This window comes from Hylobates moloch, unplaced genomic scaffold (assembly GCF_009828535.3).
Source record: "Hylobates moloch isolate HMO894 unplaced genomic scaffold, HMol_V3 SCAFFOLD_12, whole genome shotgun sequence".
Lineage (NCBI taxonomy): Eukaryota > Metazoa > Chordata > Mammalia > Primates > Hylobatidae > Hylobates > Hylobates moloch.
The window spans coordinates 62,600,957-62,742,745 of NW_026652287.1; the positions used below are offsets into that span (position 1 = coordinate 62,600,957).

The following is a 141,789-nucleotide window of genomic DNA, read 5'->3' on the forward strand; positions in this document are numbered from 1 at the left end:
CAGGGGGCCAGCTGTATTCCGGAGTGACCCTTGTTTCCTGGTCTTGACCTTCTTGGCCTCTTAAACAGCAAATTACAGGTATAGGTCTGGTGGTCTCTAAGGCACCATCTCATGCCTGTGTGCATGCTGAGGGTCCAGTTCACAGACCTTTCTGCAGAGCTGGAAGGCCGTAGCTACCATGCCTGAAGAGGAGGGCCTGGCCTCCATCTTTAGACCTGTGGGCTCCACCCCTTTTCCTCTTCTGCCCTCCCCTCCCCTCCCCTCCCCTCCCCTTCCCTTCCCTTCTCTTTTTTCTTTCCTTTTCCTTCTTTCCTTTTCTTTCTCTTTTTTTTTCTTCTTTTTTTTTTTTTTTTTTTTTTTGAGACAGGGTCTGACTCTATCGCCCAGGCTGGAGTGCACAGTGGTGCAGTCTCAGCTCACTGCAACCTCTCACTCCTGGGCTCAAGTGATCCTCCCACCTCAGCCTCCCAAGTAGCTGGGACTACAGGCACATGCCACCATGCCAGGCTAATTTTTGTATTTATTATTATTATTATTTTTTGAGACAGAGTCTTGCTTTGTTGCCCAGGCTGGAGTGCAGTGGTGCGATCTTGGCTCACCGCAACCTCTGCCTCCCAGGTTCAAGCGATTCTCCTGCCTCAGCCTCCCAAGTAGCTGGGACTACAGGCATGAGCCACCATGCCCAGCTAATTTTTTTGTATTTTTAATAGAGACAGGGTTTCACCATGTTGGCCAGGCTGGTCTCGAACTCCTGACCTTGTGATCTGCCCACCTCAGCCTCCCAAAGTGCTGGGATTACAGGCATGAGCTACCACACGTGGCTTAATTTTTGTATTTTTTGTAGAGGCAGGGTTTTACCCTGTTGCCCAGGCTGGTCTTGAACTAGTGAGCTCGAACAATCCTCCCACCTCGGCCTCCCAAAGTGCTGGGATTATAGGCATGAGCCACTGCATCTGGCCTCCATCTTTTTTTCTCAACACTTCGGTGCAAGGAACTTGGAATAAAGAGGTGGCATGACATGACGAGTGCCTCAAACCTGTGTAGTGGGTACATTTTTTTCCCTCCTTCTCCATATGTATGTGTATTTGATGAATCAAAATAAATAATTTGAACCTGCAGGGCATGGGTATAATATCTGCAGATGGACTCACAAAACAGAAGGTGATATGTCCACAATACAAAATGCTCTCAGGTAAGCTTGAGAGGTTCAAGGCCATCTGGTCCCCAGAGCACCACAAAGGCCACCAAAAGGGCCCCAAGATAGACAATGTTCACACTGATCTCAGAACTGCATATATAGCTGAGTGGTTCTCCATAACTCCTGGCCCACGGAAGGGGCCAAAATGGTGTGAGCATAAGCGGTTTCTGGCACATTACTCTGGGACCACGAGGTTTGGGGTAAAGTGAGCCGCAGCTTTTACATGTTAGTTTCAGTGGGAATGTCTGAAAGAAGAGACTTAAGGAAAGGGATTTTCATAGCCAAGTGCTCCTGGTGGTAGAGGGGGCAATGGGGTTGTTTGCAGAGAGTCACTTTTTTTTTTTTTTTTTTTTTGAGACGGAGTCTCGCTCTATCACCCAGGCTGGAGTGCAGTGGCGCGATCTCGGCTCACTGCAAGCTCCGCCTCCCGGGTTCACGCCATTCTCCTGCCTCAGCCTCTCTGAGTAGCTGGGACTACAGGCGCCCGCCACCACGCCAGGCTAATTTTTTTTTTGTATTTTTAGTAGAGACGGGGTTTCACCGTGGTCTCGATCTCCTGACCTCGTGATCCGCCCGCCTCGGCCTCCCAAAGTGCTGGGATTACAAGCGTGAGCCACCGCGCCCGGCCGAGAGTCACTTTTTTTTGAGACAGGATCTCACTCTGTTCCCCAGCAGGAGTGCAGTGGCACAATCATAGCTCACAGCAGCCTTGAACTGCCGGGCTCAAGTCATCCTCCTGCCTCAACCTCCCCAGTAACTGGGACTACAAGTGGGCGCCACCATGCCCAGCTAATTTTTGAAATTTTTTGTAGAGATGGAGTCTCATTTTGTTGCCCAGGTTGGTCTTCAACTCCTAGCCTCAGGTGATCCTCTCACCTCAGCCTCCCAAAGTGCTGGAATTACAAATGTGAGTCACCGCACCCCGCTGGGAGTAAATTTTAGCCTTCCTGGTCTCCCTTGGGCAGGATGTGAAAGCTGTGAGATAGGCTGTAAGCCCCAGGAAGGGTAGCTGCATTCCACAGTCCGCAGGATTTGGGAACAGGCCTGGAGATGGCTGGCCAGATACATGTAGGCAGGTGTGTCAGAGTCTGCCCCATGGGAAAAGGGCCAATTTAACATCTCATTTGTGGCTGTTGGCAGTGGCTCATGCCTGTAATCCCACCACTTTGAGAGACCGGGCCGGCAGACCACTTGAGCTCAGGAGTTCAAGACCAGCCTTGGCAACATGGTGAAATCCTGTCTCTACAAAAAATACAAAAACTAGCCTGGCATGGTGGTGCATGCCCATAGTCCTAGCTACTTTGGAGGCTGAGGTGAGAGGATGGCTTGAGCTCAGTGGGTGGAGGTTGCAGTGAGCCAAGATCATGCTACTGTACTCCAGCCTGGGTGACAGAGCCAGACCCTGTCTCAAACAAACCATCTGGTGTTTACCAAGTGCATCCAGGTATGGTCACTGAAGGATTCTATGGCAAGGTCCAGTGGCCCCTGGGACCTGTAGCAAGAGCTAGGAGGACCTCTGAATAACAGATGGGCTTATCTGAGACTGTAGGAGCTACAACTGGCACACTCAAAAGCCTGCCGCTGGCCAGCACTTTGGGAGGCTGAGGTGGGAGGATCGCTCTTGAGCCCAGGGGTTCAAAACCAGCCTGGGCAACATGGTAAGAGCTCATCTCCACCAAACAAACAAACGACAAAACTTGCCACCATCATTCCTAGCTCCTTTTCCAGCCTACAAAAGCAAGAGGACACTAGCACCCAGGCACACTTCCTCCAAGCCAGCTGTCCTCTTCCCTGTTACATCTCTCCTCCTGCGGCTTGGGTCCTACAGCCCAGCCCATCATCTCAGGAACACTCTTGCTCTACTGTCTGTTACTCAACCTTCTGAAGAATCCTTGCTCCACCTTCTTCCCTTTTACCTAAAAGCTATTGGACAAGTCCCTTAGTAGAAAGGAGATGTCTACAGGCCAGCACAATGGCTCACGCCTGTAATCCCTGCACTTTGGGAAGCCGAGAGGGGCAGATCACCTGAGGTCAGGAGTTCGAGACCAGCCTTGCCAACACGATGAAACCCCATCTCTACTAAAAATACAAAAATTAGCTGGGCGTGGTGGCGGGTGCCTGTAATCCCAGATACCCAGGGGCTGAGACAGGAGAATCACTTGAACCTGGGAGGTGGAGGTTGCAATGGGCCGAGATTGTGCCACTGCACTCCAGCCTGGGTGACAGAGTGAGACTCCATCTCAAAAATTAATAAATAAATAAAATAAAGAAAGGAGATGTCTATAGTTGTCAACCTGCAGTGAATCGTCAGTACTACTGGGAAATTCTACCATGTTTCTTCTGTCCACTCACCTTTGTGCTTCCAGACCTTTCCCACTCCCCTCACTCTTTGCTGCAGTCTAAGGTAAACCTACTACGAAGCATTTTATTTATGGATTTATTTATTTTGAGACAGAGTCTCGCTCTGTCACCCAGGCTGGAGTGCAGTGGCACAATCATGGCTCACTGCAACCTTGAACTCCCTGGTCTCAAGTGATCCTCCCACTCCAGCCTCCTAAGTAGCTGGGACTGCAGGTGCATGCCACTGTGCCTGGTTAATTTTTGTATTTTTTGTAGAGACAGGGTTTCACTATGTTGCCCAGGCTGATCTCAAACTCCTAGGCTCAAGCAATGAGCCCAACTTGGCCTTCCAAAGTGTTGGGATTACTGCTGTGAGCCACCAAGCCTGATCCCACCAAGCATTTTATATCCCCTCCTTCAAGCCTTTTCAGAACTTCACAAGAAGAACCAGATCATCTCTCTCCTATATCCTCAGCCACTTTCAATCAGATCCTCCTCTTTGACCTTAAAACATGTTTAAGTCTCTTCTACCTTAAAAAATCGACCACTAAGGCCAGGCGCAGTGGCTCACACCTGTAATCCCAGCACTTTGGGAGGCCGAGGCGGCGGATCACTTGAGGTCAGGAATTCGAGGCCAGCCTGGCCAACATGGTGAAATCCCGTCTCTACTAAAAATACACAAGTTAGCTGGGCATGGTGGTGCGTGCCTGCAATTCCAGCTACTTGGGAGGCTGATACAGGAGAATTGCTTAAAACTGGGAGGCAGGCCGGGCACGGTGTCTCATGCCTGTAATCCCCGCACTTTGGGAGGCCGAGGCGGGTAGATCACGAGGTCGGGAGATCGAGACCATCCTGGCTAACATGGTGAAACCCAGTCTCTACTAAAAATACAAAAAAAAAATTAGCCGGGCGTGGTGGCAGGCGCCCATAGTCCCAGCTACTCGGGAGGCTGAGGCAGGAGAATGGTGTGAACCCGGGAGGCGGAGCTTGCAGTGAGCTGAGATCATGCCACCGGACTCCAGCCTGGGTGACAGAGTGAGACTCCGTCCAAAAAAAAAAATCAACCACCAAGAAATGTATCCCCTCAATCTACACTGACATCTCCACCACTTACCTCTCTTCTAAGCTCCAGATCCTCATCCCCAAGTGCCTTATTGGTGCCTCCTCTTTGATGCCATGTTCACACTGGAACTCGGCCATTCTTCCCATCCTCCACCCTCCCAAATATGGTCCTCTTCCGGGGCTTCCCAAAACAGTGAGTGCCAGCACTACAATGGCTCATCCCAGAGACCCAGGAGACATTCATGATTCCCACCTCTCCCTCACCCTCCATATCCATTTCATCACTGATTTTACATCAATTTTATTCCAAAATCTTTCTCAAATTTGACTTTCTTTTTTTTTTTCATCCCCATTGCCACTACCATAGTCCATGAATGGTTTTCAAAGGGAGGTTCACGTACCCCATAGTATGGGAAGGCAATCCATTGGGATACTGGGAGAAAATATTAGAACTTCTATATTTCTTTTTTTTTTTTTTTTGAGATGGAGTCTCGCTCTGTCACCCAGGCTGGAGTGCAGTGGCACAATCTCGGCTCACTGCAAGCTCTGCCTCCCGAGTTCACGCAGTTCTCCTGCCTCAGCCCCCAGAGTAGCTGGGACTACAGGCGTCCGCCACCACGCCTGGCTAATTTTTTTTTTTTTTGAGACGGAATCTCGCTCTGTCCCCCAGGCTGGAGTGCAGTGGCGCGATCTTGGCTCACTGCAAGCTCTGCCTCCCAGGTTCAAGTTGTTCTCCTGCTTTGGCCTTCCAAGTAGCTGGGATTATAGGCCTCCACCCCCTGACCTCGGGTGATTCTCCTGCCTCAGCCTCCCATAGTGCTGGGATTACAAGCATGAGCCACCATGCCTGACCCCTGTCTCTATGTTTTTGACTACTCTACGTACCTTATGTAAGTGGAATCATAGCATATTTGTCTTTGTGACTGTTTTCTTTTGGCATAATGTCCTCAAAGCTCATCTATTTGCATCGTAGCTGGGATTACAGGCATGCGCCACCATGCCTGGCTGATTTTGTATTTTCAGGAGAGATGGGGTTTCACCATGTTGGTCAGGCTGGTCTCGAACTCCTGACCTCCGGTGATCCACCCGCCTTGGCCTCCCAAAGTGCTGGGATTACAGGCGTAAGCCACCGCGCCCGGCCTCCTTCAACGCTGAGCAATATTCTATTGTTATGTTTATACCACATTTTGTGAACCCATTCACCTGTGGATGGACATTGGGTTGCTTCCACTTTCTGACTAACATGAACATGGGTGTACACATTTACATCCACTCTTGCCTCCCCTCCCTAGTCCTTCCTTCTCCACACTGCAGCTAGAGTAACCCCTTTACACTCTCAAGTATGGACAAATCACCTCTTGCTTAAAACTCATTAGTTTTGCAACACTGTCAAGTAAGACCTAACTTCTCACCACTCTGATTTATTATTAGAACACAAAACTGGGCCTGGCTTCGTGGCTCAGGCATGTAATCCCAGCACTTTGGGAGGCCCAGGCGGGCGGAACACCTGAGGTCAGGAGTTTGAGACCAGCCTGGCCAACATGGCAAAATCCCGTCTCTACTAATTACACAAAAATTAGCCGGGCTTGGTGGCGCACGCTTGTAATCGCAGCTATTCGGGAGGCTGAGGCAGGCGAATCACTTGAACCCGGGAGGTGGAGGTTGCAGCGAGCCAAGATCACGTCACTGCACTCCAGCCTGGGCGACAGAGCAAGACTCCGTCTCAAACAAACAAAACCCACAGAACTGGAAGACACTTGCTGTTTCTTCTGCTAATGTGTTCTCCTCCCTTCTCCACTTCTTCAGTTTTTTTTTTTTTTTTCTCCCTTCTACCCCTTAGGACCTCAGCTCCTGCTCTTTCCCTGGGGGAATTCCGGCTCACTCTCCTCTACTAGGTCAGGGTACTCCCTCCCTCCCTCTTACTCTTTCCCCTCCTACCACTTGTCACCATTGGTACTGTATTATCACCCGGATTTGTGACAATGGTATTGTGTATTTACCACTAAGGAATAAACTTATGCGGGAGAGAGCACTACCAGTTCCTGCAGTGCCCGTCGGGGCCTGGCATCTAGGAAATACTCCATACGCCAGTAATCAATTTCAGTAATAAATCCAGGAGGACGCAGCCGACCCCTCCCGCCCGGGGGCTAAGCCATGGTGGGGGATCTGGGTGGACCTGCGCCTCTGGCCGCCAGTCCTCAACCTCCGACCCGGCCGTCCCGCTTGGGGGCCCAGGGTCCCAGGAGAGGAGGCTCCGGGGCGCCCCCTCCCCGCTAATGCGAGTGGAGAGTCCGCTCTAGGCGCGGGATCCGCAGCAGCCCCGCGTCCGCCCGAGGCGGGGGCGGGGCCGGACCGGAGACGTCACTTCCGGTGTACACAGCCGGTCCAAGGCGGTGCGCTCGGGGCCGGGGCGAGTCGCAGGTGAGGAGCGGGCGCGGCGGGCGCAGGCGGGGGCTGGCGGGCGGGGTCGGGCGGTGGGCAGTGGGCAGCAGAGCCGCAGGCCGCAGCCAGGGCAGACAGCGAGACGGGCCCGCGGGGCGCCGCTCCGCTCGGGGCCGCAGGGCGCGGGGCTGCGGGCTCCCGCCCCTTGCCCGCCCGCTGTGGAGGACGCCGGGCTTTGCGGGCGCTGGCCGGGCCGACGGAAGCCCGGAGGGGCCTCCTGGCGCGAACCCGGGACCTGGGGGCGCGGCGGAAACTCGGCGGCCGCGGCACCGCAGGCGCGGGTCGGCGCCCGTCAGGCGCGGAAAGGGGACGCTCCCTCGGGTCGCCGGGGCCCGGGAGGTCGCGCTGGCGCCGGGACCCGCTCCCGGAAGCCCGCGGAGGGAGAGCGGCCTGCTGGCGGCCGGGGTCCGCTGGAGCTGGCCGGGGAGGCGGCCCTCACGCCACCCCAGAGCTGCCGGGCGGGCTGCGCGCACCTTCCCGGCGGCGCCAGGCCGCCGAGGAACGCGCTTTTCCGGCCCTGCGGAGCCAGCTGGCGCACTGGGCCCGAGGGAGGGTCCGCGGGGACCAGGAGGGCCGGGGCTGAGCGTGGAGGACCCGAGCCCGAGGGGCGAGCGCAGAGTCAGGGGTGTGTCTTCCTGCGCCGCGCGGTGGGAGGAAAGAAGCGTGCCTGGTTGGCATGATAAGAATTTTGTTTAGACTTTTTAGAAATTTTCCAGAGACTCAGCTTCGGGGGCCTCCAGTTTGAAAATAGCTTGTTCTGGTCCCTCATCCCCATTATAAAAGCGGTTAATTCTGCTCTCCTGGCAAAACACTCAAGACGACACAAAAAGTCTAAGGTAGAAAATGACAGTCATCTGCCAGTCTACCATTCAGTGACAACCACTGCTAACATTTTGGTGATAATCAATACATACAGATAGGTATTATTTTTATGGACTTTACAGTATGTGATTTAACCACTGATAAACATTGAGATAATTTCCAATTTGTCACAAGATAAAGAATTCTGCCGGAAGGATTTGTTTGATATGGTCTTTTTTTTTTTTTCTTTAATAAGAGACTGTTGCCCAGGCTGGTCTCAAAACTTATGGCCTCAAGCGACCCTCGCGCCTTCCCCTCCCAAAGTGTTGGGATTACAAGTGTGATACTACACCTGGTCTGATTATTATCTTAGAATAAATTTACAAATGGGGTCAAAGGTAACTTGGTTTTTTTGGAGACAGTCTTGCTCTGTCACCGAGGCTGGAGTGCAGTGGCGGGATCTAGATTTACTGCAGCCTTCACCTCCCGGGTTCGAGCGATTCTCCTGCTTTAGTCTCCCGAGTAGCTGAGATTACAGGCGCCCACCACCACGCCCGGCTAATTTTTGTATTTTTAGTAGAGACAGGGTTTCGCCCAGTTGACCAGGTTGGTCTCGAACTCCTGACCTCAGGTGATCCGCCCGGCTCGGCCTTCCAAAGTGCTGGAGTTATAGGCGTGAACCACCTTGTCCGGCCGTAACGTTCAATTTTTAAGAATACATAGTTTTTTTCTCTTTTGACCTATTTAGACAATTTTTCTGTGTCATTGTCATAAAAAAAAAATTCCAGCCTGGCGCTTTTGCTCATGCCTGTAATCCCAGCACTTTGGGAGGCCGAGGCGGGCGGACACTTGAGGTCAGGAGTTCTAGACCAGCCTGGCCAACGTGGTGAAACCCGGACTCAACTAAAAAAAATACAAAAGAACACATTAGCTAAGCATGGTGGCGCGCTCCTGTAGTCCCAGCTACTTGGGAGGCTGAGGCAGGAGAATCGCTTGAGCCCCGGAGGCAAAGGTTGCAGTGAGGTCATGCCACTGCGCTCCAGCCTGGGCAACAGAGTGAGACTCCATCTCAAAAAAAAAAAAAAAAAAAAAGAAATTCATGTTTGCATCTCATTATTTCATGGTTTTACTTTTTTGCCTTTAGTCTACCTAAAATTCATTCTTGGTTTAAAATATGAAATATTTTGTAAATGGCTAGTCACTTCCAGATTTATTGAATAATATGTAAGCTTTATCATTTTATCATATTTTAGACCAAAAGTTCTAAGTATATGTTTGTAAGGGCTACTTACAAAGTTCATATTTAGATTTTGTGTATGCTTAGATGTTTGCAAGTTTCTTTAAAAATCACAGTATTTTCTTTTTACAATATCTTCACAATATTTTGTTTTAAACAAAATCATTTTCCAACACAAGTCCAGGGAATATTTCACGTTTGAGATTTTTTTTTTTTCTTTTTAAAGCAAAAAGTTTAGTTTATTGCCGTTTCATTTGCTTTCTTGCTGACAAGATAACAAACTCCATATGAAGAGTTCAGGTTTGTTGTGGCAACTTTTCAGTCTGGCATTTGAGATTCTAATCTTCCTCTATTTTTGCACACAAATACGTAGGTTAGCATTGGAGACCAAGATAGAAAAGTTCTCAGATTCCCTTGGCAAGCTTAGATTTTTCGATCTAAAATTATCTCCGGATTTTTGGAAGACCATGTTTTAAGCATCCTTTTTTTTTTTTTTAAGCAAATTGCACATGATTCTGTGAAAATTTTAATAAATGTTTATTCTGTTGAAAACCTATAGCCTAATACATCAGGATCCATGTGTCAAGTGGGTCTTCCAAGTCTGTAGGAAATAATTGTTTCTGAAAGCTAGCAGACTGGGATATCACATGGGTTGGGTGTCCACTCTTTTTTTTTTTTTTTTGAGTCAGAGTCTCCGTCTGTCCCTGAGACTGGAGTGTGGTGGCACAATCTTGGCTCACTGCAACCTCCACCTCCCAGGTTCAAGCAGTTCTCCTGCCTCAGCCTCCCTAGGAGCTGGGATCACAGGTGTGAGCCACCACACCTGGCTAATCACTCTCTCTTTTTTCCTCCTGTAACTTTGTCCTTGGTGAAAAATGATGATCTTCCTAGGTAGGCAAAAAAATGTTGGTTTAGATAAGGAACTGATTTGTTTTGGAGTTATTCAAAAGCAGGTTGCCGTTTTCTCTGAAGTGTAAGTTCACAGAGAGCCTGAATGTTGTGTTTGGATTAAGGAAAAACAGCAACAGGTTGTGCTTGTGCTTCAGATGTCTTTAACTCTACTGAAACTGCCCTCTTGTGGGTCCCCTAATTGATGCATGCAGTGGCCATTGCTTAATTATTTTCCTTGACTTTGATCTCAGGTATTTGGCATGGTGAGCTCTTCTTTCTTGCTCTTGTGAATCTCCCATTGATTGGCCTTCTTTTTTCTTTTTTTCTTTCTTTTTTTTTTTTTTTTTGAGACAGAGTCTTTCTCTGTTGCCCAGGCTGGAGTGCAGTGGCTCAATCTCAGCTCACTGCAACCTCTGGCTCCAGGGTTCAAACGAGTCTCCTGCCTCAGCCTCCTGAGTAGCTGGGATTACAGGTCTGTGCCACCACCCCCAGCTAGTTTTTGTATTTTTAATAGAGATGGGGTTTCACCATGTTGTCCAGGCTGGTCTTGAACTCCTGACCTCAAATGATCCACCCATCTCGGCCTCCCAAACTGCTGGGATTACAGGCGTGAGACACCACGCCTAGCCTTGATTGGCCTTCTTGACTTGGAACTAGTGTGGTCATTTCTTGAAATCTGTGACTGCCCTTTCTCATTTGTCTTTACTGCTTCTCTTCATACATCTATCTACCTTGGGGCATTTTCTGAAGCCTAGCTTTGTACCTCTTACCCCCCTCCAAAACATGTTCCTTCCCACTTACCCAGTATATGAGTCCTGGGTAGAGAACCACCTCATTTCTTTACCTCTGCCACCACTTAGTGACCCCCGACTCAGAGTTTTCTGCAAGTCAATTCTTTTTCTCCTGCTCAGTAACTCCTGGACATGTTCCTGAGGCCATACTTTCTCCAGGTGAAGAAAATATCACTTCTGGCCGGGCGCAGTGGCTCACGCCTGTAATTCCAGCACTTTGGGAGGCTGAGGTGGGTGGATCACGAGGTCAGGAGACCGAGACCATCTAGGCTAACATGGTGAAACCCCATCTCTACTAAAAAAAATAAAAAATTAGCCGGACATGGCGATGGGCGCCTGTAGTCCCAGCTACTCAGGAGGCTGAGGTAGGAGAATGGTGTGAACCTGGGAGGCGGAGCTTGCAGTGAGCAGAGATCTTGCCATTGCACTCCAGCCTGGGCGACAGAGTGAGACTCTGTCTCAAAAAAAAAATAAAATAAAATAAATATCACTTCTTTGCGAGGATAAGTGAGAGGATTATTTGCTCTCAGGAGTTGGAGACCAGCCTGGGCAACATGGTGAGACCTCTGTCTCTTAAAAAAATGAATTTTAGGTCGGGCACAGGGGCTCATGCCTGTGATCCCAGAACTTTGGGAGGCCAAGGTAGGAGGGTTGCTTGAGATCAGCCTAGGCAACATAGTGAGACTCCAAAATTTTCTAGGTGTGGTGGTCCATGCCTGTAATTCCAGCTACTTGGGAGGCTGAGGCCGGAGGATTGCTTGAGTCTAAGAGGTTAAGGATTCAGTGAACTGTGATTGCCACAGCACTCCAGCCCAAGCAACAGAGCGAGACCCTGTCTCAAAATAAATAAGTAAATAAATAAATAAATATCACTTATCAAGGTGTCCTGTCCTTCCTGACTCTTAAGGTTCTTACCAGCTGGTGAATCACATCTTCCTTCTTGATATGGATTGTATTTGCCATTTGCTTTCTATCCCTACACCTTGATTTAGATTTTGTACCTTTTCTTAAGGGATTTCAGGCTTAATGTGGTCCTACTCTGGATGTGAAAGAGGAGACCCAGTGAATTTAGTCAAGAATTGAGTTAGCTCACATTTATGGAGTACCTACAGTACGGCCCAGTTACTTTACCGGAAGATCAGAATACAGAGCTGGACAGCACATCCTGGGAAGAATGCCAAATAAGCAATTGTCATAAAGTATTATAAGTGCCTAGAAGGGGAGACACCAAGTAACCTCTCCCAGGTTTCAGAGATCTTGCGTGTCTTGTTCACTGCTTTGATCTCCAGGGCCTAGAACACAGTGCGTGGAAATGATGAAGTATTTGTTGAAGGAATGAATGATCATCTGAGAATGAAATCAGAATAAATGTTATACACATTAGCTATAGAAAAGATATAAGTCAAAAGATATTTTGTAAATGTAGTTTGAAGAATCTCAGGGAAAACTTTAAATTCAACCAAACTGACCCAGCTATAACCCCAGGAAGGCATGCATGGAATGTGTTTGTAGCCAGAAAGCTTAAACTTAATTTTGTATCCTCAGAAGAAATACTTGTGTTTCTGGGAGAGGATTGGGACAGTGTCTGCGAATTGGGGTGGCGGGTCCAAGAGAAGAATTAGGTGGTGGGTGTATAGCACTGTCTGGGGGCCTGACCAGAGGAGCAGTGTGCAGCGTTCCCTCCACAAAGCCATCTTCACTAACGCACAGATGGGCGTGTCCCTGTTGTTGCCTCTGGCTGCAAGGGTCTCTCCCTTGCTTAGCGTCTGTTCTCCTAGTACCATCTGAGTAGAAGATAGCTGCACGTGGAGATTTTTGGTAAGGAGAGAATGTGAGTGGTTGAGAGCTCTGCATCTAAGCTGCTTGGATCAGATCCTGGTCTTGGGATGCTGGCTAATCTTTCAGTTTTCTGATTTGTAGAATGGGGATAATAGTAGCACCTTTCTCTTAGTGTTGCAGTGAGGGCTCTGAGCGTGCTACCCGGCACCTGTGCTAAGTATTCAATGAGAGTATTAGCTCTCGTTGGTATTCATAAAGTAGTTAACTGGCCTCTGGTGCATATATCAGTTTTCTTTGAACTTAGCCTAAATAATCAGTCCCCATGGAACTGCCTGTTTCTGGGTGCATTGAATAAGCTGATAAACAGACAATGGGAAGTAATGACAGATAAGCTCTTCCTAAACTGCTCATCCAGGGAATCCAGCCTGCAGTTCTAAGGGGAGACTTCTGGAGAAGGCTGTTCTTGAGCTGAGTACTGTGGGAAAAAGTAAGTCCAGTGCCACAGCAAGAGGGGAGGACTCTTGGGCAGGGGCATGACATGTCCAAAGGTGTGGAGGTGAGAGCAAGCATGAGGTATTTGAACTGCTGGAGATTGAGGGTAGAGTCTGGACAGGTATGAATAAGGAGTAGAGGGAAATGACATTGGAAAGTGGGAGCAGTCCTTGAAATAACTAATAACAATATCTAACTGGGCACTAACAGCACTTCAGGTCCTGTGCTGAGTCCTTCAACTCACTGCGCTAACCAAGTTTGATGCTGAGAGCTTTGTCTATATTGCACTGTTTAATCCTCACAACAACCCTTTGAAATAGGTACTTACCGGTGGTACGTGTGGTATTGTCACATGTCACCTGGTAGGTCTCCCTGCCCTTTTTTTTTTTTTGAGATGGAATCTTGCTCTGTCACCCTGGCTGGAATGCAGTGGCAGGATCTCGGCTCACTGCAACCTCTGCCTCCCCGGGTTCAAGCGATTCTTCTGCCTCAGCCTCCCGAGTAGCTAGGATTACAGGTGAGTGCCACCATACCTGGCTAATTTTTGTATTTTTAATAGAGACGGGGTTTCACCATATTGGCCAGGCTGGTCTTGAACTCCTTACCTTGTGATCCGCCCACCTTGGCCTCCCAGAGTGCTGGGATTACAGGTGTGAGCCACCACGCCCAGCTGCTGCTTTTTTTTTTTTTTGAGTCGGAGTCTCCCTCTCACCCAGGCTGGAGTGCAGTGGTGCGATCTCAGCTCATTGCAACCTCCACCTCCTGGATTGAAGCAATTCTCCTGCTTCGGACTCCCAAGTAGCTGGGATTACAGGCATGCGTCACCACGCCCAGCTAATTTTTGTATGTTTAGTAGAGATGGGGTTTCACCATATTGGCTAGGCTGGTCTTGAACTCCTGACCTCAGGTGATCCGCCTGCCTTGGCCTCCCAAGGTGCTGGGATTATAGGCATGAGCCACCTCTCCTGGCCTCTGCTTCTTGATTCAGCCTGCACACGGCTGACAAGATAACTCCCAGTTATGTTTAAAAGCTTTTCGTGATCCTGTTTCCTGATGAATTCCAAGCACACTAAGATCCTCTGACTTCATGAAAAACCACAAAGTTAAAATGTAAAAGTATTTATATCTTAGAATTTAATAAAAACAGGACAGGTGCAGATGTGGATCAAGCTCAGAGAAATCAGTGGAAAAAGCAAGGTGCAGAACAGTGTATATTTGCCCATTTGTGTTTTTCTAATTTTAAAAAAATTCTCCACTTTTGAAGTAATATGAGCTCATTTGTTTAAAAATACATATATAGGCCAGGCATGGCGGCTCACGCCTGTAATCCCAGCACTTTGAGAGGCTGAGGCGGGCAGATCACCTGAGGTCCAGAGTTCGAGACCAGCCTGACAACATGGTGAAACCCCACCTCTACTAAAAATACAAAAATTAACTGGACATGGTGGCGGGTGCCTGTAATCCCAGCTGTCCAGGAGGCTGTGGCAGGAGAATTGCTTGAACCTGGGAGGTGGAGGTTGCAATGAGCCAAGATTGTGCCACTGCACTCCAGCCTGGGTGACAGAGCAAGATTCCATCTCAAAAAATAATAATGTCTCCCTCTCTCGATAGGTAGGTAGGTAGATAGATAGATAGATAGATAGACAGACAGACATGAAATAGGTTTATAAGTACAGAAATAATTTCTGGAATGATAGAAAAGAAACAGTGGTTGTTTTTGGGATGAGACTCCAGGAAACCAGGCTGTTAGGCTGAGTTAGCTTTTTCTTTGCATACCATTTTGTATGGTGTGATTTTTTTCCCCTGTGTATATGTATTTTCTTTTCTTTTTTTTGAGACAGTCTTGCTCTGTTGCCTAGGCTGGAGTGCAGTGGTGCAATCTTGGCTCACTGCAACCTCTGCCTCCTGGGTTCAAGCGATTCTCCTGCCTCAGCCTCCTGAGTAGCTGGGATTACAGGCGCCCGCCACTACGCCTGGCTAATTTTTATATTTTTAGTAGAGACAGGGTTTCACCATGTTGGCCAGGTTGGTCTCGAACTCCTGACCTCAAGTGATCCCTCCACCTTGGCCTCCCAAAGTGCTGGGATTACAGGCGCGAGTCACCGCACCCGGCCTATGTTTTCATTGTAACAATAACTTTTAAAATAAATGTCTATGATGTACATGGCTGTTGTGTAGAGTGAATGTAGCATAGAGGTTAAGAGTGAGGACTGTGCAAGACGGCTTGGGTTCAAGGCCTGCCCCTGCCTTGACCTCAGTTTACCTCCTCTGAAAATGAGGAGGTAGTAATACCTGCCTCCTGGGGTTGTAGTGAGGCATTACTGAGTTAATATTTGTAAAGTCCTTGGAACAGTTCCCAGGAGGTATGTGTTTGTCATTGTCTCTGTTGCTCTGTCCCTGTGCTGTGCATGACCGTAAGTGTAAAGATGTGTTCAGCCTCTGTCTCTGATGCTCCCAGTTCATTTGGAAAGGGAGAGCATGCAGCGAATGACAGAGATAGCAGAGGCTGCAGGAGTCAGAATGGCTCCTTGGGAACTGAAGTGGCCCAAGATGGTTTCATCAAAATGGTAGATGTTAAATGTGGGTAATTTCTAGAGGGAAAATAACACAAAGGGACTTTTTCCAAGGTTGTGTGTCCCAGCCAGCCTGAGGCAGGCAGAGGAGTCAGAAACAGGACAAGAGCTTTGAGGAGGCCTGAAATTGGGACATGTCATGTGATGACATGTCTTTTTTTTTTTTTTTTTTTTTTCTGGGGGACGGAGCCTCACTCTGTTGCCCAGGCTGGAGTGCAGTGGCACAATCTCGGCTCACTGCAAGCTCTGCCTCCTGGGTTCACGCCATTCTCCTGCCTCAGCCTCCCGAGTAGCTGGGACTACAGGTGCTCGCCACTGGCTAATTTTTTGTATTTTTACTAGAGACGGGGTTTCACTGTATTAGCCAGGATGGTCTTGATCTCCTGACCTTGTGATCCACCTGCCTTGGCCTCCCAAAGTGCTGGGATTACAGGTGTGAGCCACCACGCCCGGTCGGCATGTCATTGTTATATGGCAGAGTTTTTCTTGGCATATATGAGACAATGATATGATTTGTAAATGATGTCATCTTTGACTGAGTGAGGTGTGGTTGCTCTGCCTTGATGTTTGGAATGGCTGTGAGGTGTTCCTGTGTAATGTATTTAACAATCCTCGTAATGCAGGGCACGTGGGTTATTGCTCATAGCCAGTGTTGCCAGTGAGTGTTCTTGTCGCAGGCCTCTACATTAACCATGAGTCTGTTCTAGGATTCGTGCCTAGATAGAGTATTGCTTTTCTTTCTTTTTTTGTTTAAGTCATTTTAATTATGTTCCTAGTGTCTGCGCCACTGTCAGTTAAGTGTGTTTTCAAATTGACAGTTGCAAAGAATCATAATGGGAAGATTTTTGAAAGTAGAATTAGAGCAAGATATTACCTGAAAAAAAAATCTGATTTTCATACTAAAAATGATTTTGGGATTAAGTACTAGTGAGATGCTAATTATGGCCAGAAAACCTGGAAATACTTGCGTCTTCCCTCACCCCACCCCCAGGTCCCCGAGGTGGATGTATGTGCATGGGAACAGAGGCTGGGGAAAGCTGGCTTGGCTCCCAGACTTGGGTGCCGCAGGCTCTGGTGACCTAGGCAGGAAGAGGCGGAAGTGGTTCCTCTCACCAGCCACAAGGACCTGTGCTGCTCCTGGGTGTCAAGGTGGGAGAAAATGCGCTATATCCTTGTGCTTGAGTCACTTTGTAATGTACTTTGTAATTCGAGGTGATGCCCCTGCTCAACTGTGTCCCTTCTGTTCTTGCCTCTGGCTTGGGGTTGAAAGAGGAGGGAGTGGTGGGCAGGGAAATGGGAGGAGCCATGATCTCTTTCCCCTCCAGCGCATAGGGCATTACTTCTTTTAGTTTGTTGCCTGGACTTGGGAGTTGGGCCCAGAGCTGCAGGAAGGTAAGTTTTATTTCTGAAAGTTGTTTTAACTTACAGATTTTGGGGGTTCGAGGGAGTTTGTTTTCGACTAGTAGAAGACCAGAATTAAGAATTGCAGTGGAAGATGAAATGCTACCCTCTTACTAATCCACGGCCTCTTTCAGAGCAGTAGCTTTCATTTACAGAGACTGAGGGTATGGCAGAGGCTGTGCTTTATGGATTTAATCCTCAGCAGTACTGAGGCACAAGAGTTAGGTGACTTGCTCAAAGTTAGTAAGTGCCATTTATTCAGCTGATGTTTACTAAGAGCAGGAATTCACATCTAGATCTGTCTGATTCCCATACCCATACCAGTAACTACTGCATTTTGGAAGTGCGTGGTTTCCATGCAGTTTCTTTGTACTGGAGCATCTACCTGAAAGGCAAGGGCCTGAGCATTTTCTCCTTTTCCCTTGTTAACGGTAAGCTGCTTGAGAGCAAGCATTATGTCTGTCTCTTCACCACTGCATCCTGGGTACCTGGAGCAGTGCTATGCACTTAGGAGAACCTTGGTGAATGTTTGAGTATGTGAAGGCTCATGGCGCAGATAAGTGGCAGAGCCAGAAGCCAGCCTGGAGGTGAACCACTGCGGTCCTGCTCTCTGGGGCTGTCTTCCCTGCCTAGCGAGTGAATGGTGAGGAATCACCTAGAATTTTCTCATTTCTTAATGTTTGACCTGCTGAAATATTTCTAGGGAAGAATGGGCTTCCTGGCTGTGACTCTGATTTTCTGTTTTTTGTTTTTTGTTTTTTTTTTGAGGCTGAGGAGTCTCGCTCTGTCACCCAGGCTGGAGTGCAGTGGCGCGATCTCAGCTCACTGCAACCTCTGCCTCCGGGGTTCAAGCGATTCTCCTGGCTCAGCCTCCTGAGTAGCTGGGACTGTAGGCATGTGCCACCACGCCCAGCTAATGTTTGCATTTTTAGTAGAGATGGGGTTTCACCGTATTGGCCAGAATGGTCTCGATATCTTCACCTCGGCCTTCCAAAGTGCTGGAATTACAGGTGTAGAGCCATTGCACCAGGTGACTTTCTGGTCTTTTTGAGGGATGGGAAGGTTTGCTGGGTTTGCAAAATTGGAGTCAGTGTTCTCAGCTTGGAAGAGATGTTATAATTTATTGATAGAATTTTTTATGGATGCCTTAAATTCTCAGAAATGATCTTGAATCTTAAGTTTATCTAAAATTTATATAATCCCTCTCCATAGTGAGAAAAAAATTTCTAAATTATAGTTTGATTTACCTATTTATATATAAGCTTCTGGATACTTGTTTTATTTTCCCCATTTGAGGTTAATTTTGGATAGGTTCCATAGTGCAAAGTTGTTAAGAGTGGCAGTATACAATTTTTGTTTTCTTGGGCCAGACGTGGTAGTTTAAGGTTGTAATCCCAGCGCTTTGAAGGGCCGAGGTGGGAGGATCGCTTGAGGCCAGAAGTGCGAGACCAACCTGAACATCACAGCGAAACCCCGTCTCTGCAAAAAAATTAAAAAATTACCCGGGCATGGTGGTGTGTGCCTATAGTTCCAGCTACTTGGGAGGCTGAGGTGGGAAGTTGCCTGAGCCCGGGAGATCAAGGCTGCAGTGAGCCGCGATCACACAACTGCAATACTCTAGCCTTGGCAACAGAGCAAGAGACTGTAGGGTCTCACGGCAGCCTCAGTCTTCCTGGCTGAAACCATCCTCCTACCTCAGCCTCCAAAGTAGCTGGGACTACAGATCTATGCCAGCACACTGGGCTAATTTTTTTTGGTTTACTTTTTAGTAGAGTCGAAGTCTTGCTGTGTTGCCCAGGCTGGTCTTGAGCTCCTGAGCTCAATCAGTCCTCCTACCTTGGCCTCCCAAAGTGCCAGGATTACAGGTATGAGCCGCCGCGCCCAGCCAAGACCCTGTCTTTAAAAAAATAAGTAAAAACAAAAACAAAAAATAGAATTTTAAGTCTTCTTGAATAACTTTCTAATAGACACAATTTTCAGTAATCCAACCTTTTTTTTTTTTTTTTTTTTTACAAGTTTTGAAAACTTTTTTTGGATACCTGGGCTTTTGCACATTGTACCACACTGTAACAAAAATAAACCGCAAGTTTCTAACTGGTGTAGATTATTGATTTTTTTTTTAACAAATTAGGTTTGAATAAATTATATAATTGCTTTGTGATTTTTTTTTTTTTTTTTTGATGGAGTCTCGCTCTGTCACCCAGGCTGGAGTGCAGTGGGGTGATCTTGGCTCACGGCAACCCCTGCCTCCCAGGTTCAAGCAGTTCTTCTGCCTCAGCCTCCTGAGTAGCTGGGACTACAGGTGTCCGCCACCATGCCTGGCTAATTTTTGTATTTTTAGTAGAGACGGGGTTTCACCATGTTGGCCAGGATGGTCTCGAACTCCTGATTTTGTGATCCACCCGCCTTGGCCTCCCAAAGTGCTGGGATTAGAGGTGTGAGCCACTGCACCCGGTGCTTTGTGATTTAAAAAAAAAAAAAATCTACTTAGAAATAAATTATTTTCACTCCCTGATTTACACTTGAATTTCCACCAGCAACACAATTTGTTGTCACAAATGTTTTCATAAGTACTTGGGCACATTTGATGCAGAAATTTTTAATGGTCCAATACTATTTTAGTTGATAGATGAAACCTTCATTTTACCTGAGCAAACTTTTTCGGAAGTTTAGGAGCCAGCTTTGTTCATCCTTTGGTGATAGGGGTGGTTTGTATGTGTTTGTAGACAAAACTTTCCTTGGCAGGGATTTGACCCCTTTTTTGTTTCTTCTTCCTTTGAAGATCTCTGTTTAACAAAGATTTTTTTTTGGCTCACAGTGTTCCTCTAATAGAATTCCTTCAAGAATTCTAATACTAGTTTTGTTTTGTTTTGATGGCAGCAGGTTTTGAGAGTGAGCTTTTGACTTCATAAGACTAAAACAACAGTCTTAGAGTACAGTTAAGTCCATTTGTTACCAGAAAATCAGACAGACAGCTAGGTCTATCCTCATCAGGACCAAGTAATACTGGATTTTTTTTTTCATTAAATGTTCACTATTTTTCTTTGTATGAAATTGAGGCCAGGCATAGTGACTCACACTTGTAATCCCAGCACTTTGGGAGGTCGAGGTGGAAGGATTGCTTGAGTCCAGGAGTTTGAGACTGACCTGGGCAACACAGTGAGACTCCGTCTCTTAAAAAAACAAAAAAGAAAGAAAGAAAAAAGAAATTGAATGTGTGGTGATTACTACCCGTTTCATTTACTTTTTTACTTATTAACGTAGTGACCGTTTAAAAAAAGTTACGCGTTGATCTTCCTGTTCCTCCCCCACCAAAAATAAAAGCAAAAACAACAAACCACCCCTCAATTGAAACAAAATTAAGCCTGTTCTTTACCTATATGACTACTTAGCACATTTGACCAATTTTTTTAAAACCTGTTATTTTGAGAGTAAATTTTGGCTCTGTTGACCTTGCGGTTAGAAAAGTTGTTCTTCTGCTTAAATGAAATGATCAGTTGTTTGTAGATTACCAAATATAAAAGCTCTTCAGAACCGCTAATGATAAGTTGCTTTGGCTTCATAGAGGAACGCCATGGTTTGTGGTGGTAAATTGTTACAGAGCAAATGTCAGTACCAGAGGCGGTCATGGATCACCACGTGGAAGCAGGTTGTTCCCACGTGAGACTGGTAGCGAGCAGGTGCTGCATCTGTCTCCTTTCCCACTGCATCCTGGGTGCCTGGAGCCTCACAGGGTTGTCCCGTGTTGGGGGCGGGGATGGTTGTAGAAGCCTCTTTATTTTACTTGTGATAGATTCTGGCACTGATTAGAATGTTTATTCAGTAGTTTTTTCCTATCTGCCTGAGTTTTCATAGCTCAATATAGGATAACATGGTCTTCGGATTTTGTCAACCGATCAATTATATAGTCGCTCTTTTGTTTTTAAAATTTATTTTTCTTTCTTTTCTTTTCTTTTCTTTTCTTTTCTTTCGAGAGAGGCCCTCGCTGTGTTATGCAGGCTGGAGTGCAGTGGCATGATCATAGCTCACTGCAACCTTGAACACCTGGGCCCAAATGATCCTCCTGCCTCGGCCCTCTGAAGTGTTAGGATTACAGTGTGAGCCACCACACCTGACCTTTGTTTTGTTTTGGTAGCTACCTCTTGACTAGAAAAGTAGTTTAATCTTGGCCTCCTTAAAACTTTTTCATTGGTATTTTTTACTCTGCTAGAACAGTTCAGTTTTTGCATGTGTTCAAGTGAACATGCCTTAGTATTAATTCCATGGAAGCCATTTCTGTAGAATAGGCTAGTGTCCAGTTTTGTCCAGTTTTCCTATTGGAGCAGTGTCTCAGGCACAGAAATAGTCTGGGCTTGGTGGACCCCACCCCACAGTGTCACTTCCTTTCCTCTGGCCTTGCTCTCCGTGCCCGCCTTTCTCTTGTGATGTTTTAATGATACCCTCCCTGCTCAGTGATTTGTGTTCAGGAAGCTAGGCAGTGATTACTTTTGTTTCTGCTTTGTGAACTTCCTCCCCCACTTCCTATTTTTACCGCAGTTGCACAGGAAATGAGGCGGCTCCTGGCTGGCTGCTGCTAAGCAGTGATTTTAGGTGGCAGAGGACAAGGCCTTAGGGCCTGAGCCATTTAAGGCATTTTCCACCTTAGTCTTTTCACTACCTTCTTCCTCTAGGAGTCATAGGAACATGATTTTGTGATTGGGTTGAGGTGACATCATGTCCTCAGCCTTGTGGGTGGAGACAGGGGTTGCTGTTTAGTTGGAGGACAGCACTTTTGTGAAGGAGGTGAGGGCTTTTTTCAGCAGTAAGGATGTGGGTGGGATGTCATGGCCCTGTGGCCTCTGCAGCTTGAGGGAAGGTTAAATTGAAGGGACATGCCCTGTTGCAGGTAAGGGTAGGAAGGTGGATTGTGGTTACTCTCTAGAGGGCCTTGACAGGCAGCTTGAAGTGAGCTGAGGAGCCCAGTCTGCTCTCTCAGATCTTTGAGGAGGGCCTCAGCCTCTATGACACCCTCCTTCCTCTGAACCCATGGCATTTGTTTTCTAAACAACTTATTTAGCATTTATCAGTCTCTTTTTTGATGATGGCTTTTCTTAGCTTATGGACCAGTTATAGCTTAATTTATGGAGAAAGTTTGTGTCATCTCCCCAGAAAGAAGTAACTTGTTATACATTAGTTAACTTGAATATGGAAGGTGCTCAAAGCATTAGATTATCGGGGATTCTTAAGAGCTGCACTGTTGACATTTTGGGGTGGATAATTCTTTGTAGGGGCTGTCTTGTGCATTATGGGATGTTCAGCAGCACTTCTGGCCTCTACCCACTGGATGCTACCCACTACCACTTGCCCAGTATGACAACCAAAACATCTCTAGACATTGCCAGATGTTGGTAGGGCAGAGAAGGACACAAAATTATACTTTTCCCCACTTGTTGAGAACCACTGTGTTAAAGAATTGAATTACTAATTACTAATTTATAAAATGGAATAAAATAGAATGTTTGGTTCCCTGGGATTGAAGCCATTTGTTAGTTTCTATTTTCATATCTGACATTCTCATAATTCTTAGTTTGCTACTTAGAGTATGCTGTACTCTATCAGCTTCAGCTAGTGTTCAGGTATACTTTCTGTGCACTTTTTTTTTTTTTTTTGAGATAGAGTCTCACTCTGTTGCCCAGGCTAGAGTGCTGTGGCGTGATCTTGGCTCACGGCAACCTCTGTCTCCCAGGTTCAGGCGATTCTCCTGCCTCAGCCTCCCTAGTAGCTGGGACTACAGGTGTGTGCCACCACACCCAGCTAACTTTTTGTATTTTTAGTAGAGACAGGGTTTCACCGTGTTGGCCAGGCTGGTCTCGATCTCCTGACCTCATCATCCACCCGCCTCGGCCTTCCAGAGTGCTGGGATTACAGGTGTGAGCCACCATGCCCAGCCCCTTCTGTGCACTTTCATTGAAAGATCTAGGAGCTGGGCACAGTGGCTTGTGTCTGTAGTACCAGCATTTTGGGAGCCGAGGCAGAAGGATCGCTTGAGCCCAGGAGTTTGAGACCAGCCTGGGCAATGTAGGGAGACCCCATCTCTACAAAAAATCAAAAAATAAAAATCAGCTGAGCTACTTAGGAGGCTGAGGTGGGAGGTTCACTTGAGGGAGGTCAAGGCTGCAGTGAGCTATGATCGTGCCACTGTACTCTAGCCTGGGGCATGGAGCAAGTCTCAAAAACAAAAACAAAAACAACAAAAACAAAAAAACTAGGGCCTGAGCCTTTGGCAGGCTGGCTTCTTGTCCTCATAGAAGGCATTCTGTCAGCTTCTGTGCCTTGATATTGCTTGCTCTGGAAGTCAATTTCCTTGGAAGCTGAGTAGTGCAAGGGTGAAAGAGGGAATGAGAAACATTTAGGATGTAATAATAATAGGTAACATTTATGGAGCAGTTGCTATAGAAGAGGCACTGTGGTGAATGGGATTGGCAGGATTGGAAAGGACAGGCTAGACAACAGGACAGGGACCATCTGGAATAACACCTTAAGTTTAGGTTAAAAGTTGATTGTGCCTTTGACCAAGCAAGGCAGTAAATATAGCAGGAGGAGTGGGAAATGGAAAGGTGACAGGGTAAAACTTTTTTTGAAACATAGTCTTGCTCTGTTCCCCAGGCTGGAGTGCAGTGATGCAGTCTTGGCTCACTGCAACCTCTGCCTCCTGGGTTCAAGTGATTCCCAAGTAGCTGGGATTACAGGCACCCACCACCATGCCCAGCTAATTTTTGTATTTTTAGTAGAGACAGGGTTTTGCCATGTTGGTCAGGCTGGTCTGAAACTCCTGACCTCAGGTAATCCACCCACCTCGGCCTCCCAAAGTGCTGGGATTACAGGCGTGAGCTACTGTGCCTGGCCGTGAAAGGGTAAAACTTGAAGACCCTGCAGAGATGTCTCCTGGGTCTGGTCCTTGGAGAGGGAGGTCTTGAGTGGAGAGTTGAATTTGGGAATCATCAGCAGTGATATGGAGTATGATCTCCTAGAGAGAGTCACTTTTCATGGCTCCAACTCAGCTTCTCGTTAGTTCCAAGAAGCTGACAGCCTTAACCATTTCCTAAGAGTGGTAAACAGAATGCCATGGTCTGGATATTTGACAGAGGTGGGATGGTGCAAGAATGGAGAGCTCAACCTCTGGCAGCAGATTGCCACGTCCCAGACCTAGCTGTGTGGTGACCATTACCTTAGCCGTGTGGTGAGAACATGAAGAACTCACTTCATCTTGTGAGATGCCTTACCTACCTTATGGGGTCATTGTGATAACCTTGTAATTTGATAATACAGCCAGGTGTGATGGCTTACGCCTGTAATCCCTGCACTTTAGGAGGCCGAGGAGGTTGGATCACTTGAGGTCAGGAGTTTGAGACCAGTCTGGCTAACATGGTGAAAACTGTCTCGACTAAAAACACAAAAATTAGCCAGGTGTGGTGACGCACGCCTGTACTCCCAGCTGCTTGGGAGTCTGAGGCTGGTCAATCGCTTGAACCCAGGAGGTGGAGATTGCAGTGAGCCGAGATTGTGCCACTGTACTCCAGCCTGGGCAACAGAGCAAGACCCTGTCTCGAAAATAAATAAATAAATAAATAAATTTGATAACATGTAAAGTGCATAGCACAGTGCCTGGCTCTTACCCACAGTTAATGTCAGCTGTTTCAAGATATTTGATATCTAAAGCTCCAAGTATAATGCTTGGCACGTCGTAGACACTTAGTGACTGGTGCATTTCTTTGGGGAATACTTGTGTGGACGTGGCATGTCTTCACCAGCTTATTTATTTATTTTAAGCAGAACTTTATTTCTAGCATCTAACTACTGCCTCCGTGGTTGGCAAGGGTGACTTCATGAATGTTGTAAAGAAATACCGTTAAATAAGTACTGAGGATGAACTAATAATTCAACAAATATTTGTTTAATGTTTACATCGTGCTTAGCACCCTTGGTTGTTTTGAATGAGCTCAGGGGTCCTGGGGGTTGAAGGTCGCAGGGAAACACAGAACAAACCGGCAGCTGTGATCTAGCATGTTACGGTACAGTAGAGTTAATGTTAAGATGGGGCTAAAAACAGGGTGTTACGGCAGCAGAGGAACCCCTCGCCCAGTCTGTCAAAGTGGTTTCTCAGAAGAAGTGATGCCTAAGTTAGACATCCAAGAGGAATGAGAGTGAGCCAAGAGAGCTTTCTAGATAGTGGAAATGAAATGTGTGGCCAGGTGGCGAGAGGGAAGATGGCACATGTAGGAAGTGGGTGGTGTTGGGGCGGTGTAAGAAAATTGGGAAGGGTAGTGGAAAGCCATAGTGGATTTTAAGCGCAGAGTGGTGTGATCACATTGACTCTAGAGTAGTCACACAGCATCCAGAGGGGAGTAGCCCAGGCATTTGGAAGATCACTCAGGAGGCGCCTCCTTAATTCAGGCAGGAGGTAAAAACAGTAGCTTTGCTACGGCAGTGAAGATAGAAGGAAAAGGTCTTGAGAGATACTGAGAAGGCAGGAAGGGGCTGGGCACGGTGGCTCACACCTGTAATCCCAGCATTTTGGGAGGCCGCGGTGGGTGGATCACCTGAGATCGGGAGTTCAAGGCCAGCCTGACCAATATGGAGAAACCCCGTCTCTACTAAAAATACAAAATTAGCCGGGCGTCGTGGTGCATGCCTGTAATCCCAGCTACTCAGGAGGCTGAGGCAGGAGAATCGCTCAAACCCAGGAGGCAGAGGTTGCAGTGAGCTGAGATCGCACCATTGCACTCCAGGCTGGGCAACAAGAGCGAAACTCCGTCTCAAGAAGGCAGGAAGGATAAGATTCTGTGATTAATTGGATGTGAAGCAGAGTGAGGACTAGAGGATAACTCCCAGGTTTCTGCCTTGTTCAAGTAGGCAGATGGTGATGTCATTTGCCAAGACTGGGAAGGCATATTGAAAGACTTGGGAGATTTGGTTTTGGACTTTTGATTTTGGGACCTGTCCACTAGGCAGTTGAATATTTGGGTTCTGGAGCACAGGACAAAGATCTGGGCTAGAGAGATGGATTTGGGAATCTTCCCAGAAGGAATATGTTGCTCTTAGAAACAGAGAGGGCACAGCACTTAAGGTCTGTCAGAGGAGGAGTAGCTCAAAGGGGCAACTAAGAATGGCCAGAGAGGTATGAGGAGAGCCAGCACTAGTGTCTTTTCGTGTTAGCAACTTACAGAGTTGCTCCATTTTGTAATGTGGTAACAGATAAAGGGAGCTAAAAAAGTAGAGTTCTAAGGAAGGTCCGAGCAAAGCACTGAATTTTCCAGGCATTTTCTTTTGCCTGGATAGGTATTTTAAATTTATGAATGTTGAGAATAAAATTCTTCAAAGCATTTTTCTAGAGTGCATTTCTAAATATGGTTTGAGTCAGTCTGAACTGACTAAAAACATGGAAATGGTTGGGCTTTGAACTTCATAGACAATAACTTCACTAATCTGCCTAAAGAATTTCCTGTAGTGTCTCCACATTATCAAGGGTAGATATTTGGATTTACATTTTTGTGGATTGGAGAGGACAGAACATTTTCTGTTTTTTTGTTTTTTTTTGTTTTTTTCTCGGAAGAGGGAATTGTTTAGGAATGATTCGTCTTTATATTTTTCGTAACAGCTTTATTGAAATATAATTCACGTATTATACAGTTTACCCATTTAAAGTATATAAATTGGTGGTTTTTAGTGTATTCATAGTTATGCAACCATCATCAATTTTAGAATATTTTCATCACTCTGCAAATAAACCATATACCCATTAGCAGTCATCCCTTATTTCCCCCATTCCACACCCCCAACCCCAGCCTTAGGCAATGATTAGTTGACTTTTTGTTTCAATGGATTTACGTAATTGGTACAGTTCATATTAAGGGAACTTTGGGTCTGATTTCTTTCACTTAACATAATGTTTTCAAGGTTTATCCATGTATCAGTACTTTATTCCTTTTCATGGCTGAATAATATTCCATTGTATAGTTATACTACATTTTGTTTATCCATTTGTCAATTGATAGGCATTTGAGTCATTTCCAGTTTTTGGTATTATGATAATATTGCTCCAAACATTCATCTGCATGTTGGTTTGTAGGCATGTTTTTCATTTCTCTTGGGTATATATACCTGGGAGTAGAATTTCTTGGTCGTGTGGTAATTTTATGTTTAACCATTTGAGGAACTGCCACTGTGTTTTCCATCGTGTCTGTACCATTTTGTATTCCCCTGAGCAGTATATGAGGATTCCAAATTCTCTAACATTTTGCCGACACTTGTTATTGTCTGCTTAATTATAGTCATCCTAGTGGTTGCGAAGTGGTATCTCATTGTGGTTTTGATTTGCATTTCCCTGATAGTTAGTGATGTTGACTGTCTTTTCTTATGCTTATCAGCACATCATCTTTGGAGGGTTCATCTATATTTGTGTTTTGTTTGTTTTTTTCTTCAGAGACGGAGTCTTGCTCTGTCTTCCAGGCTAGTGTGCAGTGGTGCCATCTTGGCTCACTGCAACCTGTGTTTCCTGGGTTCAAGCAGTTCTCCTGCCTCAGCCTCCTGAGTAGCTGGGATTACAGGTGTGCGCCCCCACGCCCGGCTAATTTTTGTATTTTTGGTAGAGATGGGGTTTCGCCATGTTGACCAGGCTGGTCTCACACTCCTGACCTCAGGTGATCTGCCTGCCTTGGCCTCCCAAAGTGCTGGGATTACAGGGGTGAGCACCCACGCCCAGCTCATCCATATTTGATCATCAGTTTTGGCAAGGTAAATTAAGTTGCAAAACATGAAACTTTAAAGGAACAAACATAAACATTTGATTGTAGAAATGAGGGAAAAAGAGTGTGTGTGTGGGTATATGGGTGTGTATGTACTTATGTGTATATGTACAGTGGAAGATGCCATAAACAGATTTGTAAAAGTTAAAGGACAGGCTCCCCAGAGAAATAGCCAGTGTGCTCCATCCACATCAAGCCTGAGCGTGAGAGGAGAGTTCTGGATAATCCTGTTACCTGGCTGTGACTTTGGAAGTGGAGACCATGATCTCTGCCTTCTCCCTCATGTCATCTGTCTTAAGGTCACAGATACCTCAGCCACTGCCAGGGTTCCACAAGCCAGTCACCTTTCAGGTGGAGAGGTAGCTTGCTATAGCAGCCAATTTCTTGAGTTTGCACGACAGTGCCACTGGAACAATGGCTCATTCATGTCAGATTTCTAGAGAGTTGGGCAGCACACTTGTGAGAATCTAGCTGTGAACAAGCCATTGCTGTCTTTAGGAGCTTATGTGCCAGGTGGTAAGGTGTACATATGCAAATAAAATGGTAAGATGATTGCAAGTTGTCATGAAGACAAGACAGCATTGTAGGGGTGAGGTGACCCTAGATTAGACAGGTTGGCTGCAGAAGGCTTCTCTGAGGGTGTAACACTTGTTTTGAGAGCTAAAGGATGATAGAGAGGAGCATCATGAGTAGGAGGGAGCCAGGAGCTTTCTGGATAGAGGCAACAGCATGTGTAAAGAGCTTGGGGCACTAGAAGAACTGGAAGATGAATGGTGTGACTGCAGAATGATGAGCGAGAGTCAGGAGGCACAACATGAGGCTGGAGAGGTGGGTAGGGCTGTGCAGGTCTCAGTAAGGAGTTTGATTTTATTCAAAGTGCCAGGGACCATTGGGTATAAATTCTTCGTAAGCTGCATGCGGAAGAGAGATTAAAAGGTTGGCAGAAAGGAATAAAAATGAAACTGGAGGACCAAGCTGGTAAAAATTGCCCCCAAGGGTCTATCAGAATCCTAACTCACTTAGGCTAATAAGATCAGTGGTTACTTATGAACAATACGATTGAAAAGACCTACGGAAAAACACGTGAAATTTGGAGTTTCCCTGTCTCTCATGTTTCCTGTAAGTAATTTGCTAGATACAGAGACTCGATTAGATTTTGATTCAGTATTTTAGGCAAAAATATTTTTTGGGTGGTACTGTGTACTTCCTATTTTGTCACAATGATAGGCATATAATTATATGTTTAGTTCCCCACTTTAATGATGCTAAAATTAATTAGTGGGCTCAGGTGTTATGCCTGATTCCTTCATCATAAACTTCTCCATCAAGTTTCACCAAATCATTTTAACAGTGATTAATAATCATTGGCTAGATACAGTATTTCATTAGAGTTGCAAAATAATAGTTTTCCTACCATTTCTTCTGTATTTATTGGCTAATTTTCTTTGATTAAGCACTTTCCTAAATGGAGTATTCCAAAAAAACTGTATAAGCAGGAAAAGCAGGATAAATGCTTGATTTCACCCCCCCCCCCCGACCCCCAACAGTTTTCAGAACGATAGCTTGGTGCCTTAATACCTCCACAGATAGATGACCAATGGAATTTTTCTTAGTATCATTATTGACTCATTTTTTTTATTGTGGTAGAATATGCATAACACAAAATTTACAGTTTTAACCGTTTTTATATATACATTTTAGTGGCAATAAGTACATCAACAATGTTGTGCAACCATCACCACCATCCATCTCCAGAACTTTTTCAACATCCCAAACTGAAAGTCTTGGCCAGGCATGGTGGCTCACGCCTGTAATCCCAGCACTTTGGGAGGCTGAAGCGGGTGGATCACCTGAGGTCAGAAGTTTGAGACCAGCCTGGCTAACATGGTGAAACCCTGTCTCTGCTAAAAGTACAAAAATTAGCCAGATGTGGTGGCATAAGCCTGTAGTCCCAGCTACTTGGGAGGCTGAGGCATGAGAATTGCTTGAACCCAGGAGGCAGAGGTTACAGTGAACCGAAATTGTGCCACTAGTACTCCAGCCTGGGTGACAGAGCAAGACTCCATCTCAAAAAAAAAAAAAAAAAAAGTCTTGCCTATTAAACAGTAACTCCCCATTTTCCTCTTCTCTCAGCTCCTGGGAACAACCTCTCTTCTACTTTTTGTCCCTAAAAATTTGACTATTTTAGGCACCTCATATATATGGAATCACACAGTATTTGTCCTTTAGTGTCTGGCATCTTAGCAGAGTGTCTCCAAGGTTCATCCATGTTGGAGCATGTTACTAGAATTTCCTTCATTATTATTATTGTTTTTTTATTGACAGGGTCTCTGTCACCCAGGCTGGAGTGCAGTGGTGTGGTCAAGCTCACTGCAGCCTCAAATGCCTGGGTTCAAGTGATCCTCATGCCTCAGCCTCCCAAGTAGCTGGAACTACAAGTGTGCACCATAATGCCGAGCTAATTTTTAAATTTTTTGTAGAGACAGGGTCTCGCTATGTTGCCCAGACTAGTCTCAAACTGGCCTCAAGCGATCTTCCTACCTAAGCCTCCCAAAGTGCTAGGATTACAGGCATGAGCCACTGCTTCCAGCCTTTCTTCTTTTTTAATACTAAATAATAGTCCATTGTATGGATATACCACATTTGTTTATCTGTTCATCTTCCGTGGACATTTGGATTGTTTCCACCTTTTGACTATTATGAATAATGCTTCTGTGAACATGGGTGAAGAAATACCTGTTCACGTCCTTGCTTTCAGTTCTTTTGGGTATATGCACAGAAGTGGAATTGCTGAATCACATGGTAATTCTATGTTTAGTTTTTTAAGGAAGCACCATACTGTTTTACACAGTGGCTGCACTATTTTATATTCCCACTAGCAATACGCAAGGCTTCCAGTTTCTCCATGTCCTTGCCAGCACTTTTTGTTTTGTTTTGTTTTTGAGACAGTGTCTCGCTGTGTGTCCCAGTCTGGAGTTCAGTGGCCCATTGCGATCTCGGCTCACTGCAACCTCTGCTTCCTGGGCTCAGGTGATCCTCCCACCTCAGCTTCTCAAGTAGCTGGGACCATGCCTGGCTATTTTTTTATTTTTTATTTTTAGTAGAGATGAGGTTTCTCCATGTTGTCCAGGCTGGCAATGGCCAACACTTATTTTCTGTGTTTTGTTTATTTTAACATTAGCCATCCTAATAGGGTATGAAGTGGTATCTCACCGTGGTTTTGATTTGCATTTTCCAAGTTATATTATTCCCTAGTTGTACTGTCCGTTCTTGCCTTACTGTAAAGAAATACTTGAGACTGGGTAATTTATAAACCAAAGTGGTTTAATTGGCTGTACAGGAAGTATGGCAGCATCTGCTCCTGGGGAAGCCTTAGGGAGCTTTTATTCATGGCAGAAGGCAAAGCGGAGCAGGCATCTTAAATGGCAGGAGCCAGGACCGAGAGAGAGGAGGGAGGTGCTACCCACTTTTAAACAACCAGGTCTCATGAGAACCCACTCACTATTGAGTACAAAGGGGAAAATCCACCACATGATCCAGTCACCTCCTCCCAGGCTCTACCTCCAACATTGGGAATTACTATTCGCCATGAGATTTGGGTGGGGACACAGATTTAAACTATATCACTAGTGATTAGTGATGTTGAGCATCTTTTCATGTGCTTATTGGCTGTTTGTATATTTCTTGGGACAAAAGTCTATTCAAGTCCTTTGCCCATTTAAAAATTGGATTTTTGTGTTCGAGTTGTAGGAGTTCTTTATATATTCTGGATATTAATTCCTTTTCCCATATGTGATTTATAAATATTTTCGTCTATGGATTGCTTTTTGCTTGTAATGTCCTTTGATGCCTAGAAGTTTTAATTTTGAAGTCCAGTTTACCTGTTTTTTTGTTGCCTGTGCTTTTGGTGTCATATCCAAGAAATTATTGCTAAGTCTGAACTCAGTAATTTTTATATATTTAATGATTTTCACCCCTAAATGGTTATTCTTTTTGATGCTTAAGTTGTCCCATTATTGATCGTTAGTGGAACTTATTTTTCGGGTTTTCTAGGTGCTTTTGACATGAGCCTAGTGGTCTTATATGAGTACCTTGCTTTCTGGCTTTACAAGAAGTCCGGGGCTTATCAGAAAAATTTCTGATCCCAGATCCAGAATCAGCCATTTCTTTAAGTAGTTCTGATTCTTTTTGGTGGGAAATGGTATTAAGGGCATTCATTACAATTAAGATGTAAATTCCAGTAGGTTTTTTTTTTTTTTTAGTGGAACTAGGAAATACATACTTTTTGGAAAGAAAAAGATACACCATGATTTCAGACTGATTTACTTCCAATTCAAATGAAGGATTAAAGGATTTTTTTTTTTTTTTTTTTTTTTGAGACGGAGTCTCGCTCTGTCGCCCAGGCTGGAGTGCAGTGGCGCAATCTCGGCTCACTGCAAGCTCCGCCTCCCGGGTTCACGCCATTCTCCTGCCTCAGCCTCTCCGAGTAGGTGGGACTACAGGCGCCCGCCACCACGCCCGGCTAATTTTTTTGTATTTTTAGTAGAGACGGGGTTTCACCGTGGTCTCGATCTCCTGACCTCGTGATCCGCCCGCCTCGGCCTCCCAAAGTGCTGGGATTACAAGCGTGAGCTACCGCGCCCGGCCCAAGGATTTTTATATCTTTGATTTTATATTTGTCTTTTCTCATTTGTTGACAGTAACACCAGAGAGGTCCAGTCAAAACACGATTTTATTGATTGACCAATTGATGGAGACCACCTCACTCTGTCGCCCAGGCTGGAGTATAGTGGTGCCATGTTGGCTCACTGCAGCCTCCACCACCTGGGCTCAAGTGATCCTTCCACCTCAGCCTCATCAGTAGCTGGGACTACAGGGATGCACTACCATATCTGGATAATTTTGTTTGTTTGTTTGTTTTGAGATGGAGTCTCACTCTGTCACCCAGGCTGGAGTGCAGTGGTGTGATTTCAGCTCACTGCAACCTCTGCCTCCCGGGTTCAAGTGATTTTCCTGCTTCAGCCTTCCTGGTAGCTGGGACTACAGACGCCCGCCACTATGCCCGGCTAATTTTTGTATTTTTAGTAGAGATGTGGTTTTACCATATTGGCCAGGCTGGTCTCAAACCCCTGACTTTGTGATCTGCCTGCCTCTGCCTCCCAAAGCGCTGGGATTACAGTCATGAGCCACTGCGCCTGGCCAGTTTTGTTTGTGTTTTATAGAGATGTGGTCTCACTGTGTTGCCCAGGCTGGTCTTGAACTCTAAAGCATTCCTCCTGCTTTGGCCTCCCAAAGTGATGGGATTACAGATATGAAGCACTATACCTGGCCAAAACACAGTTTTAAACGAAATAATTCTTCTCTGTGTGGCTATGCCACTAATTTGGTAAATAATATCGATTCATTTGTCTTTTGTTTAATTTTTAGGGATATTTTTCTTTTTTATATTTGCTTTTTGCTTATATATTTACATAGTTCTAAAGATAAAACCATAAGTAAGATAGATTGAAAGAAGTCTGGCTTTCCTCCTTGTCTTTGTTCTTCTCCATACGTTGTAGGTAAACATTTTTGTTGGTTTTTGGTTTATTCTCCCATGGCTTATTTTAAAAGCTACAAGCATGCGTGTCTGTGTGTTTTTGTATTCCGTGTACCTTACTTCATTCCCATTTTATTTCTTCCCTTGTTTTTATCTTGGCAATCATATTTCTTATTTCCAATAATTCGTTGTTGATTTCTACTTCCTTTATGATTTGTTTGCTTTTGGTTTTTTTTTTCTCCCCACGAGACGGAGTCTTGCTCTGTTGCCTAGAGCTGGAGTGCAATAGTGCGATCTCGGCTCACTGCAACCTCCGCCTCCTGGGATCAAGCAATTCTCCTGCCTCGGCCTCCTGAGTAGCTGGGATTACAGGCACACGCCACCACACCTGGCTAATTTTTGTATTTTTAATAGAGATGGGGTTTCACCATGTTGGCCAGGCTGGTCTTGAACTCCTGACCTTGTGATCTGCCTACCTTGGCCTCCCAAAGTGCTGGGATTACAGGCGTGAGCCACCATGCCCAGCCCTGCTTTTAAGGATGCACTGTCTTTCCAACTCTGTCTGAGGAATACCAGTCAGAATTTCTTTTCAGGTGTTTTTTTTTTTTTTTTTTTTTGAGACGGAGTCTTGCTCTGTCGCCCAGGCTGGAGTGCAGTGGCGCAATCTCAGCTCACTGCAAGCTCCGCCTCCCGGGTTCACGCCATTCTCCTGCCTCAGCCTCTCCGAGTAGCTGGGACTACAGGCACCCGCCACCACGCCCGGCTAATTTTTTGTATTTTTAGTAGAGACGGGGTTTCATCATGGTCTCGATCTCCTGACCTCGTGATCCGCCCGCCTCGGCCTCCCAAAGTGCTGGGATTACAAGCGTGAGCCACCACGCCCGGCCTTTCAGGTGTTTTTCTGGGACCTAAAATATATATTTCTTCTGAGGTCTGATCACCTTTTCATCTTAGTTGTCCTTTTTTGTCCTTTTGGTTTTCCTTCACTGTCTGGTGATCCTTATCAATGAAGAACTGGGTTGTTCATATAGGTAATTTGCAGGAGTTCCCTCTGTTTTTCAATAGTCCTCTTGCCTTAGTGAGAGTTGGCTGATTGAGTGATCAGGAATGGGAAGTACAGATGAAAACAGGTTGATTAGCCGGTTTCCCACTCCTGATTTCTCTACCTGCTGACTCAAAGCTGGGCATTTATCCAGCTCCTCCAGGAAAAAGGGCGCTGCCTCTCTGTCCTCTTTTGGCCCTGCATGTTGTAAAAAGTGGCCAGCTTTGCTCTGGTCTGTCTTGTAATAGAGTTTCCTCTGCTTTCTCTCCATCCTCTAGAAAATGGCCTGCAGTTAAATAGACTGGCCCTCAGACCTTCTCATTACTGTTTTGCTGAGATTCCCTTGTGAATGTCTTTATTGTTATGTCACTGGGATTTGGGGAGGATGGAGAGGTAAGTGCACTTGCCTGTTTAGCCTGTCGTTTTGAAATGAAGCTCCTTTATGTCATCCCATTTCTGACAGCGGGACTGCTTGCCACTCTCTTTTCTTTATTGGCTTAAGGACTGAAGTGGATCTAAAATTATTCTCTGTATTCACAAATCATAGCTGTCAATCTTTAGTCAGATGGGAAAACTTAATTAATTCAGGGATTAAATTTCTCTTTATAGCTGCATAGTCCATTGTAAGTAGAAGTTAGTTATCACTGAAGTGTATGATGCTTCCTGCACTGCGATTGGTAGATTTCTATTTGGTTCAAGGATTGGGTAACTTTTCAAGACCTTTCCTGTTTGTCAGTGACTTTTTTCCAGAGAAGCAGAAATAACAAGGCCTGCTTCCTTTGCTTGCTTTGTGGGAATGATAATATCATCATCAAACATTTAGTGCTTAATATGTGCCAGACATCATTCTAAGTGCTTTAGATGTATAAACCCATTTAAGTCAATAACAGTGGTTACTATTATCCTTATTTTACAGACGATGAGACAGGCAGAGAGAGGTTAAGGAGCTTGCTCAAGGTCAAGCTGATCCTGACAGCCAAGATCTCACCCTATTAGTCAGGCGCCCAGGGCCATTTCTCTTCTTCGCTTCAATAGTCTTATCTTTCTAAAGGGAAGTGCTTCCAGAGATTTTCTCAGGATGGCTGACCACTTTTCACGTCTTGTCAACCATAGGTACAAGAAAATCCTCTAATACTGAGTCTTCATCTAGTTTCTTTGTTTTTTTTGTTGTTGTTGTTTGAGACGGAGTCTCACTCTGTCGCCCAGGCTGGAGTGCAGTGGCGGGATCTCGGCTCACTGCAAACTCCGCCTCCCAGGTTCATGCCATTCTCCTGCCTCAGCCTCCCGAGTAGCTGGGACTACAGGTGCCCGCCACCATGCCTGGCTAATTTTTGTATTTTTAGTAGAGACGGGGTTTCACCGTGTTAGCCAGGATGGTCTCTATCTCCTGACCTCGTGATCCGCCCGTCTTGGCCTCCCAAAGTGCTGGGATTACAGGCCTGGCCTTTTTTTTTTTTTTTTTTTTTTGAGACAGTCTCAGTCACCCAGGCTAGAGTGCAGTGGTGCAATCTCGGCTTACTGCAACCTCCACCTCCCAAGCTATTCTCCTGCCTCAGCCTCCCAAGTAGCTGAAATTACCGGCGTGTGCTACCACGCTCGGCTAATTTTTGTATTTTTAGTAGAGACAGGGTTTCACCGTGTTGGCCAGGCTGGTCTTGAACTCCTGGCCTCAAGTGATCTGCCCGTCTCAGCCTCCCAAAGTACTGGGATTACAGGCATGAGCCACCATGTCTGGCCTTCGTCTAGTTTCAAGCATGTTCTTTATTGCCTGAAATAGAAATTGCTGATGACTCTAATTGCAGAAATGAATATTTTAAATGATATAATTATGGCTGAATTCAGTTTTAATCTGTGGAGAACCTTTGCAAATTATTATGTTGAAAAGATGTTACTTAAAATGTTCTTTTCTGCTGTGTATTTGATATTTTTAAGTAGCATTAAAACTTAAGAGTACATGACAGATCTCACAAGTCTTGGCTACACTAACTTCTGAGGTCTTTCACAATGCGTATTTATTTCCATGCAGCATGAATAGTGGATTCATAAATGGTGAATGTTTTCCCAGTGGAAATTCTTTTTAAGAAAATATGGAAAAGAAATGTCCTTAAATGGTTTGAACATATTTTAGCCTGTCAGGCAGATAAATATGAGGGTGGAGAAGCATGTGAAAAACTATTAGACAGCATTAAGAAGAATTTTATTAAAATAATGATAATAATAATAATTAGCTGGGCACAGTGGCATATGTCTGTAGTCCCAGCTACTGGGGAGGCTGCAATAGGAGGATCACCTGAGCCCAGGAGGCAGAGGTTACAGTGAGCCGAGATCACGCCACTGCACTCCAGCTTGGGTGACAGAGCCAGACCCAGTCTCAATAAATAAATAAAAACAGAAATAAAATAATAAAATCCAGGTGTTCGTGTGTGTGTGTGTCTGTGTGTGCATTTTCAACATTTTGTTTCAGAAATGTTCAATCATATACAACATCGGAGCAAGTGATGTGATGCACCTCATGTACTCATCACCTAACTTCCAACAGTATTTTGTCAGGGGATATTATGATCACTGCCATGAAGACAAATGCTTAGGTATGTATTACCACCTTCCCTGTACATTGTTTCTTGGCAAAATGTCATTTGAAAATGATAGAACTTGGGCAGTCATGATGGCTCATGGCTGTAATCCCAACACTTTGGGAGGCCGAGGTGGGCAGATCACTTTGAGGTCGGGAGTTTGAGACCAGCCTGGCCAACGTGGTGACACCCTGTCTCTACTAAGAATACAAAAGTTAGCCAGGCGTGGTATCGGGCACCTGTAATGCCAGCTACTCAGGAGGCTGAGGCATGAGAATTGCCTGAACCCAGGAGGCGGAGGTTGCGGTGAGCCGAGATGGCACCACTGCACTCTAGCCTAGGCAACAGAGTGAGACTTCATCTCAAAAAAAAGAAAAAAGAAGATGATAGATCTTGAATGTATTTCAGTTCCATGACCTTTTTTTGTTTGTTTGTTTCATCGTGTTAGCCAGGATGGTCTCAATCTCCTGACCTTGTGATCCGGCCGCCTCGGCCTCCCAAAGTGCTGAGATTACAGGCGTGAGCCACTGTGCCCAGCCAGTTCCATGACATTTAAAAAAAATTCAACACTATCTAGTTTTGATTACAACAAAGATCTGCACAGGAACACACCAGATCTGTTAAGAATTAGCCAAAACCAGTTTTCATGTTTTGAATGTTTTTTCTCTCTGCTTGGGTAGGAACCCCAGGCATGACTGTGATACTTGAGCAGTCTTGTTAGAAGCAATTATGTTACAAACAGAACTTTTCATTGAACTTAACCAGCCCCTTGGTTCTCAGAAAAAGAGCTGTGGCCAGGCACAGTGGCACACGCCTCTAATCCCAGTACCCTGGAAGGCCGAGGCAGGTAGATTGCTTGAGCTTAAGAGCCCGAGACTGGTGAAACCCTGTTTCAAAACAAACAAACAAAACAAAACAAAACAAAAACTTATTTGTCACTTTGGAGGGGAGGTGCCTTTCTGTATTATTATTATTTTTTGAGACGGAGTCTCGCTCTGTTGCCCAGGCTGGAGTACAGTGGCATGATCTCGGCTCACTGCAAGCTCTGCCTCCCGGGTTCATGCCATTCTCCTGCCTCAGTCTCCCGAGTAGCTGGGACTACAGGTGCATCCCACCACACCTGGCTAATTTTTTGTATTTTTAGTAGAGACAGAGTTTCACCGTGTTAGCCAGGATGGTCTCGATCTCCTGACCTCGTGCTCTGTCCACCTTGGCCTCCGAAAGTGCTAGGATTACAGGTGTGAGCCACCACGCCCAGCCAACCTTTCTGTGTTCTTTTTTTTTTTTTTTTGAGATGGAGTCTGGCTCTGTCGCCCAGGCTGGAGTGCAGTGGCGCGATCTCGGCTCACTGCAAGCTCCGCCTCCTGGGATCACGCCATTCTCCTGCCTCAGCCTTCCCAGTAGCTGGGACTACAGGCACCCACTACCACACCTGGCTAATGTTTTGTATTTTTAGTAGGGACGGGGTTTCATTGTGTTAGCCAAGATGGTCTCGATCTCCTGACCTCTTGATCTGCCTGCCTTGGCCTCCCAAAGTGCTGGGATTACAGGCGTGAGCCACCATGCCCGGCCTTTCTGTATTCTTGAATACACAGGAATATTGGTGAGAATCCCTGAGTTGCACTACAGTCGGCATCATCAGGTGTCCTCATTCCTGTGGCTCTCAGCAGATTTTCAGTGGACCCCCAGTTTGGCTCTCAAATTATAGCATACATCAGAATCATCTGGGGAACTTGTTAAAAAAGTGTATTGTCCAAAAAATTAGCCAGGCATGGTGGCGGGTGCCTGTAGTCCCAGCTACTTGGGAGGCTGAGGCAGGAGAATGGCGTGAACCCAGGGGGAGGAGCTTGCAGTGAGCCGAGATTGCGCCACTGCACTCCAGCCTGGGAGACAGAGCAAGACTGTCTCAAAAAAAAAAACAAAACAAAAAACAAAAAACAAAGTGTATTCTCTGCTTCTCTGCCAAAGATTGCTTCGTTAAAATTTGGATTGTATCCCAGTAATCTGTATTTAAATAGTCATTCCAGGAAGGGTGGTATCCTGATTCTAATATCAGGGAAGGAAGTCCTTAAAAGCCATTGTTGGTTTTCACTGACTGCTACTAGGTTTTTTTGTTGTTGTTTGTTTAGAGACGAGATCTCACTATTTTGCCCAGACTGGACTCGAAGTCCTGGGCTCAAGTGACCCTCCTGCTTTGGCCTCCCAAAGTGCTGGGACTGCAGATGGGCACCACTGTGTCCAGCCCTCATCCTAGTTTTACTAAGGTTGGTAGGTGGTGAAAAAAATTGCTAAAAATGTTTTCATCCTTTAACATGCTCAGTGAGTGTTATGACAACCCCACGTAGACTTTTACTGCCTACAGATTTACTGTCACAGAGGTTGTCTTAGTTCAGGCTGCTTTAACAAAGTACTATAGACTGGGTAGCTTATAAACAACAGAAGCTTATTTCTCACAGTTCCAAAGTCTGGAGGTTTAAGATCAGGATGCCAGCACTGTCAGGTTCTCTTGAGAACCCTCTTTCAGGATGCAGACTGCTGACTTACCATATTCTCATATGGCAGAAAGAGAGTGAGCTGGCCTCTTTTTATAAGGGCACTCATCTCATTTATGATAGCTGCACCCTCATGACCTAAATACCTCCCAAAGGTCCTACCTCCAGATACCATCACAATGGGAATTAGATTTCAACATATGCATTTTTGGGGAAACATTCAGACCGTAACACAGGTGCACCCTTAGTCGTGGGCAATTCAGTTCTGATGCTGTGGTCTGATGACCACACCCTGACAACGTAAGTGCATAGTGGGTAGTATGGTTGCAAAGGATCTCGTGTATTTCTCTGTGGTTCCACTAAATTCTTTAGTCCAAGCTTTAGGCCTCCCCTGCTTGGTCACCTGTTGGACCAACACTAGGTGCAGGAAGTGCAGGAAGCTCAGTTTACAAAAAGTCATCTGGTGCTTCCAGCTCTATGTAGCTTCTTCTGAAAGAAAAGGAAGCGTGGGGAGTGCAGAAAGCAGTTAGTTCTTCACCTGAGGCTCCAGTTCCAAAACTGAATGGAAACTTTGGTGTTTGGGATATGTGTTTGACTAAAGTTTCCTTTCATCAATTTCTCAAAGGAAACCGTGACTCTTCCCCCACCATCTTCCACCCCTTCACTTTCCATACATACAAGAAAGAATGATGTCCTGGAGCAACCTCTGGAGAACAACTGTGGGGCCTCCCCATTACAAAACAGCCTCCCCTGTGTGGAATCAGAATTGCTTTTGTCTAGGCAGAACCATACAACACACAGCTGGGCTGTGTGGACAGCTGTGGCCGACTGTAGGGCTTGCCCACTATTCTGTATTTTCCCCTACATTTCTCTACCTCTCTTATAGTGGAATTGGTACCACGCAACCACCTCTGGCCTTCGGTGGTGGCCTTTGACATGCAACCACCTCAAAGCCAAAGGGCTTTGAAGGGAGGTGATGTGTGTCACTTTCAGTGGGAAGTATTAAAGAGCGGGTATGAGTTTTGACTTTCTTTTTCTGTGCTAGGGCAACCATGGGAGACATAAGTTCCAGTAGTGTCCCTGTAAGCTGAAGAAGGGCTGCTAGACCCACAATGAATTTTTGTGAACAAGAAGTAATCTGGGCCCGGGCCCCTTGGCTCATGCCTGTAATCCCAGCACTTTGGGAGGCCAAGGCAGTCGGATCAGTTGAGGCCAGGAGTTCGAGACCAGTTGAGGCCAGGAGTTCGAGACCAGCCTAGCCAACATGGTGAAACCCTGTTTCTACCAAAAATACAAAAATTAGCTGGGCATGGTGGTGTGTGCCTGTGATCTCCCAGCTACTCAGGAGGCTGAGGTAGGAGAATTGCTTGAACCTAGGAGGTGAAGGTTGCAATGAACCAAGATTGCACCACTGCACTGCAGCCTGGGCAACAGAGCAAGACTCCGTCTCAAAAACAAAAAGTAAATCTGATTGGGCATGGTGGCTCATGCCTGTAATCCCAGCACTTTGGAAGGCTGAGGCAGGAATCAGTTGAGGTCAGGAGTTTGAGACCAGCCTGTGCAACATGGTGAAACCCCATCTCTACCAAAAATAAAAATTAGCTGGGCTTGGTGATGCATGCCTGTAGTTCCAGCAACTGTGGAGGCTGAGGCGAGAGAATCACTTGAACTCAGGAGCTCAAGAGCAGCCAGGTTGCAGTGAGCCAGGATCTCACCTCTGCACTCCAGCCTGAGTGACAGAGCAAGATTCCATCTCCAAGGCCAGGCGTGGTGGCTCATGCCTGTAATCCCAGCACTGGGAGGCCGAGGTGGGCGGATCACAAGGTCAGAAGATCGAGACCATCTGGCCAACATTGTGAAATCCCGTCTCCACTAAATATACAAAAATTAGCTGGGCCTGGTGGCACGTGCCTGTTATCCCAGCTACTCGGGAGGCTGAGGCAGGAGAATCGCTTGAACCCAGGAGACAGAGGTTGCAGTGAGCTGAGATCATGGCACTCTACACCAGCCTGGTGACAGAGCTAGACTCTGTCTCAAAAAAAAAAAAAAAAAAAAAAGTAAATCTATATTAGGTTAAGCCATTTATTTCAGGATTTGTTACTGCAGCATAGCTCGATCTGTCTGCCAGTTTGAAGTTCTGAGAGTCAAGATACCTGAGTTTAATTCTGAGGCTACATGTGGTCTAGTGCAAGACCTTTAATGTCCTGAATCCCCTTTTCAATATATAAGTTGAAGGGTTTAAATTAGATGATCATGAAGGGCCTTTTTGGCACTTACATTCACAGATTCTGGATGGCAGCACTCAAATGCAGATGTTCCTTGACTTATGATGGGAGTTATGTCCTGATAAACCTCTCATAAGTTGAAAATATCCTAAGTTGAAAATGTAAGGACCGGGAGCAGTGGCTGATGCCTGTAATTCCAGCGCTTTGGGAGGCTGAGGCAGGAGGATCGCTTGAGCTCAGGAGCTCAAGACCAGCCTGGGAACATGGTGAAACCCAGCTCTATAAAAAAATACAAAAATTAGCTGGGCGTGGTGCTGTGTGCCTGTAGCCCCAGCTACTCAGGAGGCTGAGGTAGGAGGATGGCTTGAGCCCAGGAAGTGGAGCTTGCAGTGAACCAAGATCGCACCACTGCACTCCAGCCTGGGTGACAGAGCCAGACCCTGTCTCAAAAAGAAGAAGAGAAGAAAATGCATTTAATATTCCTAATGTGCCAAACATCATAGCTTAGCCTTGCCTACCTTAAATGTGCTAAGAGCACTTCACTTTAGCCTACAGTTTGGCAAAATCATCTACCACAAAGCCTTTTTTTTTTTTTCTCTCTCTCTGTCTTAGAGGCAGGGTTTTACCCTGTTACCCAGGCTGGAGTACAAGGGCACAATTACAGATCACTGTAACCTCAAACTCTTGGGTTCAAGTGATCCTCCCACCTCAGCTTCTGGAATAGCTGGGACTATAGGTGCACACCACACCTGGCTAATTTGAAAAATTTTTTTGTAGAGGTGGGGTCTTTCTGTGTTGCCCGGGCTGGTCTTGAACTCCTGGCCTCAAATGATCTTTCCAGCTTGGCCTCCCAAAGTGTTGAGATTACCGTTGTAAGCCACCATGCCCAGCTACAAAGTCTATTTTGTGATAAAGTTATAAAGAAATTTGGATCAAAACTCAAAATTTGAAGTATGTTTCTACTGAAAGCATATTCCTTTTTTTTTTGGAGACAGAGTCTCACTCTGTCACTCAGGCTGGAGTGTAGTGGCGTGATCTTGGCTCACTGCAACCTCCGCCCCCCAGGTTCAAGCGATTATCCTGCCTCAGTCTCCCAGGTAGCTGGGATTACAGGTGCCTGCCACAATGCCCGACTAAGTTTTGTATTTTTTAGTAGAGACGAGGTTTCACCATGTTGGCCAGGCTGGTCTCAAACTCCTGACCTCAGGTGATCTACCCACCTCGGCCTCCCAAAGTGCTGGGATCACAGGCGTGAGCCACTGTGCCCAGCCGCATATTGCTTTTTTACCATTGTAAAGTAGCAAAACTGTAAGTCAAGCCATGTAAGTCAGGAACCATGTGTACACTTTTCTGATTGATGTACAAAAAGGAGACTAAATCTGGCACTAAAGCCGTCCCTGGAAAACTTTATTATTATTAGTTTTTGCTATTAAATGAGAAGTTAGTTATGTGAAGAAAGTGACAAAGATCAAGTAATACTTTTTTAAAAATTAGTTTTATTGAGATATAATTCACATAATTAGTTTATTTGGCTCATGGTTCTGGGAAGTCCAAGGTCATGGCACTGGCATCTGGTGAGGGCCTTGGTGCATCACCCCAAGGCGAAAGGTGGAAGGACAGGAGAGCTCAAGAGAGCAAGAGATGGTTGAACTTCTGTAACAGGTTCACTCTCACAATAAACTAAACCACTCCTGTGATAATGCCATTAATCTGTTCAGGAGGATAAGAGCCTTCATGACCTAATCATCTCTTACAAGTCTCACCTCTATACACTATTGCACTGGGGATTAAGTTTCCAATACAAGAACTTTGGATGACATTTCAAGCCATAGCAACCACTATTTAACTTCAGAACATTTTCATCACCCCCCAGAAAAGCTGTACACATTAGCAAGGACTCCTCATTCCATAAATCTTTTTTTTTTTTTTTTTTTTTTTGAGACGGAGTCTCACTGTCTTGCCCAGGCTGGAGTACAGTGGCACCATCTTGGCTCACTGCACCCTCCACCTCCAGGTTCAAGTGATTCTTCTGCCTCAGCCTCGTGAATAGCTGGGATTATAGGCATGTGCCTCCATACCTGGCTAATTTTTTTTGTATTTTTAGTAGAGACGGAGTTTTACCATGTCGGCCAGGCTGGTCTTGAACTCCTGGCCTCAAGTGATCTGCCCCCTCTTGGCCTCCCAAAGTGTTGGGATTACAGGCGTGAGCCACCACACCTAGCCAGATCTACTTTTTTATTTGTGTAGATTACCTATTCTAGACATTTCATATCAGTAGACTCATATAATAGGAGTCTCCTTGTCTGGCTTCTTTCACTTAGCACAGTGTTTTTAAGGTTCATCCATATTGTAGCATTTGTCAGAACCTCGTTCCTTTTTATAGTTGAATAAATAATCCATTGTATGTCTGTGCTACATTTGTTTATTCATTTCTCAGTTGATAAACAATTGGGTCGTTACTACTTTTGACTGTTACGAATAATGCTATGAACATTTGTGTGCAGGTTTTTGTTGGGACATATTTCTTCATTTCTCTCGGGTATATTCATAGGAATGAAATTGCTGGGTCATGTGATAACACTATATTTAGCATTTTGAGGACCTGCCAAACTGTTCCACAGTGGCTATCCCATTTTACTTTCTTTTTTGTTTTTTTTTTGAGACAGCGTCTCACTCTGTTACCCAGGCTGGAGCACAGTGGCACGATTTTGGCTCATTGCAACCTCTGCCTCCTGAGTTCAAGCAATTCTCCTGCCTCAGCCTCCTGAATAGTTAGGATTACAGACATATGCCACCACACCCAGCTAATTTTTTTTTTTTTTTTTTTGAGACGGAGTCTTGTTCCATCGCCCAGGGTGGAATGCAGTGGCGTGATCTCGGCTCACTGCAAAGCTCTCCCGAGTTCACGCCATTCTCCTGCCTCAGCCTCCCAAGTCACCCAGCTAATTTTTGTATTTTTTAGTAGAAACAGGGTTTTGCCATGTTGCCAGGCTGGCCTCTGACCCCTGACCTCAAATGATCCTCCCGTCTCTGCCTCCCAAAGTGCTGGGATTACAGTCATGAGCTACTGAATTCGGCCCATTTTACAATCCTATATGCAATGTATGAGTGTTTTGATGTTTCCACATCTTCATCAATACTTATTACTGTCTGTCTTTTTTACTGAAGTAATCAGTTTTGATAAAGCAGCCATATGGCAAACTAAACAGTGAAGAGATTTTTACATGCATATTAGCTTAAGTTGCTCTCTAAACAGTTGTAGTGTGTAGTGGCATATTTATAAAAATTTGCACTGTGAGCTTAGCACTAAAATAAAAAGTTAATGACTAATAACATAATTCTTCAACTTGTTTAGCTTTCAGAAAATTTTTCATTTCAAAAATGAAGCACTCTTGAAGAGAAAAAAAGGAGTAAATAAAAAATGAGTTGTTTGATCCTCTCTCTCTTGATTCACCAGATGTAACTGTTCTCTTGGAGCATTTTTTTTTTTTAAAAGACAGATTCTCTGTTGCCCAGGCTGGAGTGCAGTGGTGTGATCATGGTTCACTGCAGCCTCAACTTTTCAGGCTCAAGTGATCCTCCCACCTTAGCCTCCTGAGTAGCTGGGACCACAGTGCACACCATCATGCCCGGTTAATTTTTGTATGTTTTTGTAGAGACAGGTTTCGCCATGTTGCCCAGGCTGGTTGAACTTTTGGGCTCAAGCGATCTGCCTGCTTTGGCCTCCCAAAGTGCTAGGATTACATGTATGAACCACTTTGCCCGACCTCTTGAAGCATAAACATATATATATATATATACACACACACACACACACGCACACACGCACATATACATACACACACACACAGATACATATATTTCTTTTTTTGAGACGGAGCCTTACTGTGCCACCCAGACTGGAGTGCAGTGGTGCAGTCTCAGCTCACTGCAACCTCCGCCTCCCAGGTTGGAGTGATTCTGCCTCAGCCTCCCGAGTAGCTGGGATTGTAGGCACGCGTCACCACACCTGGCTTATTTTTGTATTTTTTAGTAGAGATGGGGTTTCCTTCTGTTGGCCAGGCTGGTCTTGAACTCCTGACCTCAGGTGATCCATCTGCCTCAGCCTCCCAAAGTGCTGGGATTACAGGTGTGAGCCACTGTGCCCGGCTGCATAAACTTATCTTTATAAATTATATGCTTCTAAATTACCAGGTGGACTGTGCCTTACATGTATAGGCTTGAGTAGGCTGAGCATGGTGGCTCACACCTATAATCCCAACACTTTTAGACGCCAGGGTAGGAAGATGGCTTGGGGTCAGGAATTCAAGGCCAGCGTGGACAACATAGTGAGACCCTGTCTCTACAAAAAAAAAAAAGAAAATTAGGTGAGCATGGTGGTGCACACCTGAGGTCCTGGCCCCTGGGGAGGCTGAAGGTGGAGGATTGCTTGAGCCCAGAAGGTCAAGGCTGCAATGAGCCATGATTGTATGACTATACTCCAGTTTGGGTGACAGAGAGAGACCCCATCTCTAAAAACAAAAAAAGTAAGTGAAGTAAAATAAAAAATCATTGCTATCTTTTATTAATATTCTATGTTTTGGGAGACATTATTCTTATATTTTCCTTACATTTTTAAAATGTGGTTTCTTTTAGTTCTTTGAACATACTTAAATTAGCTGACTTAAACTCTGTCTGTTAAGTCCAATATCTGGGCTTCCCTTGGGAAGAGTTTTCTATTGTTGTTTTTTCCCTTTATATGGGCTGTATTTTTTTGTTTCTTTGCATAGCTTCCAATTTTTTGTTGAAAACTGGACATTTTAGGCCGGGCGCGGTGGCTCACGCTTGTAATCCCAGCACTTTGGGAGGCCGAGGCGGGCGGATCACGAGGTCAGGAGATCGAGACCACGGTGAAACCCCGTCTCTACCAAAAATACAAAAAATTAGCCGGGCGTGGTGGCGGGCGCCTGTAGTCCCAGCTACTCGGAGAGGCTGAGGCAGGAGAATGGCGTGAACCCGGGAGGCGGAGCTTGCAGTGAGCCGAGATCGCGCCACTGCACTCCAGCCTGGGCGACAGAGCAAGACTCCGTCTCAAAAAAAAAAAAAAAAAAAAAAAGAAAACTGGACATTTTATTTTATTATTATTTTCAGACAGAGTCTCACTCTGTCGCCCAGGCTGGAGTACAGTCGTGTGATCCAAGCAATTCTTGTGCCTCAACTGCCTGAGTAGCTGGGACTATGGGCGGGCAACAACACACCTGGCTAATTTTTTTTGTATCCTTAGTAGAGACAGGGTTTCACTATGTTGGCCAGGCTGGTCTTGAACTCCTGACCTCAGGTGATTTGCCCATCTTAGCCTCCCAAAGCACTGGGATTACAGGCTTGAGCCACTGTGGCCAGCCAACTGGACATTTTTAATGATATAATATGACAGCTCTGAAAATCAGATTCTCCTCCCTCTCCAGATGAGCTCTAAGTCAGGTAAAATACAGAGATATTTGCAAATGGGGTATTTTGGGGAACCACCAGACAGGTTAAATAATGCCCATTTCCTGGGAATGGTACTTTGAAGGAGCTGTAGCCCAGTTCTGCTTCCTCTGGTAACTGCCAGTCTTCTGGTCTTCAATGTGGATGCAGCTGGTAGTTTTCAAAGCTGTTATGGAGCTGGAGAGCTAGGAATGGGACTCAGTCAAGTTAAAATGCTACAAAACTCACTGTTCTTACCAGGATCCAGCTATTTATCTTTGATAAATTATCCCCAGTTTGCTAAAAGCCTATTTCCAGAGTTCTGAAAAAGGTGATTCTGATTATTTTGCCAATTTTTCATTGTTTTTATGTAGTAGAGAATTTTGGTCAGGGGAAGTCCTTATTCTGCCATTTTTGATGATACTCTTTCCCTCCCCTTTCTTTTTAGGCTTTTATTTTCATGAATCTTGTATCTCTTGGTGTTTTGTTTTGTTTTGTTTTCTTTTTCTTTTTCTTTTTTTTTTTTTTTTTTTTTTGAGACAGGGTCTTGTTTTGTCACCCAGGCTAGAGTGCAGTGGTGTAATCATGGCCCACTGCAGCTTCTAACTCCTGGCCTCAAGCGATCCTCTTGTCTCAGCCCTTCAAAGTGCTGGGATTACAGGCTTGAGCCACTACACCCAGCCTAATTTTTGTATATGATGTGAGGTCGGGATTCATTCTTTTTCATGTGGCTATTTAGTTGTCCCATCACCATTTATTGAAGAGACTGTTCTTTCCCCATTGGATGTTTTTGGCATCCTGGTCTAAAATCAGTTGACTGTAGATGTATGGGTTTATTTCTGGACTTCTAATTCTACTCCATTGATGTATACATCTTTCCTTATGCCAGTATTTCACTGTTTTGGTTACTATAGCTTTATAGTAGATTTTGAAATTAGGAAATATTACTTTTACAACATTTTTTCTTTCAGTATTTGTTTTGGTCATCCTGGATCCCTCGCTTTTTTTTTTTTTTTCTTGCCTCAGGTTTATTTGTACAAATAGCACAGGAGGATCCCCGCCCCATGCAGACGGCAGCCCGAGGGGGTCGCACCAGTCCTTCTGTTCTCACATTGGTAGAGATATCTACTCTGAAGCCTCTGTAGGTGCCTGGGCACCTTTGGGAGCCTGAGCTGAAACTGAAGCTGGAGATGCAGCCTGGGCGCTGGTTTGATCCTTGGCCTTGGCCTTTGGCGAGCACAGCCTGAGTCCCTTGGCAATGCAGGCACGAGCACACTTCCCAAGCTTGGGGTGGGCAATGTAGGCAAGTCGATCGAGCTTGTGGGTGACACCTTTTGGGATCTTGGGCTTAACCTCCTTGGGCTTTATGAGGGCCTTGATAGCCTTGGCACATGCACTCATGGCCTTGGCATTGTTGGCCTGCATCTTCTTTAGGCCCTTCTTGTTGTGCTTCTTGGCAAAGTGCATATTCCTCAAGAACCTGGGGTCCACCCACTTAAGAGATTCGTATCTTTGTGATCGGGGTTTCTTGATAGCATTTCTGTGCCATTTTCGGGACTGGTTGTGTGTGGTATGGTTCTTGGACTTGGCCCTGTCTGTACCTTAAGCCACAGCTCCCGAAGCACCTAGAACTGGAACCCTCACATTTTTATATGAATTTTAGGGCTTTGTTTTATTTTTAGGGACAGAGTCTTGCAATGTTGCCTAGGCTGCTCTTAGACTCCTGGGCTCAAGTGAGGCTCTCACCTTGGCCACTCTAAGTAGCTAGGACAGCAGGCATGCACTACCACTCCTGGCTTCCAAATGAATTTTGGTGTCAGCTTGCCCATTTCTGTAGAAAAGGTAATTCAAATTTTGAGGCCGGCACGGTGGCTCACGCCTGTAATTCCAGCACTTTGGGAGGCCGAGGTGGGTGGATCACTTGAGGCCAGGAGTTTGAGACCAGCCTGGCAGCCTGATCTCTACTAAAAATACAAAAAATTAGCCAGGCACTGTGGCGCGTGCCTGTAATCCCAGCTGCTTGGGAGGCTGAGGCAGGAGAATCACTTGAACTCTGGAGGTGGAGGTTGCAGTGAGCTGAGATTGTGCCACTGCACTCCAGACTGGGTGACAGAGCACAACTCTGTTTCAAAAAAAAAACTTTTGATAAAGATTGTGTTGAATCTGTAGATGAATTTGGTGAAATAGTATAACTTCAAGCATTGTAAGTTTCATTTAGAGAAAGTTTGGAAGTATGTAAAGTGAAAAAGAGTTTAATGTTTGTGGTTTTTTAATTAGGTAAGCATATAGGTCTCACTTGGTCTTCTAGATCTGTCAAAGGAATGGGGGCAGGCTCTCCTAGAGCCAGAGGCAGCCGCGGTAGAGGAACCAGGAAGCTGGTGCACCACTGAACAAAGATGGAGTGCTTCTCAGGGCTGCATAAGACACTCACTGTGGCCAACTCAGGTGAAGGTTTTCCTTCAGAGGCCACAGAGTCTCCACGGGAACAGCCTCCCCCGCTTCAGCATTCCTGTAGAGTGCTTCTGTTGTACATCAGAATCTGTAAATTGTGGAGCACTTGGGTGGGGATAGATGTGATTGCCTTATTTGTCATGAATTTGAAAAAAAAACATTTGGGAATACATTTTTTACAAGTAGCCATTTGATATTTGTTTCCTGAAAAGTTTATGAGATTTTTTTAAAGAGCTCAAATTTTGTTGAACATAGAGCCATAAATAGTGGTTGTTTTATTGACTTTATATGTTATGTGCTTGTATCCACAGTGTTCTTCTCATCTCTTGCCTTTGTAACCTACCTAATACATGTGTTGCCAACACAATCATAGAAATACAAAGGAATTATGGTAATTGGACATAAGTGATGAAGTGTGAGTTACATTTAATTATATATTCAAAAAAGGAAACTAGAAAGAAAACCTGTTTATCAATAAGTAGACCAAACTATATACCACCATTACATAGGTTGTAGTTGAATATGTGGTCAAGCACGGTGGCTCATGCCTGTAATCTCAGCATTTTGGGCTGAGGCGGGAGGATCACTTGAGCTCAGGAGTTTGCAACCAGGCTGGGCAACATGGCGAAACCTCGTCTCTACAAAAAATACAAAAATTAACCAAGCAGGGTGGTACGTCTGTAGTCCCAGCTACTCCGGAGACTGAGGCAGGAGGATTGCTTGGGCCTAGGAGTTCGAGGCTGTATTAAGCCAAGGTCTTGCCACTGCACTCTAGCCTGGGTAACAGAGTGAGACTGTGTCTCAAAAAAAAAAAAAAAAAGTTGGTCAGGCACAGTGGCTCACGCCTGTAATCCCAGCACTTTGGGAGGCTGAGATGGGTGGATCACCTGAGGTCAGGAGTTCGAGACCAGCCTGGCCAGCATGGCGAAACCCCATCTCTACTAAAAATACAAAAATTAGCCAGGCATGGTGGGTGCTTGTAATCCCAGCTACTCAGGAGGCTGAGGCAGGAGAATCACTGGAACCTGGGAGGCGGAGGTTGTGGTGAGCCGAGACCACGCCACTGCACTCCAGCCTGGGCAACAGCAAGACTCCATCTCAAAAAAATAATAATAATAATAAAATAAGTTAAATATGTGGTAAATGTGACTTTCAGTGAAATGTATTTGAACTTTTGTTTGGGAGAGCAGATGGTTTCAAGCAAGTGTTATTCCTGATTTTAGCTTTATGAGAAGAATCACAGTATTCCGCTGTTGTAGGTATCAGAAACTACAACCAGCGATATCCAGATTCTGCTATTTGAACCTACCCAGAGTCAGGGGTTCTAAGAAGCCACCCAAGGTGTGAAACTGGTATACCTTGCCAGGCTCCCGCTCTGCACACCCAAAGGGAAACCAGTACCAGCGTGAGGATTGGAAGAATTGTGTCTGTTAACTGCCTGCCAGCCACTCCCTTCTCCAGGCTCTGTTTCTGCACCCTGCACTTAAGCCCAGCTTGGTATCCAACTGTCCCTTCCTGCTTTGGGACCTTTGCCGTGGTGGTCCTTTCCCTTGTGAGTCCCACCTGTCCCTTTTGCACTTGTCCAAACCTATCCTACAATCAAGGCCTATCTCAGAAGAATATTTTTTTCATAACAACCTTCTTGATTTCCCTCGCCCTTTGCCCATCTCTGCCTTTGCTGATGCCCCATAAAGTTTATGAGTGCTGTGCTTGTCAACATCCCTCACCATAATCTGAGTACTCATGCGATCCTCCTGAAGCTTTTGAGCTCTTCAAGGAGGAAAGGAGAAAATGCTGAACGTGGATCCAGGCCCCGTTCAGTGTGCCAGCCTCAGCTTTGAAGGGGCCAGTCTAGAATCATACTTTTTTTGTTGCGTTATTTTTGTATTACTACTTGAGGAATTTTCTAACAGTCATCAGTTCATAGTTCAGTGCTCACTATTGTACCTGCTCTTCTAAGGTTATAATATGATTTCTTATTTCATTCATTTATTGCCCACCTGTGTGGATAATAGCATCAGAGGAGTTATTGTCCAGAATTACTGTAGCCTTCCTCACTTTATCTTATTTTTTTCCCCCCCTGACAGGAAAGGACTTAGAAGCCTTACAAATACATCTGTGCATTCTTGCTTCAGACTTTACAACTGAGGACCAGCCCAGTCTGGAAGCATCTCTTATTAATGTTACAAGGAAACTGCTACCTCAGCAAACAAAAGGAATGGAGGAGGAGACTTATAACAAATGCCATTTAAAAAAAAAAGAAAAACTTGTTTTCAGGAAACATTAGAGGAAATTTGGAGAATTTTAGCATTGCATAGAAGCAGCCTTACAGGTAAACGGATTTGACGGGCAGGCTCTGTCAAAATTCTGCAGAAGTTTGATCTTCCTTCTTAAGGACTTTGTGTGAAGTAATTCTGTACTGCTTTTAAATTGCTGTTGATCAGCTTCTGGGTTTTTGGGTTCTAACTTTTTTGGGTATATTGAAGACACGGTGTATTACATTATATTACATTTTTAAAAGTTAAGTTATTTTTCTGCCATTGTAAATACAAGTATCAAAATATTCTTGCAAAGAAGTAAACATTTTTCTCAGCAAGCATATCCTTTTAGTAAGAGAGTGGAATGCTAAACAGTTCTTATCCAGCATTTTGGACATCTTTTATTTTTTGTCAGAGATCCTGTCTGCACTGAAAATATTAATTATATAAACCTGTTGTCTCTCACCTCTACATTGGATCACATGGTCACCTGCCTCATGGAAATGCCTTTTTTAAAACTTCGATTTGCAGAACTCCACTATTTTTATACCTAGCTACAGTTTTGAGAAAGAAGAATCAGAACCCTGACCTGCTTACGGTTGCTGGGACAATTCCCCCTCCCGCATGTATTGCTGCAGTGCCCAGGACAGTAAAATGGACTACAAGCGGCGCTTCCTGCTTGGCGGGTCCAAGCAGAAGGTGCAGCAGCACCAGCAGTACCCGATGCCTGAGCTGGGCCGAGCACTGAGTGCTCCCCTGGCATCCACGGCCACCACTGCCCCCCTGGGCAGTCTGACCGCTGCAGGCAGCTGCCACCATGCCATGCCCCACTCTACTCCTATCGCCGACATCCAGCAGGGCATCTCCAAGTATCTGGATGCCCTGAACGTCTTCTGCCGTGCCAGTACTTTCCTCACAGATCTCTTCAGCACTGTGTTCAGGAACTCTCACTACTCAAAGGCAGCCACGCAGCTCAAAGATGTGCAGGAGCATGTCATGGAAGCAGCCAGTCGGCTGACCTCAGCCATAAAACCTGAGATCGCCAAGATGCTAATGGAACTTAGTGCTGGGGCTGCAAATTTTACAGATCAAAAGGAATTCAGTCTCCAGGACATTGAGGTAGAGTATCTTGTGTGTCATACTTGTGTAGGAAAATATACTACAAAGGTAAGTGAGAATATTGTCTTAAGTTTTTTCCAAATCACTGTAATAGTAGCCTTTGTCCTCTTTCTGTTGGTACTCTGTCTTTGTAAAAAATTTGTGCATGCCAGGTTCTGAATTGCTTTCATATCAAATTCAGTAGGTTAAGGGTAGGTGTGGTGGCTGTAACCCCAGCACTTTGGGAGGCCAAGGCGGGAAGATCACTTGAGCTCAGGAGTTTGAGGCATCATAGTGAGACCTTGTCTGTCTCTACAAAAAATAAAAAAATTAATTAGCTGGGCGTGGTGGTGTGCACCTGTTGGATAGATTTTAAAAATTACTTTTAGCTGTTCAGAGAGTTAATCTGACATTAGTTTTTCCATCCTTCTACATCCAGAAGCCCTGACTACTCCAGAAGCCCAGAAGCTGAGGTGGGAGGATCGCTTGAGCCCAGGAGTTTGAGGCTGCAGTGAGCCATGATTGCACCGCTGTACTCCAGCCTGGACAGCAGAGTGAAACCATGTCTCAAAAAAAAAAAAAAAAAAAGGAAGAAGAAAAATTATTAATCAAACCAGCCAATATTTTATGTTGTTGTCTTTCAAATTTTCAAGTCAGAACCTAATTTTCAAATACCGTACTGGTAAAAGTTATTAGTGAGTACTGAGAATTCTAAATATGATTATGAGCTTTATTTGTGGAATTTTTTTTTTTTGAGACGGAGTCCTGCTCTGTCGCCCAGGCTGAAGTGCAGTGGCACGATCTCGGCTCACTGCAAGCTCCGCCTCCTGGGTTCATGCCATTCTCCTGCCTCAGCCTCCCCAGTAGTTGGGACTACAGGCGCCCGCCACCACATCTGGCTAATTTTTTTGTATTTTTAGTAGAGACGGGGTTTCACCATGTTAGCCAGGATGGTCTCAATCTCCTGACCTCATGATCCGCCTGCCTTGGCCTCCCAAAGTGCTGGGATTGCAGGTGTGAGCCACCACGCCCAGCCTTTTTTTTTTTTTTTTTTTTTTGAGTCAGAGTTTCGCTCTTGTTGCCCAGGCTGGAGTGCAATAGTGCAATCTTGGCTTACTGCAACCTCTGCCTCCCGAGTTCAAGTGATTCTTCTGCCTCAGCCTCCCGAGTAGCTGGGATTACAGGCATGTGCCACCGTGCCCGGCTAACTTTGTATTTTTAGTAGAGACGGGGTTTCACCATGTTGGTCAGGCTAGGGTCTCAAACTCGCAACCTCAAGTGATCCGCCCACCTCAGCTTCCCAAAGTGCTGGGATTACAGGCAGGAGCCACCGCGCCCGGCCATTTTTTTTTTTTTTGAGACGGAGTCTCACTTTGTCACACAAGCTGGAGTGTAGCGGCACAATCTCGGCTCACTGCAACATCCGCCTCCCAGGTTCAAGCAATTCTCTGCCTCAGCCTCCCGAGTAGCTGGGATTATAGGCGCCCACCACCACGCCCAGCTAATTTTTTGTATTTTTAGTAGAGACAGGGTTTCACCATCTTGGCCAGGCTGATCTCGAACTCCTAACCTCAAGTGATCCACCCACCTCGGCGTCCCAAAGTGTTGGGATTACAGGTGTGAGCCACCCTGCCCGTCCTGTGGATTTTTATTTTATTGAATCTTTGGTTTTTAGAGAGTCCCACACGTTTATAGAATACTTTTTCCAATTCTAAATTCACAGTTGCTAACATTCAGATGCATTTGAGTCTTCTTCAGTACATTTCTTGGGGTCTTCGATAGTTTTTTTTGTTTGTTTGTTTTTTTAGAGACAGAGTCTCGCTCTGTCACCCAGGCTGAAGTGCAGTGGCACTGTCTCGGCTCACTGTAACCTCTGCCTCCCCGGTTCTAGCAGTTCTGCCTCAGCCTCCTGAGTAGCTGGGACTACAGGCTCACACAGCCACGCCCAGCTAATTTTTTGTATTTTAGTAGAGATGGGTTTTCACCGTGTTGCCCAGGCTGGTGTCAAACTCCTGAGCTTAGGCAATCCACCCACCTCGTCCTTCCAAAGTGCTAGGATTACAGGTGTGAGCCACCACACCCGGCCTCTTTGATAGTTAAAATGAAATCTTCTTTCAGGGCTCTAGATTACAATGTAAGATTAGAATACAAGTTTCATTCAAAGTAAAGATAACCATTTTTCTTGTCTTCATTTAGGAAATGATTTATTAAACTTTGATCTCTTATATTCATTTGATAGATTTTAAAAATTACTTTTAGCTGTTCAGAGACTTAATCTGACATTAGTTTTTCCATCCTTCTACATCCAGGTGAAGTTCTTAGATATGAGATCCTAGGAAGGAGAATGTTCCTTACCTCATCCTGGGGTTAAGATCACCAGTCTTTTGAGTCAGATCTGATGATTTAGGTGCCTGAATAAGCTAACTAACACTGCTTTGGGTTAAGCAAAAAAAGAACTCGACTTTTAAGTAACACAACTAATTTTTACTGTGTTTAAAAGTGATTTTGAAGGGATTTCCAAGAAGAACTTAGAGTTATTTCTTCAGAGACACAGCATCATTGGTATAAATTAGGGTTTATCAAACTTTTTCTATAAAGGGCAGACAGAAGTTTTAGGATTCATGGACGACATTGGTCTCTCTCACATATTCTTTGTTTTTGTTTTTGTTTTGAGACAAAGTTTCATCTTGTAGCCCAGGCTGGAGTTTAATGGCATGATCTCGGCTCACTGCAACCTCCGCCTCCCGGGTTCAAGCAATTCTCCTGCCTTAGCCTCCCGAGTAGGTAGGATTATAGGCACCCACCACCATGTCTGGCTAATTTTTGTATTTTTAGTAGAGATAGGGTTTCACCATGTGGGTCAGTCTAGTCTCAAACTCCTGACCTCAAGTGAGCCACCCACCTCAGACTCCTAAAGTGCTGGGATTTACAGGTGTGAGCCACAGCTCCCGGCCTTGTTTTTATTTTTATTTTTTACAACCCTTTAAAAATGTAAAAGTCAGCTTTATTTTGTGGGCCCGCCTATTCCATGGATGGGGTTTGGCCCATAGGTTCTAGTTTGCTGCACCTGGTGGTATAAGTGTATAATCACTTCCTTGGGTCAGGGTCATTCTACTTTGGATCTATCTTTGTAATTTTTTTTTTTTTTTTTAAGACAGAGTCTTGCTCTGTTGCCCAGGCTGGAGTGCAGTGGCGATCTCAGCTCACTGCAACCTCTGCCTCCTGGGTTGAAGCAATTCTTATGTCTCAGCCTCCCAAGTAGCTGGGATTACAGGCATGTGCCAACACACCCAGCAAATTTTTGTAGTTTCAGTAGAGACGAGGTTTCGCCACGTTGGCCAGGCTGGTCTCAAACTCATGGTCTCAAAATGCTGGGATCACAGGCGTGGGCCACTGTGCCCGGCCAGCTTTGTAATTTTTTTTTTTTTTTTGAGACGGAGTCTCGCTCTGTTGCCCGGGCTAGAGTGCAGTGGCGTGGTCTCGGCTCACAGCAACCTCTGTCTCCTGGGTTCAAGCAATTCTTGTGCCTCAGCCTTCCAAGTAGCTGGGACTACAGGCACGTGCCACCACAACTGGCTAATTTTTTTTGTATTTTTAGTAGAGACGGGTTTCACCATGTTGACTAGGCTGGTCTCAAACTCCTGACCTCAAGTGATCCACCTACCTTGGCCTCTCAAAGTGTTGGAATTACAGGCGTTAGCCACCACGCCCAGCCATCTTTGTAGTTTCTAATTGTTTCTATGATCATATTTTATACCCAGGGATACTGTCATTTTAAAGTGTGTATAAAATGGCTTGTCATAATTTTTTTATTTTTATTTTTATTATTTATTTATTTATTTATTTTTTTGAGACAGAGTCTCACTCTGTCACCCAGGCTAGAGTGCAGTGGCGTGATCTCGGCTCACTGCAAGCTCTGTCTCCCGGGTTCACGCCATTCTCCTGCCTCAGCCTCCCGAGTAGCTGGGACTACAGGCGCCCGCCACCATGTCCAGCTGATTTTTTTGTATTTTTAGTAGAAATGAGGTTTCACCATGTTAATCAGGATGGTCTTGATCTCCTGACCTTGGGATCCGCCCGTCTCGGCCTCCCAAAGTGCTGGGATTACAGGTGTGAGCCACTACGCCTGGCCGGCTTGTCATTATTTTGTTTAAAAATTTGACACATAAAAAGCATGCCTTTACTTCTCAAAAGAAACGTAAACAGTGAAACTTCTATTTTCCTTTAGCATCTCATTCCTTTCCCCAAAAGTGACCATTGGTAACTGGTTGTTGTATGCCATTACAGACTACCATCTGTACATGCATGGATATGTACAGATGTGTGCAGTTTTGACTTTTACATAAAGAACCACGTTGTTCATCCACCGTTGTGCCTGGTCACTGCTTGATAGAGATATGGCAAGACAGTAGTTAGGAACACTTTGTCCTCTGCTAGAAAGTGTTGAACAATCTTAGACTCTGACAGCTATCACCCCATGATGACGTAGCGCTCTTAGCTTTATTCAGGACTTCAGGCAAGAGTGGTTTGAAATATAAGGCCAAAGGCTTTTATTTTAACCTGAGCATTACTGAGCTCTTCAGGACATGCTTGCAGGTATTGGAGGAAACAGAGCTTGACCTGCAGGGCCCTTTGCTTTACAACCCTGGAGGGCAAGTGCGCCTGTTGCCCAGGGCAGGACAATTAGAGAAGATAACCAGCTGCGAGCAGTAGGGGCTTGGTAAGCCGCTGGGGCACAGCAGTACTTGCTTTGTTTCTTCTGCTTTCCTGGGACTGGCATTGACCACTGAAGCTGAGAACGGGAAATACTTATTGTTGTAGTTTGGAATTTTGACTTGGCTTTCCACATTGAAATGCTGATTAGATAGTTGGAATACTACCATGTTTTTTTGTACATAATGGGCTGAACAGGCTTTCCCAGACGAGTCTGGAAACTAAGTAGTTGGTAGGTTTTCCAATTTATGCATCTATTCTGAGTTTCAAACAGCTGACTAACAAGTGAATTTCTAAATGTGATTGCCAAGCATAGGCCCGCAGACTTCACGTTTCACTTTTTCCCCAGAGCAATATTTGTTGTTTCTGGAATTTATGTACTGCCAGGGGATTTAGCCATAGGCCAATAAGGGTCTCTCTCAGAATGTTCAGCAACTCAGATGAAATGGCTAGGCATTTGGATTTTTTCCTTTTGGTTTTTTAAGGATTTTTATAAGCAAGGCCCTGAGAGTCGCTTTGACATTCATCCCTGGGGAAAGAGGTCTGTGGCCTAACATTGCTAGGCAAGGCCTTTTCTTGGGAGCTCAGTCCAGGACTGCGGGTGAGAAAAGCTCTGGATTCGAGAGTATTCAAATATTTGACCATTTAAGAGCTAGGACAAAGGATGATCCTGTCCCCTTGCCATGTGGCCAGTGCATGTGTGCAGTGTCCCCAGGTGCTTCTGACTTACAGCCAGGTTTGGGCTGTGGTTATTGATTGACAGATACTGATGGCTGTGTCCAGGAATGGTGGTTGCTGACTGTGTGCTCTGCTACCCTGCCTTGAAACCAGCAGAGCATATGTGAGTCCTGTCCAGTCTATACTCACCAATGACTTTGCCCCTTAGCCCAAGTGGTTCACCCTCACAGTCTCTCTGCTAGAGAAGTGAGTTGTGACTATGGGGTTTCACTAGCTGACTACTGCCTGCGACACTGGTACATCAGCCTAGGAAGTCAGTTATAGGGCACAGAGTCAGAAGACCTGGGTTTGGAAGGTGACATCTATCACTTAAATAAAATTACTTTTTCAGTGGAAGTGTACGTAAATAAAAGAATCAAAGTGACTTGTGATTTGTGCATTCATTCCACAGATATTTATCGTATGCCTTGTTTCCGCCTGATACTACTCCAGCGTGTCGATTGCAGCAGTGAACGTGACAGAAATCTCTCCCTTCATGTAGCTAGAAGGGAGTTTCGATCTTAGAGAAGGTAGTTAGAAAAGGTACCACTGAGAAGGTGACATTCGAGTAAAGACCTGAAAGGGATGAGAGAGCAAGCCTGTTGGCCAAGAAAAGAGGATTCCAGGTGGAGGGAGCGCCGAGCACAGAGTCCCAGAGGCAGGAGCCAGGGAGGAACCAGCCTGGAGTGTTGGAAGAACAGCAAAGAACCTGCTGTGGCTGAAACAGAGTGAATGGAAGGGAGAGAAGCAGGGGTGAGGTCAGAAGGGTAAAGAGGGGCCACTCTGGTGTCTGTTCTGAGTAGCCAGGTAGGAGGCAGGGTGAGGTACACCTCTGAAGGGCAGGGGAAGGGAGGGCAGCAGGCTGGGCCCTACCATTCTTGTGTAGTGAGCAGTGATGCCACTTCTCCCCTTGTCTTCTTCATACTGGGTAGCTCCAGGGCTCTGGTTTTACGTTGGGTTGTCAGTGTTGAGAGGTGTTGGTCCTCTATGTAGGCAGTCCAGGAACCCAGGGCAGCCATGGGACTCCCAGGAGTTGTATGTCTATAAGGAGACTATATTTTATAAATTCCAGCATTTTTATTGACTTCTCAAGTATTTACCATCTTGTGAATAAGCAGCCAGACATATATATATGTATTTTTTATATATATATGTATTATATATATATGTATTATATATATCTGTATTATATATATATACCATATGTATACCATCTTGTGAATAAGCAGCCAGACATATATATAATACATATTATATATCTATGCCAGACATATATTTAAAATACATATTATATGTATGTGTGTATATATATATACATACACGCACACACATACATATGTATACATACTTATATATTAGAGATTAGGCCTTGCCATGTTGCCCAGGCTAGCCTGGAACTCCTGGGCTCAAGCAGTTCTCCAGCCTCAGCATCCTGCGTAGCTGAGACTACAAGTACCTATCACTGGGCCTGGCTCTCAGATCTTTACATAGTTGCATCTTGGCTTTCAGTTTGACACAAAGACAAATTTCTTTTGTATACTATGTGATTACCCGTGAATATGTTTGAAATAATTTATCTGTGAGTGCTGACTGACTCTTAATTAAGGACCTTAATTCAGGTATATTAACATTTATTTTGGATAGATATATGCCAAAAATATTGTAGAGTAACAATAATGGAAAATATTAGAAGCTGGTTTCAAAAATATGATTTGCATTAACCTTAATGGAACTGAATGTGCATCCTGTTCCTTTTTTTTTTTTTTTTTTTTTCCCTAAAGGTAAAAGTAAGTGTTACTTGTTTTGACTGGTAGATCTTCTGTAACCGATTATGGAGTAAATATTTCCTAATGGTATGTGCCAGACGAAAGTTCATATTGCTGCTGCTAATCAAAAACTGAAGTTCACCTCATAAAAAGCTTGTATGAATCCAGTTTTGAAACTTGCTAATTTCAGGTCAGTCTTTTTGGCTTACTTTTTTGCTGAGGTGAATCTGCTATTACCTAAATTGTCTTCAGACTTTAGTCTGTAGAGGAAGCTGTACTTAATTAAGCAGCTGGAATTTGGGTGATTCTGTAAATTTGCATTGTGGTCAACAAACATGATTTACCATCTGTCTAGCCCATTCTATGTGAGTGGAAGCCACCAGGGCCAGTGGGCATCTGTCACTGTGGAGGGACTGGACCCTTTGACTTTGATTTGTGAAGACAAGCATGTGCAACCAACTCATTATTCTGATAATTGCTAATTAAAAGGAGAAAAGTAAGGAAGTAAGCAAATGTCCTGCTTTTCCGGTAGAAACTGTTTTTCATGGTAACCAAATAGCCCTAATGGATGAGAGAAAAATCTCCACTTTGCAGACCGTGATCAATTCGGTGACTCAATCAGTGGCCAACAGTGGAGGATGAAACCATTTGTTGGAAGGTTGCTGAGGAACCGCATTTGGGAGAATCAGGCCTTCCCCACCCAAATCCCATTGATCAGCCTTAGTGTCATGGAAATGGAGACAGGTCATCACGTCTCCTGATGTGCTGCAGCAAGAACCACACAACATATCTAATATTAATAATATTATTCTACTTCTCCCTCTTAAAAAAAAAAAACCTGAAATAATCTAATCAAGCTTCTAAAATGAATCCAGTCTACAGGAAATGTGGGGTGTAGTGACGCAAGTTATGCAATACCACGAGAAAGCAACCAGACAAATTCACAATGTGACATATCCTGTAATAAGTTGATCTGATTTGTTCAACAAGTCAGTAGCATTAAAAAAAATTACACAGAATGTACTGTTCTAGATTAAAAGAGAGTTAAGCAATGTAACAACCAAATAAAATTACCTTTATGGGGTTGAGATTCAAACCAAATGTAAAAGATAATTTTTAAAAGATAAGTTGGGAAGCTTGAACACATACTTCAAGCTTGGGATTTACTTCAAAAAAAGAAAAAAGATGGGGAAGGATAGATGGAAAAAGTATGGCAAAATGTTAATAGAATTGAAACTTTTAATTTTTTTGTAGAGACAGGATCTCGCTGTGTTGCCTAGGCTGGTCTCAAACTCCTGGGCTCAGGTGATCCTCCCACCTCAGCCTCCCACAACATTAGGATTATAGGCATGAACCACCGTTCCTGGCCATAGGGTTGAAGTGTTTTGATGGGTACGTGGGGGCTTGTTATGTTCTGCTTTTGTGTACATTTGGACCTTTTCCAAGTTTGCAAAAAGTGAGAGAGAAATTCAGGAATGTATTAAAGGTGTAATATATCAGAGTACCCAATAAATAACTCCATTTCATGGAGGGCTTTTCACATGTGAAGTGGTCTTCTAACAGAAAGGGGAGCATTATTGAGTAGTTAGAAAACCCAAGGTGTAGGGATGACGAGAAAAGCAGGTGTTCTTCAAAAAAACTGAAGACAATAAAAGTGAATCAAAGGAGAAAATGGGAACAGAGAAAAGACCGTCTCTGAAAGTGGGAGGCCAGCAGCAGGTGGGAGTCAAGGAAAGAATGAAATGTTGCTAATTTTGGGGACTAGTGACTGAATGGCAATGTTGCTGTCTTTTCAGAGAGTAGGATTTAAAATTTTGAGTTGCTGAAAAGGCTTGCGTGAATGTGCTGGAAAAATCAGGTTTGGTGGGCAGATTAGAAGGAAACAAATAGGAGAGTTCATGGAATATAATTTCAGATAGAACTGGCTTTCCTGAATTAATTTTTTGGTTCTGGTCACCTTGGGAGATCTCACAGGATTGGATAATGGCCTGTTCTGGCAGCCTCCCTCCTCTTTACAAACCAGGAACCTGAGCACCCATAAAACAGCATTTGCCTGAAGTCCTTCTGAGGCCAGCCCACGCATGTGTTATGTGTCCTATGTGTCTGCTGCCTCCCCACTGCCTCGGGCCAGTGCAGTCTAGTGCAGAGGGGCTTGTTGGCAGAGGCCGTCCCCCTGTGAGACCAGGCTGTCTTGCCCCTCTGCTAATGGTGAAATGTCCAGAGCCAGGAAATCAGAAATAGCCTGATGTAGAGGCACCCCTGAGCACCCTTGCTCGCACTAGGGCCCCTCCTGAGTAGGCCCAGCCACCTGGCCTGCTTTCCTCTTCTCCCAGGTGAGCCACCCACCCTCCTCGATAAATACACATGAACTAGCTGCAAGCGTTGCACAGATGACGAGGACAATAAAAGCACTCCAGGACTGGTAGGCCAGATAAGTGAATAGACTGGCATTAGGTATGATGAGTGCTGTGATGCAGATGGAAAATAGCCTCAAGTCTGTTGATTCGGCAAAACTTTCAACTGCTCCTCTCCCCTCACCCAGCTCACTGTGCCAGGGCCAGCCCTCATACCAGAACCTCCTATCTAACTGAGAGCGCATCTGAGCAGGGGCAGGCCAGAGAGCCCAGTAGTCCCTGGGGAGAGTGAGGAGATACTGGTAGCTGCCTCTCAATATCCAATCTCTTTTTTCTTTTTTCCTTTCTTCTTTCTTTCTTTACCTTCTTCCCCCCCCCGCAAGACATGGTTTCACTTTGTTGCCCAGGGTGGAGTGCAGTGGAACAATCACAGTTCACTGCAGCCTGAACTTCTGGGCTCAAGCAATCCTCCTGTCTCAGCTTCCCAACTATGTGGGTCTACAGGTGCATGCCACCACACTCAGCTAAAGTGTATTTTTTTTGTAGAGTCGAGGTTCCATTACGTTGCCCAAGCTGCCTTTTTTTCTTAGTGACAAACTCTCATTTTGTTTTCCATACTGTGCCTGGAATAAAGACTACACCTCTTAGTTCCTTAAAGCTGGGAGTGGTCACTTGAATAAGATCTGGTTCATGACGGTGTAACTAGAAGTACTGCGTGAGATTAGTGGGATATCTCCTTAACGGGAAATTGGTGCTCCCTCCTCCTCCAATTTTCTACCGTCTCCAGTGCGTGCAGAATGACTGAGGGCCATTTAACCATTTATAACCGTGAAGTCACCTAGAAATGGGAGCCTCACGTGTGTGTGCCGAACAGAAAGCTGGGAAGCGGGCTCCTTGTGATGCCCTGGCGTCTCCATTCCAGCCCTGGTCCGTCTGCTCTGGATTTGTTTTACCTTAGAAAAAAAAAACATCATTTTTTTTTCTTTTCCCCCCTCTGAGATGTAGTTTCGTTCTTGTTGTCCAGGCTGGAGTACAGTGGCGCGATCTTGGCTCACTGCAACCCCTGCCTCCTGGGTTTAGGTGATTCTCCTGCCTCAGCCTCCCAAGTAGGTGGGATTACAGGCGTGTGCCACCACGCCCGGCTAATTTTTGCATTTTTAGTAGAGACGGGGTTTCACCATGTTGGTCAGGCTGGTCTCGAACTCCTGACCTCAGGTGATCCCCCTGCCCTGGCCCCCCAAAGTGCTGGGATTACAGGCACGAGCCACCATGCTTGGCAACATAGTTCTTATTTAAGCCACTGTATTGGTTTTAGGTTTGATTTTTTTTTTTAATTAAAAATTAATTTTTTTTTTTTTTTTTTTTTTTACTGTAGTGATGGAGTCTCACTGTGTTGCCCAGGCTGGTCTCAAACTCCTGGGCTTAAGCAATCTTCCTGTCTGGGGCTCCTAAAGTGCTGGGATTACAGGTGTGAGCCACCATGCCTAGCCTGTTTCTGTTTTTGTTTTTGTTTTGTTATATGTAGATAAACCTGATTCTAATTAAGTGGAAGCAGGAAGACTAGTTAAGGGGCTATTAGAGCAGTCTAAGTGAGGTATGATAGTAGTTTGGAATAGAAGGGTAGCAGAGGTGACTAGAAGTAGTTATATGTATGTTTACTGTGGTAAAATATATATAAGATAAATTTTGCGATTTTAACCATTGTTAAGTGTTCAGTAGTATTAAGTACACTTACATTGTTGTGCAAGCATCACCATCATCCATCTCTAGAACTTTCTTATCTTCCCAAACTGAAACTCTGTACGTGCTCAACAATAACTCCTGGTTCCCCTCTCCTCCCAGCTCCTGGCAACGAACATTCTTTCTCTCTCTATAAATTTGACTAGGAACCTCGTATAAATGGAATCATAGAATATTTGTCCTTTTGTGGCAAGTGTGTTTCACTTAGCATAATGTCTTTAAGGGTCATTCGTGTTGTAGCTCGCATCAGAATTTCCTTCTTTTTAAAGGCTGTGGCCGGGCGCGGTGGCTCATGCCTGTAATCCCAGCACTTTGGGAGGCTGAGGCGGGTGGATCACCTGAGGTCACAAGTTTGAGACTAGCCTGGCCAACATGGTGAAACCTCATCTCTACTAAAAATACAAAAATTAGCTGGGCATGATGGTGAATGCCTGTAGTCCCAGTTACTCAAGAGGCTGAGGCAGGAGAATCGCTTGAACCTGGGAGGCCGAGGTTGCAGTGAGCCAAGATCGTGCCATTGCACTCCAGCCTGAGTGACAAAAGTGAAACTCCGTCTCAGAAAAATAAAAATAAAAATAATAAATAAATAAAGGCTGATAAATATTTTAGCAGTTGTATTTTGCATGGTTTATGACATGTGCACCTGGGTCACTCACTCCCTAGTAGTGCTATTTACTGAGATGGGGAGTAGTGGGGAAGAGTAAGTTCAGATAATAGGTCTGTGATGCCTGTTAGATATCCCACGGGTGATTTCTAGAGGATAGTTGCATACACAAATCTGGAGTTGAGGGTTGAGGTCCAGAACTTGGAGACCCTCAGTTAGTAGACACATGTAAAGCTAGAGAACTGAAGGAGGTCATCAAGGAAGAGCATAGCTGGAGAATGAGTAAACCCTGGGGCACTCCCACATTTACAGTCAGAAGATGAATAGGAAGCCGCCCAGGAGTCTGAAACTGGAACAGCTGGAGAGCTAGGAAGGAAATGAAGCAAGGGTGATGTTGCTGAGAGGAGGTGAGGCCTCCTCTCCACCCCATTCCAAGATTTGCCATAGTTACACCACTTGGAACACTGTGCAGATACAGCCAGCTGGGAGTGTCCTTGTCAGATGGGGATATTGGGATACCTGTCTCAGTGTGGTAACATGCGAGGCATCTAGTGCGACAGAGCGGCCTCACCCAAGTGATGTGTCATGATGAGGATAATGTTCATGGAGACTGATTTCCATTTGCCAGTTCCCTGTTTGTCTTTGTAATCGGTTTATCAATTGAAGTATTTTAGTATTCTTGATGGAAGTGACAAATTTTTTTTTTTTTTTGAGACAGAGTCTCGCTGTGTCGCCCAGGCTGGAGTGCAGTGGCGCAATCTCGGCTCACTGCAAGCTCCACCTCCCGGATTCACGCCATTCTCCTGCCTCAGCCTCTCCGAGTAGCTGAGACTACAGGCGCCCGCCACCAAGCCCGGCTAATTTTTTTTGTATTTTTTAGTAGAGATGGGGTTTCACCGTGGTCTCAATCTCCTGACCTCGTGATCCGCCCGCCTCGGCCTCCCAAAGTGCTGGGATTACAAGCATGAGCCACCACGCCTGGCCGGAAGTGACAAATTTTAACAAAAAGTACACTCATGTGAACAAAAAGAATTTTCTGACCTCTGATGGGCTCCTGAGGCCATATATCAGGATAACTTAAATATGTTTTTATCCCTGCCCACAATGTAAACTTGTTTATGGAGAAAACTTGCATTTTGTTCTTATTTATTTTTTGAAACGGAGTCTCGCTCTTTCTCCCAGTCTGGAGTGCAGTGGTGTGATCTTGGCTCACTGCAACCTCTGCCTCCCAGGTTCAAGCGATTCTCCTGCCTCAGCCTTCCGAGTAGCTGGAATCACAGGCGTACACCACCATGCCCGGCTAATTTTTGTCTTTTTTGTAGAGACAGGGTTTCACCATGTTGACCAGGCTGGTCTTGAACTCCTGACCTCAAATGATCCAGCCGCCTCAGCCTCCCAAAGTGCTGGGATTACAGGCATGAGCCACCATGCCTGGCCAAAATTTGCATTTTGAATGGGAAAAATTACTCGAGTAATTAACGTGGACTTAGTTATCTTGAGTGGCCTTTCATTTTTTCCCTGGATGATATTTTGTAATTATTATTATTAGGTATGTTAAGATTTATAGCAGTGTAGCTGCTATAAATATAAATATAGAAATGTAAAACTTCCTATGTGTATTGATATGGTAACAAATTTTTAATATATTTTGGAAAGCAAACTATAAAACAACACACAATCTACTTTTTGCAAAAAAAAATCTATAGGTACAAATATGGGCTGTTTAGGAATCATACAGTCAATTGTTACACCTATTCAGGAATATTTAGAACTATTTGTATGTTTGTATAGCTAATCTTTTCCCCCCTGATTGATTGATGATGAATATTACTGATATAAAAAGTTTTGTGCACCACAGTGCTTTGGCCTTGAAATATGAGCTCAGAAACTGCCTGTGCTGTTATTTTCACCAGCAGTGAAGCAGCGTGTCCAGGGGCAGAATGTACTCTTGTCTGAATTATTAGCATTTGGTGTTGGTTCCTCCACTCTTGGGCCTGAGCTTGCTTTCTCCCTCGTTTGTTCTAAACATAGCATGGCACCTTTTCTATCCTGTAGGTTATTGCTGACTGCAAGGAGACTTTGTTGTTCTTTAGTTAGTTTTTTACATATTAGTTTCAGTAAGCCTGTTTCTTACATTTTTCTACTGTAGCATAATCTTCATAAGTACTTTCTATAGTCCAGGCATGGTCTGCTGCATTCTCTGTCTCTGGGGGTGCATTTAGGTCTTTGTGTCACATTCTGGTGTGTAGCTCATTATGTAATGACTTGAATGATCATCAGAACAAAAGAGACCTCATTAAGAACAAGATTGAGGACACTGGGAATCTAATGTAACATTTAAGGTATAAATGAGTATTGAAGTGAAAGAAATGATTAAATGCTTTGGAATTTCTAATACAAGCACCCATCTTGGACCTACTTACACTGGACTTTTAAAGTGATCAGAAATAAATGGATGTATGAGAGTTTTACTTGTTCCTCATTCTAAAGGGATATGAAAAAGATGAACTTGAATTCATGAAGTTGAGCAGAACAATGAACTTAGTGAGAAATTATTTGTATTGATGTGAAAATCATACCATGTTTTGGGAAATGGGGTGGACTTGGGCACTTCATAGTTCCAACCACATGCAGGTATTATAGGCTGAGTCAGGCCTGAGCCTAGAAGAGGAATAACTGCAACTAAACTTTGAAATATTCCAGGAAAGCAGAGTTGACATGTAGGTTGATCTACGACAACTACAGTGGTATAGAAAGGGTGGTCTTGGCCAGGCACAGTGGCTCACGCCTGTAATCCCAGCACTTTGGGAGGCCAAGGCAGGTAGATCATGAGATCAGGAGATCAAGACCATCCTGGCTAACACGGTGAAACCCTATCTCTACTAAAAATACAAAGAATAGCCTGGCGTGGTGGTGGGCGCCTGTAGTCCCAGCTACTTGGGAGGCTGAGGCAGGAGAATGGCATGAACCCGGGAGGCAGAGCTTGCAGTGAGCCGAGATTGCGCCACTGCACTCCAGCCTGGGGAACAGAGCAAGACTCCGTCTCAAAAAAAAAAAAAGGGTGGTTTTTTGGTGCTCCAAATAGGAAGGCCTTAAATTAAAATCTGTTTTACAATCTGAATAAAATATAAATATCATCAAAAAGAAAAGATATTCTGGTTATATACATGAATACAACATCCTTAGCAGCAGATGTTGTGTGTGTGCAAGGGAATAGGAACGTAAAGATGCACCCTTCTCCTCCACCATCAAGGGTTGCTAGAAAACGGGTCGCATTCAGTAGACCCCGATAGCTGTCTGTAATCCATAGCTCCTTCTCTGATTAGTATTTATCCACTATTGTGGCTACATTCTGGATCTCATCGTAGGAAGAAAGAGTAGCCTGGTGGTTAGCAACACAGCTTTCGGAGTCAAACAGACCTGGTGTCAGATCCCTACTTATTACCTGCTTGACATTGAGCACGTTTCTTTATCTCTGTAAACCTCAGTGTTATCATCTGTAAAATCGGTGAATTGCTCACACCCCACAGGGATGATTCCCCAAACATAAGGTGCTTGGTATTTAAACACTCAATAAATGGTAGCTGTTAATAGAGCTTCACTGGCATTTTAAACTTAAATACCTGCCTTTGGCCACTCTGCTTAACCACTCCCCAGCTTCCCACATGTGTTCTGCAATTTGACTGAACCACACAGTCCAGGAAACTTTATCCATGTGAAGGAGAAAATAGCTTTCCACAGCCCTGGGGTCACACTCCCAAATTTATGTCAGGAAGACGCCCAAAGACTGGCTCATCCCTGGGTCAAGGAGAGTGGGGTCTGTTTCAGGAGGGGAGCTGAGCCAAGACCTGAGATCCTCGTAGAGGAAAGGTGGGCAGAGGCAGGCTGGAGGTTGAGCTCTGTACTCTCTCAAGAGAAGGTGGTGGTTATGCATCTGTTACTCTGGGTAAATTTTTGGAGCAGATATCTGATGAAACAGCTATTTCCAAGGTCCAACGTTAACCATTGGTTTGATTGGCTTTGAGTAAGTTATTTACAACACAGATATTTTGTTACAATCATAATTTGTATGACTGAGTTGGTCTCCAGGCATCCTGGGTAGGAGAGGGAGGTGCACAGTAGCTGAGCTATTGTCCTCATTCCTTATTTATAGGAAAGAAGCTTAGGTTAAATGACTCATCCAAGGTCAAACATATTCTAAGTGGTGGAGACAACACAGACAGTGCCTTTTAAACTGACCTGTGTCTCTTCCCCCACTCTTTCCTACAGCAGTGTTCTGCCCTCCTTATTGCCACCCCACAGCAAGAGGGCTTCCTCCACCTCATTCTCCCCAGGGGTGATGGCCTTGTCAGAGAGCATCCTGTTCTTGATCTGGGGGCCCTCCTTCAGGCCTTCAACCATTCCTCAGAACTTTGCCCCTTAGTAGGGGAGGGGACAGGGTAGCTCTCTCTTTGCCCTCGGTCATTTCCTCGGGGAGCCTTTTCCTTCCCGTCCGCCTGTGTTCCTTTCCCAGCAGCACCCGGCCTTGCGTTATCTGTTCATTGCCTGTTGTCTTCCCCATTAGAATGTCGCCCTGGCGAGAGCAGGGACTTGCTCATTCTCTTTCTGGTAGTGTTCCCAGCTCTTTGTGCTTGGTGCATATTAGGCATCCCCATCTTATATATTTATTGAGAGAATGAATGACTCAGTTGTGTCCATCAGAGCTGTGAGAGTGTGAACCCAGAGCTAATGGAGCATGGTGTCTTCCCTTTCTCCTCCTCCTCTGGCTTCCCATAGCTGCCAAGGTGCTGAGGAAGGAGCGGGAGGAAGAGTTTGTGTCCCTGAGGAGCTGGCTCACTCCTCCTCCCTGTGTCTGTAGTGGGTGGGGAGATTGAGGACACCCTCAGCCTACACCAGTTAAGGTAGAGTTCCTGTCACATGCCAGCCGATGCCAGTTTAGAGTCTGGTGAAGGCAGTGGGGCACACAGGTGAAGGGTATGGACACTTGAGTCAGGTGACTGGTCCACCACATCTAGTTTGTGTCCCCTTGACAAAATTTCATAGCCTTTCTATGCCTTGATCTTGTTGTCTGTGAAGGGAGGATGACCTCATAGGGTGGTTCCTGGGATTGAATGCACTAGCCCATGTGACTCTCCAGCATTGGTAATGTACAGGCTGCGTGCTCCACTAAGCTGTCTGTGTGCTCTACAGGACTAAATAGCTGCTGCTTATTCTACTCCTGGCACCTGTCTAACTGGCCTAGGTGCGCTGCCTTCGTGTCCCTCACCCCGCCCAGTCTAGCACAGGGCACTGGGGGAAGGGCTCTGAGGAGGTGTGAGTGGAAGCCCAGGAGTTTGGGGGGCTTCAGCCTGTGATGCCAGTTGTTGTTCCCTCTGGAGGGCAAATGCTGTGGTGTGAGATTTGTGTGCGGCTTTTTGTTTGCTTTCGTTTGGTCCTGGTGATTTCCACAGGGTGAGGAGGGATTCAGAGATAATAAGTGTCATGCTGGGAACTGGCTTGCCCCTGCTTCTCCAGGAAAGAGCTCTGATTCTTGGGAACTGAGAGAGCATGTGGCAAAGGTAGTTGCTGAGGCGAGGCGAGGCGAGAGGTCCACCTGTGCACTGCGCCCAAGGAATCTGTGCATGTGCGTAAGGCGAGGCAAGGCGAGAGGTCCACATGCATGCCATGAGGCAGAGAGTCCACGTGTGCACCTGAGGGGAGAGGAAGGTTGAGTCTTACTGTGTGCTGCTCAAGGGACAGGACAGTGCATGGGCACTGTGCTGGATTTTGGTTCCTTGTAAAAAGCAATGGCTATAGTTCCCTGACCTTCACCACTTCTGCGAGGCAGTGGGCTGAGGGCCGGCCGTGAGTAGGCTCTCTCAGGTCCACTCCTGCTCAGTTGGGTGAATTGCAAACTCAGCGAAGTAAGTTGTTGTGAGTAAGTAATCTGCATAAGCCAAAGAAATACAAAATATCTTCCACAAAAAGATTATTAGGGAGCAGGATAAAAGAGCTGCAGAAGGTTTTTGTTGGTATTATTGTCAAATCTGATGTGGGCAAAACAACTATGAGAGATTAGGAAAAAATGTCAATAATCTGGAAGGTTTGTGGTCAAGCTGTTTTGTAAGTGGCCATTTTTTGCCCTGTGTTAAAGAGGAAATAAGGCTGGGCGTGGTAGCTCACACCTGTAATCCCAGCCCTTTGGGAGGCCGATGCAGGTGGGTCGCCTGAGGTCAGGAATTGGAGACCAGCCTGGCCAACATGGTGAAACCCCATCTCCACTAAAAATACAAAAATTAGCTGGGTGTGATGGTGCACTGAGGTCAGAGAATTGCTTGAACCCGGGATGTGGAGGTTGCAGTGAGCCGAGATCACGCTACTGCACTCCAGCCTGGGTGACAAAGCGAGACTCCATTTCAAAAAAAAAGAAAGATAAATAAGAAATGATAGCGAACACATTGTAACTGTGGTTTATGCAAGAAAGTAACAGGGAGGAGCAGCAAAGGAGCTGTCAGAACAGCCTTAGCCCATACCAGAAGGCTGCCAGAGAAATGCACAATCATATCTGAAAATGTTTGTGGCACATAGTATATATTTAGTATACATCTTATTATAATTACATATTCATGCGTATAGTATTTTTTAAGTTAATTTCCTACTTGGACTATTAGCAACCAATCACTGATATATATCAGGTTAATGGGTTTCTACTGTACTCATGAATGGAGCTGTCCATTATATTTTCTTGACTCCTGGAAGACTGGTCTGTCAGCTTTGTTTCGTAAGACTGGAATGATGACATACAACTATGTTAATAACTATGTTAACACTCCTACTAAAATAACCAGTATATTTGGATTCCATTTTCAACGGAATGTCTTATGGTCACACTGGCCTTCTTTCAGATTTTTAGCTGCATGGTTTTTCCTTTACCTTCTGAATACCTTGTGGACGTAATTGCAGTTGTGGATGGCTGTGGTTCAGCAGGAGCTCAAAGACACCAGAAGTGGTGTGAGTCCAGATATAGGGGGTGGAGACAGGATTGGGGGTTACTTGGTGGGAAATGGGAAGAATTATTTCAACCTTGGGCCTTGTTATTTGATGGAAATGTTTTGACTTCTAGGCATCAGTCACTGAGGTCCAAACACAAAAACAAAGGCAGATCCTTCTGAAGCATGGTAGCCTTTTAACTTTGTATGATTTTGGATTTCCAGTTAACTGTTGCTTCTATTCAAGTTGGTCGTTGAAAATTTACTGTGCGAATCCAACAGCAACCCATAACCTAAACATCCCTGGCTGTCTTGTTTTCATAGGTGTTGGGGCGATGTTTCCTGACTGTGGTGCAAGTCCATTTCCAGTTTTTGACTCATGCATTACAGAAGGTCCAGCCGGTGGCTCACTCTTGCTTTGCTGAGGTCATCGTGCCAGAAAAAAAGAACAGCGGCAGTGGCGGCGGCTTATCTGGCATGGGCCACACACCTGAACTGGAGGAAGCTGTGCGGTCCTGGCGGGGGGCTGCTGAGGTAACCCTGGCTTTGGGGAGATTGGTGCCTGTGTTCAAATAGGAGAGGCTCCAGAGGGCTTTTGCCTGTTGATTCTCAAAAGAGCCATTTCATTTAGAAATGTACATTTTAAACTGTTATCATTGGCTTGTTCATTTAACAGTGAACATCTTTGTGAATGCCCACTTTGTGCCAGGCATGTGCCAGGCACTAGGATGACAACCTCTACTCACAGCCTCCTGGGAGAATAGGCTTACAAAAACAGGGCTAAGGGGCCAGGATGGAGATGTGCGGGAGCCAGAGGAAGGGAGAGCCCTGTCTCTGAACGGTAGTGCTGCAGGAAAGCTTCTAAGATGGGGGACCAGTGAGAAGAGGCTGGCACCTAAGTCAGGAAAGACGGGGTGGAGCTGTCTGGGGAGGGTAAGTGGCCAGCCAGGCAGTGAGGCAGGTGAGCAGGAGTGTTTGGCAGACAGATGGGATGGCAGGCTCCAAAGATACAACCACAGCAGGGCAAGAGCTCAGTGGACACAGGGAATTTTGTCTGTTTTTTGCTAGTCAAATCATTCCCTATAGAAGTGCTTGGAATCTTTGTAACTTTTTAAATTTTTTAAGTTTTTCTTTTTGTTTTTCTTTTTTTTTTTTTGAGACGGGGTCTTGCTCTGTTGCCCAGGCTGAAGTGCAGTGCTGTGATCAAGGCTCACTACAGCCTGTACCTCCGGGCTCAAGAGATCCTCCCACCTCAGCCTCTTCCAAGTAGCTGGGACTACAGGCTCATGCCACCATGTCTAGCTTATTCTTCTTCTTCTTATTACTACTATTTTTTTTTTTTTTGGTAGAGATGGAGTCTCACTATGTTGTTCAGGTTGGTCTTGAGCTACTGGGCTCAAGTGATCCACCCACCTCTGCCTCCCAAAGTGCTGGGATTACAGACATGAGCCACTGCGCCGAGACAAGATTTTTTTTTTTTTTTTTTTTTTTTTTGAGACGGAGTCTTGCTTTGTCCCCCAGGCTGGAGTGCAGTGGCGTGATCTCGGCTCACTGCAAGCTCTGCCTCCCAGGTTCACACCATTCTCCTGCCTCAGCCTCCCGAGTAGCTGGGACTACAGGCGCCCGCCACCAAGCCCAGCTAATTTTTTTTAAATTTAATTTTATTTTTTGTATTTTTAGTAGAGACAGAGTTTCATCGTGTTAGCCAGGATGGGCTCGATCTCTTGACCTCGTGATCTGCCTGCCTCGGCCTCCCAAAGTGCTGGGATTACAGATGTGGACAAGATTCTTAATTGGTCTAACTCTGCCTAGATCCTCATTTGTCAGTTGCTTTAGATGTGATTTGAGCAGTTCTCCAGTATGCTTTATGTGACTTCATGAAGTTTTTTTTTTTTTTTGAGATGAGGTCTCACTCTGTCGCCCAGGCTGGAGTGCAGTGGCACGATCTTGGCTCAGTGCAACCTCCGCCTGTTGGGTTCAAACAATTCTCTGCCTCAGCCTCCCAAGTAGCTGGGATTACAGGCACCCGCCACCATGCCCAGCTAATTTTTGTATTTTAGCCCCAGCTAATTTTTGTATTTTTAGTAGAGGCAGGGTTTCACCATCTTGGCCAGGCTGGTCTTGAACTCCTGACCTTGTGATCCACCCGCCTTGGCCCCTGAAAGTGCTGGGATTACAGGCGTGAGCCACTGCACCGGGCCAACATGAAGTCTTTTATCCCTTGGAAGATTGGCTATTTCCCAGCACAGCAGGTATGTTTATAAAATCTAGCCATCATGCAAGAGCTAGACCGAGTGGTTGGCTCCCTAGTGGATGGAGAGCGCAGTGGTGTGGGATGGTATGGCATGGTCATCAGGTATAACGTGGAGGAGAATTGTGCGATTCTTCTCTCGTGGTGACAACCTCATGACTAAATGGTGGGCTGCAGGGAGCTCCTCTGGTGGGGGGATTCCAGCCTAGCGCAGTGTTGCTTTCCTAGTCACTCTGATGTGGCATTCTCTGTTCCTTTTCCACAGCCAGAAGAATTTAAGCTTAAATAAAAGGCAATCAAAAACAGCTCTGAAAAAGTCTGTTTTAAGGAGACTTTGTCTATAATCAGTGACATTTCTTTTGGGAGACAGAGTTTTGCTCTTGTTGCCCAGGATGGAGTATAATGGCGTGATCTTGGCTCACTGCAACCTCCGCCTCCCAGATTCAAGTGATTCTCCTGCCTCAGCCTCCCGAGTAGCTGGGATTACAGGCACGCACCACCACGCCTGGCTAATTTTTGTATTTTTAGTAGAGATAAGGTTTCACCATGTTGGCCTGACTGGTCTCTAACTCCTGACCTCAGGTGATCCACCTGCCTGTCCTTCCAAAATGCTGGGATTACAGGTGTGAGCCACCATGCCTGGCCATTAGTGACATTTCTTGTAGGCATTTGAACACTTCTTTCTTTCCAGTATGAGAAATAAAAAATAAATCTTAGAAGTTGAGACTTTAGGACTTACTGCTCCATTTTACAGAGTAAAAGATAATTTTCTTTTTTTTGAGACAGAGTCTTACTCCTTCTCCCAGGCTGGAGTGCAGTGGCGCAATCTCGGCTCACTGTACCCTCTGCCTCCCGGGTTCAAGCAATTCTCCTGCCTCAGCCTCCTCAGTAGCTGGGATTATAGGCGCCCGCCACCACGCCCAGCTAATTTTTGTATTTTTAGTAGAGATGGGGTTTCGCCATGTTGGCCAGGATGGTCTCAAACTCCTGACCTCAGGTGATCTACCTGACTCGGCCTCCCAAAGTGCTGGGATTACAGGCGTGAGTCACCACCTGGGCCAAAAGATAATTTTTTTAAACTATCCCAGCAGGCAAACCCAGAGTGAAAGATAATTTATGGTTAACAATATAGTGATTCATTAGATAATGTCTAGTTCAAATCATTCCATAATGAACTTGGCAAAGTATTTCATTATTTCATTTTATGTTTTGGAAATTTTCTTTTTTTTTAGACGGAGTCTCGCTTCTGTCACCCAGGCTGGAGTGCAGTGGTGCTATCTCGGCTCACTGCAAGCTCTGCCTCCTGGGTTCACGCCATTCTCCTGCCTCAGCCTCCCAAGTAGCTGGGACTACAGGCACCCGCCACCACACCCAGCTATTTTTTGTATTTTTAGTAGAGACGGGGTTTCACTGTGTTAGCCAGGATGGTCTCGATCGGAAATTTTCTTTAATAAAATTTTCAAAACATGATTTTTCACATCTTAATATTGTCCAGTCTCTAGTTTTGTTATTTCAATTTCATGCCATTTGCTGCATTGTTGTCATTTCTTTTTAATTTTCACTGTTTGCTTGCATGTTTTGGTCTTTTTCCTGTTCGCTTGCATGTTTTGGTCTGTTTTTCATGCTAAAGACTTTCCTAGGGCTTTCTTTCTGTTCATCAGAAAGGCCCTGGAATGCTAATTGGAGGCTGTGTGTGGGGGTGGGACCTGTTGGCTTTATTGTAGATGGCTAGGCCCTGAGGTCCAGACCTGCACCTTGTTGCCTTGTCATGTAACTTTACAACCCTCGGTGTCCTCCTGACTGCTGGGCCCCAGTCTCCTGACTGTTCAGCTCATACATGTGAACCTAACACCTACCTTGGTCCCCTGCTCCATCTTCTAGACAACTCATGCTGAGGACCAGCCCACAGGAGGAGGCCTCTGAGTTCTCTCTTGACCTCTTCACCTTGACCTTTTTTGCCACCATTTTAGTCTGTCCAGGCCTTTCTGCCCTTTTTATATTCCCTTTGCTTTCAGCCAGTGATGCCACCCCCCACTACACTGAGAAAACAGAATCTCCCTGATGGCAGCCTGTATTCCTCATGTGGCCAAGCCACCACTACCCCTGCCACCCCTCTTCACAACCATCTTTTCTTCCTTCTCCTGCCTCATGACAGCAGAGGAGGTGCCCTCTCCTCCTGTCCAGGCTTGCCCCGTGCCCACCTTGCCCCCATCCTTGAGGGCCCAGCTTCTGTGGTGCGACCCAGTGTTTTCTCTCCCTCATCCTCAGCCTGTTCCCACCAGTACACAAAGATGCTTCCCACAGAAAAGTCCACTCTGCCTTCCTTCCTTCCTTCCTTCCTCCCTCCCTCCCTCCCTCCCTCCCTTCCTTCCTCTCCCTCTGCAGCCCAGGCAGCAATCTCCTCGTCTCGCTGCTGCCCCGCGCCGCGGACTGCCTGGGACTGCCGGCGCCCGTCCCCGCTGCCTGTTTTTTCTCCTTTGCCTGCCGGCGCGCGTTCGCCATCTTGGCCACGCTAGTCGCCAGCTCCTGACCCCGAACGCTCTGCCCGCCTCGGCCTCCCAGGGTGCTGGGACTACAGACGGAGTCTCGCTCACCCGGTGCTCGGTGTTGCCCGGGCTGGAGTGCGGTGGCGTAGTCTGGGCTCGCGGCAGCCTCCGCCTCCCAGCCGCCTGCCTTGGCCTACCAGGGTGATGGGATTGCAGCCCCTGCCCGGCCGCCGCCCCGTCTGGGAGGTAGGGAGCGTCTCTGCCCGGCCGCCCCTCTGCCCGGCCTCCCCATCTGGGAAGTGAGGAGCGCTTCTGCCCGGCCACCCATCGTCTGGGAGGTGAGGAGCGCCTCTGCCCGGCCACCCATCGTCTGGGAGGTGAGGAGCGCCTCTGCCCGGCCACCCATCGTCTAGGAGGTGAGGAGCGCTTCTGCCCGGCCACCCATCGACTGGGAAGTGAGGAGCGCCTCTGCCCGGCCACCCCGTCTGGGAAGAAGTGAGGAGCGCCTCTGCCCGGCCGCCCCGTCTGGGAAGTGAGGAGCGCCTCTGAAAGGGGGCCTGCCGGCCCCGTCCGGAAAAGTGGGCCTCTGCCGGCCGCCCCGTCCGGAAAAGTGTGGGCCTCGAAGAAGTGAGGAGCGCCTCTGCCCGGGCGCCCCGTCCGGGAAGAAGTGAGGAGCGCCTCTGCCCGGCCGCCCCGTCCGGGAAGAAGTGAGGAGCGCCTCTGCCCGGCCACCCATCGTCTGGGAAGGGAGGAGCGCCTCTGCCCGGCCACCCATCGTCTGGGAAGTGAGGAGCGCCTCTGCCCGTCCACCCATCGTCTGGGAAGTGAGGAGCCCCTCTGCCCGGCCGCCCATCTTCTGGGAAGTGAGGAGCGCCTCTGCCCCCCGCCCCCTGTACGGAAAGTGAGGGTTTGCCCGCCCCCCTCGTCTGGAAGGGGCCTCTGCCGGCCACCCATCGTCTGGAAGTGGGACGCGTCCTCCACCATCGTCTGGAGGTGAAGCCCTCTGCCGGCCGCCCATTTCTGGAAGTGAGGGGCTGCCCGGCCCCCATCGAAGTGAGAGGCCTCTGCCGGCCACCTCGTCTGGAAGAGTGAGAGGGTTGCCTGGCCACCCCATCTGGAAGTGAGGGCCTCTGCCCGCGTCCGTCTGGTCTGCCAGAAGGCAATGTGGGGGTGGGGTGGTGGTCAGCCTGTGGTCCGGATCTGGGGCCCGCTAGGAGTTCGAGACCAGTCTGGCCAACATGGCAAAACATGAAAAATACAACAGACAAACTAACCAACCAACTCAGTGACAACAAAACAGGTCTACCCTGGAGTCATACTCTAATTTTTTCTATTTTCCTCCCTTTCTGATCCTTTATCCCACTTTCTTTTTCTTCCTCTTCCTTCTCCCTCTTCTTTGTCAAATAGAGGATTGAGTCATTATCACTGATCCATATAAAGTCCCTCTCTCATTTATTTTAACTCCCACCCCCCATTTCTATTCCCCGACTTCCCATGTGCAACCTTCCTAATATGTTTGATACGCAAAAAAAAAAAAAAAAAAAAAAAAAAAAAAAGAAAAGTCCACTCTGTCCTCCCCTGTTTCTCTGCTCTTTTCTCAGCCAACTTCTTGGAGTAGTTGTCTACCTTTTTTTCACCTTTCATTCATTCTAAAAAATTACTATTTTATTTTTACTGCACCTTGTGCTCCTTACTGCTCCTGGCACACCCCATAGACAGTTTACTCAGAGTAGTCTAAAAACTAATTATTATTGAAGTATTTCAGGCACATAGAACATTTCACATCCAACAGTGTGTCTTCCTTTTAGCTGCCTGCCATATTTGCTCATGCCTGTTACATATTTTTAACAGAAAAATATCACCAGTGCACTTTTTTTTTTTTTTTTTTTTTTGAGACTGGCTCTTGCTCTGTTGCCCAGGCTGGAGTGCGGTGGTGATCACAGCTTATTGCAGTCTTGACCTCCTCGGCTCAAGCAATCCTCCTGAGTAGCTCAGACTATAGGCATGCACCACCGTGCTTGGCTAATTATTTATTTTACTTTTTATTTATTTTTTTAAAGACAGGGTCTTGCTCTGTTCCCAGGCCGGTCCCAAGCTCCTAGGCTCCTGCACCCAGTCCGCAAATGCACTTGAATCCCTTTTGTACGTCTCCACTTTCTTATTCATCCCTTTGTCTCTAGAGATAACCTCTGTTGAATTTGAAGCCTGTGATTCTTGTGTATATTTTAATATTTTTCCATATATGAATGTATCTATACATAAGGTATTATTTTACACAGTCTGAAACTTTATGTACATAATGTCATTCAGCTTGCTGAAATCTGGCTTCCACTCCTATACAAGAACATGCCTTCTCTTATCAAGGTCATTGGTGCCTTCTTCCATGTTTTCAAATCCAGGAAACCCTTTCAACAACTTTCAGCAGCTCACAGCAGTGTGGAGAATATTCCTCCCTGGAAATACTCTCATCTTGTGACATCCAAGAACCAAGCTTTCTTTCCTCTTGGGTCATTCTTTCTTCATCTAGTTTACTGGCTTCTCCTTCCTCAACACAACTTCTGAATGTGAGTTTCTCCGGGCTCAGTTCTAGCTGCCCTTCTCCCTAGGGGTTCTCCATCCAGTCTTGGGACTCAAAAAGCCACCTGTGTCCTTGGAGGGGGCTCAAATGTGTGTGACCAGTGAGCAGCCCACTTCTGTGGGCTTCAGGCCCCTGAGCTCAGCTGCTACCGGGGGTCTCGCAGGTGGCTCAGGCATAGCCTCTCTCCACTCACCTGTTCCTCCCTAGACCCTCTCTATGCTAGTGAGTGGTGGCATCCCACACTGGCTTCACTTGAGAAACCTGAGATTTATCCTTCAGCATTTCCATCATGTCTACACCCAGTCCAATCCTTAAGAAAACCCGGCAGTTCCCACCTCCAAAATCCTATCGCACATCTGTCCCCTTCTTCCACGTCCTTTATCACTACCCTCGTTCAGGGAATCGTTACTTCTCCCCTCCCTGTCTTGCTCGCCTTCATTTTAAAATTGGATGATGTCGCTTCTTATTTCCTTAGGGTAGCATGTGGACCCCTCAGCACGACCTGCCTAGATCTGCCTAGTCTGGCTCCTGCCTTGATGGCCAGCCTTATCAGTGGCCACCCTGCCCTGGCTCACTGGGCTCTAGTTCCTTGGATGTGTCTTTCTTTGTTACCTTGGATCCTCGGCCTGTTTCACAGACCCGTCTGTAGGTCTTGATACCCCCACCCCACCCCACACACATGCAATTCCATTCACGACCTTCTCCTCTAATTCTCACCCTAAGTGCTGATTTCTGGGTGTCTAGGACACTCCCTGGTATAGTCCTCTGTTTGTTTCCCACAGTGTTTTTTCTCCATTTATAATTCTGTGTTTTCTTTGTTCACCTTTTTGTCCCTGAGGCTCTCAGCTCCAGGAGGGTAAAGAGCAGCTTTGTGCTCCAGCATGTACCTAACACACCACCTTGTGAGCTAAATATTTGACTGAAAGATTCTTAGAAAGAGTCAAACAGTTTTAAACTGTGAGACTCTTAGGCTTCAGGGAATGGTGTTTACATACAGTTTGTGAAACCAAAGCTTTGGAACTTTACGGCATTATAGCTGTTGGTCATTTTCCTGTAGTCTGCAAGTTTTGTAAATATTACAACTCCTACACTGGTCCAGCAGAACAAAAGTTAACTGCTAAAAAATGTTACTTGGTTCACAGAATTGCAACAAAAATAGAAATCTAAAAAGTTCATCTGGAATCCCATCTAACAAATCAAATACATATTTTTCTGTATTCTCTTCTTGTCCTGATCCATGTATATGTTTTCTGCATTTAATCATAAAATGACAGAAATTAGTTTCTCCTTTTCTATCTTGCTTATCTACTCTTCATAAACATATGTAGTGACTGAATAATAAATACTTTTCTGTGCAGATTTCAAAAGCTCTGTTTTTCTGTTAACATGCCAATGTATATTTTTCCTGTTCTATATTCATGTGGTCTTTTCCTTCACTGAATAGGAATGCCCAACCATGTATGTTCTTCCTTTTTTTTTATTCTGGAAACTCCAAGTGCCAATATTCTAGGTAACCTGTCTTTTTAAAGCAGGAAAGTTAAAAATGTCTGAATATATACACACATATATATGTGTGTGTATATATATATATATATATGTATATGTATATATATATATACACACACACACACGTATATATGTGTGTATATATATATATAAAACAAATAACAAGTAGGTAAGTCTATTTTCTAGGGTTCCTAAAATAAAGGGAGATTTTGGCCGGGCGCGGTGGCTCAAGCCTGTAATCCCAGCACTTTGGGAAGCCGAGGTGGATGGATCACCTGAGGTCAGGAGTTCGAGACCAGCCTGACCAACATCATGAAACCCCATCGCTACTAAAAATACAAAACTTAACCAGGCACAGTGGTGGGTGCCTGTAATCCCAGCTACTCGGGAGGCTGAGGCAGGAGAATCGCTTGAACTGGGGAGGCGGAGGTTGCAGTGAGCTGAGATAGTACCACTACACTCCAGCCTGGGTGACACAGCAAGACCTTGTCTCAAAATAAAATAAAATAAAAAAATAAAAGGAGATTTCCTTTCTCTTCAGGATGGTTAATTAGGCTTTCAAAATTTGGGCTGCTCACTTTGCAATACAAACAATCTAGAACTTCTAGTTTATTTGCTTAGATGGTATATTGCTGTATTTTACTTGGGGTTTTTCTTGTTGTTACTGTTGGTCTAATGTTGCCAGAACCGTACCACCCTCTTTTACCTATCAGTTACTATATATGTTACAGGCGACATCTAGGCTAAGAGAAAGAGGCTGTGATGGTTGCCTGGCAGGAATTGAAGTTCAACAACTCTTTTGTTCTCAAAGTGCAGCAATTCCTGAGCACCAGCTAAAAGAACTGAACATAAAAATCGACAGTGCTTTGCAAGTAAGTTTTTCAGAACTGACATACTGATTTCCACGGTATAGAAACAAGGGAGGGAGTTAAAGTTGTGATGTTGAATCAATTAGAAAGGGTATAGAGTAGTAATTGGTCTTTTAATAGCGATAGAAATTTAAGATTTCTATTTCCATTGAACTTTATCATCTTATAATTTGCTTTACGATCTTGATTGTTAAAAATAATTTATTTCCAGGCATATAAGATAGCTCTGGAAAGCTTAGGACACTGTGAATATGCAATGAAAGCCGGCTTCCACCTGAATCCAAAGGCGATTGAAGCAAGTTTGCAGGTACACTTTTCCTTCCTAAAGCTCTGGGGACCTATGGCGCTGCTCCTGCAGTCTAGTGTGAACCAAGTGTTTTGACAGATGAGCGATGGGTCACCTCTCCTCTTCCATCCATGCCTTTTCCAGGGCTGCTGCAGCGAGGCGGAAGCCCAGCAGACGGGGCGGAGGCAGACACCCCCGCAGCCCATGCAGTGTGAGCTCCCCACCGTCCCTGTGCAGATAGGATCGCACTTCCTGAAGGGCGTCTCCTTTAATGAGTCGGCCGCCGACAATCTGAAACTTAAGACGGTAGCTTTCCATGGGGTTCCAGCAACTGAGTGTGAACTTGAAAATAGAGTTCTTTAGAGAAATGTAAAGGCTTGCGAAGGATGTAGATTAAAAAACAAAATGGGGCCGGGCGTGGTGGCTCATGCCTGTAATCCTAGCACTTTGGGAGGCGGGCGGATCACCTGAGGTCAGGAGTTTGAGACCAGCCTGATCAACATGGTGAAACCCCATTTCTGCTAAAAATACAAAAATCAGCCGGGTACAGTGGCGCGTGCCTGTAGTCCCAGCTGTTCAGGAGGCTGAGGCTGGAGAATTGCTTGAACCTATGAGGTGGAGATTACAGTGAGCTGAGATCGCGCCATTGTACTCCAGCCTGGGCGACGAGCAAAACTCTGTCTTTAAAAAAAAAAAAAAAAAAAAAGTTAAAAAGCAGACCTACAGAGACTTTAATCAGACATTTGCCAAGCAAGTTTTTGTTTTGTTTTGTTTTGTTTTTTTGAGACGGAGTTTTACTCTCTCGTCCAGGCTAGAGTACAGTGGTGTGATCTATCTCAGCTTACTGCAACCTTCACCTCCTGGGTTCAAGCAGTCCTCCTGCCTCACCCTCCCAAGTAGCTGGGACTACAGGCATGTGCCACCAAGCCTGGCTAATTTTTGTATTTTTTAGGAGAGACGGGGTTTCATTGTGTTGGCCAGGATGGTCTCGAACTCCTGACCTCAGCTGATCCCCCCCTACTTGGCCTCCCAAAGTCCTGGGATTACAGGCGTGAGCCACCGACCTTGGACAAGACAGTTTTATTCATAATTTTATTCAGATGTTTAACAGAAAGGATTTGAAAAGTACACTATAAGATATTGTTTATGATTAATGTCTCTCAGTGGACTTGTATGAATTAAATAAGAAGAGAGATGTTGTCATAATGCTGCAGTGATAATGATTATTTGTGGAACATCATGTGTTCCAGTCATTGTGCCAGGTGCTCCACATCATTGTCTCACTTAATGCTCACCCATGAGGTGGGGGTGCTGCCCTTTGGCCCACCTGCCACACAGGGGAACTGATACCCAAGGTCACACAGCTAGAAAGTAGAAGAGCTGGAATTTGAGCTTATGTAATCTGTTTCCAGAGCCTGAATACCTGAGTACTTGGTCATCCAAAATAAAATTGAGATTTTAATTGGTATTTACTTGTATCAGATGATTTTGTTTCCCTATTTGGATGGATTCAGAATTTCAAAATTCCTCGACCAGTTCACATCAGTAGATTGCTAAATAATTTTGTGCTAGTATAGAAATACCTGTGTATATTATTGCATATGTATCTATATCTAGTCATTCACTCTGTGGGGCTGAGAAAATCTCTGAGAGTGATTGATGATTACTAAAGAAATTAAAATGACATAATTAGGATGTATTTAAAATGCTCTTCTTGAGCCAGGCATGGTGGCTCATGCCTGTAATCTGAGCACTTTGGGAGGCCGAGGTGGGCAGATCACCTGAGGTCAGGAGTTCAAGACCAGCCTGGGCAACATGGCATAACCCCATCTCTAACAAAAATTAGCTGGGTGTAGTGGCAGGTGCCTATAATTCTAGCTACTCAGTAGGCTGAGGCAGAAGAATCGCTTGAACCCAGGAAGTGGAATTTGTAGTGAGCTGAGATTGTGCCAGTGCACTCCAGCCTGGGCAATAGAGCAAGGCTCCATCTCAAAAAAAAAAAAAAATTGCTCCTCTTCCAGGAATTCAAGACTAGCCTGGGCAACATAGCAAGACTCCACGTCTACAAAAAATGTAAAAATTAGCTGAGTGTGGTGGTGTGCACCTACCTGTGTGGTCCCAGCTACTGGGCAGGCTTGAAGCAGGAGAATCACATAAGCCTGAGGGGTCGAGGCTGCAGTGAGCCATGTTCATGCCATTGGACTGCAGCTTGGACAGTAGAGTGAGACCCTGTCTCAAAAAATGTATAAATAAAATAAAATGCTCTTCTCTTGAGGATGATTGTATAAATGCATTTTTACAAATTTTAGAACCTTGCATGGCTTTGTCTTGAGGTGTGAACTCTCTTCTTACCAATCTATAGCATACAATGTTACAGCTGATGAAGGAGGCAGGCTGCTATAATGGAATCACATCCAGGGATGATTTTCCTGTGACTGAAGTGCTGAACCAGGTTTGCCCTTCCATGTGGCGAGGTGCCTGCAAGACGGCGGTGCAGCTGCTGTTTGGCCAGGCTGGACTGGTGAGTGAACACGGGTGGTGGATGATAGGTGGACTACCAAGATGTTTCAAGCATGTGAGGATGTGGTGCAGACACATGTGTGAAAATATTGAATAATTTAAAAAGTTATTTGGTGCTGTGGAATTTAGACCAGGCAGGTAGACAAGGTAAAGGAAGAGCAGCATTTAAAAATCTATTTAAAAAGAAAAATCAGATTGATAATATATATTTGCAGGGAACCTAGTTGCAAAATGATGCTATGGGCTTTGCTCATTTTAAGAAAACCATTACAGGCTGGGCCCCATGGCTCATGCCTGTAGTCCCAGCACTTTGGCAGGAGGATTGCTTAAGTCTAGGAGTTTGAAATCAGCCTGGGCAATATAGTGAGACCCTGCCTCTTTTTTTTTTTTTTTTTTTTTTTTTTTTTGTGACAGACTCTTGCTCTGTCGCCCAGGCTGCAGTGCAGTAGCGCGATCTCAACTCGCCGCCTCCTGGGTTCAAGTGATTCTCCTGCCTCAGCCTCCCAAGTAGCTGAGATTGTAGGCACCCGCCACCACACCCAGCTAATTTTTTTTTTTTTTTTTGAGATGGAGTTTCGCTGTGTTGCACAGGCTGGAGTGCAGTGGCGCAATCTTGGCTCGCCACAACCTTTGCCTCCTGGGTTCAAGCGATTCTCCTCCCTCAGCCTCCCGAGTACCTGGGACTACAGGCACGCACCACCATGCCTGACTAATTTTTGGATTTTTTAGTAGAGACGGGGTTTCACTGTGTTGGCCAGGCTGGTCTCGAACTCCTGACCTTGTGATCTGCCTGCTTAGGCATCCCAAAGTGCTGGAATTACAGGCATGAGCCACCACACCCGGCCTTTAGAAAAAAAAAGAAAAAAGCATTACATTAGTAACAAGTTGACAGGGCCCCTTGACCTAGCCCCTGTTCTGGAGCTACATTGGATGTCTGTTGCTCAAACATCCTATGTTTCTTCCTGTCCCAGGCCTGTGCTCTTGATACCCCTTTTATCTGAAAATACTCTTCTCTCTGATTATCACGTAGGTCACTCCTTATCTTCTTGGTGTCAGCTCCAAAATCACCTCCTCCAAGAGGCCTCCCTTGACCACAGTGGTATAAGTAGTACCCCCATCCAGTCACTGTATACCAGTTCTGTTTATCTCCTTCTTAGCAATAAAGTAACATCAACTAAAAAATAATGATTTGTTCATTTCATCTTTCAGAGAAAAAAAAACTTTGGCCAGAGTTGGGTGGGTCAGGAGATCAACATCTGAAATCACCATTTAGCTTTTTGTTTGCACCACGGACCCATAGAATCTTACGTATTTGATCTCCCTTTCTAGTAAACGACTACTTTTCAAAAACATATGGTGGCAGGGTGTGGTGGCTCACACCTGTAACACTTTGGGAGGTCGAGGCAGGCAGATCACCTGAGGTCAGGAGTTCAAGACCAGCCTGGCCAACATGGCAAAACCTCGTCTCTAAAAATACAAAAATTATCCAGGCATGGTAGTGGGCACCTGTAATCCCAGCTACTCAAGAGGCTGAAGCACGAGAATCACTTGAACCTAGGAGTCAGAGGTTGCAGTGAGCCGAGATCACACCACTGTACTCCAGCCTGGGTCATAGAGCGAGATCCAGTCTTTAAAAAAAAAAAAAAGATACGGCATTTCAGTCAGAGGTTGGAAGGACCTAATTAGAGATTAAGAAAATTAAAGAACTTGTTTTTTAGTCTGATTCCTACTTTATTCACAAAAAGAGCTATTGAGGATATGCTGTCGTTTTGTTTCAAGCGGGTCAGGGCTCAGGTGGCCCAGCTCACAGTGGGGCTGTCTTGTGGAGGCTCAGATGAGGGCCTGTTCACAGCAATGAGTTACATTTCCTTTGGGATCTTTTCCTCAGTATAGGGACCTCCAAAAGAAGTAGTAAACCAGAGATGCTTTGCTGAAGCGTGGAAGAGCCCATTGGCTTTAGGATATTGATCCATATTCCCAGAGACCATTTAGCTGAACCTGCAAGGACCATGCCAATGAGTTCCCCTGAAAGGAGTGTGCAGAACAAGGCCGAAAGGCACAAAGGCTGTTTTGAGAAAACACTGTAGGTTAAAAAAAAAAAAGTTTCGTGTTATTCAGAGAGCAGAAACTTCTTCCTAGTTCCTTGCGTCTTGATTGCAGGACGCATTTGTGTGTGACTTTAGGTTATGGTTCTGGGGATGGGAGGAGAGAGGAAACACCTGAGTGGTCCAACAATGGCTATTCCTTTGACAGGAAGTTTTTTCCAAAGGTCACTGCAGATCAGCTATGGGAACTCTGTTTAAACCAGTGAAAGCTGGCTCTATTAGAAGCTGAATTTGGAGTATGATACACAACTCTCTACAGTTTTACCCCTTCTGAAATATTACAGATTTGGTTTTAAAATATTTTATGATTTTTTAAAACATTCTTTTAGTGATTTGAAAATATATTAATCACTTTGTCAAACTCTAGATTACATAGGATACTCTTATCACCTATCTAGTGTTAAAGACTCTTCCTGGAAATAAGAGGAAATCATTCAAAGAAGGGTTAGTTCTTCCTCTGTCCTGAAGTAATTCAGTTTTTATTGATGGTTGAGGATAAAATAATCTTTAAAAAAGTTTCATCCACTTCTAGGTGTGTCATGACAAATGGGCTTATCTGAAGCATTGGTTTGACTTTTTTTTTTTTTTTTTTGAGATGGAGTCTCGCTCTGTTGCTCAGCCTGGAGTGCAGTGGCGCAATCTCGGCTCACTGCAACCTCTGCCTCCCGGGTTCAAGCGATTCTCCTGCCTCAGCCTCCTGAGTAGCTTGGACTGCAGGACCACCATACCCGGCTACTTTTTGTATTTTTAGTGGAGACGGGGTTTCACAATGTTGTCCAGGGTGGTCTCAAACTCCTGACCTCAAGCGATCCACTCGTCTAAGCCTCCCAAAGTGCTGGGGTTACAGCCGTGAGCCACTGCACCCAGCCTGGTTTGACTTTCAGTGACACTTTTACTTCTTTTAAGTGCATAAAGTAAAAAATACTAAGATAAAGGACGCAAATTAATTCCTAATTAACATATTTATAGTTTGAAAAAAGTGCAAGAGGTGCTTGCCAGTTCAATAAATCCCATGCCCAGAATGTGGTTTCTGTTTATTGAAATGTTCTTAGTTTTGGTCATCTTTACAACTTGCTGTTATTTTCATGGGGCCCTGACTGGCGTTGGCATAACTAGGCTGCTAGGGGAATAGTTCTTAGAGAGTCATTTTATGTATTGGATTTTATTCTGATTCATTTTCTCTCTGAAAGCTGGTTGTTGTTATTTGTTTTTTGTTTTTTTTTTCGATCTTAGGTGGTGGTTGACACAGCACAGATTGAGAATAAAGAAGCCTATGCCCCCCAGATCAGTTTAGAAGGCTCTAGAATCGTGGTTCAAGTCCCATCCACATGGTAATGTGCCTCTTACTTTCACCGGAGCCTAAGCTCTGACTGACGTTTGCACATCTTTGAAATGATGGCCTTGTTTTGAACAATCCCCATGCTAGCTGACGCAACAAGTCTTGCTGCATGTGCAGGTTTATGGGCAGCCGTGGTATGTTAGTGGCATGTATCATGATTATTGGTCTATCATGAGGAAGCCAAGAGGTCTGAAAAATGGTCTCATTGACCATAATGTAACTAAAGTGTTACATACTCTTGGATCATAATGAGCAGTATTATATTTGTTACTGAGTCTATAGCATTTAAACGTAGTGTATCATTTTCTCTAAGTCACCCAGTGTTCACTAAAGCCGAGTAGAGAACATAGAATTCCTTCTCCTCTGTTCTACCTACAGTCCTGATGATCTTGAGCTCATGTTATTACACATCCAGTGTCTTTACAAATCTTGAGACAAACAGTCATTTTTAGATATTATATTTGTAACACTTATAATAGATAAAAGATTATTCTTAATTTATATTTTTTAAAACAAAGCTCCTACAAATCAGAAGAAAATGGGCAAGGGACATGAACAGCTAAGTCAGAAAAGAAGACATATGATCAACAAATAGATTAAGAAAATGTAACGGCCAGGTGCGGTGACTCACACCTGTTAATCCTAGCACTTTGGGAGGCCAAGGTGGGCAGATCGCCTGAGGTCAGGAGTTTGAGACCAGCTTGCCCAGTGTGGTGAAACCCCATCTCTACTAAAAATACAAAAATTATCCAGGCATGGTGGCGGGCGCCTGTAATCCCAGCTAATCAGGAAGCTGAGGCAGAAGAATCGCTTGAACCCGGGAGGCAGAGGTTGCAGTGAGCTGAGATTGCACTACTGCACTCCAGCCTGGGCGATAGAGCGAAACTATCTCAAAAAAGAAAAAAGAAAATGTATAACTTCACCTAATAATCAGAGACAAAATAAAGAAACCATATGGGGCCAGGTGGGGTGGCTCACACCTGTAATTCCAGCACTTTGGAAGGCCGAGGCGGGCAGATCACCTGAGGTCAGGAGTTCGAGACCAGCCTGGCCAACATGGTGAAACCCTGTCTCTACTAAAAATACAAAATTTAGCCAGGCGTGGTGGCATGCGCCTATAATCCCAGCTTGAGGCAAGAGAACTGCTTGAGCCTAGGAGACAGAGGTTGCAGTGAGCCGAGATCGTATCACTGCATTCCATCCAGCCTGGGTGACAGAGCGAGACTCTGTCTCCAAAAAAAAAAAAAAAAAAAAAAAAAAACCATATGATGTCATTTTGGCCAGAATATTGTTAAATTGTTTTAGAATAACAATACTAGTTCGAGCCAGACTGTGAAACAGGCAAAGAGGTTGTTGAGTAGAGAGAAAGAGGGCAGTTTAGTGTATTAGAAGCCTAAAATAAGGGATATGACCTCAACAATTCCAGTTTCACCTCTAGAAATTTATCTTTGTGATATGTATTCACATTCAGCTATAAGGATGAGTATCATAGTTTTATTAATAAACAGAAAATTAAGCATATATCGGAAGGCATTTGCTATTAAAATGGTAATCTGCATGACTAGCTATAAGAGAAAATATTTAAATCATTTAAGTAGGCAGAGATACTAAGGAACAAAGAGGTGCTGTTGGTGCCTATGTGGACTAAAATGGTAGTTGGGTAAGGCATACAAGTTGTATTTAAACCATTTGTTCTTTTTTTTTTTCGAGATGGAATCTTGGTCTGTCGCCCAGGCTGGAGTGCACTGGCGCAGTCTCGGCTCACTGCAGCCTCTTCCACCTGGGTTCCAGTGATTCTCCTGCCTCAGCTTCCTGGGTAGCTGGGATTACAGGCGCACGCCACCAGGCCCGGCTAATTTTTGTACTTTTAGTAGAGACGGGCTTTCGCCATGTTGGCCAGGCTGGTCTTGAAGTCCTGACCTCAGGTGATCCACCTGCTTCGGCCTCCCAAAGTGCTAGGATTACAGGCGTAAGTCACCGCACCCGGCTCATTTGTTCTTGAAATGTAAGAGTATAATAGTAGATTCTGTCAAAAGTGTTTAGAGTCTATGAATATATTTAAGTAAATGTTAGCAGTTCACTTTGTGTCCTAAAACCTCCCTTCTATAAGTACTTTGCCACCAAAAAGTTATTTTTTTATTTAATTTTTTTTTTTTTTTGGCAGAGATAAGATCTTGTGCTGTCCCCCAAACTGGAGTGCAGTGGTGTGATCATGGCTTACTGTAGCCTTGAACTCCTGGGTTCAAGCAATCCTCCCACCCTGGCCTCCCAAGTAGCTGGGACTACAGGCATGCGCCATCATGCCTGGCTAATTTTTAAGTTTTTTTTTGTAGAGATGGGGTCTCACTATATTGGCCAGGATGGTCTGGAACTCCTGGGCTCAAGCGATCCCCCTGCCTTGGCCTCCCAAAGTGCTGGGATTGCAGGCGTGAGCTACTACCTGTCCCAAAATTTTAAGTTAATTGTAGGGTGGCATACTGTGTCCTGAAATTCATGGTAATTTATACACATATTTTCATTTCTATCAGACAGTAAACCAGAGGCTTACTTTTCTGTAAGATTTTTGTGTTCCTAAATTCTTTTTTTTTTCTTTTGTAGTCGGTGTTCTGCTGAAATGTGTTCCTGAATTTTTTTTTTTTTTTTTTTTTTTTTTGAGATAGTTTCGTTCTTGTTGCCCAGGCTGGAGTTGGTGTTGTCTCGGCTTACTGCAACCTCTGCCTCCTGGGTTCAAATGATTTTCCTGCCTCAGCTTCCTGAGTAGCTGGGATTACAGGCACCTGCCTGCATGCCCAGCTAATAATTTTTGTGTTTTTAGTAGAGATGGGGTTTCACTATGTTGGTCGGGCTGGTCTCAAACTCCTGACCTCGGGTAATCCACCCGCCTCGGCCTCCCAAAGTGCTGGGATTACAGGCATGAGCCACCGCACCTGGCCCTGAATTCTAAAATTTTTCCAATTCAGGCTGTCATTGGAAAATGTTAAAACTTAATCAGAATTCTCATTTTGAAGAAAACAGTTTGAACTTTTGGATAGTTGGGTGAATATAAACAGTCAGTGCAAAAATGGCTAACACTTCGATTTGTTTTGAAAACTCTCCCTGTGGGGTTCATTTCCTTTGTAACTCATTGCACCCCCACAAAAAACACCTAGTAGACTGATTCCTTGCAGAGGCGCCCTCTGCTGGCTACTTTTGGTAATTTGCAAAATTTTAGTTCTGTTTTTTTTTTTTTTCAAATTACAAAATACCGTATGTGCTTGTTGGGAAGAACACAAACAGAAATGATTGCTTTACTCCACCTGGAGAAAAAGGATATTGCTATCCATCCATGCTTTGTTTCACCAAATATTTACTGAACACTTATTGTGTACCAGACACTGTTCTGGGCTCTGGGAATTTAATTATGAGCAAGACACACAGGGTCCCTGCCCCTCATAAACCAACTTGAGAATAGAGAAGGGGGAGACAGCTGTTAAGTATAAGAGATGAGTTCAAACACAGGCAGGCGTATGATGGAAATGACAGGAGAGCGCCATTATATGATAGAGAATAAGTGGGATAGAGATTCGGGGGAGACTTTTAGACGAGTCAGTCTGGAAGAGGCTCTGAGGATGTGACATTGGATTTGAGAGGAGCCTGTCATGCAGAGAGCTGATGGGGAACACACTTCAGGGAGAAAGAATGCCAGTGCAGAGGCCTCAGGAGTGACCCAGCATGGAAGGAGATGTGCTAGGTGGTGATGAGGATGGGAAGTTGTAGACGTCAAGACTTGCAGGGCCCTTGAAGGAACTGGGTTTTTATCTAAGAACAGGTAGAGGGTTTTAGGCAACTCTTGGTGATTTGTCAACAGAATGGGTTTAGCCACTTAAGGGCATTTTATTGATCAGCTCAAGGCTGATGAATAAAATAAAAATGCCAGTTTGTTGATTGTTGATTTTTCAGAAAGATTAATTATTATTACCAAAAGAGTAGCTGTAGTACTCTTTTCTACATGGCCAACAAATGTTCTCCTAGTGGGCAAACATGTGACAACCCAAGTCACAACCAGACTTGGCTTGGGAACAAGAGCAAATGTGTCTTGATTATCAGTGATTCCAGATGGAGAGAATTGGGTGCACTGAACCTTGGGCAGGCTCAGCTGCCAAGATTCTCTCTGAGGAGTCCAAGGTCTAGCTGGGCACTAGCAGAGCTTGCGTTGTTGTTCATCTTTTCCAGGCTTCTGAGCCTGGCCGGCTCTCATTTCATTCTCTGATACATTTCTTCCCAAGTCAAAGTCATGTTAGGGAGTACTGCTACCTCCTTGAGTGACTTTGCAAGTGTTGAGTTCACCATTTAGCTCCCAGAGTGCCCAGGATCTGGCAGACATCATCTTCCTAGTAGACCTGTGCTGCTCAGACTGTTTTCCCTCTCAGAAAAGGGCTCTTGGCCAGACCAAGTGGCCCATACCCGTAATCCTAGCACTTTGGGAGGCTGAGGCAGGAGGATCACCTGAGCTCAGGAGTTTAGGACAAGCCTGGGCAACATAGTGAAACCCCATCTCTACAAAATAAATTTAAAAATTAGCTGGGTGCAGTGGCACACGCCTGTAGTCCCAGCTACTTGGGAGGCTGACATGGGAAGATCGCTTGAGCCCAGGAGGTCGAGGATAACAGTGAGCTTTGATCACACCACTGCACTCCAGCCTTGAGGATAGAGTGGGACTCTGTCTCGAAAAAAGGTTGGGGGGCTCTTGGTGTAGGTACCCTGAATGGATAGTGGAGACCCAAATGATGAGAAGCAGTTGGCCATACCAAAATCTCAGGAAAGAGAAATTCGGGCAAAGGCAGCAGCAAGAACAAAGGTCCTGAGGTGTGGACAAACCCATCCAGGGAGGAAGAGAAGGCCTCACGGCTAGGACAAGGCTGAGGGGCTGGGCACAGAGGGCTTTGAGGGCTGTGATGAGGATTTAGATTTTATTTCAATCGCGATGAGATGCCATTGAAGGGTTTTAAGCAGGGGAGTGATGTGCTCTGATTGGCACTACAGGAAGTTCACTCTGGCCGCTGTATGAAGGATGGGCTTTGGAGGTACAGAAGTAGAGAAAAAGAGACCAGGTGAGAGCTTGGTCCTGAGACCTAGGAGTGGTGGTTTCCTGAAGCAGGGGGTTCATAAACAAGGTGGCGAGAAGTGCTTAGATTCTGGATGTGTTTTATAAGAAGAGCTGTCAGGATTCACTGATGGATTGCATGCAAGATGTGAGGGAACTAGAGAGGATGTGTAAGTTTTGGGGTAGACAGTTGTGTTGTTTACTTATTGGAGAAGTTGGCAGGAATCAGAGTGTCTGAGCTAGCACAGACCGCACAGGTTAAGGGCTTAGCCCCACAAGGCTACTCCCCACTTCAGATGCCGTCCACAAGTCCCAGGTTGTCACCCGACTTCTAACCAATCGGCTATAAGTTGGGGGTTCCCAAAACCTCCAGGTTTGATATTTTGCTATAATGGCTTACAGAACTCAGTAAAACATTTAATTATATTTATGGTTTATTATAAAGGATATTATAGCAGATACAGATAAACAGCCAGGCGAAGAGGTGCATAGCGTGAAGTGTTTGGGATGGGGCTCCAAGCCTCCATGCCCTTGCCAGCTGTGCCCCGTGCCCAGCACCTTAGTGTGTTCACCAGCGTGGAAGCTCTCAGAACCCGATGGTCTGATGATTTTTATGGAGGCTTCATCATATAAGCAAGTCATCTTATTAGAACAAAAGACACTATCACCCAGGAAATCTCAAGGGTTTTAGGAGCTCTGTATCAGGAACTGGAGGCAGAGACCAAATATATATTCTGATATCACGAGACCTCAGACCCTTTTGCTTCCTCCTCCTCTTGTGGAGCAGTGAGTTCCAGGGTCAGCCTGTTGTTCTCTCCATGTTCTTACAGTTACCGAATTTTTGTTGGGCCCTAGAAGTACATAAAAGTTGTAGCCTTTTCTATGAGACCTGCTTGAAACACCTTTGCAGAGAAGTGCAGCCAAGACTAATGCAGCCTAATCTGTGCCTAGGTGCCTGAAAGAAGACCCTGCCACCATGTCCCTGCTGCAGAGAAGCCTTGATCCTGAGAAGACCCTGGGTTTGGTGGATGTGCTCTACACAGCTGTGCTGGACCTAAACCGCTGGAGGGCTGGAAGGTTGGCGGCTGTGCGAGTCACTTGAATTGTCTGTGGTTTGCATTAGATGCATACCGAGGGACAGTGTGACTATGCACAATTTCATGTGTGCTTGTGTCATTGATAGTATACGGTATTGTAAATAAGGCAGTAAGGACTTTTTAGTAACTTTTATTTTCAGAATAATCTAAAACCTGCAGCAAAGTGGCAAGAATAGTACAAAGAACTGCTCCATGCCCTGTACCCAGATTCCCCTATTTGCTAACTTTTTTGCCTTCCTTTATTTTGTCATTTGAGAGGAAGTCCATCAAGAGGACTTTTAACTCAACTCATATTCTCCTTAGGAATTAAGAACAGAGAAATGTTTAGAAAATTTACTTATGTCTTTTAGAATTTTTTTTCTTTTTCAATCAGTTCTCTCAGGTTGAACTTCAGAAATGTGTATACATCTGGTAGGGGCCTTAAACATCTAGCCATGGCCCCTCTCCCTTTTCTTTTCTTTTTTTTCTTTTCTGTCTTGGTCTTTGTCTTTGGTCTTGTCATCTTGTCTTTGTAGGATCTGGCTCTGTTGCCCAGCCAGGCTAGAGTGTAGTGGTACAATCTCAGCTCACTGCAATACTGCTATCCATCCATGCTATCCATCCCCCGGCTCCTGGGCTCAAATCATCCTCCCACCTCAGCCTTCCGAGTAGCTGGGATTATAGATGTGTGCCACCACGCCCAGCTAATTTTTGTATTTTTCATGAAGATGGGGTTTCGCCGTGTTGGCCAGGCTGGTATCAAACTCCTGACCTCAAGTGCCTGCCTCAGCCTCCCAAAGTGCTGGGATTACAGGCGTGAGCCACCATGCCCAACCTCTTCTCCCTTTCTTAACTCATGAGCACACAAAGGCCAGAATAGTGATGTGACTTTTCCAGGGTCACACAGCCTTCACCTGCCTCAGCTCCTGCCCCATGCCCTTTCGCTCTTTAGGGCTCCATTTTAGTATGGGAAAAATGTGCTCAGGAAACTTTGAAAGTCACAGCCATCTGTTGGGACAACATTGGTGCACAGTATCCCTGTACCCCACCCCCCCCAACCTCCCTCTGCTTTGTGGAGTTGTCCATCGTCCCTCTGCTGTATTTGTGTGGCTGTAGCCCCTGTCCTCCAGGCACAAATCTAGCTTCTACAAGTTGCATCCCCACATTTAGCCATGCTTTCCCCTCCTGTGCCACCATCAGAGGATTTCACTGACTCACACTCCTCAGGCCAGAATCCTAGCAGAACTTCCAGTCCTGCATTAGACACTGTAGATTTCATACTCTCCAAACCCCTGGGTGTTCATTTATCTATAAAATGAGTGAACCCAATACCAACCAGAGAGATTTTTCTTGCTCTCAACGCCATTCTTAAATACAAAGAGGTCCATTTTATTATTTTATATATTTGTCTTTTTTTTTTTTTTTTAAACAAATTTCTGTTTAAATAGGGAGCAAGCTTTACCCTGCATACAGATCCAGCTGCAAAGGGAGATTTGTGATTTTGGCAACCAGGCTGACCTGCCTTCTGGAAATGGAAACAAATCTTCAGGTGGCCTGCAGAAGACATTCTCCAAACTGACATCCCGGTTCACCAAGAAAGCTTCATGTACCAGCTCCAGCAGCAGCACAAATTATTCCATCCAAAATACCCCTTCCAAAAGCATCTTCATAGCTGGATGTTCCGAAGAGAAGGCCAAAATGCCTGGCAATATTGATACAAGGTTACAAAGCATTTTGAACATTGGTAATTTCCCCAGGACTACAGACCCTTCACAGTCAGCTCAGAATTCCAGTAATACAGTGGCCAATGGCTTTCTCATGGAGAGGCGTGAGAACTTCCTGCATGGAGATGATGGCAAGGATGAGAAGGGTATGAACTTACCAACTGATCAGGAAATGCAAGAGGTGATAGATTTTCTCTCGGGCTTTAACATGGGCCAGTCACATCAGGGCTCTCCGTTGGTGACAAGGCGTAATTCTGCTGCCACAGCCATGGTGACTGAGCAGAAGGCAGGAGCCATGCAGCCACAGCAGCCATCACTGCCCGTGCCCCCTCCACCACGGGCACCCCAGGCTGGGGCACACACACCTCTGACACCCCAGCCGGGACTGGCACCTCAGCAGCAGTCCCCAAAGCAGCAACAACCTCAAGTCCAATACTACCAACACCTACTCCAGCCCATTGGACCGCAGCAGCCCCCGCCCCAGCCTCGGGCACCTGGGAAATGGGTACATGGCTCATCCCAGCAGCCAGCGCAGACTGTTGGAGCAGGTCTATCTCCTCTTGGTCAGTGGCCTGGCATATCTGATCTCAGTTCTGACTTGTACAGCTTGGGTCTGGTGAGCAGCTATATGGATAACGTGATGTCAGAGGTTCTGGGACAGAAGCCACAGGGACCTAGAAATAACACCTGGCCAAACCGTGACCAAAGTGATGGAGTCTTCGGAATGCTGGGAGAGATTCTGCCTTTCGATCCTGCAGGTATGTGAGGCCTCCCATCCCTCGCCCAGTGACAACAGCAAATGCAATTGCTGAGGTCTTCCCAGGGCCTGTCTGCTGCAGCCTTACTTGTGAAGGTGAAATCACTTAATCCCCCTTTACAACCCTTTCTCACTGTGGAGGCAAGTATGGGGCAGATCTAGCAAGATGGGAAACAGTGGTGAGAAAGAGGCTGAGAACATGAGTGGACTATTTTTCTTACTTTATAGAGAACAGAACTGAGGCTAAGAGAGGTTACTTGAATAGCTCAAAGTCCCATAGTTCAAGTGGGCTCCAGTCTAGGCCTGCCTACTCCTGGCAGCCAAGGTCAGCAGCCCTTTGTGGGGTGCTTTTTTCATGATTGTGTAACCTGTTCTTTGCGATGCTTTTTTTTTTGCCTAAACTCTAGGACCTATGATAGGTGACAGACACCCTCCTGCCTTCATAGAATACAGCTGCTCCTGGCCTAGACAATGAAAATACCATCAGAGTCATCTTAAGAAATTAGAGAAGGAATTTACAAACAAGAACAAACTAGGAGGAGGAATTAAGGGGGAAAAGCCAAAAATAAGTAAATTAAAAATAAAAATAGAGTAGAAATTGCAAATAACTCTAAAGGATCTTTGGAAGACCAATAAAATGTATAAGCCAATTTATTCTAAGCTTGATTAAGAGAGAACAAAGAGAAACAAAATTAGGAAATAGAAAGGGTATATTAAAAGCACTTTAATGGCTCATGCCTGTAATCCCAGCACTTTGAGAGGCTAAGGTGGGAGGATCACTTGAGGCCAGGAGTTCAAGACTAGCCTGGTCAACATCACAAAATCCTCATCTCTACTAAAAATTAAACAAAAAATTAGCTGGGCGTGGTGGTGCTTAGGAAGCTGAGGCAGTAGGATCCCTTGACCCCAGGATTTTGAGGCTGCAGTGAGCTATGATCATGCCACTACACCCCAGCCTGGATGAGACAGAGAAACCCTGTCTCAAAAAAAAGCCACTTTAAGACAATACCATCTAAGACTTAATAGCAATACATTTGGAAACTCAGCAGAAAATGGATTCTTTCCTAGCCAAATAGGCATTACAAAATTATACCAAGAAGTGGAAAACCTGGCTAGGCATGATGTCTCATGCCTGTAATTTCCAGCACTTTGGAAGGCTGAGGTAGGCAGATTGCATGAGGCCAGGAGTTCAAGACCAGTTTGGCCAACATAGTGAGACCCCCATCTCTACAAAAAATAAAAAATTAGCTGGGTGTGGTGGCACATGCCTGTAGTCCCAGCTCCTTGGGAGGCTGAAGTGGGAAGATCACTTGAGCTCAGGAGGTTGAGGCTGCAGGGAGCCATGATCACACCACAGCAGCCTAGCCTGGGCAACAAAGGAAGACTCTGTCTCTAAAAAATAAATAAATAAACAAAAAATAAAAAAGACTATCTACTAAAAGCTAATAGCAAATAGTGCCTTATATAATGAAACAAAAATCATTTCAGTTAATATCAGGAATCAGACAAGGGCAACTGTGATCACCTGTAGCATGTAACTTTGTCTTGGACTTCACAGCAAATGCAGCAAGACAAAAAGCAATGAAATAAGTGGTCTAAGCTTTGGAAAATGATAAATTAAGCAGCACATCTTTTTGCTGATAGTAGAATTGAACCCCCCCCCAAAAAAAACCATCTAAAATTAGTAAGAGAATTTGGTAACGTAGGTACATGCAAACTTTTTTCTCTAATTAATTTAGCAAAAGGCGTACATAGAAGTAGAAAATGTATTTCATTCACGGGAGTACTGTGAAATGTTACAAATAAGTATAGCAAATACTTGTACAAGTAAATCACCACCAGAAGAGGACATTCCTTGCTGAAACACCCAGCACTTGTTACAGGAGGGAAGTTAATGCTGGGGTTAACACTCCTTTCTTCTACTATCAGGATTTGTAGACTACAAATCCCACTCTTTCCCTTCTGGGTGTTCCTTTCTGCCCCTGAAGTCCACGGTGTAGTTTTCTACAGACCTTGCCCCAAGGGCATAAGATCTGCATAGCCCTTGATGCAGATTAAGGAGGGGCACCCCTCTGGACAGAATCAGAGGGCGCCATCTATTGCCCCCGTCTGGATAGGCAAACTCAGTGCGGGATGGGGATCGGGAGACAGGCCAGCATGACAGATCATCTTGTGACAGTGCCCTAAGGATAAGTTGATAATGGAATTGTGCCCTAGTATCTTCCCTAATTTTAAGCTAAAAAATGCATTGCTGAGTCACATTTGATTTATGATGCATGGATGCTTACCTGCCATGTTTTTTTTGACACTTTCTGTAAATGCCATCTGTGCTTTTCTCCTGTTTGTACTGCCCTGCATATCCCCGTTCAGCATTGCCAGTGTTTCCAGCCACCTCTTAAAGCATTCTGAAGTTTCATTTTATTCTTTGCCACACTTAAGATGTTCAGATGGAATGAGCAAATCTCCTGTCCAATAGCCAGGAAAATACTAGATCAAACTTTAGCTCAAGTGGGATCAGCATATAACCTCTATCTGGCTGACCCCAGTGCTTTGATGCTTTGTTAACGTTCAGATTATCAGTTGGCCAAAGTCATCTTCTGATTTTCTAAGTTGTTAGCTAATGACTCTAGGCTAGATACAGAGCACCAAGACACTGGACTTTTTTTGAGTTGAAGTTTTGCTCTTGTCACCCAGGCTGGAGTGCAATAGCGCGATCTCGGCTCCCTGCAACCTCCGCCTCCCAGGGTCAAGTGATTCTCCTGTCTCAGCCTCCCGAGTAGCTGGGATTACAGGTGCCTGCCACTACGTCCAGCTAATTTTTGGTATTTTTAGTAGAGATGGGGTTTCACCATGTTGGCCAGGCTGGTCTCAAACTCCTGACCTCAGGTAATCCACCCGCCTCGGCCTCCCAAAGTGTCGGGATTATAGGCGTGAGCCACCAAGCCCAGCCCAGTTTTTTATTTATTTTTATTTTTTTTTTATAAAGACAGGGTTAGCTCTGTCTCTCAGGCTGGAGTGCAGTGGCGCAATCTTGGCTCACTGCAACCTCCACCTCCTGGGCTCAAGTGGTCCCCCCACCTCAGCCTCCCAAGTAGCTGTGACTACAGGTGCACACCACCACACTCAACTAATTTTTTTTTTTTTTTTTTTTTTTTTTTGAGACAGAGTCTCACTCTTTCACCCAGGCTGGAGTGCAATGGCATGATCTCAGCTCACTGCGACCTCTGCTACCTGGGTTCAAGCGATTCTCCTGCCTCAGCCTCCCGAGTAGCTGGGATTACAGGCGCCTGCCACTGCACCCAGCTAATTTTTGTATTTTTAGTAGTGACAGGGTTTCACCATCTTGGTCAGACTGGTCTTGAACTCTTGACCTCGTGATCCACTCGCCTCAGCTTCCCAAAGTGCTGGGATTACAGGCATAAGCCACCGCACCTGGCCCACACTCAGCTAATTTTTGTAGAGACGAGGTTTCGCCATGTTGGCCAGGCTAGTCTCGAACTTCTGGGCTCAAGCGATCTGCCCACCTCAGGCTCCCAAAATGCTAGGATTACAGGAGTGAGCCATTGTGCCTGGCTGATGCTAGAAATTTTTTAAGTAATTAGTATTTGTCTTTAAAATCTAGTCATGGGTAAACCAAACCATTTTTCTCTCTTTTTGTTTCTTTCACACTTAGCCTGCTTCTGTCCTAGGCATAGCCTTTCCTGACAGCCCTGGCACACACCATGCCTCAGCCCTAGGTGCAGCAAGTCCCATCTCCCCACAGCAGGGTGCTGGGCACAGCCTACAACCTACGCTGTGGGGCACAAGCCTGGCAGCTCCTCACTGCCTTTCATTGCATGTGTGACCAGCATGTTAGCAAAGCATAGGGAAGGACCAAGAGGCCCGTTTGTCCCCAAACCCCGTTTGTTCCTTTGTCCCAATGCAGTGGGCTCAGACCCAGAGTTTGCACGCTATGTGGCAGGAGTGAGCCAGGCGATGCAGCAGAAGCGGCAGGCCCAGCACAGTCGCCGGCCAGGCAACCCCCGGGGCAACTGGCCGCCTATGGATGACGCCCATCGGACCTGGCCCTTCCCCGAGTTCTTCACAGAAGGGTGAGTGCTGGGTACTGCAAGGAATCTGAATTTGAGACCCAAGTGTCCCCCGAGGGGCCTGTGAGAAGAGAGGCTCCTTGCCTGTGTGCATTCTTCTCAGGCAGTTCAATTCCAAGCCCCCATGTGAGACAGTGACATGGGATTAAATCTTTAGGGGTCAGAGTCATGTGGCTGTTAGATGCCAAGCAGTGTGATGTGTCCCTGTGAACACGCCATTGGTATACATTCATGATTTTCAAAACAGACTCTTCAGCCCTAGACAAGGCTCTTACATGATGGTGCTTGTGAGGTAAAGGCATGTTTAACACCGCCTTTGTACTGAAATGAGTGTGGCTGCGAAGCCCACATGATTTATGGAATGCTGTCATTCTAGCCTACGAAAAGCAAAAGTGTACAGTTGAGATTCTAGTATATTGAGAGAATTGCAAATTTTTATTGTAAAGACAACTGGGGATTTTTTTATATCCCATATTGCTACATGGTTAATAAATCTGGACGACTAAAGACCAGCTCAACTTTTTGTTTTTTCTTATTTTTTAAATTTTTTTTACTTAAAAAATTTTTTTTCCTTCTATTTTTAAGTTCAGGGGTACATGTGCAGGATGTGCAGGTTTGTTGCAAAGGTTAATGTGTGCCATGGTGATTTGCTGCAAAGATCATCCCGTCACCTAGGTATTAAGCCCAGCATCCATTAGCTGTTGTTCCCCATGCTCTCCCTCCCTTGTTTTTTCTAAAACAAATTTCATATACAAACCATAGGCTTCTTAGAGGAATAAAGGGAAGTGATGAATTTGTATTACTTTTGAAATAAGGCAAAGGAGGAAAACCTCACGTTTTGAGGAGGGAGAGACAAGAGACCACTATTTGGTTATGGGATGAATGCAGGGTAAGGACTGCCCTTTCAGGGTGGGGTGGCGGGTGATGGGGCTGCAGGAGGCCCTGGCCCAGCTTCTGTCTCCGGCTTTCAGGGATGGCCTGCACGGTGGCTGGTCAGGTGCTCAGGGAGACTCCGCCAGCTCGAGTGATGAGACATCCTCAGCCAACGGGGACAGCTTGTTCTCCATGTTTTCAGGGCCTGACCTCGTTGCTGCTGTCAAGCAGAGAAGGTATGAAGGGATTTCTAAACGAAGGTGGGGAGAGAGGGGCATGTGAATGCAACCCATGGCTCACTCCTTGGGAAAGCCAGGAGCCCAGTCACCCCTAGTCTCCCTGTGTGAGAGGAGGGGCTCTTCCAGCACTGCCTGGCTGAAGCCTCTGAAGAGCACCTGCAGGAGGCGGTTTCCACAAGGAAGAGCTGGCCTCATCTTGTGCGGATTGATTTGGGAGACGAGGTGGCCGGTGCTGGTCTGTGCCTTACAGGAGGCACCCCTTTCTGTGGGAAGAGGAGCGCCTTGGTTGCGAGTTCTCATCTGGACTCACCAGTAGTCTCTACAACCCTAGACAAGGGGCTGGCCCTCACTGACCCTCTGTCTCTTTATTAAAGATGGATAAAATGACCTCTGAATGGCATTTCAAAGTTGGGAAAAGTAGTAATACAGCTTTCAAAAGTCACAAAAATTAAAATGGGCTCTGAACTAAGAGGAGAGCTTGGTTAGAAATAAGTAGAGAAACTGCTGTGGATATGAGAAAGCAAGGTCAGGGTGGCAGACTAAGGACCATGGGCAGGAGTGGAGGGCACGCAGGGCTCCCAGGCACTTGAAGCCATGCTGTGGAGCAGAGTGGGAGGCCGGGTTACATGGTCCTTGCTGAACAGGCCAGGCTCTGTCGGATAGGCAGTGGGGAGCGGGTAGGTGAAGACAGAACGGTACTTGCACAGAAATGGGGCGGAGGGTGGCAGTGACCAATCACGAGCACACATTCAGATGCTTTCTGTCCACACTTATAGTCCCAGCTACTCGGGAGGCTGAGGTGGGAGGATCACTTGAGCCTGGGAAGTTGAGGCTACAGTGAGCTGTGTTTGTGCCACTGCACTCTAGCCTGGGCAACAGAGTGAGACCCTGTCTCAAAAATCAAACAAAAAATCATGTCAGGTTAGGCTAGGTGCTCTGAAGGAAAATAAAGCAGGGTATGAGGGTAGTAAATGCAGAGAACAGGTGGATGTTCTATTTCCAGCACTTAGTCAATGAGGCTTCTGATGAGCAGAGAGCTGAACAAAGTGCAGCAGCAACTGGTGGGGAATTAGCAGCGGGGAGGAGTTAAGGATGACATGCACGTTTTCTGCCTGAGCTTCTGTGAAGGGTGCCATGAACTGAGGTGCTAAGCCTGCAAGAGAAGCAAGTTTGAACTGGGGGTGGAGTTTGAGACTTCTCTTTCAGGCATATGACCTATTCGACTTCTAAGGAGTCACATCTGGCACCATCTCTGCAGAGACTGTTGTCTGCATGCAGGAGTGCTGGCCCTGATCTGGCCACATCCTGCCTTTTTTATTCAACCTTGTAACAGACTTTTTCATGGGATTAGTAAAACGAATGGGCTTTAAGTCACATATCCTTAGTGCTTGGAAACAGTATCTCTCTTTTTATTTATTTTGAGATGGAGTCTCGCTCTGTTGCCCAGGCTGGAGTGCAGTGGCGTGATCTCAGCTCACTGCAAGCTCTGCCTCCCGGGTTCACACCATTCTCCTGCCTCAGCCTCCCAAGTAGCTGGGACTACAGGCGCCCACCACCACGCCTGGCTAGTTTTTTGTATTTTTAGTAGAGACAGGGTTTCACCATGTTAGCCAGGATGGTCTCGATCTCCTGACCTTGTGATCCGCCTGCCTTGGCCTCCCAAAGTGTTGGGATTACAGGCGTGAGCCACCGCGCCCAGCTGGAAACAGTGTGTCTTAAATAAATTAACAAGAAGCTGGCCGGACTCGGTGGCTCACACCTGCAATCCCAGTACTTTGGGAGGCTTAGGTGGGCAGATCACCTGAGGTCAGGAGTTCGAGATCAGCCTGGCCAACATGGTGAAACCCCATCTCTACTAAAAATACAAAAATTAGCTGGACATGGTGGCACGCACCTGTAATCCCAGCTACTCGGGAGGCTGAGGCACAAGAATTGCTTGAACCTGGGATGTGGAGTTTGCAATGAGCTGAGATCATGCCACTGCACTCCAGCCTGGGAAACAGAGTGAGACTCAGTCTCAAAAAATAATAATAATAAAAAACAAGCCAAGGAAGGTGGACTCAGCAGCTGAGTAAACCAGTGCCTGTCTTTGCCTGCCACCTCCACCCCCTGCCCCTCCACCTGCACTGGCCATGCAGGAGCGCCATCATTCACTGCTGGCTCCCCTTAGCCATCTTTACGCCATTGACCCAGGCAGGCCTCCTCCCCTCCTAGAACCAGGGCCTGGAGATGCTGGAGCCTAGCACTAGTGTGTACCCTGCAGGTGGGCTGGGCAGGAAGCCAAGCAATCACTGCCCTAAGCTCTTGGTTCTTGCAGGAAACACAGCAGTGGAGAGCAGGACACCACCACGCTGCCCTCACCGCCTCTCCTCACCACAGTGGAGGACATGAACCAGGTATTCAGGCAGGCTCTGTGGGCACAGACTTGGGCTAGCTTCCACAGCTGCAGTTTTCAGAGGGCCTCAAAGTAATGAGGGGTCTTCTTTGTGGTGATTAACTTTGTGTAAATGATTAGCCACCTCAGCTGACTCAGAGCCACAGGAAGCTCTATGGCTGTGCTGTCCAGTGTGATAGCCATTCACCACATGTGGCTATGTAAATTTAAATACAAATAAAAATTCCGGCCGGGTGTGGTGGCTGATGCCTGTAATCCCAGTGCTTTGGGAGGCCAAGGCAGAAGGATGGCTTGAGGCCAGGAGTTCGTGACCAGCCCGGGCAATATAGACACTGTCTCTGCAAAAAAATTAAAAGATTAGCCAGGCATGGTGGCATGCCTGTAGTCCTAGCTGCCCAGGAGGCTGAGGCAGGAGGATGGCTTGAACCCAGGAATTTGAGATTACAGTAAGCTATGATTGCACCATTGCACTCCAGCCTGGGTGACAGAGCAAGACTGCCTCTAAAATACTTTTTAAAGAGAATCAGCCGGGTGCAGTGGCGACGCCTGTAATCCCAGCACTTTGGGAGGCCGAGGCGAGTGGATCATGAACGAGGTCAGGAGATCGAGACTATCCTGGCTAACACGGTGAAATCCCATCTCTACTAAAAATACAAAAATTAGCCAGGCATGGTGGCATGCGCTTGTAATCTGAGCTACTCAGAAGGCTGAGACAGGAGAATTGCTTGAACCCGGGAGGCGGAGGTTGCAGTGAGCCCAGATCACACCACTACACTCCAGCCTGGGCAAGAGACAGACTGCATCTCAAAAAAAAAAAAAAAAATGATTTCCTCAGTTTGCACTAGCCACATGTGGCGAGTGGCTACCATACTAGACCGTATAGGCACAGAACATGGCTATCATTGCAAGAAGTTCTGTTGGACAGGGGTGTAGGAGTGAGTGGGGCTCTCACCCGGCTTCCTAGGAGGGAATAAGGGCCAGGGATCTGGGGAGGTGGGAAATGATGATACATTGCCTGAAATGCCACTAAGAACTCTCTTTTGCCTCTCAGGATAACAAAACCAAAACGTGGCCACCCAAAGCACCCTGGCAGCACCCTTCCCCGCTTCCCAGCACGCTGCCCAGCCCCAGCGCACCACTCTATGCAGTCACCAGCCCTGGCAGCCAGTGGAACGACACCATGCAGATGCTGCAGTCCCCAGTGTGGGCTGCAACCAACGACTGCAGTGCCACTGCCTTCTCCTACGTGCAGACCCCACCACAGCCCCCACCCCCACCAGCACACAAGGCAGCACCCAAGGGCTTCAAGGCCTTCCCTGGGAAGGGTGAGCGCAGGCCAGCCTATCTGCCCCAGTACTGACCCCAGGCCAGCCAGCCTGCCTGCTTGCCCGCCCAGAGCTGTGGGGATGAGTGTCCCCACCCCAGGGCCGCCTAGCTGACACCAGCCCATCAGAGGACCAGTGCGCCCCATCCCAGGGAGGGTTCCTTGGGGACAAGGGTGGTTGGCAGCTCTGAGCCTTTAAACCTGGCTTCTGAAATGATGGCGGCATCAGAGCCCTGGAGAGCCAGCTGGAGACACAGGCGTCCGGCCTTTGGGGGCTTGCTAGGGAACCTGCATGCCTAATAAGCCCCGCAGGTGACTCCGATGCAGGCGCCACGGCCACACTTGAAGAAACACAGCTCTTGGGTTTTCAGTCCTGCTGTGTGTTGGAAAGACATCAGGCCTGAAAGCTGAGGGCATAACTGACCATTTTTCGGAAACCCTCTCCTCCCTCCTCCACACCTTGAGTGATGACCACACCAATCACTGTATTTTATAGCTATTTTTTTCATGTAGGTTTTTAGTTAAAACATCTCCTGCCTAAAATGCATTGAATATTTTAAGATAACAGATATACTGGCTGGAGGTTTAACACTATCTTTATTTAAGCTTATACAAAATGGGCAAAATATAGAATATTTGTGATTGGAAGCAGTCACCTGGGGTTTCTGTGGGTGGACAATTCCTCGCCACCCAGCAGCACCCAGGGACTGCGGCCTTTCCCAGCTTTATGGAAGCAGGATGGTGGAACTTGTGTCGGAGGTAAACTGCTGAAGGTGCGTGGCGGTGGACCAGCCGGCTGCTGTCCATGTGCAGAGCAAGGCTGCACCTGCTGCCCTTCGATCCTTCCACACATGGCCAGGACACTGCCACAATCCTCGGGGTGTGGTCAAGGGGCACTCAGAGACACCTGCACTAGAAACTGCGTTGACATTGTGAGCTGGCTCAGAAGACAAACCAATTAAGATGTAGATAGAAATTAATTTAAGGTCTTTTCTTTAAAAAAAAATCCACCTCATTTTCAGTTAACATGTGCCATTAAATAGGTAACATCCTGTGGATTTAGGGGTATTTTCCAGCCAGAATGGATCCAGAAGAATTGAATGGTGCTTAAATTGAGAAATAATAATAAATATATCTATATAGAATAGACATATCCCACTGTATATTAATTGAGGTTACAGAAAGTTCTTTATATAAAACTTATTTAAATTTTTCATATTTCATCTTTGAAAAAGTCTAATTGAGAAAAATCCATAATATTTTCTGGTATGAAAGTTTGACAGTATTAATATTTTTTTTATATTTTCTTAAATCATTAAACCATTTTAATGTATGTTAACTACTAATAAATGGTTTATTCTTTCTAACTCCATATAAGCTTTTCCAGCAAAGATTGTAATAACACATTTATGTTCTCGTTTTTCTACAGATACAAGTAAATTTATATATAAAAATACCAAAAAAGAGGCCGGGCGCGGTGGCTCACGCCTGTAATCCCAGCACTTTGGGAGACCAAGGTGGGCGAATCACAAGGTCAGGAGTTCGAGACTAGTCTGGCCAATATGGTGAAACCCCATCTCTACTAAAAATACAAAAATTAGCCAGGTGTGGTGGCGTGCGCCTGTAGTCCCAGCTACTCGGGAGGCTGAGGCAGAAGAATCGCTTGAACCCGGGAGGCAGAGGTTGCAGTGAGCTGAGATTGTGCCACTGCACTCCAGCCTGGGTGACAGAGCGAGATTCCGTCTCAAAAAGAAAAAAAAAAAAAAGAATAAAAAAAATATATATATATGTATGTAAACACACACACACTAATTCGAGAGGACCCGTAGGGTGTCTGAGCCCAGCCACCTGAGTTTTTAGTACTGTGTTGTCAGGCTCTTCCCAGGCCTCAGGTGTTGTGTTGTCTTTTGTGCTGTGTGGGGATGCATTGCTGCCTGTATTTATGACCTTTTGCCGTGGTTCTGAGCATTCACCTCACCATGTTTACAAAGAACTGTTTTGTATATAGACATTTTCAGGCACGTGCTTTGCACCAACCCTGCGTGGCTCTTGTCTGTGTTAGCTGTCACAGTGTTCACACTAATCTCGTTAAAGTTGTCTATGGCTGTTCTACTTGTAAGATAGTTTTCTATTTCCTTCAGTAATGTGTCCACAGTACCCTGTATTTCGAGTTCTATTATACTGAAGTACTCTTGTTTTAATAGTGCCTCTGCAAAGGCCTCACCTTGGACAGAGGTCAATCCTTGATGCCCCAGCACAGGTGACGTCGCTAATTGTCACTTTCCAGTTTGTTTTTCTCTATTAAGGAAGACATTTTCTAATTGCATCTCCATGGGCTGTGAGACTGTGTGAAGCCGTTTGTGTGGTCTCCATGTAGGTGCTGTGTTCCCGGCACCGCCTTGCTCTGAACACTGGTAATTCCAGGTGCTGCGCTTGGCAGAGGGGTCTCGCCAAAGCGCATGTGTGTGCGTGTGTGAACGTGTGTGTCCTTTGCATGGTTGGGCGTGGCTGCCTTGCTAGGGCATCAGCAGGACATTGTGTGTATAGTTACAATGCTTCCAAACTGGAACTCTACATTTTGTATCTTTTAAAGCTCCTATAAGTAAAATAACTATTGGCTTTATTAAAAATATACATTTAATAATACTTTGTATCCTTGTTTAAAATGAACTGCAGAGGACATTATGTCAAAAGCCCTGCCTGATTCATTGCTTTGAAAAGCTGCACACTGAGTTGGTTTTTAGGTCAGCCTGTCCTCTGATTCTAGCAAGGGGAAGACCACTTGGGATATTACGGTGAGCTGAAGTGGATGGGCGGCGGGGGAGAACAAGCAGCTACACCTCCCCTATTGGCTTCCCTAAGGCCCAAGCTGGTTTAGGCCCCTGTGCAGGGGGAGCCAGTGCAGTAGTGAAGGAGACGTCCTCTGCAAGGGTGCAAGCTGTCTGGGTTGGGATGCTGTGACTTGCCCAGCCAGCTTGTCCAATGAGGAGACCCAAGAATGAGGGCTTGTTTTACCCTCTCCCCAAACCAGGGACCCAATCTATGGCAGAGATACTGTGCCTCACAGGGATAAGAAGGAACTGTCTCTGCCGGCCGCAGTGGCTCACACCTGTAATCCCAGAACTTTAGGTGGCTGAGGCAGGTGGACCACAAGGCCGGGAGATCGAGACCATCCTGGCCAACATGGTGAAACCCCATCTCTACTAAAAATACAAAAATTAGTTGGGCATGGTGGCATGTGCCTGTAATCCCAGCTACTCAGGAGGCTGAGGCAGAAGAATCGCTTGAACCAGGAAGTCAGAGGTTGCAGTGAGCCGAGATTGTGCCACTGCACTCCAGCCTGGTGACAGAACGAGACTGTCTCCAAAAAAAAAAAAAAAAAAACAGGCCAGGCACCGTGGCTCACGCCTGTAATCCCACCACTTTGGGAGGCTGAGGCAGTAGATCATGAGGTCAGGAGTTCAAGACCAGCCTGCCCAACATGGTGAAACCCCATCTCTACTAAAAATAAAAAAAATTAGGTGGTGTGGTCGCAGGTACCTGTAATCCCAGCTACTCGGAAAGCCGAGGCAGGAGAACTGCTTGCACCCAGGAGGCAGAGGTTGCAGTGAGCCAAGACTGCTCCACTGCACTCCAGCCTGGGCAACAAGTGAGACTCTGTCTCAAAAAAGAGAAAAAAAAAAAAAAAAAAAACAGGACCTGTCTCACTGGATGATGCCATCCTGTTAAGCAGAAGGAAGATAGTATCATGAGAACCACAAATGGAGGGCAGGTCACAGGAACATTTCAACTCATTTTCATTTACAGAAAGATAGCACCTCAGTGGAACCTTTTTTGATGACCTGAAGAAAATGGAGTAATGTGGGCATTAATATATAAGCTGCTGGTGTAGGAACCACTCTTCTTTCTGCCAAGGTGCCCTGAAGTTCAGCATGGGGACGAAGTCCCAGAGCCTTCCAAATGTACCTCAGGACAAAGTTGTTTAGTAACAGCCATGTTGCCTGAGAGTGCTCAAGAATACACTGGAAGTTCATATTAAAAAGCTAGCAGGGGCTGGGTGTGCTGGCTCACGCCTGTAATCCCAGCAATTTGGGAGGCTGACCTGGGAGGATTGCTTGAGGCCAGGAGTTCCAAGACCAGCCTCGGCAACATAGTGAGACCCCATCTCTTAAAAAAAAAAAAAAAAAGCCCATATTTTATTCAAGAGTGTTCCCATTTAACACAAGCACCCAGTTCTCTTGACTAGTTCTGATTCACAGCAGTGCTGGAGGCCAGAGGGCAGGCGTCCCATAGCTCTGGCTGTGTGCGAATGAGTGAGGAGGGAAGCTGAGCAGATGCCACACCTGAGCTACTACTGCAAGGGCTTCACAGGCCTCGGCCCATCTGAGAAATGGGGGAGGATGCGCAGGCATCTGAGGTGCTTGGGAGGCTTGTGACCTTCCTTTCCCACCTGGGGGCTCCTTGGATGGGGGGCTTCCAGTTTGGAGGCTGAGATGCTGCATGCCAACCATGCGGCTGTGAGGGGATGGCCTTTTGTGCACTGTGTGGCCACTGCTGTGACCTGCCTCCTGTTGTGGAGACAGGAAATAAACCTTCCCAGTGATCAGCTTCTCTACTGCCCAAAGGCATGTATGTGGACAGCATGACCGGCTACCTCCCAGCGACAGGTACCCAGGAGTCTGAGGCACCTCCAAGGGTAGACTCTGGAAATAACACATGTACCTAGCCTTACAGCACAAGGGTGAGCTCCTGGGCCCAGGCCTGTGTGTGTCAGTGAGGGGACTGGATGTTGCTTGTACTGGAATATTGACTTGGAGATGTGGGCCTAGGTGAGGGAGAAGGATTGTTTCAGGCATGTCACATTCAACATTCACGAATGTCGGCCGGGCGCGGTGGCTCACGCTTGTAATCCCAGCACTTTGGGAGGCCGAGGCGGGCGGATCACGAGGTCAGGAGATCGAGACCACGGTGAAACCCCGTCTCTACTAAAAATACAAAAAATTAGCCGGGCGTGGTGGCGGGCGCCTGTAGTCCCAGCTACTCGGAGAGGCTGAGGCAGGAGAATGGCGTGAACTCAGGAGGCGGAGCTTGCAGTGAGCCGAGATTGCGCCACTGCACTCCAGCCTGGGTGACAGAGCGAGACTCCGTCTCAAAAAAAAAAAAAAAAAAAAAAAAAAACAAAAAAACATTCACGAATGTCACATAAGGGCTAGGCCCTTGCTAGGAGCCAGGACTGCAAAGATACAGTCCCTGCCTTTAAAACTCAGTATTTTAGGGGAGACAACCCATCTTCCCCGTCCTTGATAAGAGAACCACCATCCACCAGCAACCCAGTTGCTCAGGCTGAAATCCCAGAAGATATTCTTCATTCTTTTATTTCCTCATTCAACTTATCAGCAAGTCCTTTAAGTGTATTCCCAAGCACACTCAAATTCCACCATGTTCTGGCCAGGCTAGGTGACTCATGCCTGTAATCCCAGCACTTTGGGAAGCTGAGGCGGGCGGTCAGGAGTTCGAGACTAGCCTGACCAACATGGTGAAAACCCGTCTCTACTAAAAAATACAAAAATTAGCTGGGCATGGTGGCGGGTGCCTATAATCCCAGCTATCAGGAAGCTGAGGCAGGAGAATCGCTTGAACCTGGGAGGCAGAAGTTGCAGTGAGCTGAGATCTCACCATTGCACTCCACCCTGGGCAACAGAGCAAGACTCCGTCTCAAAAAAAAAAAAAAATTCCACCATGTTCTTACATCTCCACTGCCATCTACCTGGACTTCACCTGGCTCCTGCCTCTCCCCCCACAGCCTCAGGGTTTCCCATGCACCCTCCCCTACTTCCAAGTAGCCTTGCCGTGTGTCCTCCAACTTGCCTACCTGTTGCTCCCAAGGCTGCTTGGGCCTCTCCATCGGTTTTCTGGGGTCAGAGCCCATCTTCCAGCCTGGCTTCGTTTCTCATGATAGCACTTAGCACTCTTCTGGAATTTTGTGTTTGCATTTGTGTCTCACTGGAATGAACGCCCCATGAGAGCAAGGAGCAAGTCTTGTTCATGGCCACATGTGCAAGGTGCAGGACAGCTCCTGTGACCACCACAGTGCAACTTGAGACAGATGAAAGGACAAGTTGCTGGGGCCAGAACTTACGAATTCTAATACTGAGCAAAAAAATAGAACTAGAGGCTGGGTGCGGTGGCTCATACCTGTAATTCCAGCACTTTGGGAGGCCAAGGTGGGAGGATCACTTGAGCCCAGGAGTTCAAGGCTGCAGTGAGCCGAGTTCTTGCCACTGCACTCCAGCCTGGGTAATACAGCGAGACTGTCTCTAACAACGAAAAACAAAAACAACCAGAAGAAAACACTCTCGCGTTGGGCTAAAAGAATACTATTAAATACATCATCGGGGCTGTCCCAGGACTGGGAGGGGATTAGCACTACGGTGGAGCTGCGGATAGGCCCAAGCAGGCCTCAAATAAATGTAAAGCTTTTTATTCTTGTGGAAACACCTATGTACAATGGGGAAAATATTTTTAAGCATCCAGCAAAGGATTCACGGGGCTCTGGTAACGAAGCCCCGAAACGACAAGACTGGGTCGCGCAGGGTACGGCCAACACCAGGGACAAGCCCCCGGCCTCTTGCGGGCGCGGTGAGGAGGTGGCCCCTCCAAGCACCACTCCCGATGTGCGCATGCGCACAGCCGCCCCTACGCAGCGCGTGCGCACATGCACTCACCACGTCCATCCCAGACGTGAGGACCCGGGTGTCTGCGCGGCTCAGTCTCCACACCCCAGCGCCCTACCCTGCGCGGGGACATGCGCACAAGCGCGCGCCCTGCCCACCCGGACGTGCTGGCCCACACGCACACGCGTGCGCATTCCCCCGCCCCATCCGCGCCTGCGTTCAACCCCTCCTACACCTGCTCCGTGGCCTCCCCGGATACAATGAGCCAACCCCGGTAGCTCCACGGAGCCCCAGAGGCGTGGCCCCCTGGCCTTCGCCGGTCAACATGACTCAGCATCCTCGGTGGGCTCGCCTCCTCCCCGGAACAGCTGTCTAAAATCCATCGGCGTGGAAACGCCACGCCCAGCTCCCGACTCCTTCAGCTTGGGCCCCAGAACTGACCACCCCACCAATCCCCTGCCCCAGTCCCTCTGCCTTCACCCCCATGACCACCTGTGCTCCAGGGCCTGCCTGACCCCTGTCCAGCGGCCGTGAAGTAAGGTCTGTGATGTCTAAATGCCGATACCTCAGTTTCCCCATCTTTAGAACGGGGCTCTTGTTTGGAACTGTGCCCGCCACAGCCTGCAGTAAGTGCTAGCTTCATCAATACTCAGTGGCAGTCAATTGCTTTTCCAGGGCTGCCTTATGCTTGAAATTAAATCTTTGCTATCCAGAGTTAGGACTGTCCCCGGACTTCCTAACTTGCCTCTGCTGTCAGGTGTACCCTCTGGTCCGCTCCTCTCTCAGGGCAGATCATCTTGCTGGGGGCACGTGAAGGTGTCCGTCTCTGCAGCATGCTCTCTTGGAATTTCTGGGCTAGCTTTCCTTTCGATTCTCCTTGGTCAGTCCCTGGCCTGGGGGCATGACCCCTCCCAGCTTCACTGTCCCCCAGGATCCTGGGGATTCTGATCCCTAAGCTCTGCGATTGGCAGGACTTGGCTCAGCATATGGTAGTGATTGTAGTGACGGTGGTAAACAACAGAATATAAAATGGCCAGGCACAGTGACGCACACCTGTAATCCCAACATTTTGGGAGGCTGAGGCAGGAAGATCTCTTGAGGCCAGGAATTTGAGACCAGCCTGGGCAACATAGTGCGACTCAGTCTCTACAAATAATAATAAGAAAATTAGCCGGGACAGGGTGGCTGTGCCTGTAGTTCTAGCTACTCAGGAGACTGAGGTGAGAGAATTTCTTGAGCCCAGAGTTCAAGGCTGCAGTGAGCTATGGTCATGCCACTGCACTCCAGCCTGGGTGACAGAGCGAGACCCTGTTTCAACTAATAAAACATAACTGGGATGATGAAGAGTGGAGAAAGGGATTGCCTGTTCCTGCACTTTACCTCCACCTTTTTCCTAGGACTGAAGAGGAACTGGCAGGCAGCACAGGGCTCAGGAAGGAACCGGGCAGCCTGGGTTGATTCTCTAGCTAAGAGCAGAGTGGCTTGTTTCACATTTCTTTCTTTCTTTTTTTTTTTTTTTGAGACAGGGTGTCACTCTGTGACCCAGGCTGGAGTGCAGTGGCATGATCTCGGCTCACTGCAACCTCCGCCACCCGGGTTCAAGTGATTCTCCTGCCTCAGCCTCCCGAGTAGCTGGGATTACAAGTGTCTGCCACCACGCCCAGCTAATTTTTGTAATTTTAGTAGAGACAGGGTTTCACCATGGTGGCCAGACTGGTCTCAAACTCCTGGCTTCAAGTGATCTGCCCGCCTCGGCCTCCCAAAGTGTTGGGATTACAGGTGTGAGCCACGTACCCGGCCTTGTTTCACATTTCTTTCTTTTCTTTTTTTTTGTGGGACAGAGTCTCGCTCTCGCCCAGGCTGGAGTGCAGTGGCATGATTCAGTTCGCTGTAAGCTCCGCCTCCCAGGTTCACGCCATTCTCCTGCCTCAGCCTCCCGAGTAGCTGGGATTACAGGTGCCCGCCACCACGTCTGGCTAATTTTTTTGTATTTTTAGTAGAGACGGAGTTTCACCGTGTTGCTCAGCCTGGTCTCGAACTCCTGACCTCGTGATCCACCCGCCTCAGCCTCCAAAAGTGCTGGGATTACAGGCGTGAGCCACCGCGCCCAGCCTCATTTTGAGACAGAGTCTCGCTGTCGCCCAGGCTGGCGTGCCGTTGCCCCGTCTCAGCCTCCCGAGTAGCTGGGACTACAGGCGCCCGCCATCTCGGGGTCCAAGCCAATCTCCTGCATTTTTTTCACTGTGTTAGCCAGGATGGTCTCGATCTCCTGACTTCGTGATCCGCCCGCCTAGGCCTCCCAAAGTGCTGGGATTACAGGCGTGAGCCACGGCGCCCAGCCACTCATTTCACATTTCTTAACCTCTCTGTTAAATGGGGAGGACAACAGGGTGTCCTTCATAGGACTGCCATGAGGGATACATGGAAAGGATTTAGCGTGGAGCTGTGCACATAGTGAATCTGGCTGGAGTAGTGGCCATGTTGGTAGTATTGTAGTATGATGATGAATGGCTTTGGATTAGTAGTGACCTTTCTTCGTACTTTTCTGTGCTTTCTCCCTGTAGCCACTGTGACTTATGGCCCACCAGATAGGAACCTAGTTTCCTGCTAACATAGAAAATCCAGGCTGGGCGCGGTGGCGCATGCCTGTAATCCCCGCACTTTGGGAAGCCGAGGTGGGTGGATTACCTTGGGTCAGGAGTTCGAGACTAGCCTGGCCAACATGGTGAAACCCCATCTTTACTAAAAATACAAAAATTAGGCCGGGCGCAGTGGCTCACGCCTGTAATCCCAGCACTTTGGGAGGCCGAGGCAGATGGATCATGAGGTCAGGAGATCGAGACCATCCTCGTCAACATAGTGAAACCCCATCTCTACTAAAAATACAAAAATTAGCTGGACGTGGTGGTGCATGCCTGTAATCTCAGCTACTCGGGAGGCTGAAGCAGGAGAATTGCTTGAACCAGGGAGTCGGAGGTTGCAGTGAGCCGAGATGGTGCCACTGCACTCTGGCCTGGTGATAGAGGGAGGCTCCGTCTCAAAAAAAAACAACAACAAAAAATTAGCCTGGCGAGGTGGCGGGCACCTGTAATCCCAGCTACTAGGGAGCCTGAGGCAAGAGAACTGCTTGAACCTGGGAGGTGGAGGTTGCAGGGAGGCAGAGGTTGCAGTGAGCCAACATTGTGCCATTGCACTCTAGCCTGGGCAACAAGAGTGAAACTTCGTCTCAAAAAAAAAGAAGAAAAAAAGGAAATCCATGTAACTGGAGTTTCAAAGTAAATGTGAAATCTGGAATAGTTGAAGCTTCTGGGAATCACAGAGGCCAAATTGCAGAGGTGTACATTATGGAAGGTTAAAAGGCAGGGGAAACCTTTGAAATGGCAATCATCAGAGGCCTCACCTCCTGCCTCTTCCGCAATACCCAAAGCTGTTTCTAGGGTTCCTGGTGGTCGGGAGAGGACACTGGACAAGACTGTGGCAGTGGACAGGTGAACACCCATAACATCTTTGGAAAGACTTGGAGTTGTAAATGACAACTGAACTCCAAACAGACACTAAAGGGAATCGTTGGTTTACATTCTAGCTGCAGGCAGTGGTGGCCTGGCCCCAGGAACCCGGGCACTGTGAGGTTCACTCTGACATCTCTCTGGGGGTCATTCTTTTCATTAATTTCCTCGAGACCAGGAACTAGAGCTCAGGTCTGTCCTTTCTGACAGGCAGCTTAATACCATAAAAAGCAGAGACTTTCTGCTGCTGGCTGCAGGGCCCTGGGAAAGGACCCTGTTTAACTGGCGTAAGTTATGTGCTCATCTCTGATAGATTCAGGCAGGGGAAGAAACATAAGGGTGGGAGAGGATGGTTTTAGACAAAGAGCAACAGCTGTCCATTTGGTCACCAAGATAACCTACTAGAAAGAGGCAATCTCAGTGGCCAGACGCAGTGCTTCATGCCTGTAATGCCAGCACTTTGGGAAGTCAAGGCAGCCAGATCACTTGCACCCAAGGATTCGAGATCAGCCTGGGCAATATGATGAAACCTCGTCTGTACAAAAAGTAACAAAGCTTGTCTCTACAAGAAAAAAATTAGCCGGGCATGGTGGCGTGCACCTGTAGTCCTGGCTACTCAGAAGGCTGAGGTGAGAAGATCGCTTGAGCCTGGGAGGCAGAGGCTGTAGCGAGACAAGATCGTGTCACTGCACTCCAACCTGGGTGTGACAGAGTGAGACCCTGTCTCAAAAAAAAAAACAAAAAAAACAAAACAAAACAGGAGTCAGAGGGAGTCAGTGGTTACTTTTGGGCTAGAGTCATCTGAGGAATCACAGGGTAAGTGATAATCAGGCAGTGGCTACTGAGACTCGCCTTCCTGTTGGTTGAGGTTTTGTTCTGAAACACTGGATTTGGGGTGGGAAATCTCTTCTGTGTAGATGAGTAACTGGCTTAGAAAACCCTGATTGGAGTGTTTCTCAGAACCCCAGTAGAGGCCAGGCGTGGTGGCTCATGCCTGTAATCCCAGCACTTTGGGAGGCCGAGGCGGGCAGATAACAAGGTCAAGAGATCGAGACCATCCTGGGCAACATGGTGAAACTCCGTTTCTACTAAAAATACAAAAATTAGTTGGGTGTGGTGGCATGCGCCTGTAGTCCCAGCTACTCAGGAGACTGAGGCAGGAGAATCGCTTGAACCAGGGAGGCGGAGGTTGCAATGAGCCGAGATCACGCCACTGCACTCCAGCCTGGTGACAGAGCGAGACTCCGTCTCAAACAAACAAAAAAAGAACTCCAGTAGAACAGATACTGTTCAGCACTACCAGGGTTGTGCTAGGTGTGGAAGCTCAGTGAAATCTTAGAGTTGACAGTTCTTAGAGAAGGGCCATGTGGACAGGGCTGTTTCCTGGAAAGTCCTGTGACCCCTCAGTGACCACTTATTTCTTTTGTTGTCGGCCTTTCCCTATTTTCTTTTCTTTTCTTTTTTTTTTTTAGACAAGGTGTTGCTGTGTCACCCAAGCTGGAGTACAGTGGTAATCACCGCAGCCTCGAACTCCTGGACTCAAGTGATCCTCCTGCCTTGGCCTCCTGAGTAGCTGGGGCTCTACAGATGTGCACCACCACATGCCCCGCTTATTTATTTTTAGTATTTTAGAAGCAGTGTTTTGCTATCTTGCCCAGGCTCGGCTTGAACTTCTGGCGTCAAGATATCCCACTTCCCAAAGTGCTGGGATTATAGGCAGGAGTGCCCAGCCCCAGAATTCTTACAATGACTTACAAGGTCTTATGTGATCTTGTTGCCTCCCTTTTGCTCTCTGACCTCATCTTTTTTTTTTTTTTTTTTTTGAGACGGAGTCTTGCTCTGCCGCCCAGGCTGGAGTACAGTGGCTTACTGCAGTCTTCACCTCCCAGGTTCAAGTGATTATCCTGCCTCAGCCTCCTGAGTTAGCTGGGATTACAGGCACGTGCCACCAGGCCCAGCTAATTTTTGCATTTTCTTTTTTTTTTTTTTAGTAGAGACGAGGTTTCACCAGGTTGGCCAGTCTGGTCTCGAACTCCTGGCCTCACGTGATCTGCCTGCCTCAGCCTCCCAAAGTGATGGGATTACAGGCGTGAGCCGCCGTGCCCGGCCTAGTCAGTTTTTTCTTAATTGCAACCCCGATTCTCAGCACCCTTTTCATCTTGGTTTTCCTCAATAGCCATTACCAGCACCTGACATACATCATCTGTTGTACTTGCTTATTTGGCACATATGTATCCACAGCGCCTGGAACACTGCCTGTAACGTGGAAGGTGTTCATCTATAGAGTTTTGTCGAATGAATGAATGAATGAATGAATGAAGCCGACCAGTGCACAGGGAGTGCAGTGGCGCGATGGTAGCTCTCTGCAGCCTCTAACTCCTGGGCTCCAGTGATCCCCGGGCTCTGCCCACCCTCCCCACTGCCACTTCCGGGCAGAGGCCAGCAAAGCGGCGGCGCAAGAGGTAGGGAGAGAGGAGCTGAGGCCCCAGATCGGCGGCCGCGGGCAAGGTCGCTCAGCGGGCACCCGCCCTGGGTATCGGGGAGCGGGTCGGGGGCGGGGTCGGGGGCGGGGCCGGGGCCCAGGGGTGGGGCCGGGCCGGGCGCCTGCGCCATAAAGGCCGCCGCGCGCCTCCGCGCCTCGCTTGCCGCGCGCTGCCGGCGCTCCTTCCTCCTCTGCGCGCGTCTCAGTCAGTGTACCTTCTAGTCCCGCCATGTCCGCTCTCACCCGGGACCCCCAGTTCCAGAAGCTGCAGCAATGGTACCGCGAGCACGGCTCCGAGCTGAACCTGCGCCGCCTCTTCGATGCCAACAAGGACCGCTTCAACCACTTCAGGTGCGGGCGGGTCGGAGGCGGGGGCTGCCACGCGCGGCGCCCGGAGCCGGGCACGCGGGCCTGGGGTCTGGAGGCGGGGGCAGCGGTGCCCGGGGACCCCAGTTCCCGACCTCCAGGCCACGGACTGGGGCCCAGGCCGAGGCCGCACTTCGTCCTTGGAGTCTCCTTGGAGTGCGTTCCTGGGGGCTTGCGGCCTCGCCGGGAGTCTCGGCCCCGGGTCTGCTTTGTTATGAGGAAAAACAGGCCCCTCCATGGGGACATTTCCCCTCCCCCTCCCCGTGCAGCTCCGGCCATTTGAGCGGGGGCTCCTTTAGCAGTTGTGAAGAGAGGCCCTGGCTGACGCAGCAAGCGGGAAAGGGCTGTCCCTTTCCATCCGCTCCTGGCCACATGGGCTTGGGACCGTCTGCAGGGCGGGCAGCCCGGGCGGGGGGGGGTTTGAGGGAGCTGGGTGGAAGGGTGGAGACGTCGGGCGTGATTCCTGCAGAAAAGACCTGTGCACGACCGGCAAGTGGGAAGGAGTGTTGGAGGAAATCATGGGCGGGAGTGCGGCCAACGGAGCTCTGACCACTGATGCTGGTGAAGGAGGGGCGGGGAGCGACTGTGGCTCCGGGCTAGACGTCCCGATGGCCATCCCTGTCATCTGGATGGGTGCCTGAGTAACTTACGGCAGAAAGTGGAAGCCCTGGGAGGGGGTGGTCCCCCGCTTCAGTCCGGGCTCCTCATCCAGGGTCTGCCTGCATCTAGGGTCTGTGAGGATGGCTTCTTTCTCTGTGCTGCTGTTGCAGATCATCCTGGTGGGCCAGCAGGTGACAGACACCACCACTGTGCTGGGTGGCCGCGGCCCTTGTGGGGCGTGGGTCAGAGAGGATGTTTCTTCTGGGAACAGCTCCTGCTTAGGGCATGGCTCCTCACTAGGGAGACCAGGGTGTGGTCAGCAGCATCTCCATCTTTCTGCAGCTTGACCCTCAACACCAATCATGGGCATATCCTGGTGGATTACTCCAAGAACCTGGTGACAGAAGACGTGATGCGGATGCTGGTGGACCTGGTAATGTTCTGCTTGGGGAAGCGTAACTGGTAACCGACAGGGTGGGTGAGCTGGGCTCCTGGGAGTCCCCAGGACCTTGAGTATCTTGAGTTCTTTCTCTCATTAGACCTCGGTGACCTCCTCTGTGCTGGTGAGGCACCTGTCCCTGGCTTAGGTTCTAAGCAGCATCCCAGGGACCCCAGTGACTGATGTCTGAGTAGACCCTTCCCAGACAGTGGGAGAGGGAACCAGACAGCAGCCATCTGTCTGTCTCACTGGGGACAGCACCAAGCCTTGTGTTTGGGGGCTGACACTTGGGGTGGCCAGTGTGGGTGGGACCAAGCCTCAGTATCGTCTCTTCCTAGGCCAAGTCCAGGGGTGTGGAGGCTGCCCGGGAGCGGATGTTCAATGGTGAGAAGATCAACTACACCGAGGTGAGCAGGCCCCACATACCCTCTGGGGCCTCCTTCCTTCCCTTTGGGGTTTATCTGACTGTTAGCCGCATCACCCTGTGTCTTCACCCCTTCTCTTGGGCAATGCTTTTGCTTAATGAGGGGCCTGGAGGCCTTTTTCCTCCTGCTTGTAGCAGGGCTTTGGGGTTTGTCTTCCACAAGATTGGTTTGGTGAGCTCCTTGGAATGGTTCCCAGTGTCTGCCTGGGAGGAGCACATCTCATACCCAGAGGGAGAGTTTCTCAAGGCTGACATTTTCTTGGAGAAATTAACTCTAATATATCCTCGCTGCAAGTTTTAGTAGTGACAAGAAGAATCTTAGGTCACTAAAGACTCAAGCAGTAGGAGTCAGTAGGAAGCAGTGGTGAGGCCAGGCCTGGGGGCCCCTGTTCCTGACTCAGTATGGGAGCCCAGCCTGGTATAATGGTCACTGAGCACCCAGATTCTGTCCTCATGATGTCATTATCCTCCTCTTACATGTGAGGAGTCTGAGGTTCAGAGGTCACATCACTTATCTAAGATGTCATAGCTGTAAGAGGCACAGTGGAGATTCACACTCAACCTGTCTTGCATTGTGGGTCTAAGCTGAGAGAGGATGCAATCAAGGAAGGCTTTCTGGAGGAGTGCATTCACCAATAAAATGTGGGGCAGGAGTGGGGTCTGGCAGGGTGAGAGTGGGGTGGCATGAAGCCCTCCGCCTTAGCAAGCCTCTCACTGGGTTGGAATCCCAAGATGATCCTTTTCCTGCCCACCTGGGGTCTTTAGACCTTCCCTCAAGGACTCCTCTGCTAACTTCAGGCCGTTTCACTCACGTGGCTGGGCCAGCCGCCTGGCACCAGTCACAGACTTCAAGTCTGGTTTGGTTCCTGGCAGTTGGTAGTTATCGGGCTGCTTGGTGAGGGAAGCTTGAGTTGCATGCCTTGCTGCAAATCCAAGGAGCTGAGGACACTGCCTAAAAGGTGCCAGCAAACACCATGGACATGCATTGGAAGGATGAGGTTACTTCAGGCTTCATGAGCGCTCATCTTCGGAAAGTGTTTATTTATTTATTTATTTATTTTGAGGTGGAGTCTTGCTCTGTCGCCCAGGCTGGAGTGCAGTGGTGCGATCTTGGCTCACTGCAGCCTCTGTCTAATGAGTTCAGGCGATTCTCTGCCTCAGCTTCCTGAGTAGCTGGAACTACAGATGTGTGCCACCCCACCTGGTTAATTTTTGTATTTTTAGTAGAGACAAGATGTCACCATGTTGGCCAGGCTGGTCTCGAATTCCTGACCTCAAGTTATCCACCTGCCGTGGCCTCCCAGAGTTCTGGGATTACAGACGTGAGCCATGGCGCCCGGCCTCTGAAAGCATATATTGCTTGTTTCTGACATGTGTTTTCGCCATTCTCTGCCATTCACTATTCCTCTTTTCTCTCACTGTTCGTGCCCTGAGCACCTCTGGCAGGCCTTCGGGGCCTGTCCTAGGCATATATGGGTCCCCTCATCTCTTCCTGACTGCAGCACATAAGTCCTTGGGGAGCTCCTACTCCTCGAAGCATACAGTGAGTTCTTGGAACAAGGTTATAGTGCTGACAGAGACCTCAGGGCCTGCCTGTCTAGTGGATAGAGGGCCGAGCTATGGCACCATGCCCAGCTGGGAGCATGGCTGCCTGGGGTTGCGGGGACAGTCTTTACACCCTGATCCTCATCCCCAGGGTCGAGCCGTGCTGCACGTGGCTCTGCGGAACCGGTCAAACACACCCATCCTGGTAGACGGCAAGGACGTGATGCCAGAGGTCAACAAGGTTCTGGACAAGATGAAGTCTTTCTGCCAGGTAAGTGGCTACTGCGCCGGACTCACCCTTGGCCGTGTGTGTGAGTATTTGGGAATCTGGGAGCCCTGAGGGGCAGCTCTTCCCCTTTTCCTGGAGGCAGGACTCAGGTTCTCAATGCAGCTTAAGGGAGGGGTTGCCTATGTGATCGCTGACCCTGGGGTCTCTGCTGAGGCCTGAATTTCTCCTGGCTCTGCTCTGAGGGAACCTGCTGCTGGCAGAAGTGGGGCCAGTTTCTTTCCTGAATTATAGACACCTGTGGACTCATGGTGACAAACCACAGAGGCTTGAAATGAAAAGTGGGGCCCCTGAGAGACAGGACAGTCAGGAAAGGAAGGAGCTTTTTCTTTTCTCTTTTTTTTTTTTTTTTTTTTTTTTTTTTGAGACGGAGTCTCACTCTGTCACCTAGACTGGAGTGCAGTGGTGCAATCTCAGCTCACTGCAACCTCCACCTCCTGGATTCAAGCTATTCTACCTCAGCCTCCCGAGTAGCTGGGATTACAATTATGTGCCACCCTGCCCAACTAATTTTTGTATTTTTAGTAGAGACGGGGTTTCATCATGTTGGCCAGGCTGGTCTCGAACCCCTGACCTCAGGTGATCTGCCTGCCTCACCTGGGATTACAGGCATGAGCCACTGCGCCTGGCCGGAAGGAGCTTTTTCTAATCTCTTTTGTCATATGCCCTTATCACCCAGTCTAGAAATAGATAAAACATTGTAAAATTTCCTCAACCCTGGCTGGGCGTGATGGCTCATGCCTGTGATTCCAGAACTTTGAGAGGCCGAGGCGGGTGGATCACTTGAGGTAAGGAGTTCGAGACCAGCCTGGCCATCATGGTGAAACCCCATCTCCACTAAAAATACAAAAACTTGCCAGGTGTGGTGATATATGCCTGTAATCCCAGCTACTTGGGAGGCTGAGGCAGGAGAATCGCTTGAACCCAGGTGGCAGAGGTTGCAGTGAGCTGCGATCGCGCCACTGCACTCCAGCCTGGGAGACAGAGGGAGACTCTGTCGAAAAAAACAAAAAAATTTCCTCATCCCCATTCCCAGCTAACCTCCAGAAGCAGCCTTTGTAAAGTTTCCTGTAGCCAGGCGCAGCAGCTCATATCTCTAGTCCCAACTATTCAGGAGGCTGAGGTGGGAGGATGGCTTGAGCCTGGGAAGTTGAGGCTGCAGTGAGCCATGGTGACACCACTGCACTCCAGCCTGGGCAACAGAGCAAGATCCTGTCTCAAAAAATAAATTTAAAAACCAGAAAAGTTTTCCTGTGAAGTCTTCCAGAAAGTTCCTGTGCACATAACACATCTGTCGTCATCTCTTTGAAACACGTACACACGTGCACATGCACACAGGTTGGTTTTCTCCCTGCTCCTCTGAAGCTTATTTCCACCTGGAAGTATGTAAGCAGTGTCCGTGTGTCAGTGACAGTGCATGTAACATGCCTTCTTTTCCTTGTGTGTAGGATGGTAGAGGTTGCCTCAGAGACCAGCTAAGTTTCCCCACGTCAAGCACTTGCCTCAGTGTCTATCCTAGCGGTGATTCTGCAGGGGTGGGTTGGCAGACATCCTCATGTCTGGAGAACGAGGGTGATGCCGGTGTGTCTGTGTGGGCTATGCATGCTCCGAGGGTGATCGTCTAAGCTCTTGTCAGCCGTGATCATTTGCTGCTTGTCCTAGGAGCAGTGGCCTCCACGTGTGGCTGGTCAAAGTCCAGTTACTTTGGCCAAGAGCCACTTTCAGACCTGAAAATGGGCTGGGCGCGGTGGCTCATGCCTGTAATCCCAGCACTCTGGGAGGCTGAGGCAGGTGGATCATGTGAGGTCAGGAGTTTGAGATCAGCCTGATCAACATGGTGAAACGCTGTCTCTACTAAAAATACAAAAAAATTACCTGGGCATGGTGGCGAGCACCTGTAATACCAGCTACTGGGGAGGCTGAGGCAGGAGAATCTCTTGAACCTGGGAGGCGGAGGTTGCAGTGAGCCAAGATCACGCTACTGCACTCCAGCCTGGGAGATAGAATGAGACTCTGTCTCAAAAAAAAAAAAAAACCGCAACCCATCTCTGCAAAAAATAAATAAATTAGCCAGGCGTGGTGGTGTATCCCAGCTATTTGGGAGGCTGAGGTGAGAGGATTGCTTGAGCCCGGGAGGTTGAGGCTGTAGCGAGCCGAGATCATGCCACTGTCCTCCAGCTCGGGTGACAGAGTGAGACGCCTCCAGGGCAAGAAAGTTGTGGGGTCCTGATGGGCATCTGGATTTCCTGAATGTCACTTAGGGTGGTCAGCCCATGTGACGGTCTTTGGGTGTGCGGCAGGGTCTTTTCAGCCATCTGCTGTGAATGGCAGAGCTGAAGTGCATTAAAAGCCTAGTGCTGTGTGATCGGTCTGGGTGTGCTCAGCCATGCCACATGGCGAGGGTGGCACTGCACTGTCTGGGGTGCTGTTTCCAGGAAAGCCTTCCCTTAAAGCTGGCCACTGGAGTACCTGACTCAGGCTGATAAGGTATTTATAGTTCAAAAAAAGTTGCTGAATGGTAGTAATCCCCTGGTGAGGAACATTCCCCATGGCTACGCTCTCCAAAGTTTGCCAAGATTGGGTGAAGATGTTCACTGTGACCTTGATTGTAGTGGCAAAACCTGAAACCAAGCTGTACTCATTTATCAGGGGACTTACCAAGTAGAGTCAGCACATATTCATATACTGTCATCCTGGGCACCATTAGGAATTAGGGAGCTACAGTTGGATTGACCTGCCATGCTGTTCAGGATGGACTGGGAAGGTGAAAAAGGAAGTTGCAGAATTGGTGGGTATGGTAAAGCCTCATTTGGTCAAATGAAGGCTGGGTGTAATTGTAATAAAGATAGACACATTTGGCTGGGTGCGGTGGCTCACACCTGTAATCCTAGCACCTTGGGAGGCCGAGGTGGGCGGATCACGAGGTCAGGAGTTCAAGACAAGCCTGGCCAACATAGTGAAACCCCATCTCTACTAAAAAAAATACAAAAAAGTTAGCCGGGCATGGTGGCGCATGCCTGTAGTCCCAGCTACTCGGGAGGCTGAGGCAGGAGAATCACTTGAACCCCAGAGGTGGAGGTTGCAGTGAGCGGGGATCACGCTACTGCACTCCAGCTTGGGCAACAGACTGAGACTTTGTCTCAAAAAAGAAAAAAAAAAAAAAAGAAAAAGACACATTTTTCCTCTGGGATGCTTCATTATAACAAACCTTTGATAGTCGGGAAAGGAGACTTGCTTTTTTTTTTTTTTTTGGTCCCTGGCTGCTTAGGAGGCTGAGGCGGGAGAATTGCTTGAGCCCAGGAGTTTGAAGCTGCAGTGAGCAATGATCATACTCCTACATTCCAGGCCAAGCAACAGAGCGAGACTCTGTCGTTAAAACAAAACTAAAAAATACCCAGCAAGGTGCAGTGGCTGTTGTATAATCCCAGCATTTTGGAAGGGTGAATGGGATCACTGCAGGCCAGGAGTTCAAGACTAGCCTGGGCAACCTAGACCCTGTCTTTTGTTTGTTTGTTTGTTTTTTGAGACGGAGTCTCTCTCTTTCACCCAGGCTGGAGTGCAATGGCCTGATCTCGGTTCACTGCAACCTCTGCCTCCCAGGTTCAAGTGATTCTCCTGCCTCAGCCTCCCGAGTAGCTGGGATTACAGGTGCCTGCCACCACGCCCAGCTAATTTTTGTATTTTTAGTAGAGACGGAGTTTCACCATGTTGGCCAGGCTGGTTTCGAACTCCTGACTTCATAATCCGACCACCTCAGCCTCCCAAAGTGCTGGGATTATAGGCGTGAGCCACCGTGCCCGGCCTATTTTTTTTTTTTTTTTTTGATTAAGAAGTAATTTATATTCTGGGTGCTGTGGCTCACACCTGTAGTCCTAGCACTTTGGGAGGCCGAGGTGGGCGGATCACTTCAGGTCAAGAGTTTGAGACCAGCCTGGCCTACATGGCAAAACCCGTCTCTACTAAAAATACAAACAAAATTAGCCGGGGGTAGTGGCAGGCGCCCATAATTCCAGCTACTCAGGAGACTGAAGCAGCAGTATCATTTGAACCCAGGAGGTGGAGGTTACTGAGAGCCGAGATGGGGCCACTGCACTCCAGCCTGGGTGACAGAGCGAGACTCCGTCTCAAAAAAATATAATAATAATAATAATTTATAACTGGGCATTGTGGTGCATGCCGGTAGTCCCAGTTACTTGGGAGGCTGAGGCAAGAGAATCGTTTGAACCCGGGAGGTGGAGGTTTCAGTAAGCTGAGATAGCACCACTGCACTCTAGCCTGGGTGACAGAACAAGATTCCATCTCCAAAAAAAAAAAAAAAAAGAAAAGAAAATTGCTGGATCTTATTAGTGTATACTAATTTTTTATTGATGTGTGGGAAATTATTCCAAAATTTAGCAACTAGAAGCAACAATCACCATCTCTTTAGGTGGGGAATTTGCAGTGGCTGCATTTGGTGTAGTGGCTCTGATATTGTAAGGTTGCAGTCAAGATGTTGGCTAAGGATGTGGTCATTTGAAGGCTTCGTGGGGGCTGGAGGGTCTGCTTTGAAGATGGCTCACTAGCAGTGCTGGCTTTGGGAGGCACAGACAGTTCCAGTGTCCTCATGACAAGGCAGCTTGTTTCTCCCAGAGTGAGTGATCCAATAGAGAGCAAGGCAGATGCCTGGAGGTCTTTTGTGACCTAATATCAGGATTCACATTCTTTCTTTTTTTTTGAGACGGAGTTTCACTCTTGTTGCCCAGGCCGGAGTATAATGGTGTGATCTTGGCTCACTGCAACCTCCAGTCCCCAGCTCAAGTGATTCTCCTGCCTTAGCCTTCCGAGTAGCTGGGATTACAGGTGCCTGCCACCATGCCCGCCTTTTTTTTTTTTTTTTAATTTTTTTAGTAGACATGGGGTTTCACCATTTTGGCCAGGCTGGTCTCGAACTCCTGATCTCAAGTGATCCTCCTGCCTTGCCCACCCAAAGTGCTAGGATTACAGGGTGAACCACCATGCCCGGCTACACTCTTTGATTTCTATAATACCCTGTTGGTGTTACAGATCAGCTCTGGTCATCATGGGAAGGGACTGCACCAGTGGGTTAATGCCAGGAGACAAGGACCACTGGTCATCATCTTAGAAGGTGGGGGGCTATCATAGTCCCGCTTCTGGCGCCTAGTGATTGATTTGTGTTCCTTCCACACGCAGATACCCCACTCACTTTCTCCTAAGTCCATATTCTGTTACAGTATTAGAAGTCTATTGGAAGTCTAGAACCTCATCTTGTCAAGTACAGGTGTAGTAGTACCTGCATTTCCTTTAGTACAACTCAAGTACAGTTCCTTTCAATCTGAAGACATGCGAATTTAAAGAGACAAATTACCCCTCACACACCCAACATACAATGGTGAGGTGGGCATAGGATGACTGGTAGGTATGGGATAATTTATTTTCTTTTCTTTCTTTCTTTCTTTTTTTTTTTTTTTTTTTTTTTTTTTTTTGAGATGGGGTCTCACTCTGTCGCCCAGGCTGGAGTGCAGTGGTGCAGTCACCGCTCACTGCAGCCTCAAACTCCTGGGCTCAAGCAACCCCCACCTCAACCTTCTAAGTCGCTGGGACTACAGGCACATGTCACCGTGCCTGGCTACTTTTTTATTTTTTGTAGAGACGAGGTCTTGCTATGTTGCCCAGGCTAGTTTTAAACTCTTGGGCTCAAGTGATCCTCCTGCCTCAGTTTCTCAGTAAGTGCTGGGATTATAGGCATGAGCCACTGAGTCCGGCCTGCATATTTAGGTTTTTATTATGACCACACTGTACTTCTGGTACCAAAATCTGTATTAGTTATCTATCATTGTATAACAAATGACATCAGAACTTGGGTTAAAACAGCAATACACTTTTTTTTTTTTTTTTTTGAGACGGAGTCTTGCTCTGTCGCCCAGGCTAGAGTGCAATGGCGTGATCTCGGCTCACTGCAACCTCTGCCTCCTGGGTTTAAGCAATTCTCCTGCCTCAGCCTCCCGAGTAGCTGAGATTACAGGCACATGCCACCATGCCTGGATAATTTTTGTATTTTTTTTTTAGTAGAGATGGGGTTTCACCATGTTGGCCAGGCTGGTCTCGAACTCCTGACCTTGTGATCCGCCTGCCTCGGCCTCCCGAAGTGCTGGGGTTACAGGTGTGAGCCACCATGCCCGGCCTAGCAGTAAACTTTTATTACCTCTCACAGTGTCTGTGGGTCAGAAGTTTGGGAGCGGCTTAGCTGGTTGGTCTTGGTTTGGGGATCTCTCATGAGGCTGTAGTCAAGATGTTGGCCAGCGCCCCAGTTATCAGAAGTTTTGATGGGTTTGGAGGACCCCCCTCTAAGGTGTTGCATACACAGGAAGCGAGTTGGCTGTGACTGTTGGAAAAAGGCCTCACTTCCCTGCCGCGTGGGCCTCTTTATGAAACTGTTTGAATGTCTTCACAACATGATAGACAGCTTCCCCAAAGTGAGTCATCCAAGAGAGCAAAGCAGAAACTGCACGTTCTCTGAACTCACTTCTAAAGTCACATTTCACCCTTTCTGCAGTCTCCTGATGGGTGCACAGGTCACCCCTCCCAGCACAGGCGGAAGCTATGCAGGGGCATGAGTTACAGGAAGCAAGGATCACTGGCGTCTGTTTGGAGACTGGCTGCGGATCTGATACTCCTTTCCCCGGCATAGCCCAGTCACAGTTTTCAGCATTTCACATCTCTTGGTCTCTGGCATAGCAGATTCTGCCGAGTTATCCCTGGTTTTGCAGATTCTGACAGTGTCACTGTAAGATAGGGATGTCTCACAGTTGTAACCAGGAAACAGTCTAGTTGGTGGTGAGTGTGGTAGGGACCAGTGTGGTCTCCAGAGACTCCTAGGCCTTGTGTAGTGGCTCACACCTGTAATCCCAACACTTTGGGAGGTCAAGATGGGAGGATTATTTGAGGCCAAGAGTTAGAGACCAGGCTGGGCAACATAGCAAGACACTGTGTCTACAAAAAATAAAATAGGCTTTGCGTGGTGGCTCAAGCCTGTAATCCAAGCACTTTGGGAGGCTGAGGCAGGTGGATCACCTGAGGTCAGGAGTTTGAGACCAGCCTGGCCAACACGGCGAAACCCTGTCTCTACTGAAAATACTAAAAATTAGCTGGGCAGGGTGGCAGGTGCCTGTAATCCCAGCTACTTGGGAGGCTGAGGCAGGAGAATCGCTTGAACCCTGGAGCCTGGAGGCGGAGGCTGCAGTGAGCTGAGATCGTGCTATTATGCGCCAGCCTGGGTGACAGAGTGAAAAAAAAAAAAAAAAAGGCTAAGGCAGAGCATTTTGTTCTGTTTTTTGGAGTCAGGGTCTTCCTCTGTCACCTAGGCTAGAGGTGCAGTGTTGCCATCTTAGCTTGCTGCAGCCTCAACTTCCTGGGCTCAAGCAATCCTCCTGTCTCAGCCTTGAGCCACCCTGCCTGGCCCCTAAGGCACAGTTTTAAAAATAAATAAATAGCGAGGCGCAGTGGCTCACACCTGTGATTCTAGCACTTTGGGAGGCTGAGCTGGGCAGATCACTTGAGGCCAATAATTTGAGACCAGCCTGGCCAACATGGCGAAACCCTGTCCCTACTAAAAATACAAAAAAATTAGCTAGGCATGGTGGTGGTGCAGGCCTGTAGTCCCAGCTGCTTAAGAGACTGAGGCATGAGAATTGTTAGAACCCAGAAAGTGGAGACTCTGTCTCAAAAAAAAAAATTAAAAATAAATAAATAGCCGGATGTGGTGGCTCACGCCTGTAATCCAAACACTTTGGGAGGCTGAGGCGGGCGGATCACGGGGTCAGGAGATCAAGACCATCCTGGCTAACACGGTGAAACCCCGTCTCTACTGAAAATACAAAAAAAATTAGCTGGGCGTAGTGGAATGTGCCTGTAGTCCCAGCTACTTAGGAGGCTGAGGCAGGAGAATGGCGTGAACTGGGGAGGGGGAGGTTGCAGTGAGCTGCGATCATGCCGCTGCACTCCAGCCTGGGCGACAGAGCAAGACTTCGTCTCAAAAAAAAAAAAAAAAAAAAAAAAAAAATATATATATACATATATATATATATACACACATATACACACACACACACACACACACACACACACACACACACACACACACACACACACACACAGTAAATTAAAAACAAAAAAATAGAGGCACCTGCGAGGGCCTGAAAGCTGGGACTGAGGCACCAGGACACGGCAGTAATGATGTTTTTGAGCAGCGGCTTATGCCTGGGGGTTTGGGCTGACGGCATCTTCCCCCCGTGCCAGCGTGTCCGGAGCGGTGACTGGAAGGGGTACACAGGCAAGACCATCACGGACGTCATCAACATTGGCATTGGCGGCTCCGACCTGGTGAGGAGAAAACTGCCTTGGGGTAGGGTGGGAGTCTGGGCACTGTTGGTCCCACCCAGTTCCTTACTTTCTCCAGGGATGGGACCTGGCTGTCTCCACTTTTCGTGAGCCTTAAATTCTTATTCTCTGATGCTGTGTCTCCCACCAGGGACCCCTCATGGTGACTGAAGCCCTTAAGCCATACTCTTCAGGAGGTCCCCGCGTCTGGTATGTCTCCAACATTGATGGAACTCACATTGCCAAAACCCTGGCCCAGCTGAACCCTGAGTCCTCCCTGTTCATCATTGCCTCCAAGGTATGAGCGCCGAAAACTGCCCGGTCCCTGGCCCTGTGTGTGTTGGGGTGGGGAGGGACGGCTGTCTTGCCATCCCCCTGGCCATTGGTCCCTCTTGGGTTCCAAGTGAACCATGGTTTGTGGATCAGGTCAGTACAGCTGCCCTGGACCGTTTCCATGCCTGGCAGCAAACAAGGTTGACTGAGGAAAGCCTGAACACATCAGTTTGAACCTTTGTGTCCTGACCGCACCCACTCGCCTTGCAGCATCTCTGCTTAGTCTGGGACTGCTTGCCACTTTCTTACAAACCTGTCCTTTATGCCTACTCCTTTTTTTTTTTTTTGAGACAGAGTCTGGCTCTGTCGCCCGGGCTGGAGTGTAGTGGCGTGATCTCAGCTCACTGCAATCTCCGTCTCCCGGGTTTCAAGCGATTCTCCTGCCTCAGTCTCCCAAGTAGCTGGGACTAGGCGCACACCACCACACCTGGGTAATTTTATTATTAATTAATTTATTATTATTATTTTTTAGTAGAGATGGGGTTTCACCATGTTGGCCATGCTGGTCTTGAACTCCTGACCTCAGGTGATGTGCCCCCCTCAGCCTCCCAAAGTGCTGGGATTACAGTCTTGAGCCACCATGCCCAGCCATGCTTGCTCCTTTCTGATTTTGGAGCCATGCCCTGATAATAGAGGGGTTTTGTTTGTTGTTATTTATGCTCTATTTACTCACATGAATTTACATAAAATATGAAGAATTCCATGTGAATTCTGAGATACCTTCCAGCCTGGGCCAAAGAGAGCCTCAGGCTGACTGCAGCCCCTCAGGGGAGAAGCTGCGGCCTTTGACCTGCAGGCTTAGGGTGGCGGGTGTGTGTTTACCAGCCCCCCTCCTCTGGTTTTAAAGAGCTGGAATCTCAGGAGGTTTTGTGGTGTCACTGTCACTGACCTGCAAATACTGCTCCATGTGACAACTGGGCATTGCCTTGGCTTCTGCTGCTGAACCCTGGCTCAAGGCCTGCACCCACCCCTAAGCTTGGGCGCCCACTGCTGTTCTCTTCGATTGCAGACCTTTACCACCCAGGAGACCATCACAAATGCGGAGACGGCGAAGGAGTGGTTTCTCCAGGCGGCCAAGGATGTGAGTGGGCTATACGGCCTCCCTCGTGGTCAGCCTCTGGGCTGGGAAGAGCAGGGTGGGCCCCTGAGTGACCAAGTCTGGCCCTGTTTCTCCTGAAGTTGGAAGTGGAAGGCGGCCTTGCCGGTGCCTGCCTTTGCTAGATGAGATGATTGTTCATCTTGGCTTTGCCAGACCCAGCCTTGCAGATGTGACAGAACCTGCTCTCACTGGTTGACAGCCCTCGCATGGCCATTTCTCTGCAGACCCTTGGCGCTGCAGGAACTCTTGGCCACACCTATTTTATAGGGGAGGGACGTCCCTGAGCCCCGTATGCTTGTAAGATGGGATGAGCAGGTGGCCTGTGACCCGTCTGCTTTCTTGACTTTGACCTCGATGTGGGCCTCCTCCAACAGTCTCAGAACCAAGGACTGGGAATCTCAGTCCCATGCAGGGCCTTGGTTCCTCTAGTGATGGGAAGTGACTACCCTTTGTCTCCCTGGGCTGGGTTTGGTAACTTGGCTCTGTCTCTTGTAGCCTTCTGCAGTGGCGAAGCACTTTGTTGCCCTGTCTACCAACACGGTAAGTGCCCCCGTGGTCCCCTGTACTGCCTTCCTGGGAGGGCCCAGCATGTCTAGGTCATGGCCTCTCAGAGACGTGGTTCATAGGTCTGGTGGATCTTGGCTTGGCTGATGGTATGGAAGGTTTGGTTGTCTGTGGGCTGCAAGCCTTCCTTGCCTTTTCCACATTTACCCATTCAACCTCTGCAGCTTTGAGGAGAGAGGCTTGGAGTCAGTGGGATCACGATAACCCCTTCTTCCATCTCCCAGGCCTGACTGATACCCAGAACCCTTCATACACGTGACCTTCCTAGGCCTGTGCACCCAGCATCTCCCCAAATGTGACATGCTAGGTAGGCATAGAGGATGCATTCCATTTTTCACGTAAGGACATAAAGTCCCAATGAAGGGAGGTGACATTTTGCCCCCTACTTAGTGATTGTTGTTTTGTGTGTGTGGTTTTTTTTTTTTTTTTTTAAAGACAGTCTCACTCTGTTGCCCAGGCTGGAGTGTAGTGGCGTGATCTTGGCTCACTGCAACCTCTGCCTTCCAGGTTCAAGCGATTCTCCTGTCTCAGCCTCCCGAATAGCTGGGATTACAGGTGCATGCCACCATGCCCGGCTAATTTTTGTATTTTTAGTAGAGATGGGGTTTCACCATATTGGCCAGGCTGGTCTCTGACTCCTGACCTCAAGTGATCCGCCCACCTCAGCCTCCCAAAGTGCTGGGATTACAGGTGTGTGCCACTGTGCCAAGCTTATTTTTTGAGACAAGGTCACGCTCTGTCACCCAGGCTGGAGTGCAGTGGTGCGATCTTGGCTCACTGCAACCTCTGCCTCCTGGGTTCAAGTAATTTTTATGCCTCAGCCTCCTGATTAGCTGGGATTACAGGCGCCCACTGCCACGTCCAGGTAATTTTTGTATTTTTGGTAGAGACAGGTGTTCTCCATGGTGGCCAGGCTGGTCTCGAATTCTTGACCTCAAGTGATCTGCCCACCTCGGCCTACCAAAGTGTTGGGATTATAGGCATGAGCCACTGTACTCGGCCCACTTAGTGATTTGTATGAGTAGGTGATGCCAGGATTAGAACCTGGGTCTCCTGTCTCCATGTTCTCACAGTCTGCCTGGCCTCGAGGTTGTGCAGGCTCAGCAGGGCATGGCAGAGTGAGGGCTGCTCCAGGAGTGACAGCAGCAGTCAGAGCTATGACCACACCCACATCTCCCTCCCACCCCCTCCATCATCATCCCCACATCTCCGCCTCCAGTGCTCACCCAGCTGCAGCAGGACGCCATAAGGCTGGCTAACCATAGCGCTGTTGCCTGCCTCCAACTGACTGGTCAGTAGGGCTTCTCCTCCTATGGGGAATAGGTAAGGGGTTGCTGGCCCTGTCTGCCCTGGGGACCAGAATACCTGATGGGTCCTCAGAGCTTCCTGGTGCAATCACCCTCCCACACATGGGAAGGGCTGGGTGGCTGTTCAGCCTGTGTGTGGTTGCCTGGCCTGGTAGGTGGCCCCTGCCCACGCTCGGGTCCCAGTCCTAGGTTTGGTTCCCAGATGTCCTGAGGGGTCATGCTCTGGTGTCCCAGGCAGGCCTGGGGGAGAGCTGTTGCAGAGCAGTGTGTGGGCCAGGTCCTCACGCGGGGTTACAGCTGCCCTCAGCAGGGGGCTTTGCAGGTGCAATGTCACTGGCGTGCTGGTCATGGACTGACCTGGTGTCCAGCTTGGGGTGGGCAGATCCTGGGCCCTGCCCTCGACTCACAGGCTGCTCCAGCCCTGCCCCATCCCTGGCTCTGGGGAAGGTGAGGCTCAGCTCACAGAGCACAGCTCCCTGCCTCCCGGAGCTCCTGTTCCCATCCTGCTAACAAATGCTTCCTTTCATTTCTCTCCCTTTGTTTTTTTTTGTAGACCAAAGTGAAGGAGTTTGGAATTGACCCTCAAAACATGTTCGAGTTCTGGGATGTAAGTACAAGCACTTCTGCATTGGGTGAATTAAGTGTCCTTTGCCAAGTCATGGCTGTTGAGGGGCCCATGAGGTCAGTCAGTGTTTATTGAGTACCTGCTGCATACCTAGCTTGGGGAAAGGTAGCGAGGCCCTCAGAGAGGCTTGGAGGACAAGAGCAACCCAGACAAGATGAGGGCTCCACTTCCACCTGAGGGCGGGCTGAGCTTGCAGGGCCACATGACACTCCCTTGGGTGCCTGCCTGCAACAGCCACTGTGGGGTAACCCGAGTCCCCCTTGCCCCGCTCACAGAGTTGAGGTTGTGAGTTATTCTCAGTGATGACCTTTCTCTGAACTGCAGCCACCATCTGTAAAGGCCAACGGGCAGGGTGAGGCATGAGGTATGACCGGGTAGGCCTGGAAAGGAGCAACAGGAGCTGCAGGAGGAGCTGGGGGGTGGCGTAGAGGAGGCGCCAGGCTGGGGCAGCTTGCAGGGCAAACCCTGCCTTGAGTGGTAGGGCTGCAGACCCCTCTGTAGCAACAGGTGGTCCATGGGACCACCTCTGCTGGAGCCAAGCAGTGAGCCGCAGCTTTCCTTGTGCACTTGCCTGAGCTCAGCAGTGGTGTGAGGAGGGCTCTGGCTGTGACGCCTGGGGTGCAGGGGTGCAGTGCAGGGTGTGGTGTGGGCGCTGTGAATGCTGTGGGCATGGCCGGGCTTAGGTGCAGGGCTCTAACGCTGTGGCAGGTGCAGCAGAGAGGGCATTGCCTATTTGGTGGTTTTCCCACCTGGGGCTGTTTCCAGGCATTTGGACCGGAGGCCCTTTGCTTGATGATGGCATCCACAGACATAACCTCATTCCTTTGAAAGCCTTTTACTTCCCGGGTCTGGGAGAGAATGAAGCCCTAATGCCTTAAACCATCCACTGTGTATAATGAGTTAACTTCTTTCTAGAATGAGACTAGTTACATACCATCCTTGGAAGAATTGACAAGAGTCACTCAAGTCATTTTCTGCATCCTGTGGCTCAGATGCGGAACCCCGGTCAAGAGAGACTGTGCGGCTTCTAATAAATGTTGCATGCTTGATAATGGAGGGCAGGCACCTTCCACCTCCTCCTTGGGATCTGGAGCCTGAGTAGGTGGTGGGCAGGGATGTGTGGGTGCTGCTGCCAGCCAAGGAGCCGAGCAGATTGGGGTGTCCTTGCTCATCACCACCCAGCATGTAGAGATGAGTTAGGGTGTGGCTTAAGGAGAAGATGGGTCTGGCCTCCCAGGTAAGGCCTAGGAATGATAGCTGGGCACAGGAACATGGGGCCAGGGCTGGCTGGTGAGACCTAAGTGGAAGCCTCCTGGGCCAGGCTAGACAGACCACAGGGGCTGGAGGAGGGACCTGCCTGAGTTACTAGAGTGTATCCTGCTGAATCAAGAAGGTGATATCTGAAGAACCCAGGGATAGGAGCAGGTGAAGTTCCTGCAGGTGGGGTCTCGGGTGAGCTACAGCCATCAGCTCAGGCCTAGGGATGCAGTGCCGGCTCTCAGGTGAGATCAGAAGAGTCCTGTCTGGTAGGAGTATGTAGAAGTAATTCTTGGTCCACCAGGGCCAGTTTTGCGGCAGCCTTGGGTGTCGGGATGAGGAAGGGGTGTAGTGGGAAACCATGGGGTCTCTCAGGGCTCAGCCAGAGTCAGTACACACCACAGGGCCAGTTTTGGCTGGAGAGGCCTGAAGCGGAGCCAGAGCAGGTCCAGGTGAGTTCTGAGGAGGAGCTAGGACAGGGAGAGGGACCCATAGGTCTGTGAATTCTGGAGGAGAGGCAGGTATTTAGAGATGGTTCTGTCAGGTGAAGTCTGAGGAGCCAAAGCTATGTATGTGCATGTCAGCCGGGCTCTGTGGGAGGTGGTGTAGACCTATGGTATCGGACAGATGTGCACGCTGGGATCTCTGGTCGGTTCTGAAAAGTGAGGATCAGGTAGTGGGTGGCTGATTGCACAAGTGGGGTGTTTAGAACCCGGGATTAGGGACACACAGGCCAGCACCTGCTTCTCAGCATCCTGACTGGGTGTGATGGGCAGAGCTCAGGGCATCAGAGGCCTCTGAGAATTCGTGACTGAAGTCCAAGTCTGTGGCGTCAGGGTCTGCAGAGCCCAGATGCAGGAGAGGTAGGAATGTACCTGGTGATATGAGGCAGGGACAGGGGAGCTGGGGCAGGTGAGGCAGGCAGGTGGCATGAGGAGCTGTGCTGGGTGGGTGCGGTCTGAGTGGCTCAGGTTGGGTAAAGGTCCAGAGACCTGGGTCTGCAGGGCAGACATCAAGGCTGAGCAGTCAGACAGTGTTTGTCAACACTGGGCTCTCACCAGGCTCCCTCAGGCCCAGGTCAGCAGCCAGGGATCTGTCATGTGTGAGGAAAGTGTCTGTTCAGGTTAGGTGTGTATAATGCAGCCTTTCAGAGCCGCGTCTGTCTGAGGTCCCAGGAGCTGGAATCAGACAGGTTTGTATGGCTGGGTTTCTAGGGGAGGCCTGAGGAGCCAAGACTGTACTCAGGTAGGCAGAACTGGACCAGTCAGGTAAGGACATTGGAGCTAAAGATAGGCAGACAGGTCGAGCTGGGTCTGACAAGTGAGGGCTGAAAATCTGTGGTTGGGTCCAGGTTGGAGCTGTGTCCTCGGGCGATGTCTGAGCAGCTGTGGTGGGTGAGCCTGGGTCCCCTGGGAAGAGACCAAAAAGCTGGAGTCAGACAAAGGGATGACGAACCGCATACGTCTGAAAGGTGGATGAAGCCTGGGTCTGGTCGAGGTAGTAGGGCAGGTCTAGCAGACGAGGTTTCAGGGGTTAAGGTGAGACACAGGTATGTACTTTTGGGTCTCACAGGTTAAGGTCTGAGCCACTGAGGTCAGGCCCTGGTTTGTATCCCAAGTCTGAGAAGCTGTGTTAAGCATGGTGGGTGGAGTTTGTCGGGTGACATCTATGAAACCAGGGGCATGCAAAGGTAGGTTGACCGGAACAGCCATGGCGAAGCCAATTAAACTGTCCTGCAGTTGAGGTCAGGCACAGGTAGAGAGAACGGATCTATCAGGTGAGGCCCAAGGAGTCCAGGTTAGGCTCATCTAGAAAGACCTGGGTGTGGTAGATGACCTGTGAGGATATGAAGTGAAGGCAGGTGGATAGAGCCAGGTCTCTCAGGAGGTCTGAGGAGCTGGGATCTGGCACAGTGAGCAGGTCTGGATTTCCCAGGTGGTGTCAAGACAGGTGGGTAGGCCAGGCGCAGTGGCTCACACCTGTAAATCCCAGCACTTTGGGAGGCCAAGGCAGGCAGATCACTTGAAGTCAAGAGCTCGAGACCAGCCTGGCCAGCATAGCGAAACTCCATCTCTACTAAAAATACAAAAATTAGCCAGGCGTGGTGGTGCACACCTGTAGTCCTAGCTACTTGGGAGGCTGAGGCACCAGAATTGCTTGAACTGGGGAGGCAGAGTGAGCCAAGATCATGCTACTGCGCTCCAGCCTGGGTGACAGTGAGACTCTATCTCTAAAAAAAAAAAAAAAAAAAAAAACGCGGGGGTTGGGTGCGGTGGCTCATGCCTGTAATCGCAGCACTTTGGGAGGCCAAGGCGGGTGGATCATCTGAGGTCAGGAGTTCAAGACCAGCCTAGCCAACATGGTGTTGGGGTGGGGGTGAAACCCCATTTCTACTAAAAAATACAAAAATTAGCCGGGTGTGGTGGCACAGGCCTGTAATCCCAGCTACTCAGGAGGCTGAGGCAGGAGAATTGTTTGAAACTGGGGGCGGGGTTTGCAGTGAGCCGAGATCATGCCACTGCACTCCAACTTGGGCAACAAGAGTGAAACTTCGTCTCAAAAAAAAAAAAAAAAAAAAAAAAGAGAAAAGATGGGTGGGTAGAAGTTCATCTACTGGGTGAGGTTGAGGAGCTGTGGCCAGGTACAGGTATGTAGGTATGTGGAATTGAGTTTCTTGGGTGAGGTCTTTGGAGCCTGGCCCAGGTGCATCTTCGGGTCTGTCAGGTCTGAAGAACGGGAGTTAAACACAGGTGTAGAGCAGGGTTTGGCAGGTAAGGTCTTTGGAGCCAGGATCAGGGCAGCTTCACAAAGCTGGGTGTGTTCATGAGACCTAAAAAGTCATAGTCAAGCCCAGGTAAGAAGAACCAAGTGTGTTGGATGAAGTGTGAGCAGCTGAGGTGTGAAGTAGAGGTAGGCAGAGCTGGCCCACAAGGTACAAGCTCAGGAATCCTCATCACATGCAGGTAGGGGGTGCTGGTCCGCCAGGTGCAAGCCCAGGAGCCAGCATCCAGCACAGGTAGGCAGACCTGTCCCACCAGGTATGATCTGAAGAGCTGACATCAGGCTCAGGCAGGTAGATCTGGTGTGCCAGGTGTACTGCAAAGAGCCAGAGTAAAACACAGGTAGGCAGAGATAGTCTTTCAGGTGTGGCTTAAGGAGCCAAGGTCAAGTACAGGTAGGTAGAGCTGGCCCACTGGGTGTGGTTTGAGGGGCCAGGGTAAGCACAGGTAGGCAAAGCTGGCCCACCAGGTGTGGTCTGAGGAGCCAGGGTCAGGCTCAGGTAGGTAGAGCTGCCTGCCAGGTATGTCTGAAGAGCCAGCATCAAGTACAGGTAGGTAGTCTGGGTCACTAGGTGTAGTCTGAGAACCCAGCGTCAAGCTCAGATAGGTAGAGATAGCCTTTCAGGTGTAGTCTGAGAACCCAGGGTCAAGCACAGGTAGGTAGAGATAGCCTTTCAGGTGTGGTCTGAGGAGCCAGGGTCAAGCACAGGTAGGCAGAGCTGGCCCACCATGTGTGGTCTGAGGAGCCAGAGTCAGGCAGATAGACAAAACTGGTCTGCCAGGAGTAGTTTCTTGAAGGAGAGCTGAGGAGTTAGGTTGAATGCAGGTAGATAGAGTTGGCTCTTTCAGGAGTTGGGTTCAGGCACAGGAATGGGCCCCTGCGTGTTTGGGGTGAAGCCTGAAGAAGCAGAGTTGAGCCTAGGTGTATAGAGTGGCCTCCCAGGTCAAGCCCATAGCATGGGGGTCTCTACAGGCAGACAGAACATTGTGGGTTTCCTAGGAGGTCTGTGGCCCCTAAGTTAGACGTGGGTAGGTAGATGTATCTCTCTCAAGCAAGGACTTTGTAGCTAGAGGGATGTACAGCTGGGATCTTGCAGGTGAAGTCATTGGTGCGTGGTTCGGCTCAGTTGTGCTGACTCAGTCTTAGGCCTGGGGACAATGGGTTAGTCACAAGTTGGTAGAACTACACATCTCAGCTAGGGAGCACAGGTAGTCAGAGATGTTCCATTTGATGAGGTCTGAGGCTCCTCAGTGAGCTCATTGGTGCTGACGTTAAGCAGAGATTGGCGGCATTGGATCTGTCTGTGAGACATGAAAAGCCAAGCCAGAAAGGGGATGTGGACTGCCGAGGCCAGGCTCATATAAATAAAGCTGGACCCTGGGAGGCTGTAAGGAATCTGAGTTGGGCTCAGGCAAGGGAATCCGGGTCTGTCAGTCAAGGTGTGAGGGGTCAGGTGATGTGAAGCTTGGTCTATCAGCTGAGATGTTTGGAACCTATCTTTGACAGGTGTATAACTGTGTAGCCTGAGGCACTGGAGTGGGACACAAATAGGCAGAACTAGGTCTCCCAGGTGAAGCCATTGCATCGATGCTCAGTGCTAGTATGTTTATCTGGTGTTGTCAGTGAGTCTGTGGATGCAGGCTCAGTGCTGGTATGTTTACCTGATTATATCAGTGAGTCTGTGGATCCAGGCTCGGTGCTGGTGTATTTACTTGATTATGTCAGTGAGTCTATGGATCCAGGCTCAGTGGTGGTATGTTTACCTGGTGTTGTCAGTGAGTCTGTGGATCCAGGCTCAGTGTTGGTATGTTTACCTGGTGTTGTCAGTGAGTCTGTGGATCCAGGCTCAGTGCTGGCATGTTGACCTGGTGTTGTCAGTGAGTCTGTGGATCCAGGCTCAGTGCTGGTGTGTTTAGCTGACATTGGCAGTGAGTCCACGGATTCAGGCTCAGTGCTGGTATGTTGACCTGACATTGGCAGTGAGTCTGTGGATCCAGGCTAAGTTCCACAGAGGTTGTATAAACATGGTCTTAGGTGGGCTCTTTACACCTGGGTTCAAGCACAAAAGTACTGCTGGGCTTGTTAGGTGAAGTGGATGGGGTCTAGCACAGGAATGCATAATTGGTGAGGCTGGCCAGGCCTGGGGAAGGTGGTCAGACACAGGTGGAACATTCGGTGGTAGGGTCAGACACAATTAGATGAGTAGTGTGGGCTCTTATATCAAGGGAAAGCCATAGTCATTATAGGTGTTTGTACCTGGGTCTGCCTGGTGATGTCTGGGGAACCCTAAAGATCGGGTGGGACAGGTATCTGTTCTCAGCACCCTGGTCAGGTATGATAAACAGAGCTCAGGGTACTACAGAGGCCTGAGGATCTGTAACCAGTCCATGGTGTTGGCCTGCACCCAAGAGGGCATTGTGCTCCAGTTGACATAGGGTCTGAGTTAAAAGTGAGGAAAGTTGCCAGGCACTGTGGCTCATGCCTGTCATCCCAGCAGTTTGGGAGGCCGAGGTGGGTGGATCACTTGAAGTCAGGAGTTCCAGACCAGTCTGGTCAACACGGTGAAACCCCATCTCCTAAAAATACAGAAATTAGCCATGCATGGTGGCATATGTCTGTAATCCCAGTTACTCAGGAGGCTGAGGCAGGAGAATTGCTTGAACCTGGCAGGCAGAGGTTGCAGTGAGCTGAGATCAAGCCACCACACTCAGACCTGGGTGACAGAGGGAGAGACCCTATTTCAAAAAAAAAAAAAAGAAAGAAACTGAGTGTAGTGAGCTGGGATCATGCCACCATACTCAGGCCTGGGCAACAGAGTGAGAGACCCTGTCTCAAAAAAAAAAAAAAAGTGAGTAAAGTGAGGAAAAAGGTAGATGATGGTTAGATAAGGTGAGATCTGGGGCACTGGGGCAGGTGAGGCCCAGAATGTTGAACTGACTGAGGAGCTGCATCTATAATGTATGGTCTCAGAGGCCACTGCACTTAAAGGTGAGATCTAGAGACCCATGTCTGCAGATTGAGGGTTTGGAGGCTCAGGTCAGACACTGCTTGGCATTGCTGGGCTCTCACAAAACTGGGATCTGAGGACCTGTTCTCGGCCAAGGTGAGCAGCCTGGACTCTGTCAGCCAGAGGGCTGGCTGTGTGCTGAAGTTTAGTTTCTAGAGCTGAGTCTGGGCTGGGTGTTGTGGCTCATGGCTGTAATCCCTGAGCTTCGGGAGGCTGAGGCCAGGTGTTCAAAACCTGCCTGGACAACAGAGCAAGACCCCATCTCTACAAAAAATTTAAAAAATAGTCAAGCATGGTGGTGTGTGCCTGTAGTCTCAGCTACTGGGGAGGCTGAGATGGGAGGATCACTTGAGCCCAGGAGTTTGAGGCTGTGGTGAGCTGTGATCATGCCACTGCACTCCACCTGGGCAACAGAGCAAGACCCTGTCTCTAAAAAAAAAAGAAAAAAATAGAACTGCATCTGTTAGATGAGATGTGAGAGCCTATGTCAAGCATGATGTAGTCTGTAGGACTGCATCTGTCAGGTAAGGTTCCCTGAAACCCAGAGCCTTTCCAAGTGAGTGGCCCCACTGGTCATCTCATTGCCCAAGCCAGAAACCTCTCAGCCACACTGGAGAGCTCCCAGAATTAGTCCTCTGCACTCCCCAGTCCATCTCTGGGGCTTCGAAGTGACTTGTTTGCTTCTGTCCCTGCCTTAGCCACAGACTGTTCTCAGTCTTCCCGCCGTGCCTCTCAGCTTCCACCCTGCAGTCCCCACCACTTCCTTTATCCTCTGGACGGTGCTATGCTTCCCCCTGCCTCAGTGGGCTTCCAGGAGAGAATTAAGCCCTCACAGCCCAAGACATC

At 47.3% G+C, this 141,789-nt stretch overlaps 3 protein-coding genes and 1 long non-coding RNA gene across 13 annotated transcripts in view; 2 read left to right on the forward strand and 2 right to left on the reverse strand.

The window, feature by feature from the left end:
- Window positions 1-6,947: 6,947 nt before the first annotated feature.
- On the forward strand, window positions 6,948-107,918 carry GARRE1 (granule associated Rac and RHOG effector 1). 9 transcript variants are annotated; one of them, XM_032170413.1, is made up of 16 exons: window positions 6,948-7,021; window positions 34,648-34,762; window positions 36,834-36,957; window positions 51,643-52,932; window positions 72,098-72,307; window positions 81,326-81,466; window positions 81,675-81,770; window positions 81,894-82,055; window positions 84,112-84,270; window positions 87,608-87,705; window positions 93,748-93,873; window positions 95,321-96,354; window positions 100,279-100,444; window positions 101,413-101,550; window positions 103,871-103,949; window positions 105,000-107,918. In XM_032170413.1, exons 4-16 carry the CDS (start codon window positions 52,438-52,440, stop codon window positions 105,306-105,308), a joined length of 3,213 nt encoding a protein of 1,070 aa, XP_032026304.1. In that variant the 5' UTR covers window positions 6,948-7,021; window positions 34,648-34,762; window positions 36,834-36,957; window positions 51,643-52,437; the 3' UTR covers window positions 105,309-107,918. The 9 variants fall into 9 exon arrangements, with proteins under 9 accessions (XP_032026304.1, XP_058281528.1, XP_032026306.1 ...); XM_058425545.1 differs by lacking the exon at window positions 84,112-84,270; XM_032170415.1 differs by lacking the exon at window positions 36,834-36,957.
- Window positions 48,230-48,933, reverse strand: LOC116478872 (large ribosomal subunit protein eL29-like). The gene is made up of 2 exons (XM_058425774.1): window positions 48,930-48,933; window positions 48,230-48,705 (listed from the first exon to the last, which is right to left on the reverse strand). The coding sequence occupies exons 1-2, from the start codon at window positions 48,931-48,933 to the stop codon at window positions 48,230-48,232; spliced, it is 480 nt and encodes a 159-aa protein (XP_058281757.1).
- On the reverse strand, window positions 106,105-112,294 carry LOC116478875 (uncharacterized). 2 transcript variants are annotated; one of them, XR_009209054.1, is made up of 4 exons: window positions 111,998-112,294; window positions 111,468-111,589; window positions 111,145-111,368; window positions 106,105-106,184 (listed from the first exon to the last, which is right to left on the reverse strand). It is a non-coding gene; the product is annotated as an uncharacterized LOC116478875 (long non-coding RNA). The 2 variants fall into 2 exon arrangements; XR_009209055.1 differs by lacking the exon at window positions 111,998-112,294 and adding an exon at window positions 111,779-111,912.
- A 5,467-nt stretch (window positions 112,295-117,761) lies between these two features.
- GPI (glucose-6-phosphate isomerase) overlaps window positions 117,762-141,789 on the forward strand; it is a 35,945-nt gene continuing 11,917 nt past the window's right edge. The window contains exons 1-10 of the mRNA XM_032170420.2: window positions 117,762-117,914; window positions 118,157-118,285; window positions 119,243-119,333; window positions 119,678-119,746; window positions 121,460-121,579; window positions 129,890-129,973; window positions 130,122-130,268; window positions 131,313-131,384; window positions 131,898-131,942; window positions 133,827-133,880. Of these exons, the coding sequence (XP_032026311.1) occupies window positions 118,164-118,285; window positions 119,243-119,333; window positions 119,678-119,746; window positions 121,460-121,579; window positions 129,890-129,973; window positions 130,122-130,268; window positions 131,313-131,384; window positions 131,898-131,942; window positions 133,827-133,880 (804 nt within the window). The 5' untranslated portion in view covers window positions 117,762-117,914; window positions 118,157-118,163. The remainder of the gene's footprint in view (window positions 117,915-118,156; window positions 118,286-119,242; window positions 119,334-119,677; window positions 119,747-121,459; window positions 121,580-129,889; window positions 129,974-130,121; window positions 130,269-131,312; window positions 131,385-131,897; window positions 131,943-133,826; window positions 133,881-141,789) is intronic.

Bases quoted from the DNA above. Each gene is read 5' to 3' on its own strand.
- GARRE1 (XM_032170413.1), top strand. From the start codon at position 52,438: ATGTATTGCTGCAGTGCCCAGGACAGTAAAATGGACTACAAGCGGCGC. The intron at 81,467-81,674 runs GTAAGTTTTTCA...ATTTATTTCCAG, and splicing joins AAATCGACAGTGCTTTGCAA to GCATATAAGATAGCTCTGGA. The intron at 84,271-87,607 runs GTGAGTGAACAC...TTTCGATCTTAG, and splicing joins TGTTTGGCCAGGCTGGACTG to GTGGTGGTTGACACAGCACA.